Genomic DNA, 100,985 nt, shown 5'->3' with positions numbered 1-100,985 from the left:
TAGCAGTCCAAGCTCCCCGGGCAGCCTGCCCAGACAAAGACTAATAGCTTCAGCATAAACAACACAATCAAACCTTTTCCAGGTGGCTCCTCCCACCAGAGCCAGCTGCCCGTGAGACATGGCGAGGGGAGGGCGCCCAGCTCTTTCTGCAACTTTGCTAATGAAAAAAAGAGGGCCCACAGAAACAGTCCACATCAGCAAAGATCAATGATGAGACGATGGTGTTCCCTGGAAAAATGGGATGCCTGTTACCTAACGGAAAGTCAGAGCTTTCCAATTTTCCTTGGATTGTAAGACTATTATCATAACAAATAAACCTGTGGCTTATATGAAACGGCTAAATGTATGTCAGGTGACTTTTGTCTTATTTCTTTGTTTTCCTCTCTTCCCCTCCTTATATCGTTTTGCATTCCTTTGCTGAATTAGCAATGCTGTGTTGTAAAAATCAGCCACTGTGTTGATATCCAGTTGTTGGTGTGTGATGCAATGCTGTAAAGAAAAGCATGGCTGCCATGTGATGCTCCAGACCGGAACACAAAGAGGTTAAATATGGCTCCTCAGTCTCAGGATGCTGCAACAACAACCTGATGAATGTCAGTGTGCCATCAAAACGAGGCTGGAAACTCACGTTGCTTTAAATCTTCATGTCATGACAGTGCAATCAGAAAAAACCTGAACAAGTATTTCTGAGGCACGTCAGCACGGCTTCAGTTTGCAAAACTGCATCAACATCAACCACAAAACTTCTGGAACAATGTGCTTTGGACAGACCAGACCAAGTAAAGGGATGTCTGGTGAGAACGTACACCATACACCAAACATCTGGAACCATCTGTCAAGAAGTCAAACGTGAGGCCGTTTGTATGCCAGCTTAAACTTTAGCACCGTTTCCACCAACGGGTACGGCTTGGTTTGAGTTTCCTCAGCCAGCCACGCCCCCTGCTAGATGGCTTATAAACCGAATGGTAAAAAAAGATCAATGATGGTACAGCGGAGTCCAATGGAAAAAATGGGATGCATGTTATCCAGTGGAAAGTCAGACCGTTCCCATTTTCCTTGGATGCTGAAACTGTTAGCTTATCAGCAACAAAGCAAAACACTTAAACCTGAAGCTAACATGAATTGCTAAAGGTATGTCAGGAGTAGCGGCTGGATAGCTCAGTCAGCAGAGCATCCGTCTCCAATGCGTGAGCTCAAATCCCACAGGGGACGAATATTAACAACTTCCAATTGGGTCCTTAGGCAAGACCCTTAATGCTACTGCCTACCCACCTTCAGACGTAAGTCGCTTTGGAGAAAAGCTTCTGCTAAATGACTGTAGAGTAGAATAGAGTATCAGCTGGAGTAAAACTTTAAGGATAGTCCAGGGGACTCAGTTCAAGGGACACGGTGAGAAATGGTGAAAGAATTCACACTTTCATTTGGTTTCCTTTCACGCTGCTCTTTACCCAGAAATGACCGCTGACCAAGAAGAAAGAAGAAAATCTGGTGAATGCATGTTCACACTACTCCCACCTCACCGAACTACCCATGGAAGCCGACCAGGGTTTCACCGAACAGTGGCAGTGTGGATGTGCTCCAAATCTTTAAAATGCAGCTAACAGAAACAATATGGTAGCAGTTGCATTGCATTCAGATCCCCCCACCCTTTAACTGGATAAATGCAGGTTCACAGAGGATAATTACAAGTCTGATTTTGTAGAAACATGTAACAGTAAAATCCTCCTGACGGGGTACCGTTCACTTGAATAATGACATCAGTAATGAAAGCCAGATATTGTTTTAACTAAAATGGGCCATGAAATGAAATGAAAAACTGACTCTTGCTCTTCCAATGGGGAGTTAAAACAGAGGAGAGAAGGGTGGGGGGGGGGGGGGGGGGGGGGGGGATAAGCAGCCATCCACCACTACATTAAGGGATCATGCTGCTCCCTGAAAATGAGTATTGATCCTCTTAGGTCCAGGATCGTTTAGGAGATTAATGTGAGTGGTGGTTGAGCTCCACAGTGCTCCACACAGGACCAAGGGGATCAGCTCAGTGGGATGGCTGACCCAACGTAGCCTATCCCAGAGTGGGGACAGAGGGGCTGCTGTGCAGTTGGGATGCAGGGGGGTGCGCTAACTCCATGCCATCTGGCTGTTAGCAAAGAGAATCAGCTGGATGTGCAGAAGACAGAGGGGTGAAAATGGAAACAGTCGGGGGGCGTGTTCAGAGTGACACAGCCAGGCAGGATGGATGGGGAGAGAAGAAGCGAGTGCAGGAGCAGAGGAAACGAGAACAGAAAGGAGGAACAGAAAGTGCAGAAAGGAGGAGGAGTAAAAAGGTACACCCTGCCCTGCTCCAAACAGAGAGGAAGAAGCAGGAGGCAGTGATCGAGAGAGACGCTGCAAACACTGAACTGCTTAATCTCTCCCTGGAGACGGAAGCTAAATGTGAGGTCCTCCTCCTCTTTTCGCAGACCACCAACCCCCCACACAGCATTATCGCAGCCCCTCTGCTCCGCTGCTGCTCCAAGACACTCATACAGTTTAAAGGTGCTCAGGTGGAGCTGTATCAGATCCACAGATACCAGGCTGATGAGCAAAGATCAATTTCAAACTGCACACCTCGGGGGGAGAGACTCTTTTATTTCTCTTCACAGCAAACACGTCCCGATGAAAGCCTGAGATTTTTTTCTCCAGGCAAATCTGAGCTGTGCAACCCAACAATGCCGTGTGTTGTTGACTGGACGTCAGTCTAAAGAGCGTGTATTCTCAGCTAACTTCCTCCTTCCTCCTGGATTTTTCTTTTCTCAAGACAGGAAGTAGCTGACACGCTCATTTACAGTCAGCCACACCGTAAACGTCAGAGTTTGGAGAAAGGTGAGCAGGACAGAATGAAAACACATCCAAACATCCATGAACTCACCAGTAATATGATCAAACAGCTCTCCTTCACAGCTCCATGTATTAACAGGTAGAATCACAACATAGACTCTGTATAAAGGATGGACACAGTCGAGAGCATAAAGTGAGGCTGGCATTAACATGCAGTACCACTGATGACCTCTAGGTGCTGCTGCAAAACATTTAAAGCCCCCTCACTGAACATTTCCTTTCTGAGTCGCCTCCTCATGGAGGCTAATTCAGAATCCATCTTTCATCCTGTCTCTTCTCTGAGCTCTTTTCAGTTAGTAAAAGTCAGTCCGACGTTGACTCTTGTCTTTCCTGCTCTGTCCCTTTCTCTCTTGCTCCTCTTGCATTTCTTGATGAATCAGCAACAGTGAGCGGTCAAAATGGTCTGTGTGTTGATATCCAACTTCTTTGGGACACTGATGGGTAACAATAACTCCAGAAATGTACATGATAAATGTCACTGTTCCATCAAAACAATTCAGAAACAGAGTTTTAAAGATGAGATGAGATGAGATGAGATAAGACTTTATTAATCCCACGGGGAATTTTGTGTTTTACTACAGGTCAACTACAGAAAAACAGAGTAAGAAAAGCAGATTTACTAAATATAAAAATAGAAATATTAAATACAAATACAATGAAATAAAAACTATATACCACAGTAACTGGTGTTCTATGTACAAGCATACACAATGAAGGGTTATGGAAATTAGGTAATATCTTCTATATGCATGAACATACACATATACACACATATCTACCCATACACATACATATAATGTACATTCATACACTTATACATGTATATATTTTCACATATATACACATACATATATAACTGTCCACACACATACACAGTCTGTATGTGTGACGTGGTGACAGTGGAGGGAAAGTGTCCGAGTGATTCATAGCATCATGATGCGTTTGTAAGGTTGGATTGGCTGAAAGGCTTTAATACACCTCCTCCAACTAAAGTAACAAAAAGACAATACAATGGTCGGAGGTGTACTGGAGGCTTAAGTAGAGAGAACAGGTGTGACTTGTCAGGCTGATGAGGAGAAGAGACAGGTGAAGTCTGATGAGATGGGAACAGAGGAATCCTGGGTAATGTAGTCGTAGGACTGGTGATCAGTAGGCTGGTGAAGAGGAGCGTTCTGGTGGAGGAGGAGCAGGCATGACAGCTTTATGGAGTCAAACTGCTGTCGGGATGAAGGATCTGGGAAATGCTGCTTCCTGCAGCAAAGATGCTGTAGTCTCTGACTGAAGGAGCTGCTCAGCTTACCCATGGCCTCATGCAGAGGGTGATGGGGTTGGCCATGATTGATGTCAGCTTTGCTAACATCCTCCTCTTGCCCACCACCACAGGCTCCAGAGGACATCCCAGCAGAGGGCTTGCTGTCCGGACACGTTTGTCAATCCTGCTCTTGTCCTTGTAGGTGCAACCGGCCCCCCAGCAGGCCGCTGCATAGAAGAGGGCGGATGCTACGACAGAATCAATGAAAAACTGTCTTTAACAGAGTCCTGCAGACGGACCCGAGCTTTCTCAGCAGGTGGAATCGACTGTGGCCCTTCTTATACAGGATGACTTTATTTGTGGTCCGGTCCAGTTATTGTTGAGGTGAACACCCAGGTTCCAAGGACCAAGAGTCCACTGTCTCAGTAGCTATGTTTTAATGGAGCACTTTTAATCTGAGCGAATGTCCAGTCAGAATAAAAATGTGTCATAGTAGTTTAAACCTTTTCCTGTCGGATCGGCAGGAAAAATTAACCATGTATACACTCGTTCCGATGGTTTTGTCGTACATGTTGGTTTCTTAGCATGCTTGAAACACGTGGGGGTCCCGTGACGTAATGAGTTTCAGGGAAGACTTGAACAAACTTGGGAAAATAGAATGGGACTGTGGAGAATACAACGTTTTCGGAACTGGAAGAGTTAAGGATTGTTGTACATTTCAGCGTTTAAAGGTTAAAAATGAAAATTAAAAGCATGTCTTCTTCCCAGCTAGCAGCACTGCGCATGTCAAAAGTGTTACGATCGTACTAAAGCTGTCCATCATGTAAATACAACTGATCGGATCACGTCATCTAGCGCCATGTAAACATGTCAGCTGGAATCTCCGATCAGACTGATTTCACTTGGAAAGACGAAATATTTGACTGTGTAAATGTAGCTGATGTCTTTTCGCTGGATGTTCACTGGTGTGGGAGAGGGTGACTTCCCCCTGAAGTCTATGACCATCTCCTTTGTCTTGCTGGCGTTGATTTCCACCCACCAGCTGACAAAGTCGCTGATCACTCCCCTGTAGTCCTGGTCCTTCCTGTCTGACAAACATCACATTTGTAGGTGGCAATGGTCCGAGTTGTGCCTGAAGTCTGAAGTGTAGAGGCTGAACAGGAAGGGGAGAGAACTGCAACACCCTCGTGCTGCAGACCACCACATCAGACACAGTCATGGAGCCTCACATGCCGGGGTCTGTTGGTAAGGTGGTCCATGGTCCACGCAGCCAGCTGCTCGCCCACTCCGGCTCCCACCAGCTTCCCTCTGAGCAGTGCAGGCTGGATGGTGTTGAAAGCACTGGAGAAGTCAAAAAACATGACCCTCACAGGGTTCCCTGCTCCAAGTAAGAGAGAGGTCGGTGCATCGTCCACTCCATGCCGGGGGGGGGGGGGTCCAGCGTTGAGCTCACCAGTGGGCGAAGGTGGTTCAGGATGACCCTCTCCATGGTCTTCATCAAGTGAGAAGTCAGGGCCACAGATCTGTAGTGGTTGGGCTCCCTGGGTCATGCAAACTTTGGCACTGGAACCACACAGCAAGTCTTCCACAGTTCAGGAACCCTCTTAAGATTCAGGCTCAGGTTGTATATATGCAGGACCACCTGAAAGATCTGGTCTGCACAGTCCCTGAGCAGTCTGGAACAGATTCAGTCCGGATCTGCTGCTTTCTTGGCCTTCGTCCTCTTGAACTGGGTTCTCACCTGATCTGCTGTGAGGCAGACTTGTGGTACTAAAAACATGAAAAGAAAGAACGCCCGACCAAATAATTGATGAGCTTCAGAAAGTTCAGAGGGAATACTACAAGAGTAAAAGAAAAAAAGATTTGGGCAAAGTATATAACGGAGAAATGATGGATGTATTGGGCTTGTTATGCCGTTCATGCGTTAAAAATATTAACACGATTAATTACATAAATTAGTTACAGCGGTTAACGTGTTATTGTTGACAGCCCTAATTTTTTATATTATTTCAGTGCAAATGAAGTTTCTGTTTATATGCTGTGGTGGAAAACTTGTTACTAACATAGATGCTAACATTACGCTAACCTCTCCAGGTGTGTGTTAGGGGGATGAAGGTGGATCCTGTGTCCTGGATTTTAATACCACAGATGGTGCAGTTTGCTGCTCTTACATTTGTCTCTTTGAGGTTTTAAGACACAAAAGTGACAGCAGTGGTGCAGCAACAGAAGTGTTCACCGTACTGTCATGGTTTCGATTGACTGTGCATGAGAATGTGTCACAGTGTTTGGCTGGGGTCAGGATTTCCCAGCCGTCCCTGAAGGCATCCTCCCTCCAGCTCTGCTCTGATTGCTGATGCGCTCCACCTGTGCTATGCTCTTTATATACCTGTGTGTGACAACTTCTCTCTGCCAGATCGTCTTGGTTTATTCCCTGCACGTTTCCAGCCCTGTTCTTCTGCCTGCCTGTATTGATCTCCGACCCGTTTCTGACCCGGATCTTCTGATTCTGCCTGCCCCAGTCTGGTAACTCTGTTCTGTTGTTTGGATTATTCTGGAACTCTGACCTTTTTGGATTGTCTCTAGGACTAGGATTTTGGATTATGGACCTAACCTTTATTACTGGAAGGACCTCTCTGGATTCCCATCGGAAGGATTAGTCTGGAGCATATTAACCCACTACTAGCCCTACTAGCCCTACTAGATTCTAACCATCTTTAATTCAGCTGCTCAACAGAGTCGCGGTGGAAATCCTTCTGGCTGCCCCTGTCATCTCATCCAGAAATATCTGCTGTGTGGGACTCCTTCATGCCTTCTGGTACGTGGTCCCAGTCAGTTGAGTTTTGTCACTGATTATTCTGCCTGCTCACCCCTCCTCTCCTACGTTCACAGACGAGCTACCTGAAAGGATCCAGACACCGCCTTCCAGTCCAGTACATTGTTCAAATAAACTATCTTTACACCAATCCTTGGGTTGCTGACTTTCACTGGGTCCAGTCTGCTGAAACGTGACAAGAATGCTTCTGTGTTCGTGTGATGTTATGTCAGAGTTATGTTTGGGGAAATGACAGCAAGTCACTGGACACGTGCCTCTAGCAAGACTCGAGACTCAGACTCGAGTCCCCATCTCTGGCTGTCAAAACAAAGCTGTCCCATGATTCCCTGGGCTGGAAATAAAAAGCTGTGAAGTGCTGTTTCTAAGTCTCAGGAGCCTGCCAGGCAACAACAGATCAAGGAACGTACATTATGAATATCATTGTACCATCAAAACAAGTCAGACTTTTGAGGCCAGAAATTTAACACAACTAGAGAAAGACTGAACAATGAGAAAGCCTCTCCTTTCTAAAACATGTCAGCAGGGCATGGGCTGCACAGTACCAGAGCAGACCAAATTAGGGGATGTTTGGTCATAATGTACAGCACACAAGACATTCAGCCCAATCACCTCATACCAACTGTCAAGAGTGTCAGAAGAGATGCTGTTTGTCTCAAACTTTGATGAACCTGGATCATGCGGCAGGGCAATGGTCCTAAGCACATGGACAAATCTACAACAGAATGGCTGAAAATAAAAAAGCAGAAAAAAAGCACGGGAAAGGTCCAAAACTGACCCTCAGCTGAAAGGAGGTTCCTGGTTCTGATGAGATGTTTTATGTTGTCCTGACATGTAAAAGACAGGAAGTGAAAAAGGAGTGTACTTTCTTTTTACCATAACTGTATATTGACAGACATTAAGAGAGCATTAATGACTGAATCGCCCCCTCAGGGCGGATGGCTACAGGCCTCTCGGACAAACTGCCCACTCCCATGACTCCACAGGGCGGGTGAACATATTGCTGCCTGTTTGCATGGCAGGCCAAGATATATACTTGTTTTGGCTATGGAGACATGCGTGTGAATTATCCTTGCACGTGGGTGCGTACACACACCTCAGTCTCCTCCCCCACCTCTTGTGACTGTCAGAAGGAGACAGCCGTCCTCCAAACAGCCCAGTTTAAATTTATATTGTATTTATTGGCGCTGTTGTAGCATTTTACTGTTCACTTGGCCTTGTGACAGGAACAGCACTCGTGTCTCAGTGAAGACGTGAAGCTGCTTGACCAGGGTGTTATTTCTGGAGTTCTCGCAGAGTTAAAAGCAGTCTGAGGTGAAGTACAGCGTGTGAGGTGAGATGTACTGCAGTGACAAGGTGATGCTATTACCACAGGGACTCTGCAGTTTTGCAGACTCGTTTCTGCTCTGTGAGAGAAAAGCTCAGCAGTTCTCATCTGTATGTAGCTACCGATGCACTTTACTGTTAGACTGATCAATTTATGCCTGTGAAAGAATGACATGTTATTTACTTTTTGTCTCTCTTTTACAGTTTTCAGATATACTGAAGAACATACAAAATTACGTCTATTTCTGTTTAGCTACTAAAACTGTCACAAAAGAGTGAATTATGTTATTTCTCTTGAGCTGGGCTTCAATGCTACACTACACGTATGTTATAATTTATGCATATATAAATAATAACATTTATAAAAACATTTATAAATTATAACAGGGGCTCAGATAGTTATAATCTATGTATGTGAGTGCCTGCAGGAGCTGCAGAACAAGGTAACACATTACAATTGTAAAATAAACTTAGAACAAAAAGAAAGTAAATTAATATTTAGCGTATTATTTCTGTATTGTAACAATGCTTCTTGGCAATAAATCGTATCCTGCTGGAAAGCCTGTTTATTTCCCTTTTAAAGAGAGCCAGATTTGTAAGAAAAAATGTTTGTGGGATAAGCAGCAGAGATGAGCATGTGGGTTGCACCATGAAACCTTCTGCTGGTTGTGCTGTTCATGGCAGAGTGACCAACATATTCACATGAGCAGAACTGAGTTTTTATATTTACTCCATCACATTTACTTGAGTAGTTTTTTCCTTTCTTCTTCTTCTTCTTCTTCTTCTTCTTCTTCTTCTTCTTCTTCTTCTTCTTCTTCTTCTTCTTCTTCACAGAAACAACTGTGTCTAACACCAAAACTGAGGATGATGAAGACTCCTGGTCTCATTTAGCTACAAAGAATGTTTGGCTTGTACACAGTTAAAAAGAACAGTGATATAATGTTGTGTCTTCTATTTCTGCATAAACAAACCAATGTTTCAGCTAGAAAAACTTAACCTGAGGAAACATGCTGCTCTAAGTTTTACCTGAATTGCTAGGATGCTAGCATTGTTAGGTTACATAATCCCAGTCTTAAAATGAAGTTTTTCATGTTGTGACTTTTAACTTTTGTAAACATTTAGTTAAACATGACTTTAGCTAATTAGACCACTATACATTTTCTATTAAGGAATGCTAGCGTTAGCTAATTCTATCTTGCTAATTCCATTTTAGCGTTAGCTACCATCTGTAGCTAACTACGAATGGTCATGATAGTTTTGGTAACTCGCCTGTAAGCCAACATTATATCTAAAAAGTTATTCAGATTTTACAATCAGAAAGTAACTCAGTTTTTAGCCTTTTCACCAATGATTTTTCCTCTTGTAATCTTCTTGGCTGGCTGCTTTTTACTTCTACTTGAGTGAAGTCATTTTAAAGTAACGCTACTCTGAAGTTTGGCTACTCTGCTAACTTTGTCCTTTAGCTTTGCACATTGTGACGTATGCTGGATGAATAATTGGGTGCGATTCCCCAGCAGTGTGTGACCAAGCTGGTGGCCTGCATGTAGAGGAGGCACCATGCTGTTGTACTAAGTTTATATCATGGTAAATTAACAACAGATTTGTAAAAGTTATAAAAACTTGGTCTGTAGTTGGTTAATAACAGGTTTGTCATGGTATGTTCACCAGTTTCAACCCAATAAAAAAGCAAATACAATGCAAACATTTTCAAATGTCACTAAAAAGAGAACGCATAATAAACTAGTTTCCGTTACCTGGTTGGGAAGTAATAAACCCAGTATTGCTACACAGTGCTGGTACAGACTTTGAAGAGCCATGTTAACTCTGTAAAAAAATCATCAATCACATGATTGGGAGGAATAGATATTTAATATATCAGAGTCTCCAGAGTCATTTCCATACAGCTATATGTGGATCAGTTCCTTCTCAAAAAGGCTAAAAAACCAAGAGTGAGAACAAAAAATTTCTAAGATGTTTTTTCCTTCAACCTCTTTAAATGTGCAGTTTGAAATTTCACTTTAATAAAACCTTGATGGAAACATGCAAACTGAAAGTAGCTGCCAGTGGTAGGAAACAGAGTTAGCAATGAGATAAAGAAGCTCGACAGAGCTGAGGGATAAAATGCTCTGAGTTCATCTTCCAAAGCAATTCTTTCTCACAGTTCACTTTTATCTCACAAATATTGATTCATATAGCTTGTGAGGTCAGTTTTGGTACTTTGAGAACAACTAAATGACATTAACACTGGAAAAAGAGCGACTATCTTCCAGTCAACCAGCAGATATGTTCTTTACAACCTCAGCAGCTTCTCCACCTCAGCAGAAGCAGCACATCTCATTGATGAAAACTGCGTGACCTTTTAAAGCAAAGCGAACTTGCTGTTTCCCATCTGGTGATATGAATCTATACCTCACATCACTCCCATTGAAACATGTGCAGCTAGAGGTGCAGGGGTATGAGCCAAGGGTGTGTGGGTGGTTTATGTTTGTATGTCTTAATCTGTGATGGCCCACTGCTGTTTTCACTGGGTGAATATGAATACCACACACCTACTCTGCTCCCACACACACTCTCTGAACTGCAGAGTATTTTTCTTTTCTTCAACAAAAGTGGCGGAGCACTATAAATGAACATCCAAAATGTCAGCAGCTACAGTGGTGTCCCGTTTATTCAGTGTCTCCAAATTAAGCCCCGCTTGTTGAACAGATTGTCTCTGGCACAGCGAGCAGTCCACACTGTGAAACAGTTTTCATTAAGCAAGGACGGTCGAGAGCTTAGCCTGCCGGCTTCATGTAATTTCACAGCTCAGCATCCGTGTGACCACTTCAGGGTCCGACCATGACCACCCACACCTTTACAAGAGCCAGACAGAGGTGCTGAAAGGGTGGCAGGCTGCTAGAAGGTTTTAGGAGAGAAAGGGGAGCCCCAAAATTTAATTCCAGCACAGGGAATGACTGTAATAACACCAGAATAACCAATGGATGAGCTTTGAAGGACAATATTCTGTTTAGAGTACATAATCATACATGTGACCATGTCTCCACCCTGACCCTCTCTTCAGCGTTCACCCCAAAGGTGTAAGCAAAGCACACAGAGAAGGCTGCATTCAAAGCTCCTCGGAAGCTTGTACCTCACAGTTCTGTGTGGCAGCGGGACATAACTGAACATTAGCATTTAATTTTCATGTTGTACAGTCTTGGAAAGAGTGAGAATGATGGCCTTGACTTCAGTACTTTTGGAAAGGAGATGAGCAACATCCCAAAACAGAGCAAAGACGACCAATGTGGACACAGCCAGATGCTCCAACATGAAAAGAAAAAAGAAAGCAGGATGTGGATGTAGCTCCACTGGTTTGCCCGTCCATATTTCTGCATCTGCACATCATATCTATGTAAAAAATGCAATAAGAACATCTTTTTTAAAGTTTTTATTATTTTCGATTAATTTAATGATTCAGCTAACTTTTGTTTGGCAAGAATTTGTAGGATGTTTCCTTTTTTCCAGTCAAACTAAGCCAAACTTCATGTTTGAGATGGCTCTGAATTCTCTTCTTGAAATCAACACGTTTTCCAAAAAAGAATAAAACTTCAGTGTGGACATGCTGCAGCTAGCAGCTTGCTAACAACCTTAAAAATAAAGACGTGTCTATATGGTGTCAGTAAGCATTTAAGCCCTTTTCACACATGAAACAGAAATGGATTTAGTTTTTTTTCCACAGTGAAGGAGGAGGTGTGTTTAAATCCACAGACGAGGCTCCTCAGTGTGTTGATATGAATTCTGCATGTTTCTGTTTGTATCCACAGCAGCAGGGACAGCAGCATAAAGATCAGCAGGAAGGACACATTTCATAAACACGCGCAGAAATGATCTGGAGCAGTTGCTGACGTTGACGCGTCATCTCACCTGCAGATGTTCCAGAGATTTTTCTCAGGTGGATCATGTCAGCAGAAAGGCTGAAGCCACCGTTGTAGATGTCCGTGCTCTCATACGCTCTGGAACATTTCAGGACTCCGAGCAAAGTGAAAACAAATTAATACAGATGAAAGCATGTGTGCAGCCCACTGATTAAAGGAGCCATATTATGTTATGTTGGTTCGAGTCATATTTATCTGGCTAATTTTACTTTGGTCATGTAAATGGAGTTCCTCTAGGTTCTGTACTTGGACCAGTACTTTTCACATTGTACATGCATCCATTAGGTAATATTATACAACAAAGTGTGCATTTTTTAATGTTTATTCAAATGATCCTCAAAATTAGTTGTCCATGAAGCCTAATGAAACTTATCAGAACATGTCTTGACATTAAGACCTGGATGACTGAATTTTCTCCTTCTAAATTCAGACAGAGGATGTTTTCTTTGGGCCTGAGAAAAACAGGAAGACTTTGTTGAGCCATGGGATTCCTCTGAATGGTATTACCTTCAAGTACTAAAATGAGGAGCACCTTCGTTCACCTACGTAAAAAAGTCCAGATAAGGAACAAATCTCAGAGTGAGACAGGAAAATAAGTCCAGACGACTGCTATTCTTTAATATTGGCTGTCCCAAAAATGTTCAAAAATGCTTTCTGTGGCTCCAGCTGCCAACTTGGGTTCAAGAAGCAGACATCCTCTCCACCACTAAGAACAGGCTTAAAGCCTTCCTTTATGAGAAGGTTTACGGTTAGGGCTGGTTTGGTGACCCTTGGCCGTCCCTTAGTTATGCTGCTGTAGGCAGACATCCCATCATTCACTGAGCATATGTATAAATACACAATATTGTCGTTGTCGTTGGTTTATGTTTCTCTTATTCTTTCTCAGCAGGAATTCCTGGTGTAGGGTTATGCTGCTTGAGGCAGATAGACATCTGTCCTGGTACTGGTTCTGCTGGAGGTTTCCCTTCCTGTTAAAAGGGGGTTTTCCTCTCAACGGTGCCTTTGTGCAGCACAGAATAAAGCACTGAATCAAAGAGAAGATTCAGTGCTGTCCATTGGTTTTCTTAGCTAAAGCTGAGAACACACATAAAGATCATTGGGCTGTTTTTGTCCTGATTTTCCTCCTTTCCGAACAAGGATGGCAAACACCCGATTAGCTTAAGTCTTATAAGATTCTCCTATAAATCGTCATCTGGTCTGAGGTGCGTTAAGAGCAAATTTGTTACAACAATCGCCTCTGAAAGGGGTTGTGGCTGACAATCAGAAGTATTGAACATGTTTAATGTGTACAACCAGAAATCTTCATGTGTGAGGAGAAAGCCGACGACTCCTGAGTCGTGACTGTGTGGATGGTGACGTGCAAGGGAACGTAGCCAGTCAGAGAGCGAGCTGACTGGGGAACCAGGAAGGATCGAAGGTACGTGTTCGCGCCGTCTCCAGTCTGATTTCGGTCTAAGACTCATCGATTACATAAAAAAACTGCAATCTATCAGATTAATATGACTTAAACCAACCTAATGTGAGTCTTTTAATCTCAACAACATGTTCAGGCCTCTGTAATGGGTACTGTGATCAATGGTATCAAATGCAGCTCTGAGATCCAACAGGACCAGTACAGACCATTATCTAGGGCCATGATATCACTGGTAGCTTTCATAGCAGCCTACTATCCAGCAAAAAATGAAATAGAGAATTTAAACATCACATTTCTTTCCTCCAGAACTACTGAACATTAAATCTGCTCACACACCATGGTAATGTGACAGGATGCTGAAGCAGGTTAACTCATCTGGTCGACCTGAGGTTGCGGACTGACCATCTCCCTCTTCTACGACATCAGTCTTCTCATCTCACTCCCATTTTGAATATTTCCCAAAACCTTGGCCTGGCCTCTCAGAAATCCCCAGCTCGACATGTTGGTGTGTAACCTGACCACACAGCCACATGTGAATGTGACTTTTATAATGCCAAGCAAATTACACTTGAGGCACTTTAACCATCTGCTCCCAAATGACAGCACCAACCTGGTCTCTGATGGAGTCGAGTTCTTTTGAATAACAGAATAATCAGCGCAGGTATACTTTTTGTCTTCAGAACAATAAATCTGAGCTAAAATAATGGATGATACGGCGCATGAGTCAAAATGACAATCAGCCCAGTCTTTGCATTATGAGTCAGGAACAAGAGATGCTCATACTTATTCAGTGAGTCCACTGGCGTGTGCAGACTCTTCATTTAATATTTCCATAAGGTTGCATATGTGTGTGCGCCAGGCATGCACTGTAATAAGGATGTAATGTATTCTGCGCCATTGGCAAAAAGGTACGCTTGAAGCATCCCTCACGCAGCAGCAGTGTTCAACTTGACAGTGGACACATACATAATTAAGCCAACTAAAAAAATGAATATTTCATCTCAAAGCATTTTCATCTCCAAACATCAAAACACCTCAACGTCTCACATAATGAGCAAGGTAAATTACTTCTATTCACAGAGGGAATATGAAAACAGAACGCTCTCACTCGGAGGTAAGTTGAGTTAAAAAATATATCAGCTGGAAAAGAAGGATGGGAACTTCCACCAAATGTTTTCTAGTTTACCAGAACTACGGTACTTCTGTCCTCAGAAGACCTGTTTGTTTTAACCTGTTTAAGGATAAAATGTTCCCTTTGCTCCTGTGACAGTATTACATCATGTTACAGTGTCAGGGTTGATGCTCTGACGCCACTGACCTGTAACTCATGATGCCATCCAATGAGCTGCCTCAGGACTCCTGACACGCCACATGCCAGCACAGAGGAGAAGTTATTCCACTCTCTTGCAGTTACTAGATTTTTTCTTTTCCCAGTGTGGTCTATTTTTGTGCAGGTTTAGCTAAAATGTCTTCGCTTCTTAATGCTGCTGAGGCTCTGCTTCCAAAGAATATGTCATAAGTCATTTTGTAGTGGTTTCAGATTTGGAGCAGGAGAAGGAAAGTAGCTGCGGTGAACAGAGCTAAGCGGCAGCAAAACGCTGTGGAGAATTACTTTGACCATTAAACCTGACTCACACTGGCTCCCTGTACACCTTCATAGAGGAGAATTAACCTGCCACGGCCTGAAACGCTTTGCTGAGCGCTGGTCGATACTGTCATTATCCGAAAGCAATTCTTAATTCTATTTGGCCTTGAGCTAAAGATCCTCATATTGATCACAAAGGAGGGATGCCACTACTTTCTGTTGTAAAGACCGCTATGTGTAGTCAAAAAAAAGCTCCTGGCTCACATCTCTAGTCTAGAGTTCAATACATAACCACTCTCTAGGTGTTTAGTCATGTTTCAGACTGATACCGGGGATTTAATCAAGGCTTAGTCATGAGACACAGATGCTAATAAGTGGGACCTCAGTGTTACTTGGAGGGATGGAAAATAGGCAGCTCTCTTTCATTTCCTGTTTTGTTAGATGAGAAATATTGATATCAGTCTGAGAGCACTATCAGCATGAAACAGAGGTGTCAGAAAAGCAGCAGCAACACCTGGGCTGAAGTTCTCCATCACACATCTGTGTTCTCAGTGCTGAGGCTGTATGTGACTGACAGATACACAGAAACAAGACAAATATCCCAAGCAGCATGTTAGTGAATGCACATTTATCTGTCAGACACAAACACACAAGCCTCGTCACCTGCCACAGAGTGTACACCCGGCTCTGTGACGGTGGTTAACAAAACACGACATGTGGGGCCTCAGGTGACTCAAACTGCAAAACGAACAACATCATGCTTCAGTGCACCAAGAATGCAGCTTGAAACACCAGCAGAAGGCGTCTTCATTTGTGTGTCCATTTGCATAAATGTCTTAATGCGCGTGCTAATGGTTATGCATTTGTGTGATAACTGATTCATGCTTTAATGCAAAGCAACGGTTATATGGACTTCGTTAGGTTTTTTTGAAAGCAGCCTGAGGCACAAACAAGCACATACAACAAGGTACGACTGGATAATCATCAGGAGCCGAATGCTGCTTCTTTTATTGAAACACAAATTAATCAAGTACGAACATAAACACAGTGGCGGCTCAGGTTGGTCACACAACTGGAACAGACTGCACCCAGAAACTGGACTGGGATTTACACAAATATTTCAACCAGGCATTCACTACTTTCCTGATGAAAATACAGATTATTTCTTCATCTAACAACATAAGTTAATCTTTTTTATTTATTTTTATTTATTTTTTATTTAACCAGGAAAAACCTCATTGAGACTAAAAATCTCATTTACAAGAGTGTCCTGGTCCAAGACAGCAAACCGAGTTACAAATCAATCAAAGCCACCACTAAAATTACATATAAAATCACAAACATACATCAACACTTCAAGTTACAAAATATTAGTCAAAACATTCACAACCTAAAGACTCGTCATTTAATGCTCTTAACTTACTTTTAAAAAGGTGTAAGGAGACCGGCTCCCCAGACACAGCTGATCCTGCAGCAAACTCCAAGCTGTTGGAGCAGCAAATCGAAAACTTCTTTTTCCCATTTCAAATCTAACTTTGGGTACAGAGAGCAAAAATACATCCTGAGTCACAGAACGAAGATTGTAGCTTCTGTTTCTTTTAGATTGGACAGCATACATAAGTATGAGGGAAGCAGATTTAATATTGCCTTTTAAATAAAGATGTGCCAATGGTTTTGTCTCCGAATACGCAGCAAGTGCCAGCCAACTCTTTCATACAAAATACAACAATGAGTTAGAGCTTTGAGATTAGTTATAAACCTCAATGCTCCATGATAAACAACATCCAGTGACTTAAGACATTGCAAGGATGCATGCATATATAAAACATCACTGTAGTCAATCAGAGGCATAAACGTAGCATCAACAAGTCTCCTTTTAGCAGCAAAAGAGAAACAAGACTTATTTCTGAAATAGAAACCGAGACGCAGCTTCAACTTTTTAACAAGTTGCTCGACATGAAAGACAATGAAGAACCCAAGATATTTAAACAATGAGACGGGCTCAATCACATCAAACCGAGGACGTCAGGATAGGAAACAGGCTCAGTGCTTTTTGATTTGAGTTTGAAAACAGCATAAGTTTTGTTTTATTTGAATTTAAGGTTAATTTTAACTCGCAGAGAGTAACCTGAACAGTATCAAAAGCTGCTTGCAAATAATTAAGAGCCTGAGTGAGTGATGAAGCAGAGCAATAAATAACAGCATCATCTGCATATAAATGAAAGTTGGCAGTAGGAATATTATGAATATTACGCCCAATACAATTTATATACAGTGTGAATAATAGCGGCTCCAAGACTGAGCCCTGAGGCACACCATTTTTCACTTCGCAATACCCAGAGGACAAACATTCAACCTGAACATATTGTGATCTGTTTGTTAAATAGTTGTGAAACCAACTGATAGATTGGTCAGACAAACCAATACTGTGCAGTCTATCTTTTAAAATGACATGATCAACAGTATCAAAGGCTTTTGACAGGTCAATAAAAAGAGCTGCACAGTGTTCTTTATTATCCAAAATATCAATAAAATCACTGACAACCTTTGAGGCTGCTGTTGTTGTACTGTGTTTTTTTTTTTTCTAAAAACCCAATTGGTAATCAGATAAAATATTGTTGAGACTCAAGGATCTTAGCAAGCACAGAAAGCTTTGAAATAGGCCTATAATTATTTAAAAGTGTACGATCTCCACCTTTTAACAAGGGAAGAACAAAAGCAGATTTCCAAACAAGAGGAATTTCATTTGTAACCAAAGTAAGGTTAAAAAGATAAGTTATCGGTGCAGCAGTAAAATCAGCAGCTATTTTCAAAAAGTAAGGTTCTAAAGTCTATCACAACCCCAGTAAAGCTAGGATGCTCCAGATGTTGTGTACTGGTGAAAGGTCTGGACTGCAGGCAGGCCAGTTCAGCAGCCGGACTCTTCTCCTGTGAAGCCATGCTGCTGTGATGGATGCAGGATGTGGTTCAGCATCGTCTTGCTGAAACCTGCAAGGTCTTCCCTGAAAGAGACGTTGTCTGGATGGGAGCAGATGTTGCTCTAAAACCTCCATGTACCTTTTTTAAATGAGCTTTGGTCCAGAGAAGACGGAAGAAGCTGGTTCTGGATCCTGTTCACATCTGGCTTCTTCTCTGCATGATGGAGCTTCAACCTGCATTTGTGGGTTTCAGGGTGAACTGTGTTCACAGACAGTGGTTTCTGGAAGTCTTCCTAAAGTCCATGCAGTGGTTTCCAGTAGAGAACCAGGTCTGGATTTAATGCAGTGCTGCCTCAGGACCCCAAGTATCAGTCACCAGCATCCAGTTTTGACGCTGAGCCTTGTCCCATGGGCATACAGAGATTCCTCTTTATTCTTTGAATCTGCTGATGACATTATATATTGTACAATGTTGGGATCTTGTAAGTCTTCACAATTTTAATTTGAGGAACATTTTTCTGAAATTGTTCCAGTTTTAGATCCAGTGTGTCTCAGAACGGTGAAGCTCTGTCCATCTTCCATCTGAGAGACTCTGCCTCTCTGAAATGCTCCTTTTATATCCAGTCATGTTACTGACCTGTTGCCAGGTAACCTGCTTAGTTGTCCAATGCTCCTCCAGGTGTTTCTGGTTTGTTTAATTACTTTTCCAGCCTTTTGTTGCTCCTGTTCCAACTTTTTACAGACGTGTTGCTGCATCTCAGTTTCATCATCTGACATGTGGTTTATGTTCTGTTAGGAACGAAATTTGGGTTGACGAGATTTGTTAATCATTGCATTCTGTTTTCATTTCAAATTTACACAGAATCCCAACTCTTGGATTTAGGGTTGCAGATCTTTTCAACTGCATCTGCTGTGGAGAATTATTTTATAACTTTTCTAAATCCATATTTATTATTTTGCTACCAAACCATAACAATAATAATATATTCTAACATTTTTATTTCACTTTATTTAACCACTTTACCTGTAAAGCGGAACTGTGTAGGTTGATCAACATGTAAATAAGTTATGTAATGTGGCTGCACTAGAACAGAAACTAAGCTTGAGAGCGATAAAGCTGGGATCTACCACACCAGACAGGACTCCAGCTGCTGGCTGTACAAAGTCTAAGATCGTCTAGGACACAGTAGCAGGATGGAAGGTGCAGGTAGAAGAGAACACAGAACTAGATCATGTCCAGGAACATCTGTACTGACGTTGGGCTGGAAGTCTCAAAGTGGAGATGATAGAGAATGAAAGAGTTAACCTTTTAGGTACCAGAGTTTTTAAAGAAAGTGTCAAATTTTGATATGAAGAACCCAAAAAGTTGTAGTTTGGAGGTGGTTAGAGTCAGAGGCATACAGTAGGGAGGAAAATGTTGCACATGCACTCGAGTTTATGATGGGAGTCCATTTACTCGTCTCTTTTGCATATTAAATGAGAATTGCTGAGAAATTGCATGTCTGTCATCTTTTACTATAAAATGGTAATAACTTTTGAGTTTCTCCCTTGAGAAATGGCTTGTTACATTCAGTCTTGTTTATTGGTGCAACCTTGCTGGGGCTTAGGAGCTAGAGTCCCGCGGGACTTTCAGCTCCAGACCGGTGATGGCTAACTAGCCAGGCATTGCTTTGGTTGGCAAGCTGCAGAGGGAGGCCGCAGAGATAGATGTAGAGATCCCGGATGACAGCCACATCAAAAAGGAACATGAAAAGTTAGAAAAATAGGATGTGCTTAACTTAAAAATTTTTATGCCTTCTGCATTGTTGCCATGGTGATTTGATTTCAGGTGATTAAACAAATAAGTCATGTTTCCTGTCTGGGCACTCAACCAACAACAAACATTGCACATTGTTTTAATCTGGTCCCACTTCCATATCACTGATGTAGTGGGGCCTTTTCTGTCCACTACTTGGACATTTTAGTTTCATCGCTGTTGTCATGATTCGTCGGTTACAGTCATTCTCTCCTACGCTTCAGTTCAGTATCCCTTCTTAGTTTGCTGGCAGGTTTTTCTAACTCTGTGTACTGCTTTTTAAAAGAATTCCAGTGATTTGGTGTTGACCTTTTACCAACTTTAAAAAAGTTGAAACCAGCTACTTCTACAATGAAATTTCAGTCTATCTTTAATCATCTCTAACAGATCATACCTGTGAATTCAACATGACCTCCATGAAAAGGAGAATAATAATAGTAACTTAGAAAAGCAAAACCCTCAGCAACTTCTGTGTGTTGGAAACTTTGGAAATTGGAAAGCAGCCTCCAACGGAGTTTGTGGAAGTGCTTCTGCAGGCTGTGCATGATGAGTACACCGACCAGAGTGTGAAAGCGCTTCAAATAAAGCAGCTTTTTGTTTGCATTTTATACAGTATTGTTCAAATTGTGAAGAAAAACTCTCCTGTAAAGGTTTCCCTGCTGTCTGAAGCAGACCCTAGCCCACGGTGACCCACGGTGACCCACTGACAGCTCTGTTTTGCTGCTACAGGTTACTGAACGCGGAGCTCTCCGGACCGTACCATTTCTGCCTGAACGGGGGTGCGATAAGAAAATAACCAACGCTTCATGTCGCTCTTCATTCTCTAAAAGCCAACAGTGATTATTGAAAAATAAAACACGGTGTTATATTTACTAATTAATGTATTACATGGGTCTAAAACGCTGATAAATGTAATATATAAAAAAAAACAACTATTTTTTACACCCGCCGGATCAAGTTGACGGTTTGGCTCAAAATGGCTGGAGAGACATAGTTGTGAGAGACGACGGTTTTCCCAGATTTACAGGAAAAATGAGGCGCTCTGTAGATTGAAGGCTCTCCCTCCTGATCACTTGGGGTCCAGGTGAGATGTGTTTAAAGTTAAATGAAGATTTTAACCCTCCTCGCTGCTTTTACATGGAGAAAATGAGGCGAACGCGGCTCGTTTGCGATGTTTTCACGGTAGCTTTCACAAGCACCGGGGAGAATCTCAGACTTGGGTCCGGATTTTCAGTATGGATAACAGGTTTAAACTCATAACAGTCCTCATAAATAAGACATTTTTGAGTAAAGACGCAATTGCATTGGACGGCGTTTGGAAAAGTGTAACTTGGTTGTGAACCAGCGGTGCATTTAGCTAATGCAGAACAGGCCTGCGGCTAACCCTGCTTCACACACACACACACACACACACACACCACCACACCAGGATCCCTGCAGAAACACCAACACCAGACGCACCATCACACCAGGATCCCTGCAGAAACACCAACACCAGACACTCAAAGCGGAACTTTAAACTGCAGTTAATGTGCACCTGAGCAGGTGTGTGGGGTCTTAAGCTCAGAGCTGAAGGGATGTTTACAGTCTGCAGCCTGGTGTGTGTCCGCGGTGGTGCATGCACCGCTGCAGTGGTGATGAATGCTTGTTTTTGTCGGTGGGCTGTCAGTGGTCTTTAACATGACATGTTATGAGCTGGAAGCCATGCTGGATTAAAAGCCAGGGCTGCGCAGCATCAGCCAGTCTGGTCTGAATGAACTGAGTGTGACAGGCTCTACAGGAGGCCTGGAGTTGGTCCAGTTAAAAAATAAATAAATGAATAAAATGTGCTACAAGTTGTGAGAATTTGACATATGCAGGTGTCCCATGATTATCATGAGTTAGCTTCCCTTCTGATTCCTGGTTGTTCAGAAAAAGCTGAAGAATGCTTCATTTAAATGTGAAAATACAAGCGAAATGAATGAAGGCAGAAGGTTGTTCCGTTGTACACGCTGTTGTTAGTCTGCTAACTGCAGGGGTAGTTTGAGCTACTTACTACGTCTGTGCAGGTGTGGGAAGCTGAAAACGTCACTATTAGCTGGTTCTGCTCGCTGTGGCAGCTGTTCTTAAAGCTGACCCGGTCTCTTCCTCATTCAATGACTGCAGAGCAAAAAGTTAAACAGAAATGTACATTTTATCTTAAAACTATCCCCAGAGAAACACTGTTCAGCATGAGGTTCACACAGAGGTCAAAGGTCAGCTCCAGAACTCACCTGTCCATCTAATAGAGCAGGTTTTTCTGTTATCTCTACGTTAGCTGCTGAAAGAATTAAGATTATCACTGGGTTGGACGTCTAGATTAGATATCTAGAGGAGCTTTGGCAGATTTCACCGTGAGGCGCTCCCTAACGACGGTTAATTCAGCATCTTTTGCATCCTGTCTGTCCTCCGAGCTCTCTTCTGCAAGTGAAAGTCAGCCGATATGACCAAATTGCAGCTTGTTGCTGGGTTAAAAAATAAATAAAGCAATTTCAGTCTGTTCAAATGTAATTACTCCAGTATAGATTCCTTTTCTGGTGACAACTCTTGCATGACTTACCAACACTCAGCGAGATCTGTTGCTCCCATCCAAAATGAGATTATTACAGTAATCTGATTACTTGCAGATATCTGAAGTTGATGGTCATGTGTTTTATAAAAATAGTATCTGAGGTTGTCTTATGTAGACTACGTGTAAAAGAATCGGTACTGACTGGGATTGGTGGTGTAACCCAGCCAGTAAAGCTCAGCCCAGCTGTGATGTTCCAGGCTGGGAAAAGCTGCTTCTCCGCCTCAGGAAGCTGCAGAGCAACAGCAGCTTCAGGAATGTGCATTATGTCACCGTACCATCAAAACGAGTGGGAAACAGCTGGACAGGGGCTCTTGTCCAGCCAGGGTCGTCCTCCTCGAGCAGCCGCTCACTTTGACGTTTGCCTTGTGAAAGTCAGTCCATGTGCACTAGGGCTGCAGCGACTGGTCGTCGAGTCGTTTTAATGGTCGATGACTGACCGACTCCCAGAATAACTGCAGCCCTGCGCAGCTGTTTCACAGAAACCAAGTTTATGTAGCACGACACGAGCTGAAGGTCAGAAAACCTACGAGGATAAACTTCACTGAAAACAGCTTTTGTGTAAAATATAATGTCTGTGTTTGTTCCCAGAGCAGGTAAGGTTTGGTGCCTTGCTCAGGAGCACCTGGGTGAATATGTGCGGCCTGAGTAGGATCGGATCTGTGAAAGGGCTCAAACAGTTCAGGAAACCACCTGAACCTCCACCCTCCTGGTTCCAGAGCTTGTTCCCTCCAGTCCTGACAGGTTTCTGGGCTGTTCTCATCACTTCTTGGTGTTGAGGTTGTTGGCTCACGGTGGAACTTCTCCTTCTGTCCCTGCTGCTACGACCAGTAACCACATCCTTCTGAATGTCTGTTGGCTTTTGAAGAATTTAGCATCCTGGGCGGAGTTAACCCCTTAAAATCCTGCAGTTATCACCTAAACAGGTTTTATGGGATGAACGACTTGTTGTGGACCAACTATTGTACCAGACTATTTTAACCCTGCGGATGCAACAGGGCCGGTTTTGTTGCAGTATCGTCTGCTACTGGAGTTCAGTATTACGTCAAACGTATATTGCTTATACTTTCGCATTTACGACTTGTCTGCAATAAGCGTTTACTGAATCAGTAGTTGTGATTGTAGCCTGGAAGGTAAACATCATTCAGATCTTCTGTTGACCTTTTGTCTCATGACCACCATTATGTCATACACTGCCTGTCTGAAAAACACCTGGATTTACCTTCGTCAGTTTGTCTGCATGGATGATGATGTTTCAGCTGCAACAAGTAATTTAATAACTGATGATGAGTAGCCTCTCATTTCTTAATCATGTATGGAAGACGCATCCTGTGGTTGTGGAAATTGAGGAAATTAAGGCATATAAGCAGATGCAAAAACTACTAAACCTGGGTTAAGAGCTGTCCAGTTCTTTATTTAAAACTGAAAGGATACTGGAGAACCCTTGTTTTCCAGGAAGAAATGTGGTCAGAAAATAATATTGAATGATAGAGGTAGGTCATCACTTTTCGCAATAAAACAACAGTAGAACTCAGGACTATATTTAATAGTAAAAAAAGATTTCCACATGAACAATGTGGAGGGAACCCAAGGGACTGGGGCTGGACAGCAGTGGAGCCAGAAGAAAACCACTAACCAGTGAGGCTAACCGGAGGAAAAGGCTTCAGGTTGCTAGGGAGCATAAAGACTGGACTCTGGAGCCATGGAAGAAGGTCATGTGGTCTGATGAGTCCAGGTCTACCCTGGTCCAGAGTGATGGATCATCAGGGTAAGAAGAGAGGAGGATGAAGGGATGCAGCCATCAGGCCTGGTGCTGCTGTACAAGCAGGTCTAGGTTCAGGTCTAGGTTCAGGTCTAGGTTTAGGTCTATGGCAGGGGTAGCCAACGTTGGTCCTCGAGGGCCCCAATCCGGCAGGTTTTCCAGATTTCCGTGCTCCAACACACCTGACTTAAACTAACGAGCCATTATGGAGATCCTTATAGGCTGTTGGATCCATTGAATTTGAGTCAGGTATGCTGGAGCAGGGAAATCTGGAAAACTTGCCGGACTGGGGCCCTCGAGGACCAATGTTGGCTACCCCGGTCTAGGGTCTAGGTTCAGGTCTAGGTTTAGGTCTAGGTTCAGGTCTAGGTCTAGGTTCAGGTCTAGGTCCAGGTCTAGGTTCAGGTCTAGGGTCCAGGTTGAGGTACAACAAATATAGTCAACTTCTGGGATTTATAAAAACCAAACTTGGTGGGAGAATGTTCCTACTTCCACGTAAACTCTGACCGGGAAACAGTGACACCACCGGCCCAGAATAAAACCGAGGAGACGATGAGGTGGAGAGTCTGCTGCCAACATTTACCAGTCAGTAAAAGAAGATGCGAACAGAAAACTTTGGTCATTTATTCTGAGATCCAGCAGAGTGGGACAGACTGGAGGTCTAGAAGTGATGCAACGCTTATGAAACACACAAGAGGCGGATTTCCTTTTTATTTATTCTTACACAATCCTTTTATAATTGTTGTCCCAGTTTCCATCAAGACCGTCTCCGTTTCCTGCAGCTCCTTGTCCACCTGGTTAATAGCGGTGATGGTTTCCTCTGCACCTGCAAGACTTCCTCTGAGGACATGGCTGCTGGGTGGAGTCTCTGGCCTCACCCTCTCCACCCACAGCTGCAGCCCCGCCCACTCAGCTGTAGCCCCGCCCACCCAGCTGGAACACCCAGGAACTAGAAAGAAACATTATTTAACACTAAATAAACTGCTACTAGTCTCAGGTGGATCTGTACATGTTTATTTTACCCATTAAAACCAAGAACAACATGACCACCATGATTACTGTCATCTAGCAGCTTTTCTCCACAACCATCTACTGTGGGCTGCAGCGTCTCGCTGAAGGCCACACCTGGAAGGTGTTACTGTTCACCTCAGTGGGATTCGAACTTCGGTCTCCCGCTTTAGATCTGGAAATTGAAGTGCAGCATTTGCTTTTCGCGCTGCAGACGCTGTCTGTAGTTTGCTTTGCTCAGTCTGATGAATGAGGCCGTGAAACGTATTTTCAGCTCGATAAACCACCAGACCTGAACCTGGAGCTTTGTGCTGCGGCCCGACTCTTTCAGCATCACCATAAGATGTTGGAGAAAAATAAATGCAACTCTGGAGGGAAATAAATGTCTCAATGTTGAAGCTTATTACAGTGATGCTGCAGCAGCTGTGCTGTAATCAAAGCTGAAAGTGGTCCAACAAAATATGAGTTTTTTTTGTATAGGAAGTGTGTTGCAGTATTAATGCTGCTGAAACTAATCTGACGCACAGAAAAATCAGCTTCATCTGGAAAGTGACCTCACATCGCCTTCATCCTTCATCTCAGAGCAGCGCTCTGCTCATTTGGAAATTTGGTCGGCCTACACGTCTCTTTTAAAGAGTTTTTGCTGAGTCAGAGCGACTCTCGGGCTTATAGATGAGTCAGTGTGACAAACACACACAGCAGCATTTGGCTGCAACAGCTTCTATCACCCAGCTCAATGTGGGAAATGTCTCACACTTAAAGCTTCATTACTGTGATCGTGAGGAGATACGATCCATCCCCAGAACAGAGCCAGGGGTCGGCATGGAAACGCCGCTGCGTCTGGAGCGTGGTTCGACATTCATTCTGATGTGCAGGGTGGGAGCCGGCAGAGGAAACTGAGATGCTTGTCTAACATTTCCACCCAGTCATAACTGAGCTCATGTTACCATCTCTCTCTCTCACACACACACACACACACACACACACACCAGATTTCTGTACTCTTTGCCAAAGCTTTGAAGTGGCAGCCGTGGAGGAACAAAAGCTTCACACAAGGGACTCGATGCAGCCAAACGTTCATCTAGTCACTTCGCTGCAGCTGATGTTGAGTTTTTTCTTTTTTTCCCTCTTTCTCTGTCTTAAATGCTGCTTAAAGCCTTGGCCTACTTTTACTGGAGGGAACTGTAACATGCAGTTGTAAAAAACATTTATACCTTGGCTAATACCTGAGAAATAATCCACCGATTTAGGACGAAAACCTTAAGCCCAGTCGCAAAATGGGAAAAGTCGGTCCAAAGTCCGAACTCAAAGGCAGCTGAAGTGTAAAGTGCTGCCCAGGGAAAGTCTGGGAGTGGTGGACCGGAGAACAAGGAAAGTACATCTATGGCTTGAATAATAAATGGGAGCATATTGTGGATGGAAAAGTGAGGATGTGGTTCAGTAATAGTCGGGTGAATATTTCTTTCTCTGCTAAATTGTTGGTCTTGCTCAACTCCTGTTTCCAAGAAAAGCTGATAAAAACTGCATGTGAAGACGGCCTTTTACAGGACTGCAGGCTGCAGATGGTAAAGGTTGCTAGGCTGCTTCCTCGGAGCGTCGCTGGGTTCCTGCTCAGGTTCACATCTTCATGGCGAGCGAGCGGTGGAGGCTTTTAACCGTATGATCAGAGCTTGTCCTGGAAACAGTTTGAATGAAGACTTTTAGGAATCTGATGAAGAAACAAGTTTCTAGTTCTTATTACTGCCACTGATGTGCTCTTGAGCAAGACTCTTCACCTGAATGAGGCAGGTGGTGGTTTCTCTGGACAGTTTCAGAGAACTTGGTGTTTTCCTGTAAAACTTCAGCTGACTGAATAAAAGTGGAAGCTGTGCTGCGAGGTGGTTAGGGGTTTTATTAAAGCCATTTCTGCTTTTAAGTGTGTGTGTGTGTGTGTGTGTGTGTCAGAGGCAGTAAGTGGGATTTTTTTTTCTATTTGTTTTGAAGGGTATTTCCTTTAAGGGTTTTATTTTGTCCAGCTCTTTGGCTCAACTCAGCTGCCTGCACTTATGCCCAAGATGATGATGTGTGATGAATTCGTGATCTTGTATTCAAACAAAGTGACTTAAAAAAAAAAAAAAAAAAATATATATATATATGCACTGCCTCTAGCACTACATGACAGCACCTGGTCCAGCAGCACTTAATGATGACGTCCATCTTGTTTGAATTCATGCTTGTGTTGTTCTTCCTCTCAAATGTAAGTTGCTTTGGAAAAAAGCGTCTGCTAAATGACTGTAGAATAGAATAGAATAGAATATTTGTAGCAGGGATATTTATAATCTGCAGGTTATCTAAGGGACCAAATAAGAAAAATATATAACATGATTTTCAGTTATAATTTATTTTCTGTCATGTTAATATCAGTAGTAAATAATTATCCCAGTATGTTTACTTGGAGCTTAGACTGAGATTAAAAAGTCATTTAGTTGAACTTAAAATACTATAATAAGATTTTTAAATGTAAAGTTTCCTTCTCTGTTTTCTCTCCTGCTTATTTAAATGATACACATGATGGAAATGATGTAATACACGTACTGCTTGTTAACACAAATATCTAATCAGCCAGTCACGCGGCAGCATGTAGTCATGTAGACGTGGTGAAGACGACCTGCTGAAGTTCAAACTGAGCATCAGAATGAGGAAGAAAGAGGATTTAAGAGACCTTGAACGTGGCATGGGTGTTGGTCTGAGTATTTACTGGGATTTCCACCTACAACCATCTCCAGGGTTTCCAGAGATGGTCTGAAGAAGAGAAAACATCCAGAGCAGCAGTTGGACCAGGATGCAGCAGAAGACACACCGGGTTCCTCCTCCAGCTAAGAACAGGAAACTGAGGCTACAATTCACACACACTCACCAACACTGGACAATAGAAGATGGAGAAACGTTGCTGGTCTGATGAGTCTCCATTTCAGCTCCACATTCAGATGCTCGGCTCAGAATCTGCTGGAAACATCATGAAAACATGGATCCATCCTGCCTTGGATCAGCGCTTCAGGCTGCTGCTGGTGTAATGGTGGGGGGAGATTTTCTTGGTCCACTTTGGTCCCCTTAGTACCAACGTGGTCTGGTTTAACCAGCACAGCCTACCTGAGTATTGTTGCTGACCATGTCCATCCCTTTATGACCACAGTGGAGCATCTTCTGATGCTACTTCCAGCAGGATAATGCACCATGTCACAAAGCTCAGATCATCTCCACCTGCTTTCTAGAACATGACGATGAGTTCACTGGACTCCAACGGCCTCCACAGCCACCAGATCTCAGTCCAGTAGAGCAGCTTTGGGATGTGGTGGAACGGGAGATTCTCATCATGGATGCAGCCGACAAACCTGCAGCAGCTGTGTGATGCTGTCATGTTAATATGGAGAAACCCTCTGAGGAAGGTTTCCACCACCTGCTTCATCTATCACACCAGGATTAAAAAGGTCCGACCCGGTACTAGAAAATGGTCCTGATGAAGAGGACGACCCGGTACTAGAAGGTGGACCTGATGAAGAGGACGACCCGGTACTAGAAGGTGGACCTGATGAAGAGGACGACCCGGTACTAGAAGGTGGACCTGATGAAGAGGACAACCCGGTGCTAGAAGGTGGTCCCGATGAAGAGGACGACCCGGTACTAGAAGGCGGACCCGATGAAGAGGACGACCCGGTACTAGAAGGCGGACCCGATGAAGAGGACGACCCGGTACTAAAAGGCGGACCCGATGAAGAGGACGACCCGGTACTAGAAGGCGGACCCGATGAAGAGGACGACCCGGTACTAGAAGGCGGACCCGATGAAGAAGACGACCCGGTACTAGAAGGCGGACCCGATGAAGAGGACGACCCGCGGACCCGATGAAGAGGACGACCCGGTACTAGAAGGCGGACCCGATGAAGAGGACGACCCGGTACTAGAAGGCGGACCCGATGAAGAGGACGACCCGGTACTAGAAGGCGGACCCGATGAAGAAGACGACCCGGTACTAGAAGGCGGACCCGATGAAGAGGACGACCCGCGGACCCGATGAAGAGGACGACCCGGTACTAGAAGGCGGACCCGATGAAGAGGACGACCCGGTACTAGAAGGCGGACCCGATGAAGAGGACGACCCGGTACTAGAAGGTGGAGCTGATGAAGAGGACGACCCGGTACTAGAAGGTGGAGCTGATGGAGTGGCAGATGAGCGTATGATTGACGGTGTGTGAAGTGAAATTTAAAGGTGGAGATTCTCTGTTCCCGTAGAACACTTGTGTACCTGGCTTTGGCCTTTATAACGAGAACCTGTTAACAAGTTTTACTCCAAACGTCCTCCCTGAACAGTTCATTGGTTTTTCTGTTTGTTGTGAATTTAAAACCCCGCCCACACTGTGTCGTTCCTCAGAAGCCCTACCCACTTCAGCCGTGGATGAGGAACTTGCATGGAAAGCAGCAGAAACATGCTCACTTTCATCCTCGCGTTGTTTCCTCTGCTCGCCGTCTACTCAGCCCCCATCTCCCTGCGTAGCCTTCCTCTAGACACCCTCCTCCTCTCCATCCCACAGCTATGATTTAGGCGTCAGGGCTTCTCCCTCCCAGCCCTGGATCGAGTTACCTTGCCATTACTCAGTCGTTCCCCCTGCGAGGGTGCTCCATGTCAGGCGCAGCGGAGCCTGCTCGCCGCCTGCTCACCGCCTGCCTTTTCGGACCTGCAGACTAGCTTAGCTCAACCACAGACGCCCCTGGTCGGTGGAGTTGCTCCAGCTATGGCACAGACTCTGTGGAAAATTATTCAGAGCAGCGGGTAGTGAGGTTGGAGAAGTTTTAGACTGTATTTTTAAGTTCCTGCGGGTTGAAAGAAATTCCAGCATGAGGCTGCTTTCATCAGGCTGCAGAACAAACAGGTTGAACCTCATTAGAGATGGTTGAGGGACCATTTGTTGGCTGGGCAACAAGCCCCTCCATGTGTCACATGTCCACTGGTGATTTGTGGTGATTTGTGGGCCTCATCGTTTTAGGGTTATGTAATATGGGCCCTTTGACGAGTAAACGTCTTGTTAAACCTTATGCTCATAAAAATGAGTGATGCAAGGTGGCAGTCCAGGGGGCATGCGGTCCTGTTAGCCCGTCCCCATGCTGGTGGGACTTTGAAGGACTCGATCAGCCAGAGCATGACACTGCACAAACTATGACTTGATTAATACCTGCTGGTAAAACTGGGATCTTCCAGGTCGGATTTATGATGATCAGTGAGGACAGGTCTGTATGAGGACTGCAAGGTTTTATAGACGGAGCAGCATCCCTGTCTTGTTAAGGCTGTTGTGGAGCCATAACTCCCTTTCAGCTCCTCTGTGATGCATGTTGCTGTCCTGCACCATGCTGGGTGGCACGCCACCACACACCAAGGCTTGCTCAGGCTAGGCTAATCCTTTCTAGCGATACCAGCGCTGAGGGCTTGCAGCTCTCTGTTTGTTTTACAGTAATGAGACATTTGGGTCCAGAGCCCGAGGGCCAGCAGGGCTGTTAGACACAACAAAGCTGGCTGCAGGTTTACGCTCACCATTGTATTTGCTCCAGACTCTGCTTTGGGACTGTCTATCTGACATTGCCATGGTTTGATTTATTTATTTGTATGTTTGTATTTCAGAGAAGGGACATACAGGAAAGCGGGGACATTTCTTTGTTTTGAAAATGTTTCCTTTCAGATTTCTATTAGATACTTAAAAAGACCCTAGAACCTTCAAAAAGAAGCTGCAGCTACAGTTTCTGCTCACGTTGTCAGTCAGAGCTCCGTGCTGATGCCTCGATGCCGTTTCCATATACTTTTTCCAGTTTCCATGTTCTGAGACGAGCTTGCAGCACTGGAACCAAACTCTTGGCTCACTCATGAAACTAATAATCTGAGCTGAAACGAGATTACACTGAGATTACTTACTGATTTGGGTAAAATGTGGTTTGTAATACAGTTTGTAGGCCTGTCATGTAATAGAAACTGAGATAATCTCATTTAAATCTGCATAATTCACTTCAATGAAACTACCAGAAATGTCAGATTTCCACATTGTTTTCCATAAGCTGATAAACTTTAAACCCTTTTAATGGCGTCTTGTTGCATCTGATCTGGCATGTGCACGTTGGGTTTTGAAAACAAAAATTGTATTTATGTTCCTGTGTATACTTTATAGTTTAAGCCAGGGTTATTCACTTCGGTCCTACGAGGGCTGTAGTACAGCTGGTTTTCCATGTGTCCCTGCTCCAACACACCTGACTCAAATTAATTAATCATTGTGCAGAACGTGATTGGCTGTTGGATATTTAATTTGATGCAGGTGTTTTGAAGCAGGGATACATGGAAAACCTGCTAGAACCGAATTGAATAGTCCTGGTTTAAGCCCTCATGGTCTTTTGTGGGTTTGTGCTTGAAAATGACACACCCAAAAACAAATGCAGTTCCTAACGCTGTGCAAACCATCTTGGTGTCGAAATGAAGCTGACATTTTTATTACAGGTGGAAGCGTCATGGTAGATGCCGCTGTGTTGAGGTAACTGAGGATGGAACAGGACAAAATTAAGAATTTCCTCTTCCCCTTTTTTACCTTCTGCATATTATAGTGAAAAACTGCTTTGAAAATTTGCTGCAGTAGACAAAAAAGTTGGACATTCTCTGTGCAAGTGTTCATGGAGCCGAAGCGAAACAGAAAAGTTAGAGGTTTTAGTAAAAAGAAAGTTGCTAGGAGTGTTTTAGTTTGGCTCTTTGGCACAGTTTGGCATTGAGTGAGGTTCTCATCAACGTATTATCTGACGAGGAATCTGGGACACACAACTCTGGCCCTCTGTCTTTAAGAGCATCATCTCCAACCCTGCAGTATTCCTGGGAAACCGGTGATCTGTGCATACCGCTCACAAACTATATATTTCTGTATCTTCCGCTGACTTTCCGCCGATCTTCTGCTGACGTTCCGCCGATCTTCCGCTGACGTTTTGCCGATCTTCCGCTGACGTTCCGCCGATCTTCCGCTGACGTTTTGCCGATCTTCCGCTGACGTTCCGCCGATCTTCCGCTGACGTTTCGCCGATCTTCCGCTGACGTTTCGCCGATCTTCCGCTGACGTTTCGCCGATCTTCCTCTGACGTTTCGCCGATCTTCCGCTGACGTTTCGCCGATCTTCCGCTGACGTTTCGCCGATCTTCCGCTGACGTTTCGCCGATCTTCCGCTGACGTTTTGCCGATCTTCTGCTGACGTTCCGCCGATCTTCCGCTGACGTTTTGCCGATCTTCTGCTGACGTTCCGCCGATCTTCCGCTGACGTTTTGCCGATCTTCCGCTGACGTTTCGCCGATCTTCCGCTGACGTTTCGCCGATCTTCCGCTGACGTTTCGCCGATCTTCCGCTGACGTTTCGCCGATCTTCCGCTGACGTTCCGCCGATCTTCCGCTGACTTTCCACCGACTTTCCACCGATCTTCCGCTGACGTTCCACCAATGTTCCGGCATTCTCTGCTTAACATGGCAGCAGCTCCACGCTGGAGTGAGTGCCTCCGTCTTCACCTCCTTGCTAGAGTTAAAAAAACGCTGATTCGGTGGAAGTGTGTTCACGTGCGTGTATGCACGTGTGTGTGTGTGTGTGTGTGTGTGTGTGTGGTTGCATCAGAGCGAACCTCCGAGAGTGCGACTCAGACTGGCTGTGACCTGCTGCCATGTAAACCAGAAAAACATGAGACCGTTTAGGTTGTAAAAAACGTGGATAGGACGGTGTCTGAGTTCAACACCTCAGGGTTTCATCCTTGATCCTGGTGAAGTGGCTTTGTTCTCTTCTTCAGGCCGAGATTTTCAGCACTTACTGGGACTGTTAGCAGTGTGAAGAGGTCGGGATGCGAGTCAGGCCCTGTAAGTCTGACACCCAGAAAAGGGTGCTCCCTCCAGTTAGGGAATGAGTCATTGTCTTAAGCGGAGTTTAATGTTCATGGATGACGATAAGATGGAACGAGAGATGGACCGATGGACTGGGCTTCATCAGCAGTAATGCAGACGTTGCACCGGAGGATCGAATCCCCCTGGAGGAGCTGGAGAGTGTCGCTAGGAAAAGCAAGGATGTCTGGGTTGGATGGTTAGTTTAAATGGCATCATTTCATCAGCTTCATGCTGCGTCCTGCATGCATCCGTCCTGTTTTTAGCCTGACTACGAGCTTTGGACCGGTTCTGTACGTTGTATGCTGCGTTTTGTGGCTGTGTGGTGGTGGTGGCTTCAGTTACAGCTGAGGGGTGGAACCATTAAAGAAGACCTCCACTCAGCTGTCTGTTTTAGTGGTGACTCCTCTGAGTTTTCGTGTTGACTACAAGCAGTTTCAGCCCAACACTCGGCCTTCAGATCAGGTAATGCAGACAGACAGTGGAAGGCCTCTGGAAGGGCAGCAAAATGCTTCCTAAACACACAGAAAGTGACATTTTGAAGTGATTTTGGTTTTATCACAGAATGAGGTGATCATTGGGTGCAGTCTGCAGGTTCAGTCCAGATCAAGTCGTCTTCGCTGTTAAGGCCTTTGCATCTCACAGGGTGACCTCTAAATCACTGCTGCTTGCCATGTTTGAGGAGGGATTGTCTTTGTTTGCTGTTATGTTGTCAAGTCCCGGCTCCAACATGCAGGTTGTGGGTCTGCTTTCCAGCCCTGTGCAGGCTGCTCCTTGTGTCCTTCCCTCACAATCTGACAGGTATGAAACTGACTAACCTGGCTCAGATACTTGAGGTGTAAGGTTAATTCTGAACTGCTGTAATCCATTATTTAGTTGGTTTCTGAGCAGGGATAGCAGTGGTTTAGTATGTACCTGTCAGCACTAAATGATTACTTATTTCCTGCCACAGAGGGGGTTTGAGGTGGAGTAATAACAAGCAGCTGCCTCTCTGGACCTGTCCTTTGTTTTTCTTTCTCTTCTTTTTGCTGCCGGGAGGAAGTTTGATCCACCTTGATGAGCGATAACTTCTGTTGAGGTGTTGCAAATGGCCTCGCATCCAAAGGAAAAGCATCACTGTTTGTCCTGGGAACTCACTCGACGCCTGCTGCTTATGACATCCTTTTTTTCTTATTCTTCTCCTGTGATTAGCTAAATGCTCCATCGATCCTTGGAGTCGAGGCAGCCCGGGCAAGGGAGCCATATTTATCACGCAGTGAGCGGAGCATGCAGGATGTTGCAGCGGCTGTCCCTCTTTCATTGAAAAACGATAAACATAAATCTGGGGAATGTGTCTGTGTGATATAAGTCCACAGCCGCAGAGAGGGAGGTGCAGGAGAAGGCTTCACTTTCCTCAGGCAGAAGAATTAAGAAGCCAGAGCTCTGTGGGGTTTGCTGACATTTGAAGAAAAAGAAAGCCCACCTTCAGCAAAGGCAGGCTTGCAAATCAGTGTCACAAGTGCAGCACTGGTGCTTTAAAATGGGCTGAGAGCAGTACTGAGGGACTGTGGGTAGAGCAGGGCTTCTCCCTGTGAATCACAGCTAATTAAGGAAGTAATTAAGATCAGGATCTTTGCTCTGAGAAGGACTCTGAGTTGTCTATATGTTCAAATAGACTGTCAAATGGAAAATTCCTTTCATTCATGGAAGGAGTAAATGAAAGCGTTCACACCTTTTCTCTGTCTTCTGCTTTGGGAACATCTGTTGAAGAGAGGAAGGCAGTGTTACAGCAAGTTACGCCTCCCCTGCTCAATCGCAAGCTCTGCTCATAATGCATTCGCCACATTTCAACATGAGCGAGTTTATTTCAATAAATAACGCCGCTTCGATCTTTCCACAGTGGCCACGCCGACTGTCATCCATACTTCAGATTTATCTTATTTCAATGTGGTAAAATGACAGGAAGAGTTTCCACGCACCGAGCATCTGTAGCTTATCTGTGCATGCTGCAAAATAACCACCTCTCTTTACGATAGATGGCGTAATCTGCCACAGCGGCGTCCAGGCTAACAGGGAAATGTACAGAATGTGAGTGGAGTCTTCCTTAAGAGGCCTTTTTCTTCCTCCAAATACCCAAAATAAATGAAGTATACCGTCACACCTGCAAGTGCTGTATGTATTCTTGGTCTCTAAAGGAAGCTGGGACGTGAGATTAATGAAGTGTCAGAATCAAGATGTGTTACTCAGAATATCTCCCTGTTAAAAAAAAGCACATTTCTGAGAGAAAACCAGAGGATAGCAGCCCAGTTCATGAGTTAGTAAAGTTACGTCTGATGCAAAAGTAGAAGCTAAAAAATGCTTTTCCAGATGCTTTAATAGAGGTGTTAGGCAGGAGGATCCAGGGATAGCCCCCACAGTCACCTTAGAACCACCACGAGGATCCAGAAAGAAATGATAGATAGTCTCTGATAGGAAGCCTTCACTATAAACCTCCTCCATCTCCATGGAAACCAGCAGGACCTTCATGGTTTATCTCAAAGGCAGAGTCATAGGAGACACATTAGCAGAGTTTTCAGAGCTGGAATCAAAGTTTCCACCACAAACAGCAACAGTAAGACCTGGTTTCTTGTCCTGGCTGCTCGCTCCAGAGTTTCTGTCCACCGTGGGGAGACAGACGTCTCTGGAACCAGTAGACAGAGTTTCTCCTGGTTTCTACATTCCCATAGAACTGCTGGGGTTTAAACTACGTTTGGTTTGGATGCCGATGTTTGGTGGCTGAGTTTCTCCCGTCATGTTGATGCTACATGTTAGAATTGCTTTTTTATACAATTGTAAGTAAATTCAGGTGTGAAGGGGTCCACAGTGAAGACCACTGTCTCCAGGTGAGGCTGTCATTGATCACAGTAACTTGTTGAGCTGCTTTTGGAAGAGTTAACACTCACCGGGACTCTATCTGTGTTTTTATTGAGGACTTTTATTTGTTTCATTAGTTCTCATAGATTTCAGCCAAGTTCAAGACCTGAACATCCATGTTGTTGTCCTCTATGATGAGGAAGCCATGATGACTCTGTGTTCCTGATCAGGCTCAAACTCTACATGAGCTTTATGTGGGAGATCTGTGTGACGTGTGTTATCACTACTGGAAATACTCAAGTGGTGCCAAGATAGAGCATTATCTGGATATGATCCATGACATGCTCATAGCTGGAGTTCCCAGCCGTTTTACTTGGAAACCTGCTACAGAAAAATGACACCTCCTGTTCATGCTGCCAAGTCTGCATGGGCACACAAACGTGCACACAAATGTAGAGGCACGCTGAAGGAATCCTTTCCAAAACTCGTTAGCACTTAAAAACAAGCCTGGGTGCAGCAGCTTTTCTTTTCACTGTCCTGAATGAGTACATCATCCCAGCCTCCAGGCTGAAGCTGTAGAGGACAAACACTCACAATTCCTTCAATAAGTAGATGTCAACATTGTTAAACGGAAGTTGCAACTCAGGCTGTTTTATGCAGAGGAAGTTAATTCCTCCACTAGGGGGCGGTGCTGAGCTCACGAGCCGACGTTAGTTTCAGACACCGTTTGGCGGCGATAATGCGCCGCTATGACGTTTCCAACCGCCCAACTCGCCCTAAACACTTGCATACGGTCTTTCTTCAAACACTTGTTGTGCTTGTCATTCTTCTTCATAAATGGGCCTTTACAGGCTGCGTCCGCTGGTGAGCGGGCATATATGAGCATAATATTAAGCCATAAAGATTTGGCAGTTGTAAATGAATGTTTGCAAATAATTTCAGAGTTTGTAAATCAAGTTGTGTCATCTGGTGACGCCATCTTGTGTCAAGATGGCGTCACCCAGCTCAGATGTGTCACTTGGTCTCAACACATCATGCAAAGTAAATGCTACAAATAACAGTACCAATGATACAGAACTTCTTAAAAAAGCTGCTGGTATTATTACTGACCTTGAGGAGGACAATCGGCGTCTCAAAGCTGAGCTGAAGAAAAAAGAAGTACTCCTCCAGAAACTCATGGACGTGGCTTGTGGACAATCCAGCGTCTTGCTTCACTCAGCGTTGCTCTTCAGGACACTGCTCCGTGGGATCCATCCACCTGCCCACGGCCCTCTTTCTGTTCAACTCCCAGGCCAGGGTTGATATCAGACGAAGAGGTATTTGTCCGCAGACCAACGAGGATATCAGAAGATTCGTCCCGATCGCTGCCCCTGAGCCTGCAGAACAGATACGCGGCTCTGGCTATTGACTCCCCGGCGCCCCTTTGTACTAGCAGAGCGGCACAGGTCCCTCCAGACCTGGAGTCCTCTCTTGACTTCCCTACGCTCCGGAGGAGTACCCCGGATTGTGCTGCTCTGCTGTGTGATGGTCCGGCTGATGCTGCTCCTGTTCTGGTGGAGCCGGAGACTCGTCCATCTTCTGGCCCAGTGTCCGAACACACCCGACACCACCAGATCCCTCAGCGTTCCACAGCCCGGCCTATGACTTCGGCCTCCCGCCGCCGTAGGCTCCTCAAAGAGGCTGTGCTCCGGCGCTCCGGGGGTGTTGTTCCTTCTTCCACACCACCTCTGGCAACGCAATGCGCGGGGCTCGAGTCTGTTGTCCCACAGCCTGTCTCCGACATGAGAAAATACAATCCAGTTGAAATCTCTTCACAACCCCAGGACATCCTACATTCATCCCCACCAAGGCCACTCTTTTCTCCTACTATGGTGATAGTTGGAGATTCAATCATAAAACACATCCGATTTTTCAATGCAGTTACGCACTGTTTTCCTGGTGCTTCAGTCTCCGATGTTTTAAGTAAACTCCCGGTCATCCTGCAGTCAGCTCCTGTCACAGTCCACAGGCTCATAATTCACGTGGGGACTAATGATACAGCACACGAGCATTCAGAAATCACTAAAAAACACTTCATTGAGCTTCTCACTGTCCTCGACTCTGTAAGACTGAGTGTCTTCATTTCAGGCCCCATTCCCACGTTGTCCCGCGGCGCTGGCCGGTTTAGCAGAATACTTGGACTTAATACTTGGCTCCACTCAATCTTCAGTTCCCATAATGTTAGTTTTATTGACAATTTTAATTTATTTTGGAACCGTGCCTCATTGTTTTGTGGAGATAGCCTTCATCCGAATAGGTTGGGTTGTCGCATACTTGCGGCTAATGTGCAAACTTGTCCTACTACCTGCAAGTTAGACATTCTGCCCACTAGATTTTTAAGGGGCATCTTCGACACCGTGGGTCCCCACATCCTCTCTATTATTAACAGTTCATCTGGTTGTGTCCCTCCTGGTCTAAAGAGTGCTGTGGTTCGACCGATTCTAAAAAAGCCCTCACTTAATCCTCTGGACCTGAACAATTTCAGACCTATATCAAATTTGCCTTTTTTAGCCAAACTTTTAGAAAAGACTGTTGCCACCCAGCTGACCGAGCACATGAACAATAACAACATGTTTGAAAAGTTTCAATCCGGCTTTCGCTCACACCACAGTACTGAAACTGCCCTTTTAAAAGTCACCAATGACCTGCTCTTAGCCGCTGATACTGGTCTATGTTCAATTTTAATATTACTTTATTTAAGTTCAGCATTTGATACAGTTGACCACGCCACTCTGTTAAATCGTCTCAGAAATTTTATTGGCATTACTGACTCTGCATTATCTTGGTTTTCCTCTTACCTTTCATCCCGGTCATTCTCTGTAGTACTTGGAGAGTTTTCATCTTCCTTGGCCCTCCTATCATACGGTGTTCCACAAGGTTCCATCCTTGGGCCTATTTTATTTTCCATTTACATGCTTCCCATAGGTCAAATCATTCAAAACCACAATATAAATTTCCACCTATATGCAGACGACACACAACTATACGTCCCGCTGGCTATGAACGACCCTGAATCATTCACTCGCATTTTTAACTGTCTTTCCGACATAAAGGTCTGGATGTCCCAAAATTTTTTAGAACTCAATGAATCAAAAACAGAAATAATTCTATTCGGTCCATCTCAAGTCACTCAAAATCTCTCTTCTCTTGATAGTTTATCCAATCTGGTAAAACCATCTGCCCGTAACCTGGGGGTTATTTTAGATTCACAATTTGATTTTAGCCCTCAGATTACAAAGGTTGTCCAATCTTGTTTTTATCAGATTCGTAATATAGCCAAAATCAAACATTTTATTTCCCAGTCTGACCTGGAAAAGGTGATACACGCACTAGTTTCTTCCCGGTTGGACTATTGTAATGCGCTATACTCAGGTTTAGGTCTGAAGTTGCTCAGTCGTCTCCAGCTGGTCCAAAACTCTGCAGCAAGACTTTTAACAGGCACTAAAAAACATGAACACATCACCCCTATCTTAGCTTCCCTACACTGGTTACCAGTCAATTTTAGAATTGATTTTAAAATCTTATTAATTACTTTTAAAGACCTCCATGGTGTAGCCCCCACCTACATTTGTGACATGCTCTCTCCCTATGTCCCGGGTCGGTGCCTGCGCTCCTCAGGTCAGAGCCTCCTGACTGTGCCCCCCTCCCGTCTCCTCACTAGAGGAGACCGGGCCTTCTCAGTCAGAGCTCCTAAACTGTGGAACTCTCTGCCTGAGGAGCTCAGGGCAGCCAACACTGTTAGCACTTTTAAAACTAAATTAAAAACTTACTTTTATAGAATGGCTTTCTTATTGTGAATTTGTTTTTATTAATTTTATTGTCTCTTTTGAATTCATGTTTTATTGTTTTACCTTTGTGTATGTGTTCTTAAATGCTGTAAAGCACTTTGTAACTTTGTTTCGAAAAGTGCTATACAAATAAAGTTATTATTATTATTATTATTATTATTATCCTGCAGAAGGAATCAGCCTGAGGATGTTAAAGGATCTGCGTAGTTGTTAAAATTATTTGTATTTTAGAAGAAAAATAGAAGCGCTTTTGCCAACATCTTTTCATGAGTGCAAAGCGTAAAACTGCACACAAAACGCAAGAAGTTGCAGATGCAGATTTTTGGCCCCATCTTTACACTTCTGATTGGATGATGACCAATCAAATTGTCCAATAAGACAGCAGATGTCTTGCTGTCCTTCTGCGCTGCTGCAGGCGCTTCAGGGAGAGTAGATGCATTTTAAAGACTGACGGCGGTGCGACAGTCTCAAAGTAAATATGATCAAATCAAATCAAACTTTATTTATAAAGCACCTTTCATGCTACAGGAACATTTATGCATATTAAAAACAAAAAAAGTGGAAATACATAATAGAAACACTCACCAAAATATTTCACACAGCCACACACACGCACACATACGCACACACACCAAGCAGCCCCCCCTCCCCATTCTATACAAACATGATTCTCTTATTTCTGTCTCGAACTGAGTGTTATTATAAAATACTAAAAGTGATAAGCATCCGGCCTGATGCTGCTGTGAGGAAACAAAATTAGTGTCATGGGTATCCATCCACACCAGGGGCCGGTCCGCCCATGTCTGACAGCTGCAACCACCCCGATCAGGACAGACCGGGGCCCACACCACAACCATAAGGCTGCAGTGCAGAGTCCCAGCCACCCCGATAGGTGCAATCACCACGACAGCAGCCCCCAGACTGAGCAGGCAAAGCCCCCAGGCATGGAGGATCCCCACGAGGAAAACACTGGAGTTACAATTAAAATTAAACAGCCTTAAGAAACAATAAGAACAGCTAAGAATGAGTGAATAAACAAGTAAATGAATAAATAAATAAGAAGTAGTACAGTTGAATAAAATGAAAATAAAATAATGTGAAATAAAATGATGTAAAATAAATTAAGATCAAATAAAATTTAGTTAAAAGCTAAGCTAAAAAGGTAGGTCTAAGCCTCTTTTTAAAAACATCAATGTTCTCTGCAGCCCTGAGGTTCTCCGGCAGACCGTTCTACAGACGAGGGCCGTAACAATGGAAAGAGGCCTCGCCGTACGTCTTGGTCCTCACCCTTGGAACAACTAAAAGGCCACTACCAGAGGACCTCAGGGTCCACGAGGGTTCATAACTTAAAATAAGGTCTGATAAATAAGAAGGCCCAAGACCATTAAGACATTTATAAACTACTAAAAGAACCTTAAAATCAATCGTGAAACGCACGGGGAGCCGATGCAGCGATTTTAAAACTGGTGTGATGTGTTCCCACTGGTCCTCGTCAGAACTCGTGCCGCCGAGTTCTGAAGTAGCTGTAGGTTTAAGATGGACTTTTTAGGAAGACCAGAGAACAGGGCATTACAGTAATCTAATCTACTTGATAAACTGATATTACCCCCTCAGGACGGTCTGGAAAGGATTTAGGCGACACATCATCTTAATGGACTGCTTTTCAGTCACAATTTCTGACAAAAGAACAGAAAAATCTGGAAACGAGAGCAGCTTCATCAGGAATTCAGCTGCATTAAAGATGCATAAAGATGGAGCGTCTGCAGAGCACAGAGGAACATCAGAGTTATTCAGCCTCTTAAACCACAAAAAAACATACCAAATGTGAAACAGTACAACACGATAAGTAGCATAACCTGACTGGCATTTCACATCACGACTAAATTAACGTTTCAAGTTCCAGGAGTTATTTTAAATGTACATATATGTACATTCACTTTCAGGCGTGGAGTGAGTTTGCAGGACATTTAACATGTTGTCTGGGAAAGCCAGGATTAAACCACCAACCTCCAAGTTGACAACCACTCTTCCCCTGAGCCCAGTTCATTGTACAGTAATTTACATTATACCCCCACGTACAACAAGTTATTCCCCTGCCTCGTAAATGTTTTATATTTAAAGGTAAAGAAAAATACAGGCTCACGGTGACATGTTAGGATTTGCACATAACGTCCTCTGTGTCATTTTCACATTTCCCAGATTCATTCTCTGGGCCAGATCGGACCCTCTGGTGGGCCGGTTTTGACCCCTGGACCGACTGTCACCTTGTGGTGGTATGGACTACTCACCTGATAACCTGCCATATTCACCCCAGCTCTCACAGGAGTATTACCAGCTTTGTGAGGATGTCTCAGGCCTTGTGTGGTTCCTGTTGGAGAGCCTTGTTCACTGCTGCCCGTCGGTCACAGAGCTTTGCAGGAACAGGTCTCTAACAGTCGTGTTGACTGGTTGATAAATGCCCTCTGCTCAGGATACAAAGCAAAGCCCTGTTTCCTGAACTGTCTTGTGCAATTTGTGCTGAGCCAAGTGCACTTACGTTTCACTCCCGTCTACACAGCACACTGTGCTGAAAGACACACCCAGTCAAGTCAGTGATGGGAAATTAAAGCTACATCTGTGGTGAGATAGAGGCCACTGCCTTTTTCCTGTGCTTTTCTTGTATCATGTTTGAGCCTTGGGTCTTCACGTCTCAACCTCGTGAACGCTGATGTGGGTAGAAACCGTGCTCACAAAGGAGGAACAAAAAGTCTCTGCAGGAGAAATGTAGCTGGTTCTTTTTAGCTCTGTACAAAGTTGATGTGAACTGGCTAAAATTAGCACATTTGAAGCTCTTCTTCACTCTTAAATGCCCCCCAACGCCCCCTTTCAGGTTACAGTACAAATTCATCACTTCCTCTTCTTTTTCTCCCAGCCTGGAAGGGGTTACTCTCCATGTTTCCTGTCCAATTCCCACAGCGCCAGCTACGTTCTGATTGCTTTCTTGATGTTAAACATTCCCAGGCTCCTATAACCTTCTGGCTTGCCTCATCCATCCAAGACCCGTCCCAGGTGAATGAGTGGGCGAACCTCCAGTTTTTAAGGATAAAATCTCTTAAATTTTTTCTCACAGGGGTGGAAGATGGGGGGACCAGAGAACCGTGCGCTGGGAAAGCATTTTTCTTTGCATTCCGTTTAGCTGCTGTAAGACTGTGGGAAAGCATACTTTTCCAACCATGGCTCGTTTAAGATGGCGTTTCTTCTGCGATATGGAGCCTAACGCATTCCTTTCCATCCAGGACTTCTTCCCCGTCCTGCCCTTTGATCTGATCTGATGGAGGCTGTGGTGTGTTGGCTCGTCTGAGTCAGCACAGCCTGCACGCCAGTCAGAAACCAACGGGGGATCCACGTCGTGCTAACTTAGCTGTGTGGAGGCTAAAGTATGGATGTGACCCAGGATCAGAGCTGGGCCAAGATGGACTATATTTAGCTCAGCGATGATCAGGCTAATTGTCCTCCCAGGCCTAATCATTTCCAGGCTCTGCAGCTCACAAACGACGGGAAAGGGGGGCCAAACACCCACTAACCTCATGTTGAAGGGATGTCGGCATCAATGGGGCTGTCAGAGTGCTCTGCAGACAAGACAAATTAGCACAATATGCTTCCTCCTCACATGCTTTAAGATGTTCTGTAAGCCGATTGGATGGGGGAGTCGACTGCTTCTGTCTGCTCCAGTCTTTAACTGAATGTGTCTACTACACGCCTGATGTGAAGACTGCAGCATCCTCCACAGACGACTTCACCCGGCAGCTCTTCCTCACTGTTGAGCCATGTCTTCTGAAAGATAAATCCCTCCATCGCCGCATCCTACAGTAGCTCAGCTTCTCCATGTGTCTGGTAGAGAAATGTGGCCCCAGTGAAAAGGCTTCCTATGTGGTTCTTTGTCCTCGCTGCCCACTACAGGAATTCCTGACTCTGCTTCCTGTGTAGTTCCTGTCCCTAAAACTTGTCCAGGTTAAACATGGGGCGAACGATGGCCTGGGACAGGGGCTGAGGGGTTGAAGGGGTCAGCAAGTGGATCTCCTTCCTGCTGTGCTTCATCCTGATCTGGTCCCAACACAACCTCTGAGGCCCAAGTTGTCCAAACTATTAAGAAATCCAACTCTACAATGAAAAAGTGGCATCTGTTTCCGATGAAGCATCAAGCTAAAACATACTGACTGACCAACGAGCATCACCAGGAACCGAGAGAGCCTGAAGATTTGTGGGAAAATACCACCCTGTGATAAAAAACTACTGATGCTGTGTGTTGAAGAAAAGAAAAGAAAACAACTGGATGTTTGAATACTGATCTGGGGCCATTTGTCGCATGTCACCCCCTCTCACATCGACCTGTCCAATGTCGGAGAAAATCTAAAAATAACATTTTAGGATATTTTCCTATTGAAACTGTTGAAATTTACACACTCTCCACATGATTACACGTTGGCCTGGAAAATAATCACGTAACAACATTCAGGGGTGAAAATAAAAACAGGAAAACATGGAATCTGGAGAAAAGATGGAAACGGATCACATGAGGCCCACCTGCAGGTTTTAGATGTTTTCCTGCTGCAACACACCTGACTCAGATTAAGAGGCTTGCACAGAACATAACGAGCTGTTGGAGAACCATTTCACTTGAATCAGGTGTGTTGGAGTAGGCAAATATCTAAAACCTGCAGGACAGTGGCCTTCGAGGACCAGAGTCCATGATGTCGATAGTAGGACATTGAAAGGAGGAACATTTTTTCATCTTTAGATCTGAGAGACTCTGAAATGCTCCTTTCACACCCAGTCGTGTTCCTGACCCGTTACCAGTTAACCTAGTTAGTTGTTAAATGCTCCTCCAGTTTTTTATTTGTACCGGTTACTTCTCCAGCTTTTTACTGCCATCAGATTCAGATTGAGCTCATATTTTCCATGAAATGGTAAAATGTCTCGGTTTCAGCGTTTGATGTTAGCTCGGTTAAAAATAAAATATAATTACTGCTGTTTTTATTTAACTTTTACACAACATCCCAACTTTCGTTGGGTTTGAAGTCCTGCTTGGAGGTTAAAGGTTGGGACGTCTTCTGTTTCTGGTTTGTTCCTTAGGTTTTGGTGTTTGAGGCACTTTTAGCATCTCAGGTGGCGTCTCCTCTTCATTATGCAGACAGATCTGCTCTGGGATCCTTCATCTTTGGAAACAAGATGGCTCACATTAGAGGGTTCAGTGTGCTGCAAGAAGAAGGCTTGAAAGGATAATCTGTCTCTACATGAGTCCTGAGACTGTAAAATGAGATGTGTGTTTATATAGTTTAGAATAACTGGCTGCTTCTCACTCCAGTAGTGCTGTGGAGTAAAATGATGGGTATTGTTTGGGCAAGTCAGGCTGACTTGTGGAGTAAGGATAACTGTGTCTTAAGCGAACTGTTGTGTGTGGTTCAGCAGATTGTAATTAGGCTTGACATGGAGGGGAGATGGCTGGAAGGCAGAAATCTAAGTCTGCCTCCTGAAAACACACATCTGTATCCTGAAAGCTGTGGGCTGCAGTAGAGAAGAGAAGGAATAAGTGAACTGTTTGTCAGCTCCTTAAACCCTGAAATTGATTCTTCTTCTGGCCTCTTTATTCTAATGACAAGCTAATCCCCTCTGCTGTTAGAAACAGAGCCTCTCTCCACTGTGTGCTGCTTTTGAAAATTAGCACTCATGATGAGTCTGCGCTCTCAGCGATCAATTTGCTTCGCTAAGTCCCTCCAGAAAGGTTACCTGTGGCAACTGAGCCCCGGTCACGCAGCTTTAAATTAGCTTCTTCTGTCATTTTTCTTTTCAGCTAATTAAATAGATTTGAGGAGATTCAGTTGAATGAAATGCCAAAATATTGATGCTAGAAAGTGGCACAATGTCAGGGTGTTTGTGGAAGGAAGAAGAGCGTGCAGCGGGATCAGCGCTTGCGCCAGCCTCGGGGAAACTCTTAACAACGTTAGCGGAGATCTGCTTATTTATGAGGCTGTACATTATTCGTGTTTGACTCCGTCACAACTGTGTGGTGACAACTGTTAGGTACTTCAGGACACTTTTCATCAGCTCATCAGTAAAATGCAGCGTAATTCATGCTTCCTCTGACCAGGTGCTGCTATGATAAAGGAATTTTTTTTTTTTTTTTTTTTTTAGTGTTTCTGAGTGAGATTTGAGGCTAATGTTCTGGTTCTGCAATTTGCTGTGATTTGGCCTTCCACTAACAGGTTCAGGATGCTTGAAATTGACATGTGTCTGACCATGTCTAAAGCCAGTGGTAAAAGCTGGAGGTGGTGCAGCTCCATCTGAACCGGCCATCATCCCGCTGGCCTCTCCAGTCGGCCTGCCTGAACACTTGATGTGGTGAATCACAGAGAGGAAAATCAACAAATCTGTAGACTCAGCAAAGTCCAACCAGTTCTCCAACTTTCCCAAAGACAGTCCTAAGTCCTCCTATGTGGAGGTAAAACCTGTCAGGGTGCAGCCCTTTTCTGGTTACTGTGAACTGCTCTGAGCCATCGGAGGTGAATTAATTGGACTAACTTGTTGAGTACCGCCTGAGCTGGAGGAGCTTGAAAACATTTAATGTTTTCTAGGTTCATCCATCCATTATCTTGACCGCTTATTCCATTTCGGGTCGCGGGTGAACTGGAGCCTATCCCAGCATTTTAACAGGTGAGAGGCAGGGTACACCCTGGACAGGTCACCAGTCTGTCGCAGGGCCAACACAGATAGAGACAAACAACCATTCACACGCACACTCACTCCTAGGGAGAATTTTAGAGTGTCCAATTAACCTAACATGCATGTCTTTGGACGGTGGGAGGAAGCCGGAGAACCCGGAGAGAACCCACGCATACACGGGGAGAACATGCAAACTCCACACAGAAAGGCCACCACCCTCAAGGTTCGAACCTCCCCCCAGCTGAGATTCGAACCGGCGCCCTTCTTGCTGTGAGGCTGCGGTGCTAACCACCACTCCACCGTGCAGCCCTGTTTTCTAGGTTGTCTTTATAAAATAATGATGAGAAACTCATGGCTCTGATTCTGTAGTGTGAGATTTTTATTATTGCCCCACACGAGTTAAATTCACCGGTGATTCTTTGATGCATACTAAGGATGTCCACAACTAAACGGTTGATCCGTTAGGCTGAATGGCACAAATAGTTGATTACTATTTCACTGACTGACTTTTGTTTAGGGCAGGAGGAGAGTTATGGTTGACAATGCAGAGATGAGGAGCTGATGTTTTATACCTCCGGTTGCTGCCTGTGGCTGCTGTACCACTGCTGTAAAGAGAAGGAGGTTAACTCCAAAGCTAGCAGCAGCTTCAGCCCAGGAGGAATCATTCCTGACCACAGTCCGGAGGCGGAAGCTGGGAAGATTAACAGCTGTTTCTGCTGGAGTTTGTTTTTATTTTATTGGCTTATTTGACAGGGACATTGTACATTAATAGACTGTAAATGTACCAGAGTTGTACCAAATGGCTATTTTACATCTGCAGTCCCAGAGTTTTCACCTATAGTGCAAGTAACAGACCAGCATGAGGACTCACTTCAGCCCGTTTCCACTAAGGGGTCTGGCTCATGACGGCTTGGTTCAGTAAACCCCGACTACCTGGTATCAGCTGGATAGCTTATATAAGCCTACCTAAAACGTGCCTATAAGATATGTAATAGTGTGATGTCAACGGTGCAACGCCTTCCTTAAATTATAACAAAGATAATGGCAAGAAACAAAAGGAGGAGAATGGTGCACATCCAGCAGTTTGTGTTCTTTTTCCTGGGCATGCGGCTTTAAATGACAAAAATCCATCGCATAAAACTGTTCCTGCTTTGTTTTTATTGCTGAGTCTCACAGGAAGTGATGATTCTTTTGACCAATCAGTGGATTGCAGTGTGTCAAGCTCCACCCTTCAGGGTCAGATCAGTAATGTTGGACCCCAATAGAAGTGTCCCAGAAAAGTAGGTCAGCTGGAAATGGATAATCTAACATGATACCGGAACTCTATTCTATTCTATTCTATTCTATTCTATTCTATTCTATTCTATTCTACAGTCATGTAGCAGATGCTTTTCTGCAAAGCAACTTACATATGAGAGGAAGAACATCAACGTCATCATTAAGTGGTAGTCTGACTGCTGCGAGTTCAGGTGGACCAGGTGCTGTCGTGTAGCGCTAGAGGCAGGGCTTTTTTTTCACAATCACTAGTTCATCACACAACATCATCTTGGGCATAAGTGCAGCAGACAGCTAGACAGGACAGGGTAAAAAAATAACCAAGTGCAGCAGCTTCTTCAGTACCTGGATGAGCCAAAGAGCTGGACAAATCTGTCTAACTCATTTAGTTAAGCTAAGTGTGGAAATGCTCCTTAAACAACTGAGTCTTTAGCTTGCTTTTAAAAGTGGATAAGGACTCTGCGGATCGGACGGAGTTTGGTAGATGGTTCCACCACCGGGGAACAACAGAGGAGAAGAGTCTAGCTACTGATGTGGCGCCACCTTGTGGTGGGAGCACTAGGCGTCTTTCACTGGCAGAGCGTAACTGTGGAGAGGGAGTGTAGCTCTGGATTAAGGAGTGGAGGTAGACCGGAGCCGTTTGGGTTATTGTTTTGTAAGCCAGAAGCAGAGCTTTAAATCTGATGCGCTGCAACTGGAAGCCAGTGAAGAGCAATTAGCAGCGGAGTGACATGAGCTCTTTTGGGCTGGTTGAAGACCAGACGTGCTGCTGCGTTCTGGATCATCTGCAGAGGTTTAACTGAGCATGCAGGCAGGCCAGCCAGTAAGGAGTTGCAGTAGTCAATGCGTGAAATGACCAGAGCCTGGACCAGGAGCTGGGCCGTGTGTTCAGTCATGTAGGGTCTGATCCTCCTGATGTTGTCGAGAGCAAATCGGCAAGACTGGGAAACAGAGACAACATGGTCCTTAAATGTCAGCTGGTTGTCTACCATGACACCAAGATTCCTGCTAGAAGACGTAGGCACAAGCGTGATGGATTCAAGCTGCACGCTTATCTGTGGCGGTAAGGAAGGATTGGCTGGAAAGACAATAAGCTCGGTCTTTGACAGATTTAGCTGAAGATGGCGATCCTTCATCCTTAACTAAATGAGTTAGAAAGATTTGTCCAGCTCTTTGGCTCAACCAAGTACTGAAGAAGCTGTGTGCGCTTGTGACCAAGTTGGTATTGTGTGATGAAATCGTGATCTTGTATTTAAATAAAATGACTTAAAAAAAAAAAAAAAAAAAAAAAAAAATATGCACTGCACTAGCACTACATGACAGCACCTAGTCACTTAATTATGACGTCCCATCTTGTTTGAATTCATACTTGTGTTGTTCTTACTCTCAAATGTAAGTCGCTTTGGATAAAAGCGTCTGCTAAATGACTGTAGAATAGAATAGAATAGAATCCATGCGGAGATATCAGCAACATGCTGATATTCACATTGAGACGTTGTGTCATCAGGTGGGAAAGAAAGGAAAAGCTGAGTGTCATCTGCATAGCAGTGGTAGGAGAAACCATGAGAACTAATGATGCACCGAGTGAGGAGGTGTATAGTGAAAAGAGAAGAGGGCCGAGCACCGAGCCCTGAGGCACCCCTGTTGTCAGCCCATGTGATCTGGACACGCCCCCTCGCCAAGATACTCTGAAGGATCTTCCTGTGAGGTAGGACATAAACCACGAGAGGACAGATCCTGAGATGCCAAGCTCCGAGAGTTTGGAGAGCAGTATATGATGGTTGACCGTGTCAAAGGCAGCAGACAGGTCCAGCAGTATAAGGACTGAGGAACTCTTGGTGGAAAGGGGGATTTACTTAAACCATCACAAAACCTTTGAGATTCAGGAGGAATAAATACAAAACAGAAAGATGAGAAAAAATATGTTTACGTTGTGGCTAAAAGCTCGTGGGATCACCTGGTAGAGCTGCCCCAGGCTACAGCTCCTTGTAGCAGTTGGCCCAGGTTCAAATCCTGACATGGATCCCTTTTCTGCATGTTCGCCAGCCCCCACCCCATGGCTGACCCCCTTTCTGTCTACCTACTGCACAATAAAGACCACTAGAGCCCACAGAAACTTAATTGGCCTGATGTTGTCATGCTAATTGATTTTGATTGGCCCGATTAACCCCTGATGCATGACTTATTAAAAAACAGTTTTTTCACATACAATATTTCACTTCTACAGACATGCAGTGATGCTTGTCTTAATTTTGTTTAGTTCAGTTTTTATCTATTCTATAAAAACATTTATAAATAATATATATGATCTAAACATTCTATAAAAAATGCAGCTGTGTCGTTTTCTTCTCCCGTGTATCATTGAGGCAAACTTGGAAATTACAATGTATGTATACATATTAGTACCACCAGAAACTGTGGGGGCAGTGTTGAGCAGTACAGCTGCCATGTGAGCAGTGAAAGGAACAAAGAAGAAGGAGCTGTGATGTATTTATGTGATGTATATACACCTTTTATGTACTTTTTAAAAATAAAATAACTCATAAATAAAAATTTGAGGACAAAACAACAAACACTTGTGGGAGTGGTGGCCTAGAGGTTAGAGCGACCTCTAGACTGGACACGAAGGTGAACCACCTGGGACCTGAAACTGGCAGCCTACTGCTCCCCAGTAAATCTAGAGATGGGTTTAACGCAGAGGCTAATTTCCCAATTGGGATTAATGAAGTTTATCATTATTATTATTATTATTATTATATGTTATTATTATATTAGCCGGTGATATATCTGCTTAACTTGTGACAACCGTGTACTTTTTGTTTCAGTCCTCTGATTACTGCTCCATCTTGTATTTTTAAACCATCCTCCTCATAGTGGCCGTTTGTTCTGGCAGCTGTGCAGGTTGTTGGTTGTCTGGGTGATGCCGATAGGACCAGCACGGTGTGGATAACGACAGCGGCCTGATCCAGAGTCTGATCTCTGTCCAGGTTGAAACGATCCAGTGTTTTAGCTGCCAGCAGCTGGGGTGGATGATGCCTGGATCTTCAGATGTATAACTCAGGTTTGGTAGCAGCTCTGCCTGCTGGCGCTCAGCGATGCAGGGATGCTCCCTCAGAGAATAAGCCCACCTTTCTCCTCTCCTCCCTCGATCTCCCCCACTGTTCCTTTCTGTTCTGTAATTCTCCCCCAGAAGAAAACCTCTTTCTTCTTCGCCTTCTCCCCTCCCAGTTCCTCGTCAGATCCACAGGGTTAGATTTTTTCGCTTTTCTGCGAGTCCTGCGAGGGGAACCTTGAGGGTCTCAGTGGGATCAATTTATAAGGGAAGTGCTTGTCTCTCCTCCTCGCCTTGGCCCCCTCAGCTGATTGGGTCCGCTCGCCAGGAACTTGTAAGCGTTTGATCTCCAACCACCCCCATCGCCGCCTCCACCCCTGCTCAAAGTTTTTGTCGGAGCATGGCTAAGAAGAAAAAAGAAAAATCTGTTCCACTTTCTGAGAAATGTGAGCCCCAGCCCCTTTTTCTCAGCACCTGTGAGAGATGAGGAGCAGTTTGTAGACCCACTGGGTGGTTCTGACAATCTGTGGTGTGACTGACTGATCTTTGAAGATGTGAGCGCCATCATCGCTTCAGGTAGAGCTTCTCAAAGGAGGACCTGCGAGGACCTCGGTAGCTTTTTGTTGAACAACTGGTTAGAAGTTGCTGGGAGCTGTGATGCATTATTCAGTGGACGTGGGGAGTGGCCGTTTCAGTGACAGAAAAGAGGTAGAAGGTGGTGCCTACGAGCATCATGGAGGAACACGACTCTGCAGCCAGCCTTCAGTCACAGAAACAACAAGCTATCGCTGCGTGTTGCTCCACAAATTCTAGTTATTTCAGAACCTTTTGTCTTGATTTAGTTGAGGCTGAAACTAAAACTAAATGGGGCTGAGAAATGTCCTCCATCTTCTGAAGCCGTGTGGTTGGGTCAGGGCAGTGTTTGGATAGGATCCAGGTCCATCACCCTCCTCCTCCTCCTGTCTCCTGCCAGGTCGCTGGGGGTCACAGCAGAGTTTTTCTTATCCTACCTCTCTGACCTCTCATCTCTTGGGAAAACTGCAGTCACGACTCAGGATTAAAATTCCTGTTAAATTTAGCCTTTCCAGGCCACAACTTGTGGTGCTTTTGTTATTCCAGGCTGCATTCCCAGAGCATCCCCTTCACTCCAAAGGGATGAAGTTTCTGTGCTGCAGCGTGGAAGGACCAGGAAGTTTGAGGTGGTTTGGTTTGTGAACGATTGTGCTGCTGTATAGAAAAGCTCATCTTATTTCCAGGGCCCTTGCTGATGACATCACTGGCGTACTTTTGGGCTAATTGAGGTTTAATGCTAGAGTAGAGGGAACAGGGCTATAATTTTCCCGCCCCGGCCTGGAATAGAGACTTCAGCTTTTCATGTGGTTTAGGCTAATTTAAGCTCCAGCTCTGCAGCTGTGGGACACCTCACACTTTGTCTTCATGTTCTGCCTGCAGATTAAAAGAAATCTGGAAAAGCTGCTTGTTTATAAGGTAATGTTAAGGACTTAACTTTACCTACTATATTTAAGTATATAGACACGGATGGGATTTGAGAGGAGCTCGGTGATGGGAAGTCCAGCTGTTTTTAAAGATTCGGTACTTTTAGCTAGGCTGCTTGGAACCTGGTCTTTCAGCTCCAAACTAGCGATTTGGCGTTCATGAAGAGCTCTAAGAGAAGAGAGCCAGATCTTCAGAAGGGGCGGGACTTTATTTTGATGGGCACCTCATGCTGCCAATCAACAAAGAGGAAAGAAAAGGATCATACCATTAGGTGAAAGTGCTCAGAGGACAAGGCGTGTAGTGGTACAGGCCAGATACGCAGAGATGAGTAAAGAATTTTAAATAGAAGTACGTTGGGGGATACCCTCTATGAACCTCTTAAGTCAGACTCACTCAGATTGTTTAGTTCTTTCAAATAAAGCTGAATCACACAGTCAGTTTCATGTGAAGTCAACTTAAAAGACTCGTCATTGTTCGTCATTGTTTCAAAAGTCCTTTAGGATATACATTTATCTTTGTAATACACTTTTTAGAGGTATTAATTCACAGGTGTGTCGACTTTCTTTCTGAGGGTTCATTCATGATTAAGGAGGAAGCATTTACAAATGTCAGTAACAACGCTCGAAGTAGCACTATGTAACATCAAAAGCATCCTGAAGTTCAGACATCACATTTCACAACTCTCTTCTGTGAAGCAGCATCACTTTACAGCAGCATTTTGCTTTACATCACTTTCCTTTGCATCACATGCTAGCAACCAGATATCAACACACTCGCTGTTTTGATTGCACACCAAAACAACTTTATCGGAGGAACCGAGGAAAAGAAAGAGAAAAAGGGAGAGCAAGAAACAAGAAGAGAGTCAACATCGGACTAACTTTTACAGGCTGGAGAGATCTCAGAGAAGAGACAGCACAAAGCGGCAACCTCTGGCGGTGAAATGTGAAGTCTATGTGGAAGTGCAAAAAGTTGCAGTTCCCCCCTCGTCCACTAGGGGCTCCAAAACAGAGCAAATCCCCATAGACTCCCATGTTAAACAGACCAACTTCACAGCAGAAATAAACATGTTTAAAGCCTGGTACAAAAATCCATTTTAGGATTAACAGGTCAAGTTTACCTTCATGACAACTGTGAGGGGGTGAATTTTTTTCTAACTCATCCTTTTAGATGTTATTTAATGTTGAAATTTGGCATAATTAGGGGCGTGTCCTTTTGATTGACAGTTATCCAGTATCCGTGGCAAGAAGGGAGAGTGCAGCACAACTGCTGTTTTTAGCCGGCTAACAGCGCGCCTTAGCTTTAGCCCGCCTACCACCGTTAGCTGGTTAGCTACCGTTAGCTTGGTTAGCTCTTAGCTACAGGCAGCTCGGAGTTTGATAGATGTCAATCATCCACCCCCACACTCACAGTCCCCATCTCAACTCCGCCACTTTGGCCATTTTTGTATTTTCCAGGAGGGATGGCAGGCGTGACGCTGCCAAGATGGCGATGGTGACGGGTGACGTCACGGAGGCTCCGCCCATCTTTTATATACAGTCTATGGACAGCATCCGTCTTAAGCCTCGGGGAACTGTTATGGATCAAACGTACCTTCTTTATCATTCAGTGTCTCGTCCAGTTAAAAGACTAATATAATACTAATATAATCCTACTATAATTCCAGGACCACTATTTTTCTAAGACATATAGAACAGGAGAAATGTACATGAAAGACCGATTTGGCCCTTTGACTTCCATTATAACCACATATTCTGGATATACTGATATTTGGAGTTGATGACGTTTTACGCCTAATAAATCTAAGCGTGTACCTTTTAGGTGCATTATGGTGGCAGACCAGGGAGTAAAACGGGGCCAGAGGACATTAAAAGTCTGGAATAACTTCACGTTAAATTTATAAAATAAATTAAATACAGGGTGTTTTTGAGGATTAATTTTATTATAGAACAACTACTAGAATAGATATAGAATAGAAATACTTTATTAATCCCTTTGGAGAATCCTCAGGGAAATTTGGGTACCAGCAGCAATACAGCACCAACAGTAAAGCAGGACAAGCACGAGACACAATATATACAGGTACAAAGCAAAATAGAGGCAACAAGGTGCAGGAAAAGCACAAATAGAAAGCAATAAATAACAATAAGATAAGTTAAATAATGTTCGCAATGAACACAAAAGACTCATAAATATCAAAGCTGAATATTTTTGGAAGTTGGAGTGGGGCTTTTTTAGTTTTAGTATCTTAGGAGGATATCTGTGTGTGTAGGTGACTATTACTGTGTATAATTATTAGGCAACTTAACAAAAACCAAATATATACCAATTTCACTTATTTATTTTCACCAGGGAAACCAATATAACAACTCAAAATTTACAAATATACATTTCTGGCATTCAAAAACCAAACAAAAACAAATCAGTGACCAATATAACCACCTTTCTTTGCGAGGACACTCAAATGCCTGCCATCCATAGATTCTGTCAGTGTCTTGATCTGTTCACGATCAACATTGCGTGCAGCAGCAACCACAGCCTCCCAGACCCTGTTCAGAGAGGTGTACTGTTTTCCCTCCCTGTAGATCTCACATTTGATGAGGGACCACAGGTTCTCTATGGGGTTAAGATCAGGTGAACAACCATGTCATTATTTTTTCTTCTTTTAGACCTTTTCTGGCTAGCCACGCAGTGGAGTACTTGGATGCGTGTGATGGAGCATTGTCCTGCATGAAAATCATGTTTTTCTTGAACGATGCTGACTTCTTCCTGTACCACTGCTTGAAGAAGGTGTCTTCCAGAAACTGGCAGTAGGACTGGGAGTTGAGCTTGACTCCATCCTCAACCCGAAAAGGTCCCACAAGCTCATCTTTGATGATACCAGCCCATACCTGTATCCCACCTCCACCTTGCTGGCGTCTGAGTCGGAGTGGAGCTCTCTGCCCTGTACTGATCCAGCCACGGGCCCATCCATCTGGCCCATCAAGACTCACTCTCATTTCATCAGTCCATAAAACCTTAGAAAAATCAGTCTTATGATATTTCTTGGCCCAGTCTTGACGTTTTATCTTGTGTGTCTTGTTCAGTGGTGGTCGTTTTTCAGCCTTCCTTACCTTGGCCATGTCCCTGAGTATTGCACACCTTGTGCTTCTTGGCACTCCAGTGATGTTGGAGCTCTGAAATATGGCAAAACTGGTGGCCAATGGCATCTTGGCAGCTTCACGCTTGATTTTCCTCAGTTCATGGGCAGTTATTTTGCGCCTTGTTTTTTCAACACGCTTCTTGCGACCCTGTTGACTATTTTGAATGAAACGCTTGGTTGTTCAATGATCACGCCTCAAAAGCTTGGCAATTTTAAGAGTGCTGCATCCCTCTGCAAGACATCTCACTGTTTTTGACTTTTCAGAGTCCGTCAAATCTCTCTTCTGACCCATTTTGCCAAAGGAATGGAAGTTGCCTAATAATTATGCACACCTGATATAGGGTGTTGATGTCATTAGACCACACCCCTTCTCATTACAGAGATGCACATCACCTGATATGCTTAATTGGTAGTAGGCTTTCAAGCCTGTACCGGTTGGAGTAGAACAACATGCATAAAGAGGATGATGTGGTCAAAATACTCATTTGCCTAATAATTCTGCACACGCTTTACATGTGTGATTTGTAAAGTGGACCTTGTGTACCACGGAAGTACGTCTGCAATGCTCGAACACTTAAAGAGGAGGAACGTCGCACTTACTTAATAACCTCATGCAAGATTTCAAAGCTGAAAGTGAAATAAGATCCATTTATAATAATCATGAGATAAATAATCCGATTGGTCGACTAGTCGTTTTAATAGTCGGTGACTAATCGACCATCAGAATAATAGTTGCTGCCCTAATGTGGATAAGAATATATTTTGTGTGTGTGTGTACACGAATGTGAAATATTAATAATAAAAGGCAAAATGAGCTTTTTGTTATTTTTGTTGACCTTGTGTTTAAGACAGAGTTTTTATGATTAAAAAGGACATAAAAACAAAATAATTAATTAAAATTTTTATATCTATGCTGAGGTCTGAAGTTGTTGAAAAGATCTGATGTAAAAAAGTAAACATATTTTTATGAGGAGTACTGTGTTGGTACCTGAACAGTGCATGTTTATTTTAAAGGTGCCCCGAGGTTAACCCTGTCTCTTCTCTGAGACCTCTCCAGCTAGTAAAAGTCAGTCAGATGTTGTCTTCTCTCTCTCTTTCCCCTGTTCGTCCAGTCATGTCAGAAAGTTAAACGGTGCCACTTTAATCAAACCTGTTAACTGAACAGTCACAACAAGCGAATCATATAAATGACAACCAGTCTGAACTTTATGATCCTTTAGTTTCACTAATTTCTTCCTTTTGTTTTTCAACACACTCATTTAAATGCATTTCCCCATCTTGCTCTTCTGAGCGTATTCCCTCTCCTCTCACATAATGTCATAATCTTTCATCGTATGTTATTGGCTGCCTATCATGTCAATCAAAATAAAGTCCCAGCGCTTCTGAAGAGTCGGTCTCCCGGCCAGAGTCAGCTCTTCTTGTTTACTAGAAAGAAAGGGACCCATCACCAGAGGAGCTGTGCAGCGAAGCATCACGAGGCTGAAATGGGTTCAGAAGTTTTTCAGCAGATCTTTGAAGCTCGACTTTAAGTCACATGATGATGAAGCTGCAGTTCATTTAGCACTGCATTTACTACAGGTGCTCTTTGGGTGGGGAAGCATAAACTTTAATGTTGAAAAACTCCAAGGCTCCCTTTTAAAGCATTTCAAATCTCTTTTTCATTGTGAAACTGAAATCAGATGAGAACATCCAGAGTGGTTGCACATCATGAAGCTGCAGACTCAGACGGGAGCTGTTGGCAGGACATGGTGGAGTTTGCTGCACGTCGCAGCATCGTGAGCCTCTGTAATGCGCAGGGGCTTCAGACACACTAATCCCACCGTAGGGGTCGGCCGAGCTGGTCTCTGCCCAGCCTTACTCCCAGTAAGACCTGCTCAGCGGCCATCAGGGTTTAGGCCTACTCTTTGGAAATTTTAGAACATCAGCATCAGAAATCAGAGAGAAACAAGCAGCTGGGCGTTAAATGGTCTTACTTCAAACTTCACAATGAAAGACAAGCTCCACTTCAGTCCTGCACATGGACAGACTAATGAAGCATTTTAGTGCATTTATTCAGCTGATTGAAACCATTTTCCAAGCTGCTATGAACGCGTTCTGACACGAGGTGCTGTGCATTTGTCCTGGAGCTTAATTTACACAAAGGTGGCTTGTTGAGGGTAAGCATTTTCCTCTCTGTCCCCATCCTGGCTCATTAATGTCGGCCTGTTCCAGGCAGATGACTCGCTGTGTTGTCTCAAAAACATCCCAACAATCACATTTCAGCATCGCGTGGCCTCAACTCCCATTTCTACATAATTTATCCAGACAACCAGGATGATTATTCTGTGAATATGCAGGAAAAAGTCCTTCCCTTTGCTCTTTCTCTAAGTTTGTGCACGTCCCTGTGAGTGAACATGTAACTGCGTGCGTGCGTATGTGTGTGCGCGTGCGCTCTTTTTTTCTGCCTGAAACAAAGGAGGTGTCAGGGCGAATTAGCCCCTCCATCTGAACGCACCACGAGCGCGGGATGCACCGCAGGTTCTGCTGCGTCGTCCCCTCCACGCGCCCCCGCCACGCGCTCCCGCCACGCACCCCCTCCGCTCCTCAGCCGCTCTAACAAGGTTGTTGGAAGAGGATGAGGCGTGTTAAATGAATAATTTACACACAGGAGCGCTCCTTATTTATTTAATACGGCTGGATGTGACTGAGTGGGCAGCCTGCGTCCCGACCGGAGAGACACTGCTGGCTAAACGAGCGCGCTCAGCTTAATGGAGGCCAAAGCGACAGGCATTTAGAGGGCGCGAGGGGCTGCAAGAAAGCTGTGTGTGTGTGTGTGTGTGTGTGTGTGTGGTGCAGGCCATGCTGTTGGTGTGTAAACGACATTTCTGCAGCTATGTACTGATCTGCATGGCCCCATGCTGGTAAACAGTCTGTATCATTTAGGTGGTAATGATTAAATCATATTAAATCTTCATGTTAAAGTCACAGCGCGGAATAATTACTGCCCTCTGGTGGTCTAGCTGGAGATGGCAACCATCTCAGGTCCTGTCCAATCTGCAGGTCTTTACCTGCAAGGGTTTCCACTTCAATGTTTCTTCCTTTCTGCCTCCATCCATCCTGGATCCTCCAGTTTCTGCATTATGTAACAAGTTGTTTTACGTTGATAGACCATAACAAACTGGAGATGAGGCTCTTTTAATGATGGTGCATGAAATATGCACCGTGTCCGAGCATAAAAGTGGAACGGGATGGGCAGATGTCTTTCAAACATTTCATGACAGAAAAAGTGGTCTAATCAGCTGATGTTACTCTTCAGTCTGGAGCTGATTATTTCGTGTAATTTGGGGTCCAGGATGTTAATAAAGCGGGTTAATGTGAAAAACAGATGCTCTTATGGCGGTTGAGCTGGAAGCCAAACGTGGGGATGGTTAGTGGTTTTTAATGTGATATTTAAAGGTAAAAATGGGCTCAGAAGGGTTAACGAAGGCATGAAAAACTGCTAATAACATTCTAATTATGTTTTTACACGATTTATTGCTGCAAATTATCTTTACAGCTCAATTCGCTGTTTGACCTTTTATTTATTTTTATTTGCTGTTTTTATTTTATTTTTATTTTACTCATTTTTTATTCTTATGCAATTTTATTAAATGTAATTACTTATTAATAAATATTTTATATTAAAATTTTTCATTTAAAAATACTTAAATAATAATAATAATCTTATTCATGTGGTCTATTTTTCTGATTTTTATTCTTTTTATTTAATTTTTAAAATATTTTTATTCTCCATTTTTATTTATATATGAAATAATTCTAACTTTATTATAATTTTAAATGTGATAAAATGAGAGGGAAACAAACCTTTCTGCTTCTAAACCAGCCACCTTACAACCCAAAGACTTTCTGAGCCTCCTCAGTGTTTGCGGTCACATGGCTGGAAACCACGAACCTTGCAGGTGGTCCATCCATCTGCTCAGCGACCCTCACGACGCCGATCAGAACCGGCTGTCGCTTTATTTAATTCTGCCGATGATGACTTTAGATGATCTTTCAGACCTTTTCTAACTGCACGTCAAGCTGTTGAATTTCTCTTCTTGTGAACTCTACCATTCAAATCATGTTTTTTCTCCAGGGGCTGTGGCGAGGGGCAGCAGCAGGAAGAGGAGGAGCCAGGGAGCAGCTGAGGAGGAAGTTCTCATTCTGCTGGTAAAGACATGATGAACGTTACTGATCCCACAGCAGCTTAGATGCAGTGTATTCAGGTCCTCACGTAAAAGTAAAACAGCAGCTGTTTTCAGACGAAGAGATGCGAGAGCTGAAATGTCATGTTTCATAATTCATCATCAGCTGATTTCAGAGGCAGACCTAAAAAGCCAGCGAAGCTTCACTCTGACACGTCCTCATCTTCTCCGTCCTCCTGCAGACGGAGGCCATCCCTCTCAGGAGGACCGCTGTGTTTCCCCGGAGAAGAAAATCCCACAGCTCACACTGACCTCATTATAAAAAGTAGCTCATCTGTCCAGCAGTTCCATCCCTGACTTCCCTCCTCCTCCTCAGCCTCGGCTGCCCAGTGATCCGCCTGCTCTCCAGTCTCTCCATCGGTGATGCTGTCAGACTTAACGGGAGATTAAAAGCTTATGCAAGTCCGTGTAACGGCAAAGTTTTCTCCGCCCCTGTCATGGCCAATGTGGCCCTAATCTGGGACGTCTTTTAATCATGAAGCATCTTGCTGCAACATTACATATTGTCTTCAGGTGGCAAGACAGGATCACACGTCGGCTCAAAGCAGCAGCAGCATCAGTGGCCGTCGTGGTCGGAGGTGGGCTTTGATCCTGACACTGAGCATTATCTGGCGTTTTAATGGCTCAGCAGATGGACTCCAAACACAGAGACTTCCTCAGGCAGGCTGATTTTCTGATCTTCTTCTAGTTAAATTCAGTTTAAAGTTGACGTCGTCGCCGCTGGGGTGAGTTTTGCCACCACAGCATGCAGCACCGGTTCTCTGATCAGAAGTTCTCCTCTTGTTGTCGTTACTGTCGACAGAAGATGCAGGTTTCAGGTACTTTGAGGGTGTGATGGTGCAGTACTACCTTTGCACGAGTGGAGCAGAAGAAGAATGAACAAGGATGCTGATATGTGGTCACTGTTGTACCTCGTTCACCAATATCTCCTTAAATGTATTCTTATTTGTTCTGCCTGTTGCACCGACGGCACCAGCAAGCGAAGGAAACCAGCTTGACTGCAGCTTGTTTGTGCATGAATGAAATGAGTGAAAAATAGTTCCTACCCCAAAGGAAATTGTAATGTTCGGACCTGATCTGCAGTGTCTTGCAGCAACAGTAAACATGAGCAGGTCTGGGATAAAGACCACATTTCACTTATAAAAAGGTTGGAATTAACTTTAAAGTAAAAATGCTTAGTAAATTGTCAAAAGTTAAAAAAAACAGACAAAAACACAGTTTTTTGTATTTTAATGGCCTGAAGAGCAGAAAAGTGGTTTTGTCCAAACATGTTGGTAAAAGTACTCCTGAGTTTGTTCTACCGTAGAATAAATCCTAGAAGAATAAAAGTGTGTAAGCAGGACTTACAGCCACCAGGTCCTCCTGAATGAGGGCGATCCTGGACTTCAGTCATAGTCTGATTTCATTCTGACTAGCTCTACTGGGTCTACTTCCCCCGGGTCACCTTTATCTGCCATCAGCCATTTAAGGTTTTCCACCAACATTTCCAGGATCTTTATTACCCAGAACTGAATCTTTTACCAGAGTAAAAGATTTCTAAGTAATCTGCGGGGCTGCTTTTCCACCACGGCTTCTTTCTGGAAAGTTTCTTGTAATCAGTCCGATACCGTTTGTTGATGCGGTGGTCAGACCTACTTCAGCTGCTCGTCTCAGTTTCTTTCATTTTCCTGAATTAGTTCCTGTGTGATTTGGAGGAAATGGTTTGTTATTACCAGTAAAACCTCAGTGAATGTCTTACGTCACACAATTCATCGGGGATGAAGTGTATGCAGCCAAAGGTACTTCAGTATTTCTGCTTTTCAGGCTCAGAGAATCTTCTGTCACATCATTTACAGCCCAAGAAGTGAAGGTGTCACCGTACACAGAGTTGTCAGTAATTACATGATCAGCTGTCTGTGCATTGTTTTCTTCGATCTGGTCCACCATCCTGGTTCTTTATGGTCCGGAGTCATAGTGATGTGATGACGGTCTCATGTAAGTGTGAATCGTTCCCAACCTGTCAAAGTAAAACAACTGAACCGAGAACAAGACGTCTACGTTCAGACTGTTTCAGCCCGGACCTCGTTGTCCGTCCGCTTCCTCTAGCTCAGTGTTTCTCAATCCTGGTCCTCGGGGACCACTGCCCTGCATGTTTTGAGGTGTCCATCTTTAACACACCTGACTCAATTGAATGGCTCGTTAGCAGGTTTGCAGAGAACTTGACGAGCAGTTCAATGAATCTGAATCAGGAGTTCTGGAGTTGGAAAGAACTAAAACATGCAGGGCAGTGGTCCCTGAGGACCAGGATTGAGAAACACTGCTCTAGCTCCACTTTCTCCACAGGGAAAGTGGGGAAGGTTTTTTTACTCTGGTATCATTGGTGGAAATGCACAGAGGTTTTTTAAAATCCTCAGTGAAGGAGTAACCATCCTGTGATGGGAAGAACAAACTTTATGTCCTGGCTCCACCTGATGGAGGCAGGTAAAAGAGCTGAGGTTCCTCAGATTAATGGGTGATGCTCTCTCCTGCGTTAGATTTTCAACCAAACCCCACGTCAGCATCCTGCCTACTGCTGACGGAGGAAGCATTTCCAGGTCCCTCTGTAAAGAAACATGGCACAGGTCAGAGACCCGAAAGAGCTCCCAGTTTTTCTCTGCTTTTGTTTCTGGGTTTATTTTCAGGCCAGTTTTACACACTCAGCTGGCAGGACTGTACGTTTGCTCTGCTTTGCCACCAAGTGTGAATGTGCTTGTTAGTGTTCACCTCTGCTTTGTAGTATTACCCTCTCACCTGGAGATGCTGCAGCTGATTCCTCCAGGAGAGGCCGTCCCACGTTAAAGAGGAGCGAGGCGCCTCGCATTGACCTGCTTTTAGAAGCGCAGGCTCACCTCAACGGGAGGAGAGCTGTGGGATCATCTGCATATTCTTTTGATCTCCGCCGTGTTTCTAGGAGCAGCCGTCATTAAGGAAGTTTGCAGCGTTCCCTCTTCTTCTGCCACGTGCTGCCTCTCTGGTGGTCTCGTAGCCCCTTACTTTCCAGCAGTTGAGGTGGAAACCACTCCGTCCTTCAGTGCTCAGGTGTTTTGTGTGTTTCTATGTGTGTGTGTGTTGTTTCCTCCACCCTCTCCATCTTATCTCTTCTCCTCCCTACCTTGCTGTTTTTCTGTCTTGGGGCTCATCACGTCCCTGAACCTGCTCTAATTAGCATCATGGCACACAGCGCTGTTTACTCAGGTACCGTCAGATGGGAGGGAGGTGAGAATGAAAGAGTCGGACCGAGGGAGACGGGAAGAGAGGCAGGAATGAATCAGTGAATCAAAGTGCTGAGAGACCGTCTCGCTCCGGATGAAGGGTGTAATGATGGGTAGAAAGACACGATGCAGCGATGGAGAAGTTTCCCGCCTCCCCTCTGCCTTCTCTAGTGTTTCATCTGAGATGCTGAGCGCCAAAATTAGCAAGCTAGCACCTTCCTTCCTCCCTCCCGCTGCACTGAGTGATCATTAAGGTGGGACTGGGAGCTCAGGTGTTTTCTCAGCGTCCCAGTCAGAGCCTTCTCTTTGCAGAGCAGCAGATAGAAAGCGGTTTGTTCTGCTTCTTAAACTCTGGAGATGCAGAGGTTGGAACGCGTGTTTGTTCGATGAAATGATTGGAGAAACTCATACCATGTTGGGTCATTTTACCTGATAAGGTGACATGTGCCGCAGCTCTGTTGGCTTTAAACCAGCGGGACATGGGGGATGCCGTCAGGGTCTGCAGCTGCTCTGCAGGGCCACCTTTCTGCATGTTAGCATAGCAGCCTCGGATATCACAGAGTCTGATCGGAACGATGATCTGAAGTGGTCTGAAGGACTAAAATTAAACTTTTCCATTAAACCCGCCCCTCCTGCAGCAGGTCTGAACAGGGCCCTTGTCGTTCCTAAGCCTCCTGTCATTTAGTCGACCAGGAGATATCAAGATTATTTGATTTCACAATTAATCGCGCTATTAAACTCCATGATTAATTACTCATAAAGACTCACTTTCCAGAAAAGATGATGTCTAAACCGTATCAGCAGATCAGTGCAACCAGCATGGAGATCCACGTTTTCCCTCGTGTGCTGCTTTGTTTGCTTCACTGCGAGTTGCAGAAGCGGCGTGTCCGAGTAGGACATGGCAGGAGTGATGGTCCCTCACAAGTAACCATCTGTTTCCACAGTTCCAGTCGTCTGTCAAGCAGCAGCTATTCTGCTGGAAGTCAAAGCTAGCTGGACGCTTTTCCAGAGGTTCTAAACTCTCTACTCGGGTTCAAAAGAAATGTCCCCAAAAAAAAGCATTTTTTTGGACGTAGTTTACAGGAAAAAGCCTCCCAAGTCCAGGTAGCGGTCATCTAGCCTTTCCATTTGTTTCCTCTGAGAGAAATCCAGAGTTTATATGTTGGATTTATTGATTGTTTACAGAGCAGAGGGGAGACTTCTTGGTAAATTTACTTTCTTATTTTATCATGTTGGCATCAAAACGTAGAAATAAAACTTAAAGACCTGTGAGGAGGGTTTAATCATGATTATTTCTCTGACAATAGTCATGGAAAGAAAATCTATAACCGTGAGATTCCTGCTCGCATCGGCCTTCCCTCCACACCTTCCACCACTCTTTAGTGCTGTTTGACCTATCCAGGAGTCCAAATGTCACAGTGGAGGGAAAGGTCAGCAGAGGGTTTAGAGCTGAGCCTGAACGGCCTGCGGAGCGCCGGCTGCCTGAGGGGGGTGTTGGTACGCTAGCTCTGCAGATCCTGCACACACCCCTCTCCATGCTTACATGCATCTGAACACACTGCTGTCACCTCAGCTCCACTTCAACGCCTCTGAGTCTGAGCTGGACGTGTCATCGGTGTGCACGTGACTCTGTGCATGCGCTCATATTTCTCTCCAGGCCTGTTACGACTTTTTGGCCTTGCTGGACCCCAGATTAGAGGTCAGGGGTTGCTGTGGTTTACAGCATCCTGCTCTCTTTAATGTCAGCGGTCCAGCGTTGTGCAGCCGGAGTTTCTGTTCCTCACATAGTTTAAATCTGCTGACAGTGATTTAGTCTCCTTATTTCTAACGGTACGGTCAGGGGTTGTCAGCGGCAACAGAACACAAAGCTGCAGCAGGTGAGCAGTGGGATTTCTGTATTGATTCATCTACATCCACATACAGCAGAGAGCAGCCCATCCTAATTGGAATGGATTTCTCGCTGCCATTGATTTGCTCCGGTGACAGTGGATGACATACGGGAGTGTGTGAGTGTGTGTGGATGCAGAGAAGACCATATGCAGCGGTGACGTTCTCTTGCAGCACCTCGCTGTTTGTTTTTTGGTGAAAATGAAGCAGCTGGATGCTGCTCAATCACCACTTTTTGTGTGTGCGTTACCCCCTCGGCCGTCTCGTTCAGCCAGGCTCAGGGATGAAAGGAGGACCGTGCAAACACTGATTTCATTTTCCTCATGACCGCTCGCGCTGCAGAATCCAGCTCCTCTGCACGCATACACAGCAGCACACGCGTGTGCAGAGATCAGCTGCGTGCACGGATGCAGGCAGGAGAATCGAGCACAGATACAACGAATGCAGGGATGAAACTAGCACAGTGTTTATTTCTCTGTTCTAACATCATCCCTCATCTCGTTGGCTGCACAACTTACAGATCGTACATGCTGTGTGTGAGAGAGAAAGATGGCCGCTGGACATGGCTTCTCTCAGCTCACTGGCCCCGACGCCCTGTGATCTGCTCTCTTATCTATCCCAGATCCTGGCCTTTCATCTGGGCTAAAAGCTGGGGGAGCCTGCCCCCATCCCCAGGCCCTATCTGTGAGTCCCAGATGAGCATTGCTCTCACCTTGGAGGCAGATAACAGCGTCCACCGCTCTGCCCTGCTCTCTGATCAGATCATTGTCTGCTTGCTCCTCCTCATTTCATTACAAGGCCAAACTTTTTCATGACGTGTTGAGATCCTGGCTGCTGGGATTAAAACAGGGAAACAAAGCAGAATCTGAGGATGCATCGAGTTACCCAAACCTCCATCCTCTCCGTGTTTTGACATTTCATAGAGCAGCATTTCACCCCTCACTAAATTTAATTACTGGCCAACAATTGGGTGGTTGTTTTGGCTGATCAGCTGATTAGTCTTGGCTTGACCAGCTCCTCATGTGACCCGTTCCAGGTTTCAGGGCTGATGTGTCTCTGTAGGCGTAGCTGTGGTCCTGTTCCAGGTGGAAGTCCGTCCTCACGCTGCCCTCCCGTTCAACCCTGACCAGTTTCAAACAGATCCTTGCCCTTTCGCCTGATAATCTGTCTGTGGATCACAAACACCCCTCAGTCTCTCACATTTTCTCCAGAAAGCAGGTTTTTGCTTCACCCTCGCTCTGCCCTCCGACCCCAGGAAGATTAGAGCGGCTGGCGTTGGGAATCGAGCGTCTGCGACCTCCCCGTGCAGCTGTTTCCTCGCTGTGTGGCGTTTTCAGCAGCGATGATGAATCCAGGTTCCCTCTGAGCCCTGCAGGCCAGGAGCTGTTATCCATGTTTTACATGCAGTGTCTCCTATAACTTTATTGGCTAATTAAATTGGTCGACATGGTTTAGTGAGGCCACACGTGTCTGTTTCCATCGTTGAAGTCAAACTGCTTTGAGGAATTTGTTTTGGCTCAGGCTGAAAAGCCATCTAAAATCTCTGAACGCTCCAGAGTTTAAATCCACTGATTTTCTTGAGACCACGAAGCACTCGGCCTTTTTAAACATCTCATCCCGAAGATGACTCAGACTGCCTGTTACCACAGCTCACCGGCCTTTCCTGGACACGGATGATGGCAGGAACGTCAGCCTCTCATCTGTCTGCAGAACAGAGGGATGGAGTCCATGTGCTTGTTAGGCCAGTGGAGGAGCTATCCGGGGAAGAGTGTGGATCACGGCGTGAAGCCAGTAGACAGGATAAGGACGGACTCCCCACACTGCCCGTTCCACACCAGCCAGACTGTCTGAAGCCGTGATGATCGCCCATAAGAAGGAAGCAAGTAACTAGTTTTCTGCATCACTCTCATCACTGAAAGTACACCTGAGTTCTGAAACCTTATGGTGTTCCCATGTTATCACCTTCAGTTACTGCCACAGTTTCAAGAGTTGATTCTTCAAGACAAGTTAGAAAAGAAGTGTGGACCTTGATGGCTCCTGACGTGTGGTGAGTTTTCATCCAGCCCGCAGCTGTTAAACTTCCTGAAAGCAGACGGCTCAGATTCCTGAACGCGAGTCATCGGAGAAGCTCACCTACAGACCCGAGCCAGGCGAGTTTCTGACGTTAGTTTAGACAAAACAAAACTCTGAAGTGTCTTTGATATTTGACTAGAAAAGGTATGAATATTTATGTTTTTGGTATGATAATTGTCAGAGAACAATCACAATATTACAAATATTATTAAACTATTAAAATCACATAAACAGTCCTCATAGGTCTTTAAGTTTTCTTTCTTTCTACCTTTTCATGCCAACATAACCAAATAATATAGAAACATAATATATAATATAGAAAGTGGCCAAGAAGTGTCGCTGCAGTTAAATCCCCTCAGTAACAAACAATAACCGAGGCTCGATGTCACCAATGACTTCAGTTTGATTCACAACAGCCGGATTTGATTTAGATTGAATCCAATTTGATATCGATTTATGTAACATCTCTTTTTATTCAAGGATTCAAGGAACTTTATTGTCATACCAGCTCACATTTACATGTTTATGGTACGAAATTAGAACTGAGGTCCCGGTTTGAGCCATAAGAAGGAGGGCAATAAGTGAAATAAAATAAGACATGAAAAAAAAAAAATAGAAATATAGGCTAAATATAAATAGAATATAAGCTAAATACAATAGAATATAAACAGCTTGCATGTGCAGCCTAGATAAATATGTGCAAGTATGTATGTGCATGAGGTAGTGATAGTCCAAAGTATAACACTTCTGATATTAATATTAATGATATTGCACTTATATGGACAGCAGGTAAACATGTAAACATGTGGACAGGAACTCCCCTGGGGGGGGGTAAAGTGTTTGCAGTGCAGGTCTGTTTGTCGGAGTGGGAGGTGGGGAGGAGTCTACAAGGCATGGCAAGAGTTCAGCAGTCTGACAGCTTCAGGGAAGAAGCTGTTCCTGAACCTGGTGGTCTTGCTCCTTATGCATCTCAGCCGCCTGCCTGAGGGGAGGGGTTGGAAAAGTCCATGTGCTGGATGGGTGGAGTCCTTCATGATGCGGAGGGCCCTCCCCCTGCATCGTGCTGTGTAGAGGTCTAAGGTGGTGGGAAGGCTGCTCCCTATAGTCCTCTGTGCAGCCTTTACCACCCTCTGCAGAGCCTTCCTCTCAGCAGCGGTGCAGTTGCCGTGCCACACAGTGATGCAGGTGCAGAGGACGCTCTCCACCGCGCAGCGGTAGAAGCTCCTCAGGACAGCGCTCCCTAGTCCGGCTCGCCGCAGCTTCTTAAGGAAGTAGAGGCGCTGGTGTGCTTTCCTGACCAGCTGGGAAGTGTTGGTGTTCCAGGTGAGGTCCTCGGTTATGTGCACACCCAGGTACCTATAGCTGGAGACCACCTCCACAGCTACTCCTCCGATGTGCAGGGGAGGAGTAGGGCGCTTATCCTTCCTGAAGTCCACCACCATCTCCTTGGTCTTCTTCACATTGATGCAGAGGTTGTTTTCTCTGCACCACTGCACCAGGTGTTCCACCTCCTCTCTGTATTCCGACTCATCGTTGTTATTGATGCGTCCCACAATCGCTGTGTCATCTGCAAACTTCACTATATGACAGCTGGGATGTTTCGCTGAGCAGTCATATGTCAGCAGAGTGAACAGGAGGGGGCTCAGCACACAGCCCTGAGGAGAGCCGGTGCTGAGGGTGATGGAGGAGGAGGTGGAGTTATGGATCCTGACAGTCTGAGGTCTGTTGGTCAGAAAGTCCAGGACCCAGTTCCCCAGTGTGTTACTCAGACCAAGGGTGGAGAGCTTCTGGACCAGTGTCTGTGGGATGATGGTGTTGAAGGCAGAGGATAAGTCCAGGAAGAGCAGGCGGGCGTATGAGTTTCTGCTCTCCAGGTGGGTGAGGGTTGTGTGGACCACTGATGAGATGGTGTCATCAGTGGAGCGGTTCTTTCTGTATGCATACTGATGTAGGTCCACGGTGACGTTGATGGAGTCTTTGATGTGGGCCATAACCAGCCTCTCAAAGCACTTCATCACTACCGGGGTCAGGGCTATGGGTCGGTAGTCATTCAGGCCTGTCACTGTGGGACACTTTGGGACGGGGACAATGGTTGCAGTCTTTAGACAGGTGGGAACGGATGCCAGTGATAGTGAGGTGTTGAAGATGTCCGTCAGCACCTCAGCCAGCTGGTGTGCGCAGTCTTTCAGTACACGCCCTGGGATGTTGTCTGGGCCAGCAGCTTTGCGGGGGTTAATTCCTTTAAGGGTCTTCCTCACATCAGCAGTGGACACACAGAGGGGCGTGTCACCAGGTGGTGGTGTTAGTCTATTGCAGGGAGGGGGGGAGTCAGGGTCCTCAAAGCGAGCGTAAAACCTGTTTAGTTCGTCTGGCAGGGAGGGGTCCTTTGGACATTGTGCATCCTTGGTGTTGTAGTCTGTGATGCACTTTATGCCCATCCACATGCTCCGGGGGTCGTTGGAGGTGAGGTGACCCTGAATCTTCTGAGCGTATGCGGCTTTGGCCCTCTTGACGCCGACCGTCAGATCTTTTCTCGCCGTTCTCAGTGCTGATGCCTCACCTGCCCTGAACGCAGCATCCCTGGTTTTCAGCAGAGCTCTCACCTCAGCATTCAACCAGGGTTTCTGGTTTGGGTAGCAGGTAACTGTCCTGGTGGTGGTGACGTCATCAGTACACTTGGAGATGAAGCCGAGGACGGAGGAGGTGTAGTCCTCCAGGTCCACCTCTCCCTCACACATAGCTGCCTCTCTGAAGACCTGCCAGTCTCTGTGCACTGGAAGCAGTCCTGGAGCACAGAGGCTGCATCACTGGGCCACACAGTGACAGTCTTCTTTGTTGGCCTGATCCGTCTCAGCAGGGGGCGGTAAGCTGGCGCCAGCAGGATGGAGATGTGGTCAGAGAGGCCAAGATGGGGGCGAGGAAGAGCTCTGTATGCACCACGTATGTTTGTGTACACACAGTCCAGACTGTTGTCCCCTCGTGTGGGAATGGTGACGTGCTGGTAAAACCTGGGCAGAGTGTCCGTCAGTTTCACGTGGTTGAAGTCTCCCGCAACCACGTAAAGTGCCTCCGGGTGCGTAGTCTGCAGCGAGCTGATGGTGTCATGTAGCTCCTGTAGCGCTTCGTTAGCATTAGCACCCGGTGAGATGTAAACAATGGTGACGAACACCGCGGTGAACTCTCGAGGCAGATAGTGCGGCCGACATTTCACCGTCATAAGTTCTATCGCCTCAGAGCAGTGGCTTTTTACCAGTCCACAGTTTGTACACCAACCTTCGTTTATGTACACACATAGTCCTCCTCCTCTCGACTTCCCCGACCGGTGGTCGCGGTCCGCACGGAATAGCTGCAGGCCGTCGATCTGGAAGGCTGAGTCCGGCATGTTGTGGTTCAGCCAAGTTTCCGTGAGACAGAAAACAGCACAGTTCCTCATCTCTGTGTAAACACTCAGCCTCAGACACAACAGGTCCACTTTGTTGTCCAGGGAGCGGACGTTGGCCAGGAAGAGAGTTGGAATTGGAGGCCTCCTCGCCTTCAGCTGGGCAAGCACACCCGCCCGCGTTCCTCTCTTTTGTCTCCGGGCACAACGCTTCCTTTTGCCCGCAGCGCCCCGTACTCTGCTGCGCCACTTTGTTGTCCTCAGGAGCCCCTGTCTCCCAAGTGCGGATTTCAGCCCTGGAGTTACGGTCGTGGTAACCAAACTATCTCTGATGAGTGCGAGTTCGGTTGTGCTGTACTTCACACGCAGATTTTGCACAGGAGTAGTGCTAAAAGTGGTCTCTAAGTTGTGAAAAACAGCCTTAGTCCCGGGAGCTCGAGAAGCCGCTGCTCTACTGTGCGCCGCCATTTTTGAGGATTTTATTTATAAAATAGTGAATCCGGTTACATGACCATCAAAATCAGATATTTGGAAGTAATCAGATTACTGTAATAATTTTCTATGACCCGTCGTCATGGACTTCTGACATATGATATCCATAAGATCGTTGTCTACGTTTACGAGTCCATTATAGAATTTATTTTGGCGTACGTACGTGCATGATGAGGTCACTTCCTGTTATTGTCAAAACATTTGTTGTGGAGCACACAGTCTAAACCGGAGGTCTCCGACTACGGTCCTCGTGAGCTACGGTCCTGCAGGTTTTAGATGTTTCCTACTACAACACACCTCTGTACAAGCCTGTTAATGACCCGGTGTTTGAGTCAGGGAAAAATCCAAAACCTGCAGGACAGGAGCTCCGGAGCACTGCTCTAAACAGTGAAATAGTCTACTGGTGAATGTAATCCACTCGTGGATGAAAAAATCTGAATTCGGCATCATGGCGGCGAGAAGCTAATTTTAGAGCAGGCAGCCTTTCCAGCATCCTCAAATCACGCGAGACTGTCTGGAGTGTCACGGATCAGCTGGACGTTCAGAGGACCGACTCAGGTGCTGAATCATCAGATGATGTGTAAACACCGGAAATCTTCTGGCCTTCGTCCTCCTTTCTATGGAAGCCCAGAAGGTCAGGCATCTTGTGGTTTAATGCTGCTGCTTGCTGAGCCAAAGTCACAGTCAAACTGGAGTCAACGATCCACACAGAGCAGGAATTTCTGCCGCTTTATGGAGTCTCAGTGCGGCGGGGGTACTGTATAAATAATCTGTGCACAGAAACACTTCCAGCTGTTCAACAAGCCGCCTGAGCAGTTTTTCTTCTCGGCTTTGAATGTCTGAAACTCCATGCTGAACGTGAAATTAGAGGCTTTCTTCTTGATTCTGGAGCATTCTGAAGCACCGACCGACCGACGAGTGTTACTGTGGAGTCTGAATTCATCAGATGGAGTCGGGTTATAACGTGAAACCTCAGACTCTGTTTACGTTTCGGACCTTTGAAGCTCTGCTCTGTAATCTCCTGCTTTTCTTTCCCTTTTCATATAAAGTTGCTGTATTGATATAAATGAAGGGAATTTTTCCACGTGCGTGTAACCATACCTGTGGCTGTTGATTGATGGAGGGAAAGCTGTACGGTAGATTGAAATAAAGACTTGTTTAAAACCTCACTTTGAAGTTGCAGCTTCCCGTTGAGTCCAGCAGTGTTTTATGTCAGAATGGAAAAGCCTCATCCCCGCTGGGAAACCATGAAATGTTATTAGTGAACAAGGTAGGATTTTTTATGTGTTTCCCTGTCAGGGGCATCCTCGGTGCTTTAGGCCGGGCTGCAGTGCTGTTCAGTGGGAGGGGAGATGGGAGGGAGGCCCTCCTCATCTGGTGCAGATCCTGCCGCTGGGCAGCTTTCACGCTCCGCTGGCTGATTGTCCAGGAAGCGAGGGGGGCTGGGGGGCACGCAGAGCCCCCTGTAGGTCCTTAGCATTGTGGCTGCATGCTGAGCACATATCAAAGAGGGCTAGTCTGTCCTTAGCCCAAGGGGGGTCATGGTGTGCTTTTTGGGACCAGAGACACATGGATAATAGGACAACTTGTCACACTTGTACAGATGTAGGTTTGAAGAGTTTTTAATATAATATAATATAATATAATATAATATAATATAATATATTATTACATTATATTATATGTCTCAAGATTTTGAGACCAAATTTACACAAACAGCCCCTATAGTTTGAAAGATATACTTAATTTATTTTGGGTTTGACATTTCAGACAGGTCTCGGGAAAAATGGGCCTAGTGAAGAAGGGGTTAAATTTCAAATAAATTTGCAGACTAAGTCCCAACTCTGAGTCCTAAATCCACCTTCATCTTCTCGTGGGGCTCCGAGAAGCTTGGTGTGATTTGTGGGACATGTGAGGTGGGTGTAGTTAAAGCGGAAAGTGGCTGAACGGACAGTTTGAACGGACATCTGATTGAGGTGGTGAGAAAGTACGTAAATGGAGACTACGCGTGGGATTTAAAGACAGGGACACCGCCGCATGCACAACCCCATCCTGCCAAACCCAGTTTATTGCACATAAAAACACAGACATCCCCCTGCAGCTATCCTGCCTTGTTGTGATCGAAGCTTCTCGTGGAGTATGAATAGACTGGTCCAATACGAACTTTTTTCTTGTTCTTGTGGCCTCAAGAAGAAAAACTAACTTCTTGCGGCGTATGTACACACATGGACAATGTTGTTGGTTCCCTTCAGTTAATGAAAGAAAAACTCACAATGGCCACAGAAATAACTTGAATCTGACAAAAGTAAGGCAAGGCAGTTTATTTGTATAGCACATTTCATGTACAGGACAATTCAAAGTGCTTTACATTAAACAAAGACATTACAGATATTTAGAATAGTAAAAGGCATCAACACATAATCACAATAAAATAATAAATTACATTAAAATGATTGAAAGCAAGCTAAGTTAAAAAAAAGTTACCGTGCAGATTTCATAATAATAAATAAAAATAAATAAAATAAATAAAAATTCTATGAAATTTAACCAATGAAAGTCAGACGTTGCTTTTCAACCATGTTTCAACAGAAGAAAATAAACTCATGAAACAGGCCTGGACAAAAACGATGGTTCCCTTAACTTAATATTTAGTTGAACAACCTTTTGAGGCAACCACTGCAATCCAATGATTCCTGTAAGTTAATGAGACTTCTGCACCTCTCAGCAGGTATTTTGATCCACTCCTCATAAACAAACTGCTCCAGTTGTCTCAGGTTTGAAGGAGCCTTTTCCAGACGCCATGTTTCAGCTCCTTCCAAAGATGCTCAATAGGATTTAGTTCAGGGCTCATAGAAGCCACTTTAGAATAGTCCATGTTTTCCTCTTAGCCATTCTTGGTGTTTTTAGCTGTGTTTTGGGTCTTTGTCCTGTTGTAAGACCTATGACCTGCGACTGAGACCAAGCTTTCTGACACTGGCCAGCACATTTCTCTCTAGAATCCTTGATAGTCTTGAGATTTCATTGTACCTGCACAGATTCAAGACACCCTGTACCAGATGCAGCAAAGCAGCCCAGAACATAACAGAACCTCCTCCATGTTCCACAGTAGGGATGGTGTTCTTTTCTTCATATGCTTCATTTCTCCGTCTGGAAACATAGAGCTGATGGTAAAAAGTTCCATCTTTGTCTCATCTGTCCATAGGACATTCTCCCAGAAGCTTTGTGGCTTGTCAGCATGTAGTTTGGCTTTTTTTATGGTTTGTTTTTAACAATGGTTCCTCCTTGGTCGTCTCCATTAAGTCCACTTTGGCTCAAACAACGATGGATGCTGTGATCTGACACTGATGTTCCTTCAGCTTGAAGTTCACCTTTAATCTCTTTAGAAGTTTTTCTGGGCTCTTTTGTTACCGTTCGTATTATCCGTCTCTTTGGTTTGTCATCAGTTTTCCTCCTGCGGCCACGTCCAGGGAGGTTGGCTACAGTCCCATGGATCTTACATTTCTGAATAATATGAGCAGCTGTAGCCACAGGAACATCAAGCTGCTTGGAGATGGTCTTATAGTCTTTACCTTTAACATGCTGGTCTATAATTTTCTTTCTAATCTCCTGAGACAACTCTTTCCTTTGCTTCCTCTGGTCCATGTTGAGTGTGGTACACACCATGTCACCAAACAGCACAGTGACTACCTGTAGCCTATATATAGGCCCACTGACTGGTTACAAGCTTGTAGACACCTGTGATGCTAATTAGTGGACACACCTTGGATTAACACAGTGTTTCCCAATCCAGGTCCTCGGGCCCCCCTGCCCTGCATGTTTTAGATGTAACCCTATTTTAACACCTGAATTAAATGAATGGCTCGTTAACAGGCTGCTAAGAACTGGATGAAGAAGTTCATTAATTTGAATCAGGTGTGTTGGAGTAGGAACACATCTAAGACATGCAGGGCAGGGGGGCCCGAGGACCTGGATTGGGAAACACTGGATTAACACGTCTCTTTGGTCACATTATTTTCAGTCTTTTCAAGGGGTTCCATCATTTTTGTCCAGGCCTGTTTCATGAGTTTATTTTTTTTAATAATTCTGTTGAAGCATGTTTGAAAAGCAACGTCTGACTTTCATTGATTAAATTTCATTGAATTTTTATTTATTATTACTTTTGGCAGATTCAAGTTATTTCTGTGACCATTCTGAGTTTTTCTTTCATTAACTGAAGCTTTAGACTGAAGACAGAACAACCGTTGGCACCGCTCCCTCGCACTAGTTAGTGCAACAACGACAGCCAATCATGTTGAGAAATGAAAGAGCAGAGCCAATCATATCAGTTGAACTTGGTTAGATTTATAGCGGATTGTTGCAGATAGAGTACAAAAAACCCTGATCTCTCAGCTGTTGCTACAGAAAAATTCAGGGACAAGTCAGGCGTTGTTGTTCATCCGTAGGGATATGACCCAGTTCTACGCCCATGGCTTGATGTAACTGATGGAAACACCTTTGTTTGTGTCTCAGTTCTTAGGAAGCAAGCAAGCTCAGCCCATCAGATGAAGAGCCTTCAGTTCAGGAGCATCGCCCCCAAGGCCCCAGCTGTGGTACCCTCCCCTGCCCTTCCCGAGGCCACCCCTGCCTCTAGCCCTAAATCCATCCTTGTACCTGCTCAAAACTATGCACTGATGCAAATAGCAGGTCAGGATGGCACATTCTCCCTGGTGGCACTCCCTCCTTCTGTGTCCTCTCAGACGCCACAGCAGCAAACTCAGTCCATGCAGAAGAACCTCAAGTTACCCATACCCAGGTACCAGTCTGTGAGGAGCAGGGGGGGCTCTGAAAAGGGCAGATCTCTGCCGTTGGCCGGCAACGTCCAAGTAGCCTCCGGCGTTTCTGTCTTAACGCAAAAGAAGTCAGGGCAGAGCGGAGCATCATCAGGGACGAAGAAGAAGCCTCAAGACACCAAGCACACAAACGAAACCTTAGTGCCGAAAGATGAGCCTTCAGAGCAGGTCATCCTCATCGACCCCGCCTCCTCCGATATTTCCGTCACCGCTTTGTTACCGGACAACGCTGTCCTCTATCCGGGTTCTCAGATAGAGCGAGCGCCGGATGGTTCTGAGCGACCTGCTGTAACCAGCCTCATTCAGAACCTTCGCTACCCCCCTGCTGGCGCCACGAGCACTGCAGGCAAATCACCGGAGGAGAGTAAGACCACAGTGCGGCTGTGCCAGTCCAAGCTGGCTACAGCTCAGCCTCAGAGCAGCATCACTGTCCTGTCTCCAGCCATCTTTAGCAAAGCGGTCCAGATCATCCCTTCACCCCCAAAGGGAAAGCTGCCAATCCTGCCCTACTCCAAGATGAAGAGCTCCCTGATTCCAACCCCCAAGCTCAGCAGCTCGTCCCCAGAGAGGAAAGGCTTCTCTACAAAGACGGGACTGTGCAGCCCTTCAGATACCAAGAACATGGAGACCGCTGAAGTGGCGAGTCAAAAGCAGATGCCAAACTCCGTTCAGCAGCCCCAGGCCAAGACCACACTCATGCCTGTTACCCTCCAGAAACCACCAGGCAAGAAGAGAGGGAGGAAGAGAAAGACGATGGAAGACATCTTGGCTTTTGAGGCCAGAAAGAAGAGGTCTTTGTCTTTCTTCAGAAGAAGACTGCCTGAGAAACCACCAGCAGTGATTCCAGGTTCCAAACAAAAGGAGGTTGATATTTCCAAGAAATATCGCAGCATTCAGCCCAAACCTCTGCTGGTCATGGAGACGGTTCCCCAACTGGTTAGTCTGCCTGCTGGCCAAGAACAAGAACTCATACTTGGTCATCAGCTCCCCACAACCACCACGACCAAGACCCTGGACTGTCCCCCTCAACCAGCCCCAGTAACTTTCCACCTTAGAAGTGGCTCCCACCCCCGAGTGTTCATTGGAAGCCGTCCGCTGTACCGCTGCTCCATCTGCAGCCGCTGCTTCCAGTTCAAGCATCACCTGCAGAGCCACATGAACACACACACCAACAGCCGGCCCTACATCTGCCCGCTGTGTCGCAAGGCGTATGCCCACCGAGGCAGCCTGAGCACGCACATGAAGCTGCACCACTCCGAGGTCCGGCCACGCCGGGCGCTCTGCTGCGAGTTCTGCCACAAGGCCTTTGGCTACGTGGGGGTGTACTTCCGGCATCTGAGGGAGGTGCACAAGGTGGTGCTGACCGTGGAGCCGTCGGTCAGCCATCATGAGGTTGACACGCCTGCAGAGGGGTGAGATCCCATGTAGATGATGATACTGACTGATTGATTAAATTAAAAACTTTCCAAAACATCTAATTTGTCTTGGTTTTCCTCCTCAGGTGTGCCTCTCCGGAGCCATCCGATGAGCAGGTTGATGAAGATCCCGTTGAGCTGCAGATTAAATGCGGCCGCTGCCAGGCAGTCACTCCCACCTTTGCTGACATGAAGATGCACCTGCTGTACATTCACGGGGAGGAGATTCACATCCAGTCCCACGATGAGCACCTGCGACAGGGCGGCCGTGAGGCTGAGAACGAGCTGGTGAAGCACGCCGCCCACTACTGGCGACAACTAAACGAGAAGCGCAACCTGGTGAAATGCGGCAGCTGTGACGAGGAGTTCCTCTCCTTCTCCAAGCTGAAGAGGCACATCATGTCCCAGCATCGGGGCAGAGTCGTGGACGGCGGCGGGAGCAGGTCGCCCTCGCCGGGAATCTGCGGAGTTGGCTTGTTAGCAGCAGGGGCAGCTTTTAACTGTGTGCTTTGCAGGGACGTGCTGGACAGTAAAGAGCTGGTGATGGAGCACTGGAGGAGTCACCACCACTGTGAGCAGCCCAGCCTGCTGTGGGACGCCCTGAGCTCCTACTCTGGTCAGGAGGAGAAAGGGGAGGCGGATGGGGATCTGGACACTCCAGCTCCAAGCCCACTTTAACCGGGCTAGGCGTTGAATGGGCAGCTCTTCAGGCAGCAGCACAGGGATCCAGAGCCTCTCTTACACTGTTCAGCACTATCTTCATCCTTCACTGGGTGCAAAATGATGTTTGTGTGACGACTGAAGCAATCCTCTGTATCACTTTCATGTTGGTTTGATTGCACTGTTGTGTCCTAAGAGTTGGAGGTTTCTATTTAATATGCTGTCAGAAAGTAGATTCTGTTTTATTTTCTACTTATTTAAATGTTATTGTGGCCAATTTATAACCTAATGCGTCTCATCTCATCCTTTCATCTGTCCAGCCATGCAGATGATTTGGTCGTATGTGCTTTTTAACATGTCTTCATCAATGCAGGATCCGTTCACATTTCTGGGTTAAATGGGTCAGAACCTTGATTTAGCACCATCTCTCCAAGTTACAGCGGAAACCAAAACTGGGATGTTATGCACTGACTGAATGGTGATAGGTTAGAGGGGTGCAACAGACACCTGCATGGCTGGACATTACCACCTGACGGACATTTCATCCATTATTGGCCGCAGATTATTAAAGATAATAGAAATAGAACCTGAATCCTTTAATGTAATGTTCATGTGTTGGAAACGACATTTCTTATTTATGAAGGAAGCTTGACTCGGCTTGATTAACGACAAGGACCCATGAGTGAACCCTTTCCCACCCAGCAGCCAGGTGACATCCTCATTACCTTTAAAAAGAAAGAGAAAGGAATCTGTCCATGTTTTCTGTGGTTTATCATCAGCAGTGAAGCCACGGGTCCGCTCTGACTTCATTTTTCCACCTGTGGATCTTTGCGCAGCCAAGACTGAGTCAGCATCATCTAAACTGTTGTCAAGTCCAGAAAAATATGCTATGTTATCTGTAGATGGATGCAGACGTGAATATTTATGCCTGTGATTGGTCCAGAGCCACAACTGTCACATTTGTTTTGCTTCAGTTTCTTGGCCAGGACTGTGGTACATGGTATGTAGCTCTGTTAACGTTCGTCTGTGTTGATCTTTCATATGAAGAAAAAATATCACAGGGTCCAGTGAATGTACCTGAATGTTGAAAACTAAAAAAACAAAACACCAAAAGTAAATATATGCTATATAGACTTATTCTGTAGATATAGATTATATAGATATATTGAGAAGAAAAGATAGATATATGAATATATATTTCCACAGAGTCACTAGTGAATCAGCTGCTTTGTTGTTGGAGGTGCAGATGTTGCAGCAGAAGCCATGTAGAGCCGACAGATGTGTAACGGAGGCCGAAGCTCACGCAGACCACTTCGCCGTCCTCCCAGCTCCACGCTTCAGTGTTCGTCAGTGAAATTGTCCTTTTTTCTCAGGCCTGCAACACAAAGCAGGAAGCGGCAGAGGCTCCACCTCTTCTTTCCTCAGCTGACAGACTGTCGGCCATGTTGGACAGTTCACACACTGACAGGAGCTCATGTCATGTGTTCAGCTCGATATGTTGACTGTGTCCTGGATAAAAAAAAGACTGAAAATGTTTGTGCTTGTGACTGTGTACCTGAAAAACCTGACGTGAGAATAAACGCTTCGTTGAGCGCATAGTGTCGGCGTTTCCGTCCTGAAGGTTCGTTAACTTGGAAGGGGTTAGGGTTGATTTAGAATTAGTATATTTTCTATGAAAGAAAAGTTGAATGAAGACATTTCCATCTTCTCCCTGTCTTAGAAGTTAAGACTTTATTAGAGTCTGGTGGCAGATGAAGCTCTGATATCTGGAGGAGGCGGGTCAGAGTTGTAAAGAGTGAGGACCTGAGTTAAAAGCTCACATGATCAGAGTTGGACAACTGAAAGAAGACACAGTGATGAGCAGACATGAGGAAACGGATGCACTTCATTTCCAGTTATAAAGAGTTCAAACTAAAACATGACCCAAACCACCGCCAGGTCTTTTGCTGCTTCCTGTTTCCCTGTTTGTTCACGTGTCTTCAGACTGAGGTCAGAAGTGAAGAAGCTCCTCTTTGTTTCTGTCCTCCTGCCTGTGACCTGGAAATCATTGACAGGGAAATACTCTGCAAGGCATCTCAACTCCTAACATTGACAGCGAGGAGGCTGCAGGGGAAGCTATATGGAGGATGTCTTTTGCAGAAGAGATTTTTGGTTCCAGTGAAGTCTGAAGGAGGCGTGCACAGTGATTCCTGTTAAATTAACAGTAAATTTCTAATTTTCTTTGGTGGGGTGGGGGTGGTGGCGGAGACCAGACTTGAGGCTCCCTGCCCTCTGGTCCACCTGGGGCGTCCCCCACGGGGCATGGTGGGTGGGTTATGTGTGATGTGACTGTGTGATAGTGAGTGTTTATGGGTACAGCGCAGGGGAGGGTGAGTGTGGGGTTATATGGGGTGGAGATTGGAGTAGGTGGAGGGGGGGGTCAGTGGCGCTCTGGTTCCCGGGGTGTGCGGCTGGAACATCGGGGTGGGTGCTGGCCTATGCGAGGTGGTTGTCGGGGAGGGTCTGTCGGGGAGGGTCTGTCTCTGGTTTCCTGGACCATTTGCCCGGGCTGTCCTGAATGGCTGGTCCCTGGTGGGGCTGGCAGCTGCCAGTCTTGGCCCACTGGGGCCTGTGCCGCAAGACTGCGAGGGGCTCTGGCTGGGGTTCTCCTCTGCCACCCTCTGGATGGGGCTGGGGTAGCTTGTGCTCTAGGGCTGCGTTTCTCTTGGCTGCCCTGGTCTACCTCTGACCTCCATAGAGGCGTGGTCGCATTTGCACGATCTCACTCGCCACTCCTCATCACTGATCACTCCTCATTCCCCATCCTCTGCATGCTGACGAAGCGCAGCTCAAAACACCCCTATGATGACGACAAATCATGGACCTAGGTTTACCTTGCCTAGACGTGGGTCACCAGGGCCCCCCTCTGGAGCTAGGCCTAGAGGTGGGGCACGGAGGCGAGTGCTTGGTGGCTGGGCCTTTGCCCATAGGGTTGGTCGGGCTCAGCCCTAAAGGGTGACGTGGGCCCCCACTACCGTGGGCTCACCACCTGTCGGAGGGGCCATAGAGGTCAGGTGCAGTGTGAGCTGGGCGGCTGCCAGAGGCAGGGACCCTGGTGGTCTGATCCTCGGCTGCAGAAGCTAGCGCTAGGGACTTGGAATGTCACCTCTTTGGTGGGCCTGAACTGGTGCGCGAGGTTGAGCGGTTCTGGCTAGATATAGTTGGACTCACCTCGATGCAAGGCTTGGGCTCTGGAACCACTGTCCTTGAGAGGGGCTGCACCCTCTTCCATTCTGGAGTTGCTCCCGGTGAGAGGTGCTGTACGTTGGGGTTTACCCCGGTGGACGAAAGGGTAGCCTCCCTCCGCCTTCAGGTGGGGGGATGGGTCCTGACTGTTGTTTGTGCTTATGCGCCAAACAGCAGTTCAGAGTACCCACCCTTTTTGGAGTCCTTGGAGGGGATGTTGGAGAGCACTTCCTCCGGGGACTCCCTCGTTCTGCTGGGGGACTTCAATGGTCACGTGGGCAATGACAGCGAGACCTGGAGGGGCGTGACTGGGAGGAATGACACCCCTGATTTGAATCCAACTGGTGTTTTGTTGTTGGACTTTTGTGCTCGTCATGGATTGTCCATAACGAACACCTTGTTCTGGCATAAGAGTGCCCACATGTGCACTTGGCACCAGGGCATTCTAGGCCGCAGTTCAATGATTGACTTTGTAATCGTGTCGTCGGACTTGCGGCCGCATGTTCTGGACACTCAGGTGAAGAGAGGGGCGGAGCTGTCAGCTGATCACCACCTGGTGGTGAGTTGGCTCAGATGGTGGGGGAGGATGCCGGTCAGGCCTGGCAGGCCCAAGCGTGTTGTGAGGGTCTGCTGGGAACATCTGGCAGAGTCCCCTGTCAGAAAGAGTTTCAACCACCATCTCCGGCAGAGCTTCAACCATGTCCCAGGTGAGGTGGGGGACATTGAGTCCAAATGTGCTGTGTTCTTTACCTCTATTATCGAGGCAGCCAGCATGCATTTGTGGCCGCAAGGTCATCGGTGCCTGTTGGGGTGGTATTCCCTTGGTGAACTTGGTGGACACCAGCAGTAAGGGATGCCGTCAAGCTGAAGAAGGAGTCCTATCAGGCCATTTTGGCCTGTGAGACTCCAGAGGCGGCTGATGGGTATCGGCAGGCTAAGAGGAACGCAGCTTCTGCAGTCGCTAAGGCAAAAACTGTGGCATGGGAGAAGTTTGGAGAGGCCACGGAGAATGACTTCCGGACGGCTTCGAGGAGATTCTGGTCCACCATCCGGCGGCTCAGGAGGTGAAAGCAGTGCTCCACCAACACTGTGTACAGTGGGGATGGGGGGCTGCTGACCTCGACTCGGGACGTTGTGAGGCAGTGGAGGGAGGGAATACTTTGAAGACCTCCTCAATCCCACCAACATGTCTTCCAATGAGGAAGCAGAGTCTGGGGACCCTGGTGTTGGCTCTCCCATCTCTGGGGCTGAGGTCGCTGAGGTTGTTAAAAAGCTTCTTAGTGGCAAGGCCCGGGGGTGGATGAGGTTCGCCCAGAGTTCATAAGGCTCTGGATGCTGTAGGGCTGTCTTGGCTGACATGCCACTGCAGCATCGCATGGACATCGGGGACAGTTCCCCTGGACTGGCAGTCTGGGGTGGTGGTTCCCCCCCTTCAAAAAAGAGGGACTGGAGAGTGTGCTCCAACTACAGGGGGATCACACTCCTGAACCTCCCTGGTAACGTCTATTCAGGGCTGCTAGAGAGGAGGGTCCATCGGATAGTTGAACCTCGGATTGTGGAGGAGCAGTGTGGTTTTCGTCCCGGTTGTGGAACAGTAAACCAGCTCTACACCCTCCTCAGGGTCTTGGAGGGGCACGGGAGTTTGTTCAACCGGTCTACATGTGCTTTGTGGACTTGGAGAAGGCATTCGACCGTGTCCCCTGGGGACTCCTGTGGGGGGTACTCCGGGAGTATGGAGTGCTAGACCTGCTTGTACAAGCTGTCTGGTCCTTGTACGACCAGTGTCAGAGCTTAGTCTGCATTGCCGGCAGTAAATCAGAATCGTTTCCAGTGCGGGTTGAACTCCGCCAAGGCTGCCCTTTGTCACTGATTCTGTTCATAACTTTTATGGACAGAATTTCTATGCACAGCCGAGGTGTTGAGGGGATTCGGATTGGTGGCCTCAGGATTGGGTCTCTGCTCTTTGCAGATGATGTGGTTCTGTTGGTTTCATCAGGCCACGACCTTCAGCTCTCACTGGAGCGATTCGCAGTCAAGTGTCAAGCGGCTGGCATGAGAATCAGCACCTCCAAATCCGAGACCATGGTCCTCAGACAGATAAGGGTGAAGTGCTCTCTCCGGGTCTGCAATGAGGTCCTGCCTCAAGTGGAGGAGTTCACGTATCTCGAGGTCTTGTTCACGAGTGAGGGAACGATGGAGCGGGAGATCGACAGGCGGATCGGTGCGGTGTCTGCAGTGATGAGGACTCTGCATCGGTCTGTCATGGTGAAGAAGGAGCTGAGCCAAAAGACAAGGCTCTCGATTTACTGGTCGATCTACGTTCCTACCCTCACGTATGGTCACCAGCTGTGGGTAGTGACTGAAAAAACCAGATCGTGACCGCAGGGTGGCCTGGCTCTCCCTTAGAGATAGGGTGAGAAACTTGGTGATCCGGGAGGGGCTCAGAGTAGAAGACCCAGGACACGCTGGAGTAACTACATCTCGCGGCTGGCCTGGGAATACCTCAGGATACCCCTGGATGAACTGGTGAATGTGGCTGGGGAGAGGGAAGTCTGGAAACCCCTCCTTAGGCAGCTGCCCCCGCGACCCAACTCCAGATAAGCGGCAGAAGATGGATGGATGGATGTATATATGTTAGTCTGCATCACCACCGTCAGTTCTGCATCATCATTGGATATCTGTCAATCAAAATGACACGCCCCTAATTATGCTGACTTTCAAGATTAAATAACATCTAAATGGATGAGTTAGAAAAAAATTCACCCCCTCACAGTTGTCATGAAGGTAAACTTGACCTGTTAATCCTAAAATGGATTTTTGTACCAGGCTTTAAACATGTTTATTTCTGCTGTGAAGTTGGTCTGTTTAACATGGGAGTCTATGGGGATTTGCTCTGTTTTGGAGCCCCTAGTGGACGAGGGGGGAACTGCAACTTTTTGCACTTCCACATAGACTTCACATTTCACCGCCAGAGGTTGCCGCTTTGTGCTGTCTCTTCTCTGAGATCTCTCCAGCCTGTAAAAGTTAGTCCGATGTTGATTCTCTTCTTGTTTCTTGCTCTCCCTTTTTCTCTTTCTTTTCCTCGGTTCCTTCGATAAAGTTGTTTTGGTGTGCAATCAAAACAGCGAGTGTGTTGATATCTGGTTGCTAGCATGTGATGCAAAGGAAAGTGATGTAAAGCAAAATGCTGCTGTAAAGTGATGCTGCTTCACAGAAAAGAGTCATGAAATGTGATGTCTGAACTTCGGGATGCTGCAGGACAACAATGGCTCCAGCAATGTGCATAAAACAGTCACTATGTCATAAAAACATGGCCAGAAAGTTGCATAGTGCTACTTTAACAACCCAAAAAAGCAAGCAAATTGAACAGAAAAGAGACGTCGTAGTTCAGGAACACATTTGTATCATTATCAAAATCATAAAATACATGCAGCATGTACTGTAAAACTGATTTTATTGAAGTTTTCCACAGTAATAAACTTGCTACTGACAACCTGACAACCTAATGCAAAGGAAAGATTAGAAATCTCAGATATAATATGAAAGTAGACTATTTTTAGATTATTTTCAGAGCTCTCCCCTCGTGTCTCAGGTGATTGCTTTTGTGGGAGCTGAGCTCCTCTTAGCTCCCCCGTAATGTGAAGCTTGGACCTGTCCAACTTTCCATGGGAGCACTTTTTTGAAAGGACCCATGCAGCTGAAGCAGGTTGTTAAGCCTTCAACTCTGCTGCAAATCAAAAGCATATTTTTGATTTGGCTCTGCTGGCTGTACAAGTCATTCCTCATGCATGAGAGCTGGACATTGTTGGATCCAGACTGGTGGTGCAAGAGGATGGTGGGAGATGTGAACCAACACAAAGCTCATCGGGTCTGGGTGTGAAAGTTTAGTTCTTTAAAATGGAAACCTGAATGGTACCCAGCCCTGAGATTTACTTGAGATCTTCTTGAGGTGTCTTCTTCCCTTCTCTATTTAGAGCCACAGCCCAGCTACCAATCGATGCCTGTCTCCAGCCGCTTGCCATCAATTATTCACCTGATCAGCACTGCTGCTCATTAGATGACTAATCTGGGAGGGTGGGCAGAGACTGTATGCTTTGAAACCTGAGAGCAAGTGGCAGCAGGGAAGGAAAGGGCGGATCACAACTGCAGATCCAGAGAGAGAGAAAGATGCAGGGGAGATGTGGGGCTACCGATTTGTACATGTAAGTCCCGACATCCAGGAAAGTTGATGAATGTTTGATGAAACCAGAGAATTACTTTGATGAATGCGCACAAGTATCAGCCTCATAGTGCCTGTGCTGACAGAGGCGTCACAGATGTTAGCGTATTGAGACGGAGTGGCAGCAGAGCGTGCAGGAGTCAGGAAGCAGCAGCGCTGCTTGCATTAACCAAAAGGCTGCAGGCTGCACTCACGTTTCACCACCTAAGTTGTTCACAGGAACATCTGTGGTCAGTGTGGGTCACATTTTACTGTCCCATAAATCTCCCCCGGCATTCTCCCAGCGACGCCAGCTTTGTTATTCCAAGTGTCCCTGCATGTTGTTCTCTTGTTTCCATCCCACCAGGTCAAACAAGAGAGAGAGGCTGAGCAGGTAAAGCAGGAGCCTCAACACTTCCCTGGCTGAGCTCAAAGAGCCACAGGAAGAAAAGAAGGAGATAAAGAAAGAGAGCAGCCCCCAGATCTCCTCCTCTCCCACTGATCATGTACAAGCGAGGTGTGCTGAGGGAGGGGGTGGCTTTGATCTCCTCTGTCCCCCTGAGAGCCACGCTGAGGTGGGAGTGCTACACGTAAGCTCTGATTAAAAGGAAATATGCATCAGTGTACAGCGCTTTCCTTTTTATCTGCGCCTTCAATGTGCTGTGATGGCGATGTGAGATCGGGGAGCTGATTTGTACAGATGTGGCAGATTTATCTGAGAACCACCTGAATGTTGAGTCTGAGTGAGAGGAGGAGCTGGAGGAAAGCTAACAGGGAATGTTTTGTGTTGTTTGTTTGAGCTGGGGGGGCTCCACAGCCCTTTGACCTTTGATACAGGGTCATGTGGCTCCAGATCAATTAGAGCCGCTGACTTGCATTCCTCAGTGCTGTGGCGGTTGGGGCTGGGCTTGAAACACACACAGTTTCCCCTTCTGACAGCATGGAAATAACAGCGTTTGTCTCAGCTGTGTGTGAACATGATGAGCTTTTTTAAATCTAACTAACTCATGTAATGTGAAGCCGTTGTTTCTCAACATGACAACATCACCTTTGTCCGACCTTCCAGGAGTTCTCTCCAGCCCTTGTTCTGTTTTTAAGTTGGTATGTTTCATTAAAAGCATGAAAATCAGACTAGTTTTCCTTTTAATATGTCGGCTGTGCTGTCAGAGCAGACAGATGGAGGGTCTGTTCAGAGGGGAGGAGTGCAGAGGTAAGCATATGTAGACTCCTTAAAGGCCTTTGGCTAACCCACTTTAGTTTGACCCTCAGTCTGCACACACACACACACACACACACACACACACACACACACACACACACACGCACAGAAAAAAAATCATAGTGCAGATCTAAACCTCTGATGAGAGCTGTTTTTCTTTGATAAAGCTGAAAAGATCAGTGATTTTTTCAATGGTTTCATCATCAGCTGAGATCTGTTGGAGTTCAGCTGAGCTGGTTGGTGCAAAAAGAGAAACTGTTCTTACTTAACCCGAAGATGGATTCCTACTTTTAAAGCTGTAAGATGGACCATCATCTCAGACTACCATGTCTTTGGTTTAATCTATTCATTTTGGAGAACATTTAAATTAAGCTTTTTCCCCTTTGAGCAGTGTTTCTCAATCCTGGTCCTCAGGGACCACTGCCCTGCATGTTTTAGTTCTTTCCAACTCCAGCACACCTGATTCAGATTAACTGAACTGCTTGTCAAGTTCTTTGCAAGCCTGCTAAAGAGCCATCCATTTGAGTCAGGTGCGTTAAAGATGGACACCTCTAAAACATGCAGGGCAGTGGTCCCCGAGGACCAGGATTGAGAAACACTGCCTTTGAGGTATGAGGTAAGGACCCTGCTTCTGTGGAATGAGCAACACAGCTAAATGTGTTGGTCAGTCTGGAGCAAACACCAAACTGATCCCACAAGTATTGAGGGTTGAGGTCTGGACTCCCAGCAGGTCACTTCATCCTCTCCACCTCCAAATTCTGAAGGTTGCTTTGATCCTGCCCTGTGGGGGAGAGTGTTGCCAGTTAGATTCCAGATTATGGATATATGGGATCATCACTGGCTCCAGAAATACAGTAGTAGCGGTTTAAAAGTTCCCATCCAAGCTGAAAGCCAGCCGAATACCTGCCGGCTTCCAGCCCAGTTCCATTCCAGTTCCAGCCAGCTGCCTTCCAACTTCCAGCCGCCAGAGAGGCCCCCTCCTTCTCCTGGGAGTGTCGATGTTTTAATCAAACTCCACCCATTCCTTGTAATATAGGGTAGACACAGAAGATGGCGCTTCTCTCACAGACTTCTCATCGCCCGTAGTCTGTCAGATTTTATCTGAATTTACACTGACCGGCAGAGGCGCCACTCAAAGCACCTCTGATGGCCAGTCACAATTCATAAAAATGCATAAAACTTAATACATAATCATCGTTTGACGTGGAATGTGAAATTGTAACATGCTTGTGCGCTGCCAATTGTTTTTATCAGAAATGAATGCTAGTAGGTTAATAAAACCTTTCAAATACTGGATCACAGCCCCTAGCTCTATTCTCAATAGGATGTATTTATCATACTGATTAATCTTTTAATATTAGCATTATTAACATAGACAAATCAGATTTGGATCAAGCAACACAGAATCTGTTTGAGGTAGCTAGGAAGGGTTATTTTATTCTCATATTATTTATTTCACCTCCATAAGAAGACAGGGCGACAGATAAAAGCCCCACGCAGGATCGGAGATAATTTCTTCCACTTCAATGTGTCTAATCGCGGGGGGACATCCAACACTCGCTGTGCTGCGACTTCCTGCTCGCCGGGAATCCCGATTACGTCACCCCTCCAGGTGGGCTATTCCCCGACACGCTCTGATTACCATTCCAAAAGGTACTGTATGCAGCCCCCAACTTGAACATGCGCCTTCTTCAACATTCGCACTTGCTCCAGAAAATTACCATCTCTTAGGCTCCTCCACCACCACTTTGACTGTGGATTGATACGTAAATGAGCCGCAATGAGGCAGCTGAACAAGTGACCCAGTTTTGTGATTGTTGCACATTGGGTAAGAGTGGTTCAAACGAGTCCAGATTGTGTTGTCATGCTACCAGAAATGAGTCTTCACTCTGAAATGGTTCAGTCAGAGGAATATAAAGCTGTTTTAAAAATGTTGAGCAAGCTTAAAATAAACATTCATAGGCTATCTATGTGTTTTAGATTAACACAATGATAAAACAACAATAGGCTATAATAATGGAAAAGAAGCGGTGCAGCATGGCAATGATGCGTTAATGGCTCGGGTCGCGGGTTAAACATCAGTCTGGTTTGGATTTAAATGGAATAAATACATTGGTGACGAGTCGGGTTCGGGAGTCATTCTAACGGGTTAGAGCAGGTATGCGTAGCAAAACGGAACCGTGCAGGACTCTGCTCTAAGCAGTTCGGACTTGGTTGACCTGGAACCATTTGACAATAAAATCTGGAGCCATCCTGCAACGCGCTCGCTTAGGCGTCCAGTTAAACCGTGTTTATTCAACCAGTCCCTACTTCATTGCATTCATTCTTCCTCATAGCCTACGTGCACATTTTTTTCAAGATTGTTTATGTCAGTTTTGTTTTGGAAAATGAAAAAGGAGTCTTGCGCAGAACTTATAACATTATTCTAATCTTGCCACTTGCCTATTTTATTATTGTGTATTTTTGTAATAACATGTAAATTCACTGCATAGGAACCAACTAGTCTACTGAATTTTGTGTGACAACACTAACAGAACTGTTTTGACAATGCAACAATTACAAAACTGCGGCTCATTTACTTATCAATCCATAGTCAAAGTGGTGGTGGAGGAGCCTTGGAGATGGTAATTTTATGGAGCAAGTGCGAATGTTGAGGAATTTTAGCCTTTGTTCAACAACTTGGTATACCTTTCAGAATGATAATAAACAGAACAAGACACACCAAACCAGGAGCTAAGACCACGAAGTTCAGCATCATGCTTATCTATCTTTGGCGTTTTTACACCAACATTTTTATACACTGGATAATGATAATAATTATCGATTAAAGTCACGGATAAAACTGCTGTTGTTAAAACACCCATCTCTTACAAAATCTAAAATGTAAAACAAAAAAAACAACAAACAAAAAATCTGGATCACTGTAGAAATATCTTTATTCATTGCTGATCATCTGGCCATTGAAGCGTTTTTATTTGGAATTGGGAACAAATATTTTCCACCCTGTTATATTCTGTTCCACTCTGTTATGTTCCATTCCACCCTGTTAGTAAGGTGTTTTTTATTTTTTTTTTTTTTTTACTAAAAACATTGAGGACTGTGAACCTTGTTGCACCATATTAGGAAGTGAGGAACATTAAATTGATTTTGCTTTTCTGTTCCCAGGTCAAAAGGAATGTAATTATCTCTCATTTGAAATACTTGATTATGCTTTCCTTCTGGCCTTTGTGGAAATAGAAACGTGATAATCTCTCACTTGAAAGCAAGCTGGGCGTACAATAGTGTGATGACGATGAAAACTCACATGACCAATGCTCAATAAAGGGTACATGAAAATGTGAGAAATGGTCAAAAGCACAAATACCGTTTGTGGTGAGTGAAACTATACAGCACAGTCCACAAGGCTCTTTTCAAGCACACTCCTCCCCCCCAAGGAGTATGCTTGAACAGCTAACGGCAGGTAATGGCTGTGTTTACAAATGTAAAGGTGCTAATTGTTGGCCATTGAATTGTTAATTTCAAACCGGGCAGCCTTTTGGTTGTACTCTGGGCATGGTAGAGGGATAAGAAATCTCTGGGTTTTCTAGTGTTAAACACTGGAAGCGCCGCCAGCGGTCTTTTGATGACCGCCAGTCATGCTATCATGCTTATAGTGTATAAAAACTAAACGGCTGAACCTGGTATTTTAGGACTTTTATTATATAGTTGTTGTCTATAGTTTTACCTGCTTACTTGTTTGGAAAAGTAAACACATCAATATTTACGAGCAGTTTAGCACGTCTAAACTTCCACAGAGCCGCTCAGGGAGACTCTTTCTCAGCCAAAACTGTCCGGATATCACGGCTATGGAGTTTGTAATAAATGGCCGCCCTACTCTGCTTCTGATTGGCTGTAAGATCACAAACCCCTGTGCGCTGATAGGCTGCTGGTTCCTGTCATTCCTACCAGCTCCTTTGCGCATGTGCCTGCTTCAGACAGCGGGCAGGCAGCTGTCCCCACCGCTGAGGACACAGTTGTATGACGTTTTATCACGTTTTCTCACTAGATCGCTATGAATAAAATCCAGGGACACTTCATGTCACAGTCATAAACCATTTATTTACTTATCTACTTAGGATATAGCACTTTGAGGCCTAATTCAGAATATAGGTTGGGCTGGGTCCGGACTTTTGTGATCCCTGCTTACACATTATCAGTATTATGTTATTTTACCTGCCGATATTACGTTTATGATTTTGTCAATATTCAGTTATGCAGCAGCTGTATCAACCCCCACTGTGAATAACTATACGTTGCAGTCAAATGACCGCTGGCAGCGCTCCTCGGGATGTTTAGAAAGCTCGCTGCTAGTGGACATTCACCACTTAGCCGACTTGAGGAGGTTGTGCTTTGCCTCATAACACCATTAGCTACACATGTCGGCTTTTTTGATACATTTATTTGACGCCATTTTCAAATCAAATCATTTTTTAAATGTTGGCAAAAATGCAACAAATGAGCGACACAGCTCATTATAAACTGTTTAGAGAGCAGCAAGATCAAATCACTGCTCCTCCCCGTGGACAAAAGAGGGATTGCAGCTGTTTTTTTTACTTGGGCTGCTTAGGGGCAGAGCCTCGCTGACGACGTCATTGCGGGGGATTACATTACCCCACAGACCTGTGAAGGATCGGCCAAGGATCAGTCAAGGACCAGTCAAGGACCAGTCAAGAACCAGTCAAGGACCCATCATGGAAACAGGGGAACTTTTAAACCGCTACTACTGTATGTCTTTCTAGAAGGTGTCAGTATTAAATCTGTTACTTGACGCACACCCTGGCAGCACATGAATCTCAGAAGACGAGAGCATTCCACCCAGGAGAACATTACAGGGGCCCGCCTGAATGTTAGCAGTGACTCATAAGATCAGGGACAAAATGGTTCAAAATTTCCCCACCGCAGAACTGACAGTGATGATGCAGAACTGACAGTGATGATGCAGAACTGACGGTGGTGATGTAGAACTGAAGGTGATGATGCAGTACTGATGGTGGTGAAGCAGACCTGGTGGTGACGCAGAACTGACGATGATGAAGCGGAACTGACGGTGATGATGCAGAACTGACGATGATGAAGCAGAACTGACATAATATAGAAATGACGGTGATCAAACAGAACTGAAGAGGATGATAGAACTGTTAGTAGCTACTGTTAGTTCCAGGTTAGCTCGGTTAGCTCTTAGCTACAGGCTCGGAGTTCAATGGGTGTCAATCACGGTGGGAACCGCCCAATTAGCTTCAGTTCAGCTCTTCAGAAACCTGCGGGTGAAGTCACGGAGGCTCTGTACATGTTTTATATACAGTCTATGAACAGGATGCAAGAAAGATGCTGAATAGTCCGTCGTTAGGGGAGCCTCAGTTGGCAAATCTACCACAGCTTAGTTAGTGGGCTTTAAAATAACTTTCCAACTTTATTCATTTTTTTTGTGATCCACAGGTAAAAATAAGGATAAAGACATGAAACAGCGAAAAACAGGTAAGACTGCAAACTGCAGACAGCTGCTTTGACAGTTTGGTTTATTCAACCCTTTAAAGAAAAAAAGCAAGAGAAAAATGCTTCCTGCTTTATTCCTTCGGGTCATGTACATAAAAGGAATAAATGTTTTTTGTAAATGGTTGAGATAAAAAAATAATGTAAAAATAGTGAAACAGCACAGGCATAACAAACACTATCAAACCAGTTGATAGAGATGGCTTAGGCAGGTTTATTTTCCTCCATCTTTTTTATGAAATTCATCAAAGTCACTGGAAAATTAGCTCTATCGTATTGTAGAGCAGCACCTTAAAGGGTTAAGTTAGTATTATTCCAGCTTATCTTATTCATATGATTTGTTTTTCATGTGAAGGCAGAAATGTTTAATTACTTGTAAATAAGCTCTGTTGCTTTTTGTCTGCTCTGATTAAACAATTAAAAGTCTATTTTCATGACATTATCGTCCCTTTATGAGATCTTTCTGCAAGTATCAGCTGCATACAGCATTATCAGCATGATTTTGGACGTGTGGTGTGTGTGGAAGTGATGGTGCAAGGCCGCGTAATAAGGCTCCCTCAAAAGCCTGTTTAATTTGAACTCTGGACAGCTCTGAGTAAGACCTCAGAGATTTGGAGAGGTGGAAGATGTCATGTGTTTCTGTGACTCAATTAGATCAGTTCGGTCACTCAGGCCTAATCCAGCACGCCTTATCCTCACATGGAGCTGTCGGACTGTTTGTTGGTGACATTGCTCCAGGTGAAAACTCTTTTTCCATGATGCTTCACTGGGAAGTCCGCTCTAGGGAAGCTGCTCACTGCCTTTTGGTCCAGATGGTCAAGAGCTCCCTGTGTTCCATGATGTGGGCACCGTTTGCCCAGGGGGGAGCCCTGCCATCTGTTCCACTCCTTTCCTCTCATATAGCTTAAAGCCTCCAAAAACAGAGTGAAGAGGAAGCTTCATTTTCTCATGATGGGCCTTTTAATCCCCGTTCCTCACCCTCACATCAGCATAGATTCCTGTGTGTGTCCAACAGAAGTCAAACGAGACAGAGAGCATCTTTCTGTAGTCGTCTGAGCTCCAGGGGATGTGGTGAAATAACCGGATCGCTTATGCGCTCTTTGCCTTCGGGGAATTACGTCTGCCTGAGCAGTAACCTACATTTACTGAGCATTCTTACACAGAAGGTTAAATGAATCAGGCCTGCTGGAGGACAAACGCACACTCGCAGATATCAATATAAACATTCCTGACACACACACTCAAACAAGGAGGTTTCTGTTTGCTGTAGCACAAAAGCTAACAAGGTTAGCAAGTAAGGCAGGCATCTGAATCTGTAATTAATTTATTTCAATCTGGCTCAGAGGAGCCGGGAGTGTGGACAATAAGAGGGAGAAGGCTCTTCTGCATAAAACAGAGAATGGAAGAGATTTTGATTCTAGAGCGGAACGCCCATCATCCACTCATTGGTTCCAGTTCCCCCACCTGCTATTAAGACAAGAAGAGACAAAAAGGGGGATTTCCATCCTTTGATTTGACAGGTTAATTAGCTCATACATATGTAATATTTGATGGTGTTGACTAAAGATTGGTGGATTAAAGCAGGTAGGCTGATTTAATGTGTTTTTGTCCAAAAACACATTAAGCGTGGAGAAGAAGCTGGATCACATTGTAACTGTAAGAGACACAGAGGTATCTTCATCCCACCTCCATCTCACCCCCATCCGCATATCCGTCCCTCCCCTCGTGACAGTGACTCTGGCTGGGATCCACTCACCGTCTCCCCCTTGGGGAAGACCGCCATCCGACTCGGGTCGTCAGAATCAATTATCCTCATCCCCCCTTTTTCTCCTCGCCAGCATTTACATGAGTCACATTTTTCATGGCCATCTCAAGCATCTACTCTCCCTCCTTCCTTCCCTCCTTCCTTCACAACAACCCCCACATCACCCTGAGGCCCCCCCCCCCTGTCAGGACCCAGGAATAATTCCCCTGCTTTTCCAGTGCTTTTGCGAGGAAAACGGTGCAAGGTGATAAATCTGTGGCGATGTACTGTAGGAAAAAATTAAAAGAAGGAAAGAAGAGGGAGAGCCGGGAGGCTCGGCTGTACAGCTAGCTCTGCACTGCATGAAAAAAGAACAGTCCATCCCAGCAAGGGTGGAGTTGGAGTAAGGAAAAAGTGAAGTGGGACAGTAGGCACTAGATGCTCACCTTGGGCCCTGGATGTATGGTCCTAACAGCAGGTTATAGGAAATTATGCAGCTGGAAGCCATCATTAAAACATTGTAGTATCAATGCAAAGCAGAAACACCTCAGAGCTTAGCTGCACACATTTTAAAATGAAGGCTCAGGTATCAAACTGAGAGGGGAACAACACAACTGTGACCTGAGGCTGATATGTGGAAGGGCTTTTGTCCATCACCATAATCAATACCATGTTATTGGGGAAAGCAGAGCCAAGGAGATGTTATGGTGCTCCCTATATTTCTCATATTTAATGCCTCACTGATTTTAATAGCTCACACTGGGCAGGGTGGAGGAGGAGAGGTTCAGTACCTACTGGCATCTGCAGGCATCTCACAAGTCCTGAAGAGGCAAACCTGGAGTGTTTACCTGCCCTGATGGGTAACATAAAACACAAACAATGCAGCATGTAATTGGCATTGATGTGCTTTAAAAGCCCTCCTCCTCCTCTGCAAACACCTGCAGCCCATGAAGCCGGGCAGCCTCCTGGGAAATCACACATTAGCATTTAGCTGTTTCATCTGCTGCACTAATAAGAGCTAAACGTCTCAATAATACAACACAAGAGCAGTTACGCAACCTCGAAGAAAGTGGTGAGAGGGAGAAGGAGCTCTCACAGTGAAAGTATTTCCAGAGCATTTGGCACCTTGACTCAATGCTTGGATGGATCTGGTTGACGGTGAGCCAGTGACCCTAGCTGGCCTCCTGCTTGTTTTTCATGTAATAACAGTGTGTTGAAATCTGTGAGATTTACCAATGTGGTTCCAAAAGTGACTACAGTAGGTTAACATCTTCCAATCCTTCCAGGATGAGGACAGACTGAGGCTGCCTAATGCTAGCATGCACACAAGTGATGATGCTAGCATGATGAGTTCAGTAGGCATTGTTAACCATCTTAGCATGCTAGGATGCTAACATAGGCTCTAGCTGTGAAGAGTAGCTTGTTGGTTTGGTTTTGGTCCAAACTCACTGAATGACTGTTTCCATTCAAAAGTCAAACCCAAGTGAAGTTTCAGCTTATTTTATCATGGAAAATGTGCACCAGCCGAGATTCTGCAGCAGGTGGCAGTGTAGGTCATGATGACGCTAAATGGAAAGAAAGCGTCAACTTTTTTTCTTTTGTTTTTTTGTCAGCGTCATAGCGAGCAGATGGTCTGGCTGCTGTGTTGAACCACACAAACCTGCTTCGCCAACTTAGTGGAAGGAGTTTTATTTATTTAAAGTCCCCCTTGATGCTTGAATATTGTTCTTTATTTTAACTGTTGCTAAACTATGTACGTGTTTATGCTGGACAAGAGAAAACAAAAGAATGGGGAGAAGGAGAAAAGGAGAGACTGAAGAAAAAGGAGGCAAAGATACACCAGACAGAAAGCTACAGCAACAGCTTTTCAACCAGAACTTAAGAAACTGACGAGCTGCTAACCTGTACAGGAACATAACAGAAAATATCATAAGGCCTCTGTAAGAAAACAAAGCTGACAATCATTGGGGGCACCTACAAAAAGGCAGGCTGAGAGAAACATGAATCACAACACCTGCAACAATTAAAATCTGTAGCTCTTGGTGATTAAACCTGCAGGACAACACAGTGGCTTTATAAGTGTGTAAGTTGATGAATGAGTGCAAAAGATGAGCAATGAATACTGATCAGTCATGAGTGTGAGTGTACAAATGTAACTGTCAACTCTCAAAAAGTCTTCAGGAAGTTTTCAGATGAATTTCACAGCCTGAATTCTAAATGTCATTCAGCAGATCATTTATCCAGATCAGCCTGCAAGCAGCATGCTCTTAGAGCATCAGTAGAAACCCTGACTTTAGCATCGACCCGCCGAGACATGATGCAACATGTGGGTGTAGCAGCTCCACAGCCAGAGATGCCTCACAGAGTCTGTAGTACAAATAAGCCGTGTTCGCATGCACAAAGTCAGGCTTGTTAGGGTGTTTGGAGAGTAGAGCTCTCAGAGGGGATTTTTGAATATATATATCAACTTTTCTTCCAACCTGATAAAAAATGTCTGGAGTTAATGCATATCTTCTCATTTTGCTTGTACCATCAAAAAGGAGTAGAATAACTTCTGAAAAATCATCAACCATCTCATTAGGATTCATCTTCTGGAAGTCATTAATGCCTCAGCTATCAATAACAGTTGAAAGACTGCTCTTGCTCACTTTGGCAGCGTGCTTTAGCTTTCACCTACTCTGGAACCAGGAACCTAACATTTCATCAACTTCGAACACTCCCCCCTTAAGATGCCAAGCTCTCCTGCACTCTGTGCTCCCTTCCTGGAGCTTGGCAGCCCCTGATCAGACTCTGTGGCCTGCAGTGAGCAGGAAATGACCTATTGTTCTGAGATAATATGAAATATAATGTTCTCCTGCACTCTTGGAAGGCATCCTGCCCTGACAGCCTCCTCGCTGTGGGCAACAGTAGGCGCCAAATATATGAGCACCTGCCAAACAGAGACGTCCATCAGCAGTGCGGTGATGCTGGTTTACAGCAGAGAGATGAGAGGGGAATCCCCCGGAGACTGGAGGGAAAACAAGCATCTCTCACACAGCCGTTTCACGAACACTCACCTCCGCCCACTCTCCACAACCAGGGAGATTTTCTTCTCGAAGCACATGTGAAAAAGCAGCTCTGAGGCTGTGGAGATAGAGAGGTGAAACTAAAACAATGAAGGAAGGCTTCTTCACTGTTCCCGCTGGAAGGAGCTGGGTCAAACTCCCACATCAGTGAATCGTCTCCGCTCAGCAGATTCATTCTCTTAAAATCAGTTCATCAATCTGCAGGATAAAAACTTCAGCAGACGAGCCAACAGCAATCAGTTTATCAGGCGTTTCCATGTGTGACCACACATTTCAGAAGGCAGCCTCACTGCATAGCTCAGCATGACGAGGGCCTCCAAACCCTCACCGATCATTACACAACCCTGCTGTGGAAACGGGGAGGGAGTGTGTTTATCTAAGAGCATCACCAGCCAAAAACTCATATACATCGTTGGCAGCAGAACAGATGAACAAATCAGTCTGCAGAAGAAGAAGAGCAGAGGTGGACGACCCGCGCTGTGTCATGGAAACAGGATAATTTATGTAGTAAAGGTTTGTGGACACAACACAAAAAACACAGCTTGTCAGTCTCCTTTATTCTGCTCCTCAGTATAACAGCAGAAAGGCTCATGCATTAGCAGGTTATTACTGTCATCTTTCCTGAACTCCCAGCATTAGCTCCTTCTGAAAGAAACTGTAATTATGGGGCCTGCATTTCAGCCCCTGATGGAATAATAACCGTATCCATGAAACTTTGTTTGGGACTGCACTTTAACAGCTGCCATGACCTAAACGTTAAACAGGCCCTTCTCTCTCTTGAGTTTGTATTTCACCTTTTTCTGCTGAGTCTATTCAGCTGTTATATGAGATAACGTGGTCTCAGAAAGCATGAAGAAATGCTCCTACAACTTAAACCTTCTCAAACAGGATTCTCTGTGAGGTGAAATATGTGGAGGGCGGCGTATTCAGGTAATAAAAGGGTGTAAATCTGTCAGATTAGTGACAAAAATGAGAATGTGTGGGATTAATGTAAAGCATGGATGTAGCTCCTTTTGCTTTATTACTCATCTCACATTCAAGCGATCCTTTTTTTGGAGGAGGTACACACCTAAATGGATTAAAGTCACAATTCACTCCTTGTACAAAACAGACATTTAGCATATATCCTCTTCTCTGTATCTTTGCTTTGATGTTCAACCAGCCGCCCACTGTGACTTTCTCCCAGCTGCTGAATTGTCTGTTCAGCACAGCTTAGGCTCAGACGAGGTGCCTAACACTGCCATCTATTGTTCTTCTTTTTAAGGCTCTCAGGGCTGTGATGCGTGCTTGGAGGTACATTGTTTTCACAGATTAAAAGAGCCGTCCGTGAGGATTCACAGCAAAAGGGTAGAAGTTTAGTATTGTTGCTCACCCGGCTGCATAGCTTTTTAATCTGGGACATTGGGTGAAATGTAAATAAAAGAGTGGTATGATTTCCAAATATCATCAACCCATATTTTATCCCCCCAAAAAACATAAATATATCGAATGTTGAAATTCAGATGTTTTACCTTTTCGTGGAAAGTAATTGGCATAAATCAAAATCATCTGGAGGAGCATTTGATAAATAACTAGGTTACCTGGCAATAGGTCAGGAACATGACTGGGTATAAAAGGAGCATTCAGAGAGGCAGAGTCTCTCAGATGGAAAGATGGACAGAGGTTCACCAACCTGAGACACACTGGTTCTATAAATTATGGAACCGTTTTTGAAAAACTTTCCTCAGGGTAAAACAGTGTCTTTGAAGATCCCTCCATCTACAATGTATAATATTATCAAAATATTCAGAGAATCAGAAGAAATCTCTGTGCACATGGGACAAGGTTGAAGGTCTAGATCAGGGGTTGGCAACCCACGGCTCTAGAGAGGCATGCGGCTCTTTAGCCCCACCCTAGTGGCTCCCTGGAGCTTTTTCAAAAATGTATGAAAATGGAAAAAGCTGGGTAGGGTTTTTTTTTAAAATATGGTTTCTGTAGGAGGACAAGTCTGACAAACATTCTTAATGTTTTAAAATTTTTTATAAAAAAAATATTAAGACTACATTTCAACATTTCTGTCAACGAACATTTGTGTGATAGCCTGCGGCACATGTTTCAGCGGGAAGCTTTGCAAGAAGGCAGGTAGCTGTTGGAAACAAACTGGTGGGTGTGTCATGGCCATGGAGCCCAAAAAAAGGAGAAAGATAGTGATGAGAACAGAGGATTCAAGGAAGAATAGACCGAATCATTTGCTTTCATTGCCAAAGTGGAAGGATTGCCTGCATGTTTGCTTTGTAATGAAAAGCTGTCAAATAACAAAGAGAGTAATTTGGAAAGACATTTCCAGGGAAGGCATGCTAAATTTGCACCGGGCCACCCAGTTGGGATTAAGAGAAGAAGTGCGATTGCAGTACTATTGGAGAAGTTAGAGGAGCGCAAAGATAGATTTAAGAAGTGGATTGCATCTCCAAACTCCACTACTGCTGCTAGTTTTGTTGCAACCCGAGAGATAATAAAGCGTGGAAAACCGTTCACAGATGGTGGCTACATGAAGGATTCATGTATTAAAATATCAGAGCACCTATTTTCAGACTTCAAAAACAAAACAGAGATAATACAGAAAATTATAGACATGCCTCTCTCCACAAAGATGGTGAAGGAAAGGGTTAAAATGGCAGGCGACATCACCAATCAGCAAATCAAGGACATTAATTCAGCTCCAGCATACTCAATTGCCTGTGATGAGTCGTGTGATGTGACTGACATTGAACAGACAGCGCTGTTGTGCAGGTTTGTAAACTCTGATGGGCCTGAAGAAATTATCAAATTAATACCACTGAAAGGCCAAACACGGGGGGATGACATCTGTGAGGCTGTGCTGAAGTGTTTAAATGACAAAGGAATAAACACCAACCACCTGATTTCAGTGTATTGTTAGAATTTCAGGCCACGTTTTAACTGCAGGCTGTTTTATTGCACTATGTTGCCCAAATAAGAGGAAAAAGAGAAGAGGATTGTATTGTTATTGAGGTTGGAAGAGAACTGAATTTTATTTACACGGGGAGGTCTGAAATTACAGGAGGCCTATATGCACATTCCAATTTTTTTTCGAATCCTCAAAATAAAAATGACACTAAGAATTTGATTTCTATATTGAATTCACGTAATTTCTCGATGCAAAAAAACATAATACATTAATGTAGTAATGGTACCAAATATCGTACAACTGAGTAATCACGTGGTGCATTCTCCAGGATGCGCTGCAGGAAAAATAAACATTTAATCATCAATGCTCATAATGTATTTGTAACCTACTAGGTCATTTTGATAATAGGCTAATATAACTATTATACACCTACAGCCTGTGTTGCCTTCATATAAGGCTTTTAATTTTTTGCGGCTCCAGATAGATTTGTTCTTAATTGTTTTGGTCCAATATGGCTTTTTGAACATTTTGGGTTGCCAACCCCTGGTCTCGATGCTGGTGACCTTGGGGGCCTCGGGCAGCACTGCATTTAAAATCTAGACATGATTCTCCACTGGAAACCACTCCATGAGGAAGACTTCCAGAAACCACTGTCTGTGAACATAGTTCACCCTGAAATCCACAAATGCAGGTTAAAGCTCCATCATGCGAAAAGAAGCCATATGTCAGTGGCCAGCAAATGGAGGCCCATGGACCAAAATTGGCCCATTATTATTAATATCTGGCCCGCCAGATTATACTGATTAAAAAAACCGATTGCAAGAGGTAAATGTCAATGCACAGAGACATTGTGCTGTTTACAGCGCTGTGTTACAAGAACAGTATGGCCCCTTAAAGCTGCATCTGAGCAGAGGAAATCGCTGTGAGAAACTTCTTGTTTTGCTACCGGCTTTAGCATTAAACACCACACAGCTCTGCTAGTTCCAGCAGAGTCCCGTGTCTGCTTCACCACTGCTGGGTAAAGTGAAGGGAGCTAAGCCTGAAGCTAACTGCTGCTAGCTGCTGGGTAAAGTGAAGGGAGCTAAGCCTGAAGCTAACTGCTGCTCCACCTCCCGAGCTTGGTTTGGAAACGAGAAAGTTTACCAGATGTTTCTGTGAGAGATTTACCAATAGTGGAGACAACAGACCAGAGCAGTGGGGTAACTACATTGTCCAAGACATGTTGCTTTCAGGAACAAAAAAGACCAGGCAAAAGGAAAATAATTGATTTTGTAGCTGCTGAACGTTCCTGTTTATGTGGTTTAGTTCACCCATAAAAGCAGCAAGAGCAGATTCAATCCTGATGTCTTCCTGACCCACTTTCTCATGTACCTGTTGAACCTGAAGGACACTAGAGCCCACACAATGTAAAA

General features: G+C 45.2%; 1 protein-coding gene and 1 long non-coding RNA gene across 6 annotated transcripts; both read left to right on the top strand.

Moving 5' to 3' along the window:
- The first annotated feature begins 20,882 nt into the window (after nt 1–20,882).
- Nucleotides 20,883–78,185, top strand: znf438 (zinc finger protein 438). Of its 5 annotated transcripts, XM_041968256.1 has the most exons (5): nt 20,883–20,995; nt 59,615–59,688; nt 59,906–60,301; nt 75,294–77,025; nt 77,115–78,185. In XM_041968256.1, the coding sequence occupies exons 3-5, from the start codon at nt 60,199–60,201 to the stop codon at nt 77,704–77,706; spliced, it is 2,427 nt and encodes an 808-aa protein (XP_041824190.1). In that variant the 5' UTR covers nt 20,883–20,995; nt 59,615–59,688; nt 59,906–60,198; the 3' UTR covers nt 77,707–78,185. The 5 variants fall into 5 exon arrangements, with proteins under 5 accessions (XP_041824190.1, XP_041824192.1, XP_041824194.1 ...); XM_041968258.1 differs by lacking the exon at nt 59,906–60,301; XM_041968260.1 differs by lacking the exons at nt 59,615–59,688; nt 59,906–60,301.
- Nucleotides 78,186–78,191: 6 nt separating this feature from the next.
- Nucleotides 78,192–79,281, top strand: LOC121628880. Its single transcript, XR_006008296.1, has 2 exons — nt 78,192–78,552; nt 78,935–79,281. It is a non-coding gene; the product is annotated as an uncharacterized LOC121628880 (long non-coding RNA).
- The last annotated feature ends 21,704 nt before the right edge of the window (nt 79,282–100,985 follow it).

This window comes from Melanotaenia boesemani, chromosome 18 (assembly GCF_017639745.1).
Source record: "Melanotaenia boesemani isolate fMelBoe1 chromosome 18, fMelBoe1.pri, whole genome shotgun sequence".
NCBI lineage: Eukaryota > Metazoa > Chordata > Actinopteri > Atheriniformes > Melanotaeniidae > Melanotaenia > Melanotaenia boesemani.
The sequence above is the reverse complement of the archived record's forward strand: the minus strand, read 5'-3'. Positions and strand labels throughout refer to the sequence as shown.

Bases quoted from the DNA above. Each gene is read 5' to 3' on its own strand.
- znf438 (XM_041968256.1), top strand. From the start codon at position 60,199: ATGAAGCATCTTGCTGCAACATTACATATTGTCTTCAGGTGGCAAGAC. The intron at 60,302-75,293 runs GTGGGCTTTGAT...TTTGTGTCTCAG, and splicing joins AGTGGCCGTCGTGGTCGGAG to TTCTTAGGAAGCAAGCAAGC. The intron at 77,026-77,114 runs GTGAGATCCCAT...TTTCCTCCTCAG, and splicing joins GTTGACACGCCTGCAGAGGG to GTGTGCCTCTCCGGAGCCAT.